General features: G+C 28.9%; 2 protein-coding genes across 6 annotated transcripts; both read left to right on the top strand.

Moving 5' to 3' along the window:
• The first annotated feature begins 10,861 nt into the window (after nt 1–10,861).
• LOC123298562 (probable WRKY transcription factor protein 1) lies at nt 10,862–65,783 on the top strand. Of its 3 annotated transcripts, none has more exons than XM_044880602.1 (7): nt 10,864–12,185; nt 61,214–62,381; nt 62,771–63,088; nt 63,726–63,851; nt 63,991–64,137; nt 64,699–64,905; nt 65,640–65,783. In XM_044880602.1, exons 1-7 carry the CDS (start codon nt 11,230–11,232, stop codon nt 65,679–65,681), a joined length of 2,964 nt encoding a protein of 987 aa, XP_044736537.1. In that variant the 5' UTR covers nt 10,864–11,229; the 3' UTR covers nt 65,682–65,783. The 3 variants fall into 3 exon arrangements, with proteins under 3 accessions (XP_044736538.1, XP_044736537.1, XP_044736539.1); XM_044880604.1 differs by lacking the exon at nt 10,864–12,185 and adding an exon at nt 41,036–41,582; XM_044880603.1 differs by lacking the exon at nt 63,991–64,137 and having other exon boundaries at nt 10,862–12,185.
• A 2,039-nt stretch (nt 65,784–67,822) lies between these two features.
• Nucleotides 67,823–72,734, top strand: LOC123297455 (complement component 1 Q subcomponent-binding protein, mitochondrial). Of its 3 annotated transcripts, none has more exons than XM_044879120.1 (6): nt 67,823–68,150; nt 68,239–68,389; nt 69,560–69,744; nt 70,250–70,338; nt 71,798–71,939; nt 72,571–72,734. In XM_044879120.1, the coding sequence occupies exons 1-6, from the start codon at nt 67,925–67,927 to the stop codon at nt 72,645–72,647; spliced, it is 870 nt and encodes a 289-aa protein (XP_044735055.1). In that variant the 5' UTR covers nt 67,823–67,924; the 3' UTR covers nt 72,648–72,734. The 3 variants fall into 3 exon arrangements, with proteins under 3 accessions (XP_044735055.1, XP_044735054.1, XP_044735056.1); XM_044879119.1 differs by having other exon boundaries at nt 69,560–69,762; XM_044879121.1 differs by lacking the exon at nt 72,571–72,734 and having other exon boundaries at nt 71,798–72,067.
• The last annotated feature ends 42,414 nt before the right edge of the window (nt 72,735–115,148 follow it).

Here is a 115,148-nt window from a genome sequence, read left to right as displayed (position 1 = left end):
ATGAATATTTTCTATTCATCTGAGCTCATTTCTAATCGGAAAAGTTAAAAGTGGCGATTATTTTTTAAATCTATGCTAAAATATGTGTACATATAAATAAGTTTTAATAGAGTATTCTAAAAAAAACGTTAAGTACAAGATGGTGTCACTATAAACACATACAGTGTCTAAATATTTTTCGATAATTGTTCGATAACGTTCGTTTCGATAATATATAAATAATTAGTGGCCATACAAATATTAATTATTTTGAAGTACTAAAAATTAAAAAAAAAGACTATTAGTAAAATTACGTGAAATTTAGCAATTAAGTTGTACAAAAAAAAAACATAATATCGAGAGATATTTCTTGATATAATATATAAATAGATGATTAATCTGTTTCTAGAATTTATTATTCCATATTGGAATTATTATTTTTGTGTTTTGTTTATAAACATCATTTATTTAATAACTATATATATACTGAGTTTTTTGCCAATGTTTATATTGTAATTATTTTATTTTTATTCGCAAATATCTATGCTAAAAATATATCACTTACTTAGAAAGATAGAAATTCAAAAATACGTGGCTTCAATAACCATTGCCGATTATTATAATTCCCGTAAAAAATGTGTTCGTAAAAAACAAAAAGAGAAAGAAAATAGCTATAATTATTTTAAAGTCCCCATTTTTTGGGTTTTGATGCAAACAATGTCGATTATTTTAAATTGTTACAAATAGTGTAAAAAATAAATAATATTGTCTCGAAGAAGATCGAAAGAAATATCTTTCTCCGCTCAAAATATGTTCACTCTCCTTGCATTTCTCTACTTTGAATAATTTAAAAGGGCTTACTGGCGGCAGCCAGTAAGTTGATTGAATTTCTAAAGCTTTCTGGCAAGCTTTTTCAAGGTAATTTCTTATCCCGAATCTCACTTAACAGTTTATTTATGACAGTTTGGAATTCTATGTTAGAACTATTGTTGGCGATTTCTTTTTAGGATAGATATTTGCATCTTTATCAGTATTTTTATGTAAAAATCTGGACAAAATGTAGATAAAAAAATAACCATCTTAAATAATCGATCACTGAGCAAGAATTCATGTAACATTATAATCACAGTGCTAATTTAAATGGTCTTAATTTAAAACTAAACTATATGAAAAAGCCTTTGAAAAAAAAGCAATAATCAATCACTGTCGTCAAAAATTTCGTAAATTTCATACTGAAATGACACAATCATAATGAAAATTTTTGTAAATAAAATTAATATCATTTTGTATAAATTGTAAAACGTTTGAGTCACTTAATTTAAGAACATTTAAATCAGTTAAGATGTTAAGTAAGATATATTGACAATCTTATTAACGTGGGTTATATTGGAATCACTTGGAAAGTATTTCGTTAAATTTTTACATTTTATATTTAAAGTATACTTAGATCGTGTTTACAGTTAAGTCATTGTTGAATTCTTATGTATTAATTAGAAAACTTTTTATACTGTCATGATCAGTCATCACATATCAGCAATATTGACCATAATTTAACTACAATAATTACCAATTGCTTACGACTTGACTGTTAACTAAAAGTTCAGTCAAAATTAAATAAATATACCTACTTCGAAATGATTACGATAGATTTAGTTGATTTTGCAAGACTTTAGTGATCAATATTAACAGAATGAAAATTACACTTGTACCTTTGCAAGAGTTAACATCACACTGCTGGCGTTTTTTCACGCACACTCGGGTCAGATACTAATAAAAGAATACAAAGGACCAATTCTATCGTAATTATATCGAGGAAATTTATTGTCCATTTTGACTGATAACAGGTTGTAAAGATCTCGAACTCTGTATACGTACTAAAAAATATTGTTACAAATTTACAAATAAAAATTGAGCATTGAAAAAAAATCGATATTAACATTAATTGTGCAATAAATTTTGTTTCACCATTTTAAAATATTTATTACAAAGTTTTGTTACCATTTTTAAATGATTTTATATTGATTCCATTTTATTACCAAGTAAGGTGATTTTTTAATTATTTTTATTAATTATGATTTTTTTTCTTGTTGAGATAATTATTTATTATTATGCTCAATTTTTATAATAAAAATGCAAAAAACCCTACAAAACAAGGATTGTGTATTTTGTAAATATACAAAAATTTATGGTAATTGTTTTATTTAAGCCTTTAATTAAATTAAGTCTGTTATTATGCAGTTGTTCTTTTAAAAGCTTTTTCGTTTTAATTCCATTTTCAATTAAAATTAATAATTTTAAAATTTATATATTTTATAGCCATTGCTAAAATAAATAAAAAATATTTTTCTGTACATGAGAATAATGCGAATTGCTATTTGAGTAAAAAGATAGTGTAAATTAAGTGTTGTAAATTTTTTTTGAATTTTATACGGACCGTAAAAGTATATGACGTTGGTACAAATAGATAAAAAAAAGTGTGTTTTTATTGATGTACATATATATTACCAAATTATACTTAATACATACTTGTCGAAATTAATCCATTACAGAACTCATCTACTTTTCTACTCAATCACACCAACGTCATATAAATATTACGCATAGTATAAAATATCCGCGATTTTAAATACATTTTACTGAATATTATTCAAGTTTCTACTCATGACGAAAGAGGTAATTCTCTAGTTCATTTAAAAGAACAAAATTCCGTACGAAAATTTCGTAACCTATTGTTTTATTTTTAAAAGGCAAAGAGAGAGAAACTTACCTAGGATCTCGAAAACAAATAATTTCTGTATATAGAATTTTTTTGGAAGACATTTTTGTTTCACAAATGAACCAAAGAATTACTATTTTGAAGCTAGAAATAGAAAAGAAACATTCAAAATAAATGACTATTTTTGTTAAAATTTCTTATTTATTAAGTTATGTAAAATTATCATACCGAATTATAAACGGTAGGATTGCAAATTATCCATGTTAATAATTTATACTTGTAAATATTTATGATTTTTATAGCCGTAAAAAACCTATCAAATTTACATATAAGTTCAATGTGAAAATTAGGCATGAAACGGTCCATGTAAATGTTGACTTAAAATAATTAATAGGCAACTTGTATTACGTAAATGTTAAGTATATGTAAGATTGTTTTTTTCATGGCTGATACGTAATACAAGTTGCCTATTTGTTAATTTTTAGAGCCATTTTCACATGAACCGTTTCATTTAATTAAACTAAATCCTAGTTTAAAAATGATATTTGATATCTAAGAAACACACTCGACTGGGTTTTAGCAAAAAGTTAGTATATATTTCATTTTCCTAAATCTGTTAAATCGTTGATTGTACTATTTTCAAACATATAATTATTTTCTTGTTTCTGATCGACAATATTGTTTTCCATGATCAGTTTATAATATTTTGAATGCAATTAGAATAAAAAAGAAAAGGTGATTAGCTTTTTAAAACTACCAACGCCTTCTTCCATTGAACTTAACAACTACAAATTCTTATTACAATAAAATTTACCTAACTAAAAGAAAATTATGAAAAAGTATATATCTTATTATATAATACCTTTCATTTTAACTAAGTGCAGGTATATATTTAAGTGCAATGTCTCATAATATGAATATAAAAAAATAATGCATAATTAAAAAAAAAAAATAATAAAAATAATAATAAAATACTATATTTTTTGTTAAACTATTAGTGATTGATTGAATTGAATTGAATATGGTTATGTGAAAGAACAATAAAAAAAATGATGTTTTAAAAAAAAAAGTGTGATTATATGTTAGTGTTTGCTGTTAATAAAATTTAAAAAAATAACTACTAAATAAAAAAAATGATATTAGATTTTAGGTTGTATGTTTATTATTTATAAATAATTATAATAATATTAAATACTTACTATAAATATATATATTATTATTAATTAATTCAATAAAAATACAAAACAAAATGCATTTCATTTTTAGTCAGACGTTATAATTCAACATACAAAAATAAAAATCATTATTTATATGAAAAATATATTACATCTTTCTCTTATTATTCTTTAATTTTATCATGCTTTCATTAGCTTGACAATTACGCTGCGCCGTTTTTTTAGTCATCTTGTCACTCCCTTGTGTGGGATCATTCTTGTACAAATTTGTCACTTCTTCCTTTTTTAGTCTTCGTAAATTAACTTGGCGCTTACACCCGGTTAATCTTTTCACCTATACCCGGCACCCCTAGTCAGTTCCTAATCCACTTAGTGGCTCATCCTACCCTGTGACCTATAATTTCCAAACTCTAAGGGTCATTTACCATTCATGGCGCATGGCAGAAAAAAATCAGTTTTATAGTCTGCCAAAGATAGAGGATATATACAGGGCTGGATTAATGCATGGGTACAAGCCCAGGGCTCTCAAGTGTCTAAGGGCCCCCAACAATCAAATGAAAAAAAATGTAAACAAAATCAATCAGCAAATGGCTGATGGAATAAGCGAGCATACGATCTTCAATCGTAGATTTCCAAAACTACATAGCTCAGAGTGCTTATAAGAAATACAAAGACACGTGATGGTTATATTCTTTTCTTTAGAATAAGAAGGGGTCCCTTACGCTAGGACATCTCGAATTAATGTATTGTTCAAAATTAACATTTGTTTGTAAAAAAAGAATAACTTTTTACAGTCTGCTTTTCATTTGATTAAAAGAAAAACTGTTCATACTAAAAATTTATAGGCAGACGATTTTCTCGTGTATAAACTTTAACATACAACATATTATGTTAAAGTTTGACAAAAGAATTTTATATAATTAGTCAGCGAGAAAAGTAAACAAAAAAAATACCATCCATGTAAATCATACCAAGATATCGAGCTCGATCTATGTGGTCGACTTTTATTTTTCGCATAAACGCTGTTCAGAAATATTATAATAAATCATGCAAGATAGTATGAAGTACTTTTCAAATAAATAAATTTTAAGCAAATTAAGCAAAGGAATGAATTGAATATAATGGTGGAAGCGACGGGAAATTAATTAAGATATTAAGAACTATAAAAAATTTTCCAAAATAATAAGAGATTTTCTAAAATAAAATATGTAAGTCACTTATCAAACCTCTCCAGCTCTTTCCGTACATATCATACTACTATGTTTCGTCGCTTTGGCGTGAAAGAATGCAAACAAACAAACAATAAATGAACATAAAAAGAAACTGACATTGATAAAAATAAAGATCAAGAATTCTAGCTCATAGATTAAAAAAAATGTTGCTGCTGTAGGTGTGTAATTCTTCAACGGTAAGTTCGCTGTTTGAGTCAGTGGTTTAAAATTATTAGAGCTGTAAGACAAAATTGTAGCTAATGTAGTTTTTTCTGTAGCTCAGTAGTACCTAAGTACGACTGCTTCTTATTCATCTGGGTAGTAAGTGGTCGTAATTTTTACAAATTGCGTTTTTATCTCACCACTGAATGGCAAAATGGAAGAATATAAGCTAAAGCTGATATTAACTCAATATTTTTTTAGCTTTTATTTTTTATGTAATTACTTTATCCAACTTCATTATTTATTTGATGAAAAACTGAATGCTCGTTTTTGAACGTGAAAAATATCTACAAACGAGAGCCTTAGTAAAGCTCCCATTATTTTAAACGTGAAAAAACGTTTTAAAAGCAGGCAATATTTCCAAGCATTTAAATTAAATCCTCGGGCCTGGACAGATGTCGAAATGTTGTTAACTGAGTCGAGTTGATCAAAGCTGAAATAACTAGCCGAAATCAAAATTCTCTATGAATCTTTCAAGCTTATTTCCAGGAAATTTATGAAAAATATTACAATTATAACGGTTAAGAATTTCTTATTTGAAATTTACAGACGTATTTGTTTCCTTCCGGTTCGTAGCTATTTGAAGCGATTTAATATAAATCTGGATTTGCAAGGTGAAAATAATATAGTCGTTACAAAAAAATAATAATAAATATGGTGAAAGTGTAGTGAAACTAAATTGAATTTGACCTCTCTTCGCTTCAAATCGAAATAGTTGATTTAAAATAATTCAAAAAATTTTGGTATATCCTTTGTATCGACTCCTAAAAGTTGGTACTTTGAAGGTAGCCAATCTGTTCTTATTTTGTATTACTTGGATGCAGTACAAGTTGCATAACATTTTATAATCTCTTGATTTTTTTTAAATAATGCAGTGAGTTGTTCTTGACTCTTGGACAGTTCGAATTTGATGCAATTTATATTTGAAATATAAATTCCATGGTGTGATGGTCTAAAATCTGGCAGAGTGCCATATTACGTCACTTATGTCTATTTGTTACCTATTGTTTATTTTAGCTATTTGTCTAATAGCTTCTATAAAAATTTAAAGGCGACAAAATATACATAATTGAAAACATTTCGCATTTAACCTATGAGTCACATAGAATATGGACATACAACGACATCACCCAATTAAAGTATTAGCAGTATCTTTACGGAAACTAATTCGAACTACTAATGATTAAATTCCGGTTGAAATACTCATTTTATGATGTAAAAATTGATCCGGGCATTGGACACAGATTTTAAAAATAAGTGAAAATAAACAATTGACTGAGCTAATTGTTGAAATACCATGTATAGACAATGTAGAATGTAGTTTTCAAAACTTATTTGTTAAAAAATGTTTTATGAGGCACATAAGCTACCTACAAATTTTCATTTCTCTATCTTTAATAGTTTTGGAAAAAAAGGACACCAAAGTTTTGCCTTAGTTGTACAAAATGCCAATGAATGAACGCGCGTACATGCGTACACACAAACATCAATTTAACGGTGGTGTCAATATACCTATTTTCCTGACTATAAAACGTAAAAATACCTAAAATTTATATTTTATAATAATAACTTTATCAATATCTAAATGTGAAGCTTTTCGAATTATTGACGGAAAAAACAATTTTAAAAGCAAAAGTTTGCAAGGTGCTTTCACTTTCAAAAAAATTTCAAAAGAAACAAGTGAAAACAAACAATTGACTGAGTTAATTGTTGAAATACCATGCATAATCAGTGTTGATTTCTTTATCACATAACACATACAAACATGTGACACATACATAACTGATAATCAAGTATAGTACATATTATAAAATTTCCGCCTAATTGGCGCCCTCACGTGTAAACAGTGATGTTTACGAAAAATGTTTCAAACAAAAGTTGTTTAATTTTTGATAAGGAACATTTTTTCATTTAAACTTTTGTTCTATCTCTAACGGTTTACAAGATGGGTCCTACGGACCCAAGACCCAATTGACCTATGATGCTCATTTACGAACTTGACCTCACTTTTTACGTTCTGAGTACGCTGTAAAAATTTCAGCTCGATATCTTTTTTCGTTTTTGAGTTATCGTGTCCACAGACGGACGGACGGGCGGACAACCGGAAATGGACTAATTAGGTGATTTTATGAACACCTATGACAAATTTTTTTCTAGCATCATTATTTTTAAGCGTTACAAACTAAACTTAATATACTATGTATATTTCATATATACATGGTATAAAAATAGCATTTATATAGGATAGTTTTGAAGTAACTTTGAATAAATCAAATTCGTGTTGAACTATCCAAACCAGAAATACGTGTTCATCTGCCCAAAAAAACATAAACGTACACAACAATAATTACAAGTGAAAACAAAAAATTAACTGAGTTAATTGTCGAAATAACACGCTTGATACAAATTTCAACTTGATATCTCTTTTCGTTTTTGAGTTATGGTGATCACGGACGGACGGACAAACGGATAGGTGGACTACTGGAAATGAAGTAATTAGGTGATTTTATGAACACCTATACCGAAATTTTATTCGTATCATCAATATATCTAATCGTTACAAACTTGAGATTAAAATGAGTATACTTTGATATATATTTCATATATACAGAGTATAAAAAACTACATCAAAACTTTATTCAGATTTTCCCCTAATACTTGCAATTATAGATATTATTGTGTTTTAAGTTTTAACACGCATGTCAGTAGTAAAATAATAATCGATAACAATTAGCAGTTTCGAAGGTAAAGGGAGCTGTTAAATAATTTCACGCGTGTTTAAACTTAAGGCAAGTTTAAACTTATGGATGAAATTATTTGTACTTTATTTTCAACTTTGATGATGAATTTTGTTATATATGAATGGAAACAAAAATAAGGCTAAAATTTTTCGATATCTGCTACACCCAGCGGTTTCAGCTGTGCGTTGATCAATAAATCAGTTTCTATTTACATATATATCTATCTAGATTTAAATACCATTAGATATTCGGGTTGATCGGGTTGACCACATCCTGAAATTGACTTTAGGGTCTGATGAGCATCAATGGATTTAGGCATAAGCTCGTGAAAACTTGACCTAGGATAAAAAAATTATAGGGATACCGAAATATAAGAAATTTAAGTTATTTTTACGAAAAAAAAAAAAAACGGCTCCTAATATGGATAAGACGGCCCTACATTTCGTTACAAAAAGAGTCACTCACGATGCCTTGAGTCTAGAGCACTATCAAAGTCAAACCCGCTACTGCTGAAGATATACTATAATGCTACTGCTTAATGATAAAATGAAAAAACAAATTCACCAACTCTCCACTAAAACCCCTTGCATTTTGACCCTGGGCGGACTGAGAGACACGTATGTGTACTTTTACAAGTAGAACATTTCCAAATTAGACTACGCCTCAATCTCTTATCGGTAAAGAGCAAGAGTTTACTTTTAAAAAACCTCTCAGCCACATGGTACTGACATAATGACCTTGGTGTTGACTCTGTTGACTACAAATTTTTTAGCCCTATAATTTTTGTTTAAAACTTGTTTTTGTAAAATAATTTTTTTCGCGCTACAGCTCAATCTTATTAAAATTTACACCCTATACATTTAAAAAAGCATGCAATAGAAAAGTGAAACGATAAACGAAAAATGTACACACGAATTTCTAATAAGTTTAAGGCTTTAATTTATGAACAAAATTCGGAATAAGAATAATTTTATCATATATTTGTAAAATAAAACAATTTTTTAAACATTTGACTTATGTTATATTATCCATTGTTATCTTGTTTTGTGAATGTATACTTTTTAATCTAAAGCTATACTTATGTGCATTTTTAAAACTAAATTTGAATAATAAATTCAGTTACATTTGAGTAAAAACATTAAATTACAGGTATAACCTTGAATTAAGAAGATGAAAGTAAAATATAACTATCGTGATTTCACATACAAAGAAAATACTTTTATACTTTTATATCTGCTGCCTGAAATCCTTTAAAAACTACGCAAAATATAGTTCATATATGAAAACGTACTATTCCAATTGATGGACACTAAAGCAAAATTTAAAATTATTGTAGGCTAAAATTGTTTGATAAAACAGATGAGACAGCTTCTGATAAACGCATAAGCTGTTTAGACACGGACCATTGACCCTCTATCAAAAAACCCCACCAAAGTGTGCCAGATAATTACCGACATTGCCATAGTTTGGGATAGTTCGCAAATTACCCCGGTAATAACGGAGAAGATGGGATTGTATTGTAGTCAGTGGTCCATTGTGTACTACCAGAGACTATATCAGTAAAATATTCTCTGGTAGAGTTCGTACAAAACGAAGTGGCACCGTGCAAGAGAGAGTGTAGATACGAGTGCACATACATATACATCATACACTCTCTCTTGCTCGGTGCCACTTCGTTTTGTACGAACTCTACTACTTTAAAAAAGGTCTACTGTTAACGTCTTTTTATAGTTGAGATTTTATGGTTACCTCTTAGTCTCAGCAATTTATAAATAAGTTATAATGTGTATTATGTATAAGTTTCTATAGACATTTAAAAAAAAAATTATTCACTAACAAAGGCCCCACTAAATGTGTTTTCGGCCCCTCAGCGAATTAATCCGGGGCTGAAAGAAGACTATAACTATTTTTCTAATATATGTATTTTTAAATATGAAGTGAAGGGATATATGCATAGAAATATACCTCAAGTGAATATTGAACTTCAAAAAAAAAGTTTATCAATGAAAAATCAAACTTCCAAATAAAAAAAATATGTTGAAAAATTATTTTTGTAAATAAGAATCGAAACGAATTTTCATAAAAATTTTTGCCCATTTTTGAAAATAGAAAAATTCGAAATTCGAAAATTGTAAACGATTAAGATCAATATTTCAAAGATACGATTTGATATGACCCAATTATTTATTAATAACTTTGTAATAATAAAAATATTGAATGATATAGATATGTAATTCAATCGACACCAAAACTTGTGTTAAAAAGGAACGTTTATCCTATTTCATTAAAAAAATAACATTTCAAAAACAGGAACTCTTTTTTTTACCTAAACAAATAACAGCACATTTATTATCCTTGCGAGTATCGTCCACTAGTTAGTATATTCACCCTGTATACGTAAAATATATTAATCAAAAATAGGCGCGAATGTAGAAAATCACAAACGTCAAGAACAACGTGGTTAGATAAATAGCTTTATTTTACTTGTTATTTTTATCATAAAATTTTGTAATATTGAAAACTAAACTAAGTAACTAAATGATTTAATAAATTTATTCTTTTAAGTTTGTTTTAGTGGTTGTAATATAATGTTATTTGTAAAACAATTAAAATAATAGGTTAATAATAAACACCGAGGCCATTACAAAGTTATGAAATAATTTGTAAGTTAGTTATTTTTACCATCTACAGATGGCATCATTGTTATTTTAAATATGTGTGGTATTTTTGAATGTGTATGAATAAAACTGTTGGTATTTTTTTGTATTTATTGAGCATAAATAAAAAAAATATGGTTGAATAAAGTTCAATTTTATCTTGTCTTCAGCAAAGAGTGCCAGAACGGCTCTTCATGAATAATGTGAAAAATTAATCTATACTGGATCACAACGGTAAATTATTGATGTTAAAACTGTACATAAGGGAGGATTTTAACTACGTCACGAAGTTACACAATGGATAAAACCTTGAGTGAGGGTTAGATTAGAGAAGGGTGTATTATAATCGCACACCTATAGTACTGTAGTATATTTTTACATACAATTTATTTTTAATATTCATTTTGTTGAATGCAAACAAATGAATTTGGGGGTTTCATCTCTGTGATGCATTTTGCTAACAACAAACTGCATTACGTGATCTCATTACGTAAACATAGTTGAAAGTAACTAATTTTAGTAAACAAAATGCCTCAATGTTATGTCCAAACTTGTGGTAATTACTACAGCAAAACAAGAAATTTAAAAAGTACAGATTCAAGTGTTATGTATCATGTGTTTCCATCATCTCGGCAACAAGCACTCCTTTGGGCATCGTTAGCACGTGGTGAAGATGTTACAGAATTACCAACAAATGGTCGTATTTGTAGTTGGCACTTTTCCGATAAAAATTATCAAAGGGATTTACAACATGAGTTGTTAGGTTTACCGAAACGTAAAAAATTAATACAGAATGCGGTTCCTGATAGATTGTTACCACCACGAAATGGAGGAAACAAATCAAATTTTTATAAGAAAAATAGTGAAAATTGTGTTAAACGTGCAAATAATAGGAAAACACGTAAAAAACAACCAAATCCTCCGCAGCGATCATTTGATGAGATCAAAATTAAAGAAGAGTTATTGAAGGGACCTGAAGATTTTGGTGCTATAAGTGATTTTTTATCCAATAGTTTAGATATTATTAATTATATAAAAACAGAACCAAATCAAAGTGATAGTGATTTTCAAACAAGTACTCCTAAAATAAAAACTGAAGATATTAAAATAAAACAAGAATTAATCGATAATAGTGATAATAGTCAAAATAAAATTAAAAAGAAATTAATCGAGAATAGTGTTCCTGATCAAAATAAAATGAAAAAAGAATCGAACGATATTAGTAGTGATCCTGAACAAAATTTACAGGATGATAAAAAACGGAAAAATGGGATCAAAGTGAAATCTGAGTTGAATAAAAAAAGTATATCATATCCAATTAGATCCAGTATACGTATTGCCAAAAAGAAATCATTATTGGCTGAAAATCAAACAAAAGACATAGCGTTTACACCAAAAGAAAAATCTGGACGGGACAGTTTTGCATTTAAAATTAAATATATGGCTAAACTCCATTTGGAATATAATACAGGGGAGAAAAAAATGTAAGTCGATTTCGATTTTAAAAATTTTTAAGTTAAAATAAGAATATTTAAAGATAAAAATTTTTATAGCATTTATTGTCAATGTTATGTTCCTTAAGTACATATTTTCTCAGATAACATGATCCGTAATGTGTTCAGAAATAACAATCTGTGTTTTTTGACATATCAATTCATTTTATTTCATACAATTTGCACAAGTAACTTTATTAACGCAAATTTGCACAAATAATCTGAGTCAACAGTTTACATTTTAACGTTCAATGTACTTTGCACTTCTTTTATGTGTGGCCAAGGTCACACGAGTCGATTTTTACGCGCGTTTTTGTTTAATGCGTGTTTATTGGAATTCAATAGTTCTGTTGTTAAAATGGCACTTTGAGTTCGTTGAAATTGGCGTTCGTGAAACTTGCTCTATTAACAAACTGTATTGCTAAAAAAAATGCGAGTGTGAGCTTAGCGATAGGACTAACTGACGTTTCTGATTATTGACAAGTTTTATGGGTATCATGGATCTAACTATTGAGCATGCTATTCCAAAGATGGGATGTTATACAGGGTGTCTCGTGACTTTAAATCAAAAGTGCTTATATATACAAATTTTCGAAAACTAGTACAAATGGCGATGTACTAGTGTAACGATGACTGCGCTTTTGGTATGTTATTTGGGCCCCTTAGGGACGTGTGAAATTACGTTTTGTAAGCAAAAATAAATCGTGCTACCTGCGTAATAGATGAAAAACTGAAAAAGGTCCGAAAATTTTGATCCCAACTTTTTTGCTTGCAAAACGTAATTTCACCGTGTAATAATATCATGCCAAAAAAGCAGCTTCTCATCGGGTTTTCCGATTTTAATGTAGAATTTCACTGGCGTATAGCAAAATACAAGCTTTTACGAAATATAGTTGTGAATGATATTAAATGGATTATATGTTCTATGATTTTTTTTTGGTTCAAACCATGGAGATAGATTACACCCTCTGTAATCGCCATTACAGTGATATTTATTGTGCCTTGGAGTTGTGAATACAGTAGACCCGCGGTAATCCGACCCCTGTCTAATCCGGCACCCCTTGTAATCCGACATAACTATAATGGTAATTGCAATGCAGATTTATTATTAAAATCATGAATTCTTCGTGGCTGACATTAGAAAATGATTGAAATCTTATCACTTTGATATGTAATTTGTCGGATTACAAGGTATTCTTTTTCAAAAAGTTACGGACTACAGAGGGTTTGTGGCAGTACTCTATAGTCCGACAAATTCGATCATTCGACACCACCTTGCAAAACGTTTGTCGGATTACCAAGGGTCCACTGTACTAACAAATATTTCAAAGTAAAATTTCTCGTTTTTTCTGATTCTGACACCCTCTCGGTGAAATTAAAAGTTTGAAGATCGTATCCACGGTCACCATTGAAATCCTTGTTGTAAATTACTTCAGGTTTAATACTTTGGTACTTTGAACCCAGAAACTTGGTCCCGAAGGAGGCCCAGGACAGAAAACGGTATGTTGTTGATTGACAACTCTTCAAGGCACGATTAAAATCTATATGAAACTTTTAGAATTTTCTAAATGAGAGAGAGTAGGTGTCTTCCATTCTTTTGGATGGCTACATCCTTGTCGAATATACATTTTGCGGGTACTGTTGGGTGCCAGGCGGGTAAAAATTGGTAAAGCATTAGAAGGTTCAGAGAAAATTAGAAAAAAGCGGAAAATTATGTTTTCTGGTACGGTTGTTTCGTATTGATGTGTTGTTAACACATTTCTATTTGCTCTTCGATTTGAAAGTAAAAAATTGGCCCATGATAAAAAGTCTTTTCGAATTAAATAAAGACTTTTGTTTGTAATTCTATGAAATATTTTAGTTAGTTGATGCCTGCTTGAAGTCTATAACAGTAATATCCTTGAACTAATTCTAATAGCATTATTAATAATCTAAATTTATCTAAAACAATAATACTTCATAAAATAAACAATTTGCAACTGTTCTTACTGAAATCCAATTAATATCATATCAGATTTACTGATTTAAATAACTGCAATTCTTTAGTTGATAGTCAGCCCATTATCTCATTGAGTTTTACTAAAATATGTTTTTTGAAAAAATATTTAATGTTTGTGTCATGTGCGTAAACAAATGAAAAAATATGTTACATACCATTACATCACGCAAAGTAACGATTCGAACTGGTTTTGTGTTTTAATTTCGCGTGTTATGTTAATACCTGAGTTCATTAAAAAGTAAGTTTTCATACTTTAATTTAATTATTAGATGAAACCCGTTAAAAAATTTACGGTAACTTTAAGTAATAATCATTCATATCGTGTCCTATAATTTTAACCAAGACACACGTATAAATTTTAATCTTTCTAAATGCAAAAAACAGAATTTTCCAGAAAGGTAGTTTAAATAAAAAAAGGTTGTTGCTAATTTTAATATTTAATAAAACACGCTTTTGTAACTAGGTACCTGAAAAAAGTAGAAAATAATTTCTATAAGTTAAAAAAATTAGAGAAATTAAGAAAAAGAAAATCATTTTAGCGTAAAAAAGCGTGGGATGCTAGATTTCAATATTTTTAAATACTTTATTGGCAGATATTGGTAAAAGTAATAATAATAGTATATTTTATTTGACATAAAATCAATCTATAATAATATTTACATTGTGTGTTGTTTTATCTATTTTACTCTAATAAAATTGTTGAAAGTAAAGAGAAGAAGGCATCGTGGTACCGAGTTATATTTTATTTTTCCTAGCTTCTTCAACGAAACAGGTTAGTTCATTAAGAATGTTAAGATCTTTACAGTTAAAAATTTGGTACACTTTTTGCTTCGAGACAAGTAAGTATTTTGAGATTTATTTTCATAATCAATCAACGAAGAGAAATGTCCAGCATCTTCAGGTCCATCGTATAAAACACACTTATTTACCGCTGATAGATGGTTTGGGATCTCCTAAATCCATGTTCCCAATCTTAAATATGATAGATGGTAAAAGTAAAGTCATTATAATATATCTTCAAATGCACCCCACGCTTTTTTACGATAAAATGATTTTTTTTTCTTGATAGATCTATTTTTTTTAACTTTTTAGTTCAGCTAGCTACAAAAACTTTTTTTTAGTTTTTTAAACTATTTATTAATATTATGGAATATTATCTGCGCTTCCACCATCAAAGATTACATCAGAAATTACAAATCTTTTCACAAATATTTCCATAAATTTAATATTTGTACAAAATATGGCCATAATAATTATCTGAGTTCTCTTAAATAAGATGTTCTCTCTTGTTTTGCGTTTGTTGATTGTTTTGAAAAATTCTCAAAATTGTGGATTTTATGTACGACAGTTCACATTTGTGAAACTATATGTTTAGTTCTGGTTGCGTTGTTTATCAAAACAAAATTTATGAACAAGGTTATCTATATGAATAATTTATTTACTTTAGAAACTAATTCATGCAACAAAAGTATCAAATTTTTTGGTTTATGCTCATACTTAAAGTTTATTTAGTCATTTTAGAATTTCTGGAGTACATAATTTATTTGTATTTGAATAAAATATTTGTAAATTTTATTTTAAGTTTCAAGTCTAAGATCTCTAACGGCCTCTATTTATTATCGGATTAAAGTTTACTAAATCCTAAAATTGTGGAAAATTGATAGGGCCTGAATTATGCTATATGCTGCTTATATATGCACGATTGGGAGACATTTCAGACCAGGGGACTCGATCGTCAAAAAGGTGGACATTTATTTAATAATTTGTTAATGGTGGTTCATGCATGGAAATTATGTTAATAGCAGAAATATCTTGTTAAAACTAGATCGGTACCAATGTGGGCAAAAAATTTTTGAACTATTATTTACGCCAGAGGTAAAATAACCAAATACATATATTGTTCTGAAGTAACTTTTCCAAAAAAAAAAAGAAAGAACAGCTTTTCCAAAATATCCTGAGGTCCTTGAATTATTCTCTTTACAGTAAGTCTCAATCACTAAATTTCAGAGACTGTGCATTAAAAAAATTAAGGAGCGTGTTTGGTATAGAATGAGTTCTATCGATCTTGGGTCCCAAACTATATTTTCAAAATGGAGCCACCGACTCATCCTTTCTGATATTTTTCCAGTTAGAGAATCTTTCAGTTTTGTGTAATGTACATATTTTTAATAATTTAAGCTCCAAGTGGCTTGAAAATTACTTTATGGAACCGTGAATATTTTTGGCGCTAAGTGCTCACCATAGCAAAAACTACGGGATCGATTTCGATAGTATTTCATTTAACAGCTTATGACTGAAAAACGGTATGCATTACTCACAACTTTTCTCAATTCGCACTTGTAATAAACCATACTATACTTATTATATTGATGAAATACCTACATTAAATTTTGAGCAAAGCGAACTCTAAGGCTAATTGTTGTATTATTATGGAAGGGCTGAAGGTAAAGCCGGTGTTAAAGGAGGAAGGGACAAACGAGATGAAGGATATTATGGGTTGTATTTTAAGTTGGTTTACGCTATACTGAAAATGAAATAAATACGACGTTCAAAGCTGAGTTGGTATACGCTATACTGCGAATGGAACTAAATATGAGGTTGAGTTCGGAAACTAAGTCGAAAGTTGCCTAATTGTCCAAGTGGTGGGAATAAGAATGGTGTTAGGAAGAGAGCGGGCTAAGTGTGAAAAAGGGGAGAGTATAATGTGATTATGTTTGGTTTGAAGGTGATAGTATCCAGCGAAGCGGAAAGGTTAGGCTAGTATATTACAAACTAGTTTTTAAAGTCAAACTTTTACTTTAGATCAATCGATTCGAATCACCCGCGAGTATTAAAGTCCGAATGAATAAAAAAAGATAGTTAACACTACCTAAACTTATTTGATTCTAATTTTCCATAGGATATTCCTAATTCTTGTTCTCTTTTACTTTATTTAAATACACCAAAATTAATAGTTTTAATTTAATTTAATTTAAAAATAAAAATAAAACTCGTTGGTCTTTTTATGCACATAAATAAAGAGTTAATTAACTTTTGTTTTCAACGAGATCGCGATGCGGATATGGTTTGTGTATGTTGTGTATATACGACAAATTATATACGCCGTAAGTAGGTAGGAGTCGTCGTCCGTGTGGTGTAAAAGGAATTGTTGAAAAAAGATTCAAAACATAATACACACTGGAGGACATCGTGCTTGAGTTGGTCGACATTATCGATACAAAACAAAACTCTCTCTTTATTTCAATATATACCTACAGCTGCTAATACACACACGACGCGAGCGAATATGAACGACTTCTCCGTGTTCTTCTCTTACATTCATGATGGTGTATACTTTTGTGTGTGTGTGTGACTCACTACTACTCATTACAACACAACGGTGAATTTTGCCGCAGTTACATTTTAGACGCCTCTAGCATTGGACGACGTATTGTCGTGTGCGCTCAAATTATTATTATTATTAACAATCAAATATAAATAAACAAACAAAAAAAAGGAAAGTGTCTGTTTTTCCAGTGAGTGTTTTCGTCTGTGCGTATTGTGAAATTTTTGAATTTTCCTCGATATTTTTATTATGTGGGAAATATTTATAAATTGAAAAAAGGCGAGTTATTTATTCTCTAATAATAATAAAAAGGGCATATTCTCCTCAATTCTTATTTTCATTCATTCATTTTCTTTGTTATAAAAGTTTTTCTTTTTCATTTTTTTTTCTTTTTGTATTTTAAATACAGCATTGAGATCTGTGATGTCACATTGGTGTGTGATGAAATAAGGTTAGGACATTTGTTTAAATGTAAATAACGTTCTTTTTTTGCATTGAGTATATAGACCAGTCATTAGAAGATTTTAATGGATTGCATTTTTTGCATCTTCTGCTTTTATAAAGTCTTTTCCTAGTCATGTCTAGTTTCTTTACATCGTACGTATTTACTTTGCTTTATTTTAAATTGCACTTTTTGTATCCTCGAGTTTTAAATGTAACTGCACAATACTTAGAAGCTAAATTATAATTTACTCCTTTTCAACTAATTCGTTTATGGAATAATTAATATTTTTTATTTCTTGCATATACCCCCCTGTGGAGTGTATCCGAGATTTATAAAAAAAAAGAAGAATGAATCCAATAATCTTTCCAGATATAAGCTATTAAAATGATTTCTTCCAGATATAAGCTCTGGATCTTGAAAAGTGTATTCTTTCTGCCAGATTGCTACAGTATGGATGAGAAAAATTAAGACCATTAAGGTGGTAGTTAGCTATCTGTATCTTGCACACACAGTTTTCCGTATTAGACTAATTTTTCTTCCCTACCTTACACACTAATCTTGCACACTTGAAAAACTAAAACTTAAATGTAAGAGCAAGACCAAGGAAAGCAATACTTATTGCGCAAGACAATAATCAAATAGGTAGTGCCTTGTTAATTGTGGCCGTTGAGATTTATGAGATCTTACGTAAGTAATAACGATTTGCTAGGGCTATACCTGACTGAAAATTTGTGCAAAGTATTCAAAGAACAATTTTTTATCAAATCTGAATCTTTGAATGCATTTAGCAAGATCCAAAATCTGAAGATAATAAAAAAAAACCCGACTTCGTTAAATATAAATTGAAAAGAAAAAAACAAGTTCGGCAATTTACATATCGACTTTGACAGTCGGGGCCCATTATTGGGTATATTTGAGCCGGTGTAGATTATGATGGGTCCCGACTATTTAAAGTCGCTATATAAACTGCTGGACTTATTTTTTCTTTTCAGTTTATATTTAACTCAGTCGGGTTTTTTGATTATTTAAATTATTTTTTTTTATTTTACCTTTTATAGTTAGAATTTTTAAATACCTATTCAACGATACCCTACTTACAATAGTTCGGCACTTTCATTTTCAGCCCATGTATGTACGTTTGGTTCTTTGAGGTGCTCTAGAGACCAAATGCGTTAGCGGATTTTAAAGATTATTACGTTAATCGATTTGCCTATTTTATAGCTATTCAGTGATATCTCACTTGACATAGTGCGCCGATTTTCATTTTTTTTCTTTGGTCGCCATATTGAATTTCCATTACTGCCATATCTTCAAAAGCACTCATAAGGCTAAGAAAAATTGATTGTCGTAAGAATCATCAAAATTGGCCCACGCGTTTTATCTCTACATACATATATAGACTGACAAACACATTACCACTCCTTTGCGTCCCGCACTCGGGTAAAAAATGATTCAAACAATAGTCCTAAGTTATTTATTTTCAAATTTGATTTATGATTGCAAGGACAGGTATAGAAATAATAATTGTCATTAAATTTTTTATAAACTTTAAATATGTATAAATTTTTGACATAATTACCCCTTACTCAAATCGTGTGATCTAATGACTGGTCTAATAACATTTGACTAAGTAGGAGATGTGATGATGAACTAAGACACTTTTGTTTCGTTGTGGTCTTATTTAAATGTTACACAGTTTTTGCTTTCATATGCATTTTTTTTTTTGTGTTTTAATATTTTGTTTATAAAAATGTTAGTACTATATTCCACTTATAACACAAAGGCATGTGAAGGCTATATTTGTTCAATGAAATTACAAACTGATAACCTTCATATGACCTATAACCGCAGTACAAGAACTTGTTCAACATTTAATTAAGTATTTTTTTACAACGCTCGCTCGGGAAGTAGACTTTTCGAGCGCTGTATGTCACCTTCAAAATACACAATAATCGCATACTTAACTATATGTGTTTCATAAACGCACATGTTCGGTTATAGGTGTTTCATAAACGCACATGTTCGGTTATAGACTACATAATTGTATGTACTACTGACACGCCATCTGTACTAAAAAAAAATAAGTAATCAATCTTAACCCTCATTTATTAAAGTTACCACACTGATTGTGTCAAACGCGAGTGTTACATACAAAAAAACAAAATTAAAAATTGAAATTAAAATGAACGAGCAATAAAAATTTGTATGCAATAAAATTTAAATTTAAAATAAGTAAATAAATCATTTCTCAAATTGATAAATTTCTCTCAAAGTCAACTTCCCGAGCGATTGTTGTAAAAAGTATTGAATGCTACTTGCGGAATAACTAGCAAATATGACAGTCGTGATTACGGCATTCGCTCTAAGGTTATGAGACATTCTTATGAAGACTCGTGTGGTTGTCGCAACTCGCCTACGGCTCGTAGCGACATCTACCACACTCGTCTTCATAAGAATGTCTCATAACCTTACGCTCATGCCGCAACACCACGACTGTCAGATTATTTGCTAGTTATCCCACTTGTAGCATTAATAACTATATTAATCGCGCACACTATACTTATCACACACGAATGTGTGTGTATATGAGTTGTGTTGCAAAAATTTCGTGAGGTTTGTGATTTTTTTTTATTGTTGTTGTTGATAAAATGCAATTTTATTTTAATATTAATTTTTACAAACTTTACGTAATTTTTGTGTTTTTGTGATTGGATTTATGTTTAAAATGAAACACGATATTCATGTGTGGGGTCTGTGTGTGATCTATAAATTGTAGGGGAATACGTTTTTAATTTGGAATATGTGTTTATTGTTTTCAATGCGAAACTAGTTAGCGCCTGAAATGTAATGTAATTTTGAAATATCCATTTTATCAAAACTTGCTGCTTTTTTATTTAAGAAAAAAATGAATTATTAATTTTTATACCTTATTGATTTCTTCGGATATCAAAGGACAATGAACTTGCCTTGTAGGAAATAGCATTAATAATAAGACATATCAAACTTGCTGTAATTACCTACTTATTAAAGTAATCCTTGGAAAGGATAGATAATAAAAGTCTCTAAAATTCGAATTTATAAGATATGGAGGTTCATAGTTCAAAGCTACCAAACAGTTTTGTCTTTTGGAAGATTAAATCGCGAGTAAAATTTGCCTGAGAAGAAAAGTAGGTGGAAGGCAAATATTTTGAAACCTGTTGAATTGAGTGGGTGAAAATAAAATTCTGCTAATTTCATGAATCACTTGAACTGTATAGTTCAATCAAAATTTTATTATTGTTGAACTTATAACTACGTAGTTCAACTATAAACAAAATGATGTTTAAAATTTTTTATCTTGGCCCACTGTTTGTATTTTACACAGGCCTGCAAAAATAGATCAAAAGCTGTGAGCGACTTGACTTCTCAGACTAATATTTCGTCATATTCACATTCCCAACAAAGTGCATTATTACTGCTTAGCTTTGATTTTTCAAGAGGTATCAGTAGTATTTTTATAATTCTTCTAAATTTGTACTTAATCACACGCGAATTGTTGTGAATCTATTTAAGCTTCGAAAAAATTTAAAAGGCATTTTTTTTGTTACCGACAATGAGCCCATGAATGTCTCAATATAAAAACTTTTTGGTACATGCTATTTTTGGTATTTTTGGTACATGCTATTTTTGGATGCTTTATGTTGAGATTGAATTTTTGTTCTTCTGGCATTCTTTTTATGTAACAATTTTGACCTATTTCTTTTTAACCGACTTCACACAAAAAAGGTGGAGGTTATCAATTCGACTGTATTTTTTTTATGTGTGTTACCTCAGAACTTTTGACTGGGTGAACTTATTTTGATGATTCTTTATCTATTTGAAAGCTGGTGCTTCCCGTGTAGTCCCATATCATTTTGGCCCAGTTCTGACAACGGCATCCATGAGAAAACTATAAAAGACTTAAATTTGCATTAAGTATGCACGACAAGAGGACGAATAACTCAATATGACGCCAACCGATTTCGATGATTCTTTTTTTAGTGACAAATTAGTTAGTGTACTTCAGATTCACTATAAATCACAAAACAAAAAGAAAACCGAATTCAAAATAAAAACTTTTCCAAAACAAATTAATATGCACTAAAAAGTAAAAAAATAACGATAATAGAATGCAGTTAATATTATTGTTATTATTGGAGTCGGTGTCAGCCAAGTAAACAACTCTGACAGAAAAGTTTGCTACATTAGCTTGCCTGACTCCAAAAATAAAAATAACATTAACTACATTATATTATGGTGATTTTTTTACTTTTTAGTACATATTAATTTGTTTTGGAAAAGTTTTTCTTTTGAATTCGGATTTCTTTTTTTTTAAAGTTTTTTTTACTCAATGTATTGTTTAAAACGGCCTTTTTTCTGTTTTATCATCTCACCCACAGTTTAGCCTCTTTAATAAAAGTCTATCATAAAATTTATTGACTTCAGAGCTGATTTTTGTATATATGATTGATTTTTTAATAAAACACACGAGATATAAGTGGGAACTGAGACCTGTGTGTGATTTAATTATGGTGGAGATTGTTGGTTGTTTCAATTTATAATGCATTTTCATCATCAACTTGAAATTACCGTTTGTGTATGTATAATACATATGACGTAATTTTGAATATCATTTTGTGAGGTGTGTTGTTATGCATTTATTAACTACCCTATGATAAAAGACATGTGCATATGGCTTTTGTTAGATATTAACAACTGCATGCCAGGTGTTTGACTCTAAAAGTTGCATTGGAAACGAAAAATGTTTCTGTTACCAGACTAAACGTGCAAAAATATAATTTTCCGTTTCAAGTGGTGTTTGCAGGGTTCGAAAAATTCGATATTTATAATAGATAAATTAATATAATAATGGTATAATTTTCTAAACGAGATTCTTTAATAATAAATTTTTTTTAACTGCACTTTCAACAGCCAGAGTCTTATCAATAATCTTGAGAGATTAATAGGAAAATCCGTGAATTCTTTCAAAAGTTCATTGCCAAAGTTGTTATTCATCAGATGAATAAGTGAACGGAAACTAGCAGTAAATAGACCTTTCCTTGATGTCGATTTCAATGTATCTTTCGTTCTGACAAATTCTGAAATCAAAATTAATAAACATATAAGATATAAGCAGTTAAATAATGTTTTCTATCTTATTCTTGCAAAACATCTTTTGATATTTAGTCTCTATGGCAATTGTAGGTTATGACGTCACCAAGTGTTATTTCCCTTTCTTTCTATTTGTACATTTAAATCCCTCACTTTTGATGTTCCAAATCTAAAAATTGATTTCAAAGGATGTTTTGGTTCGATAATAAACGTCATTTGGCTCGATAAAAAACATCTTTTGAAATAAAAAATTTTAGGCCCACTCTAATAAATACAAATATGTTGTATATTCTCATGGCCATTAAGGGATTTTGACCCATGATCACAATACAATAGTCATTACATTAACATGATTATTACTGATAATAATTTCATAATTCCTGATATAAAGAATTTGATCGATTTGTTTTAGTTTTTAATCTTTGAAGTATTGATTGATAATTATCACTTGATATTTATCGAAGTACATATAAATATCATGATAATTATCAACGAACTCTGGTTGTTTTTAAAGATTGGGACAGTTTAAAAAGCGATTTTGAAAAAGACTGTAAAGGAAATGCTGTCAATTTTTTCAAATTAAGTTGATTCAGTAAATTTTATTTTTACCAACTTGAATTTATACGATATGTATTGCTGCTCCATACGTTTTCTTCTTTCTTTTTAATCTTAAGAAATAAACTTTCGAAATTGCTAAGCTCATGTAACTCGAAAACGGCAAGTTTCACAAAAAAATGACAGAAGATTAGTACCATTTTAGAGCACTTAAGTTTTATTTACTTTAGTTTCTTTTGACCTCATTAGGTGTCTAATATATATTGAACATACTCTTTACAATTATACTCTCAAGTCAAAATAACAACCATTCTAAGTGTTAAAACTATAACATTACATGTGATTCACATATAATGTTACAGTTATGACACTTATAATGGTAAAACACGTGCAGATTTTATGACACAGAGTCTAAATTGGAATATACTAAATTTAATTGGAGTTTACTGAACATTGTATTGTAGATCGGGTCTAATAATTTAAATGTCTTGATAAGCACGACTTTTTATAAAGAAATATTTGTTGTCGTAAAATTTATTAATGGAATATTTTTCGTTAGAGAAATTTCCAATAAAAAATAACCAACCTATCCATTGGGAATTGTTGAATTAAAAGGAAATTATTTGTTGATGACATTGATTTTAACCTTGCCCTTGGGGTCATTTAAAAATCAACTCAAATTCATAACCGATAAGAAATATACACAAAATACAAATTTCCTATAAATTTACTAAAAACTGTCGTTAAAAATGTTTTTTCGAAACTTGTCTGTTATTGAGTAGGAATGAAAATATTTTTTAAGAAAGCTCATTCATCATAATAATTCTCTTTATATTCGTTGCGTGTGTAGTCATGGTAGGGACAGTAAAATCGATGCCAGCGCTTCCAGTGAAAAATTTTGGCGTTAATGGAGGCTGTTATGACTAATTTGCAATTCTTTACATGTTTATATTATAGAAAATGTCAAATTAAAATTATTGAAAACACTAATTAATTAAACTTAATGCATTAAAAATTGTGGAAATAAGAATTCAAATTGCACAAATATTATTTTTCATATGTAAATTATCATAATTATTTATTTAAATTTGTTAAACAATAATGTTAAATATTCAATTTAAATCATAAATGCAATCCATACAATTATATATGCATCCATACAATTCTATAATTAAAGTAGTGTATCGTTACCATGGAAACGCCTCCGATAAAACTCACGTACGTTGCGAATATGTTTTTTTTGAGAATATATAAATAATATATTCAATAATACTTGAAAGTTATATTTATGTATTTGAAGAATATAGCTACAATTAGTTTTATTGAATTAGACACCAATTTTAAAAGGAACAATATTTTTTCACTTCCTTGTTATTACTTTCACCTTTAACCTTTTTGTGTGTGTTGGCGGGGATATGTTTATTTTGTTTATAAAATTCGCATGACTACTTGCAGTCAGTTGAATACCTTGATAGAGTAAATATACGTGATCGTGATATACCATATCAAATAATTCCAAAGACAAGCTGTATATGTTATGTTCTTTTGCTTGTATCATAGAAAATGATAACCGAACACGTCTGTCCTTTTCGGATGATGTTATTTGATTAAATATTTAATTGGAAGATAGATAAAAGTAAAGTATGTGGGTGCACTCAGCTTGTACAGATTTTTATATTTAGTCCTTTTATTGTAATTTGGAAGTTTTGATATTAAGAATACCTCTTTCATTTTTTCTCTGTTTCACTCTTACACTATGGGATTTTTGCAAGCCAATTATATGTATCTTATATATTTAAACGAGCAATTCTTATATATAGGAAACGGCTCCAACGATTTTCATGAAAATTAGTATGCAGGGGATTTTGGGGGCGAAAAATTGACCTTGCTAGGTTTCTTTTTAGAAAATGTCGTTTTATCCGTGTTTTTAAGAAAAAATGAAACATTGACTGCAAACTATGACTCTTCTTGACATCTATTGGCGACGAAATAAAGTACATTGCCGGGACATTCAAATTGGTATTTGTGTGCAGACATTTTAAATGGTTCTTATATTAGTGATAAAATTTGTGCCTTTTTAACTCAAAGTATATCGAGGAAAGCTCGGTCATCCAGGTAGGCTTAAATGAATTATTTCAAATTAAAAAAGTTGCCTGTATTTCAAATCAATGTATAATACTCGAAGCCACCGTTTGGAGTTTAGGCGATGTTTTTTAATCAGTGGATTCGATTTGTGATGATTTCATACTTATCGGCTCAACAATTTTCCACATTCCTCATTTTATAAATCTGTTGTATCGTAAAATTCAGATTGCGAATAATTGACTAAGCTGATGAATCTGAAACCATCAAAAATCGTTTTTAAGGATCAAAATACATAAAATTAGTAACAAATTTTGTGTCTTTGTCGCCAAATCTAAAATATTAAACTAAAATTCGCTCATGAAATCAGATTGTTTACAAATTTAAAGATCTCGTCATATAATAACATAAAGATGTATTAACTACATTTACAATTACAACAACCCCAACCCCCGTGTATGATATACTTTGTTATGAATACCATAACACATGATAGTTTCACAAAGATGATACAAACTTTTTAATGAAAGGTGGAAACTATGCAAATCATCGTGAACAGATGATTTATATTTAGATCCCGAAATTACGTAACATTTTTTAAATTATTTATCTTCATGTAAGTTATCTTCACATAATGTCTTAAAGTTTACGTGTAAAGTTTGACTTTTACACTTTTAGAGTTTAATATAACTAAAAATGCATGGGGCTTTAAAATGCACGTCAAAGCGTGAATCGTTTCTACAGACTTATTTGACAAAATTTGAAATTATCTCATACACTAAAAAAGTATTCGCAGTACGCTTTAATTGAAATTTTCCCCTTATTCGTTGTGCTTTTTCCGGATGTTGATCAATAAAAATCTATTAATTGTCTTGGCCAACATAAACTACCAGTTGTAATCCCTTGGTTAATGTGGAATGTGAAAGTGCCTTATTTGATCTATTGGAAAAATCTCATTACATTTTCAAGTGCATAATAAAATCGATCAAAAGTATTAAATAATATTTCAACATTGGGGGTACATTTCTGCTGTAACACACGGTATATTTTAATTGAGTATGAATATTTTAAACATTTGTGCTTGTGAATGCAATTTTAAAGATTTTAAATGGAGATTGTAAATGATGTCATTATTTATAGTCTCAGATGGCAGCCAAGTCATCAAGAACGATAATTAAAGTGAGAGACATCCAGATTAGATAGTTCTACCTGATTCTGCAAATTGCATGATCAACATACAAACATTATAAATTTATTAAAATTTTTAATCAAATTTTTATTATGAATGTTATAAAATTTTTTAATTAATTAATCTAAGTATATTTATTACATTTCAAAGTTACGATGTTTTTAAATGTGATTTTGCTTAAAAGTTTTATACCCGAGTGTATTTAACAAAAAATACTGTCTAATTTTCATTAGTAATGTAAAAATATTGCGGTGATCAATTTCCTGAAGTTCTAACCAATTTAAGTGTTCTAAACTATTCCTTATCAACATTTGTCAATCAAAATTGACTTTGACTTAAGTCTGTGGCTGCAGTCAATATCGATTTAAAATGATTTATGCAATCAATATCAATATTGACTGGTTTTTTCAGGTAGAACCAATTCTGGCTGATTATGGGTTTTGACTGTAACATGTAAACATTATGGATTTTGTATTAAATATAAACAACTTCTCATGCATTATAATTAAAAAACTTAATTAATTGGCACAAAATTCTATAAATTTCCATTTTGAACAATGGTATACATTGTACTTGCGTTTGCACGTGATCAACGTAAAAATTGATTTAAAGTTTTTTAAGCTGAATTAAACGAAATGAAACTTTTTGATATGATTTAATCAAATATGATGTATCGATGATTAAAACAATGCGATCTTACTCTATATTTTGTATACGTTCATGGTCATTTATTAATACTTGTGAAGGTTTTAAAAAGTTTGTTTAGATTGCTTTAAAGGATTTTGTAGTTGTGCAAACAAGTCACCCACATATATTAATTGTAACCTTAATGTGGTTTTATTTAAGGCTATGTTTATATATTCTGATAATAATCGACAAGGTTAAATTATTTACGAACGCCATTTTGAAATTCAAAGAAATTGTAGATATATATATATATACTATAAATTGATATAGTAAGGAGCAATTTGGCATTATTCTAATTCAATTAATGCCGTTACAATATTTATACAATTATATTAAAAACGCTTTCAGAAACCCTTTTTTTAAAATGAAGTATTTACAATGATTTCTCAAACTTTTAATTTGATAAAATTTCTGAAAAAGAAGTACAAAATTAACTTAAACTAAGGCAGGATGAACCAAATCCCAATCATATTTCCATACGATAGATGACCCTAAAATTAAAATGGTAAATAAGTGTGCGGTAACAAATGTATGGCGTTTACTACAATGCTGGTATGGTATATAGACAGATACTGTAGTATCCATGTCGGCATAAGAAGGTAATATTACAGTATTGAATACAGCATTGTCCCTATTTCAAAGACTTTCACGAAAGTCGTTTTTTACGTAACACAGGAACTTTGACATGTTATTTTAAACCTTTTCGACTACCTGTAACCAAATTTTCAACGAGTTCCTAAAATTTTTGAGATGACAGCTAATGACTTTCTCTCTGTTGGAGTTGAATGACTTTCGACAAGATTTTGAAATTCCAAACGTTATTTTATCTTTTCGTCTTTTTGGAAACAGTATAAAATTATATAATTTGAAATTATATCTAAATATCTATGAAAACATTATTGTTTTAAAACGTTTTTATTAATAGAAATTTGAATTAGGTCAGCTTTCAAAATTAAATTGATTTAAACTACGTTAGTGAATATGAGAGATTTTACCCATATTCTTAAAAGCATTAGTTAACAGATTGAATGGATGAGGTAATAGTTTGGCGAGGTGTAAAACTATTTGAATATCAATATTTAATAGTGATTTTAATAATATGCGCAAAATTGTTTTACAAATACTGAAAAACATTTTTTGCTTAAAGGTGATTAAAACTAATTTTTACAGAAACCAATGTACACTCAATTTTACGTACGCCAGAAAATGATGTTCATATCAGATTGATTATGATGTTCATATCAGATTGATTAGTTGAGATATATTAACAATCAAAACGAAACTCGCGCATGGTGCGAATAAAATGTTTTTGATGGCAGCAAATATTTTATTTGTTCAGTGTGCAATGTCAGGACTACTATAGGCAGATTGATGTTATTAACACGGTTTCGCATTTCAATAGTATTTAGTGGGAATTCCCAGTTGTAGTTATGAACAACAAGTCGTTCGTGTGTGAAAGTGTGTTATCATCGAGATAAATAAATACGGAATCAGTAATTTTGAAATGTTCCGCCATAAATCGAGAAAAAGTTTGCGATGCATTTCTTAATCCAAACGGCATTTTCAAAAATTCAAAAAGACCGAATGGGGTTATTATGGCGGTTTTCGCGATATTCTTTTCGTCCATGGTAATTTGATAATAAGGTTTTCGTAAATCTATTTTACTGAATAACTTTTTATCATGTAATTTATTATTGAAATCATATATAAGTGTGGAATTGAGTATCTGTCAGGTATAGTAATCGAATTGAGTCTACCGTAATCACCACATGCTCGAAAAGAATCGTCAGGTTTTTTTTTTTTCATAAGCAAAGGTGGAGACCATTCACTATTCGATCGCCTCCGTACACTCAAGTCTATAAGTTCCTGGAAATGAGCTCGTGCAGCTACTAGTTCTTCAGGACTTAATTTGCGATATTTTGAGGATATCGGGTAAGAATAAGCAACAATACGATGGCGAACATTATGTTTTGCTTGAAATAGATTGTTTATCGAAGAGGAGTGTTCTTATTAAAAACGCTAGATAGAGTATGTCTTAACTGAAAAATCCAATGATTGTACTATCTTTTGTCAAATTCACAAGAAATAAAATTGGTACTGGTGCGCTCCAATTTGATACATAGATATATCCTTGTATAATAATTGTTACCTTCATACATACTAATCATTTTAATAACAAACAAAAATATTGTTGACAAAGTTATTTTCTTTCATTTTTTTTCAATAATAATATTATAATATAACCTTCATTAAATTTAATGTATTTTCTTGAGTAGAGTGTACAGTCTTTCTTTTGCGTATAATATGATCGTTTTTGTGTATTAAACTATAAAAATATTAACATAAAGTCCTTGACAACTAACTATATTATTGTTATTAAAATAAAAGTTTTGTTTGGTTACATAATATATGATTTATAGTATCAAAATGGTTTATGACGATGATCTGTTATTTGATCTTTTGTACTCTTATATTTAATATCATGGTTATTGTTATTTTGTTTATACAGAGAGATCAAAGTCCGTTAAAACCTAGCATTGGTACCACTCAGAGTGGTACCAATGCTAGGTGGTACTGATGATTTCTCAAAAAAGTAGGGAAATATTGTAGACTACAACAAGCCCATGCTAAAATTTTTTGGGTAAAAAGACCCATCAAGAATCATGTTGAAAAAGACGCTCCTATATGTAAAAATAAGTTTAAACACCATTTTGGTACGGCAGTTATGTAATTCGCTTCGAATACTTATGTGTACTCAAGGATGAGACACCAAGCGATTTAACATTCATATTTTCACCTGTACTCACTTGTACCGCGCAAAACTTTGGCAATGGTGCTTAAACTTACTTTTACATATAGGAGCATCTTTTTCAACTTGATTCTTTGTGGGTCATTTCATCTGAAAAACTTTAGCATGGGCTTGTAGTCTATGTATGACGTAAAAGAGATTAGACCAGAATCACATTTTTCTCTAGTTTTTTTAATAATTGTTAGACTTCAAAAACAAACAAACACTTCGAAGTAATTGCTATAATTCTGGAATAAATAATAGGGGTTCGATAAATTTTTTTTTATTTCTTCAGGTGAAGAATTTTCACTGGGGGGTGGAAATCCTTGGTTAAGTAGCTAGTTAGAAAATTTTATAAGAATAACATTCAATTGCAACCCTGATAATGATAAAAATCGTATTTATCAGAGGATCTTTAATTAACGACCCGTTGAAAGCTATCATACTTGACCATCTTTTCGAGTGGCAAGTCAATATGGCAGTCAGGCTTAAATAAAAAAAACAGCATTATAATACATTTGAACTATATTCTTGTAAATTACTATGATTTATAAATATTCATCTATTTACTCAACGCCTGCTGAAATCAAGTTCAAGCTTGTTATCTTAGTTACAATTTAAATCATTTTACAGAAAAACATTAAGCAGATTGTCGCATGACAAAATGATTTTCCTAATAATATTACGTATATAGAGTTTATATTTTTGTAAACAGATCAGAGTATGAAAAGTATACACACATAATTATATAAAAATGGAAAACAAAAATAAACTTTAAACATATTAAAATGACTGATCACTTCAGATTAAAAACTCCCACGTGTATTATACGAAGGATTTTCAGAATATCAAATATTGATTAGTTTCTCAATAGCCATCCGATTATTTATTTATTTTCTTAATGTAAATATATTAAAGATTGCTGTAACCGGAATTTTCATTTATATGTTTTTAAAACTATTTATTTAAATATGAAAGATCGATAGGTGTCGTGAGATACCCGGTAGGAACTATATTCCTTTCGTACCTTGGTACATTATAAATGTAGCGCTTTTTATTGACAAAATATTTTTCTGAAAATTTAAAGTATTAATTTTAGAAGTCAAACTTGTTTGTTTTTAAAGAACTTAATTTCATAGCTAATTTTAGTTTTTACTGTATGTTATTGTAGTATTAGTTTAAAGAAAACATACTTCTGATAGTCAACCCAATATGTGAGTACATTACGTTTAATTTGATTAGGATGTTTATTATAATATAACATAAAAATTGCTTTGTACTTCAATTATCTCTGTTTTCTTTAACTGCTGATAACTTTCACAACTAAATTTTTTTAAATGATAAATCATAAAATTTTGACAAGAAATACACATTGACAGATTTTTGCATTTTCTGAAAATTCATGTCAACCTGAATCGATTGAAAAGGTTTGAGTTTCTTATGTAACTTAGTTTCGGTTTTTGGTGTGTGTTTTTTTGGTTATAACTCCCAGCAAGCAAACAAATATCGTGCGATAAAGGATATAGTTCCAACAAGAGATAGTTCTACATCAAATGACAGATAACGTTTAAAAATTGATAATTTCACAATACATTTGTAGTCGATAATACATACTATTCTAAATATAGACCAGCTGAATTTGGCCAGATAACAACGACTGCTTAAAAATACAAAAATTTGACATACCATGCAAACCTCCCAGCAAACTGCAAGTTTTCCCTTAGTCGTTGTATACTCCATGCGTCGAAATGCAGCTTCAACTAATTATTTCATTTACTAGGGAATGTGGCATGATGGTTTATAAAGGGTAAATAATTGTCACATTTAGTATCTACGTTTATTGATCACCAATACAGATCGTTGTTTTATTCCAAAGTGCATGTCATCTTTTCAAACTTTACCTCCTATCATTATTCGTTAAATAAATAAAGTACCCACCAGTTAATTTTACCAATGTATATCTTAACCAATAAGTGATTTAGGTAGATGAAAAGTCTTGAACAAAAAAGCCAATACTGAACATGTAAATATAGAGACATAATTTACTTTTGGAAAAATTTTGTTTTTACATGAAAACAAAAGCACATAGACAAGCAATCTCTAGCTTACTTGCCCTTTGGTAAGTAAATTTATATAGTTTCTATCTCATAGACAGTGCTGTTTCATAGCTTTTATGTTGTTGTAGTTTCAATATTTTTCAAGCAATTGAAGTATAATCTAAGGTACAACTCTTTACCCAACTTTATTTTACTATGTCTTTTTCAGTAATTAATTAATTCCTCGTGTATTTTAATATGACTCAAAATGTGTTTATAAATTCAACGAGAATAGTTTAATACGTATAGTGCAGTATTTCTTCTCATAGACACAACGATCGTTTCTTGGCCTCATTGTTGAATAGACATTATTCAGTAAAACGGCGAACACATGTGCTCTACATTAGATGTATAAAATCGTTGGCATTTTTATTTGAATAAAATTCTATTTTAATATTTTAATTGACAATTAATAATTAATAAATTTTATGCATTTTTCTTGCAATCATGAAAATGAATTTAGACGGAACAAGAGGGACAAACTTTTAGTCAATTTTATAATAAAAAGTTATTATACCATGCATATATGTAATATGCAAGGTATACTAAGTTTAGTCCCAAGTTTGTAACGCTTAAAAATATTGATGCTACCAACAAAATTTTGGTATAGGTGTTCATAAAATCACCTAATTAGTCCATTTCCGGTTGTCCGTCCGTCTGTGGGCACGATAACTCAAAAACGAAAAAAGATATCAAGCTGAAATTTTTAAATTCAATGTGCTCCAAAAATCGAAAATGATTTCAAAGAAAAAGGTTTATTATTATTATTATTATTATTATTATTATTATTATTATTTCACTGTAAAAATTTTTATTTTAATGGGAAAATGTGGCGAGTGAAAACTTCTATGGATCCACCATCCAATATCACTGGGGTTTGGAGGTGAGAACCAAAGTTCAAAAAAATAGATTACCTTTCGAGAATAAACATATCTGGAGTAACATTTGGATGATGAAAACAGCCAAGAGAAGACTTATTCTATTTTTAAAGGCCTACCCAACGATCCTCTACACAGTGGGTTACACTCGTCTGCTTTGTGTTTATGGCTTAATAGTCTCCTTTCGTGACTATTAAGCCATAAAGACGTTCCCAAAAAATCTGCATTATAGCATATTTTTTTGAAGATATAATATGCCGGAAAGTGAGAACATTGATCTTAAATCGATTCGCGTATCAATCACATCTTACTTTTTATTTTTACATTGTGTTCATTAAAAATTGCCACAAAGCATGATTTCTGAAGCAAGTTGATTCAGAAATTACTTTTGTCACTTTTGTAAACCACGAATTAAAATTGAGGTCGTGCGAATACAGATAATAATTAATTAATACTATTTAATTAGAATAATGATAAAATGAACTAATTAGTCATATTATCCAAGAAAAATGTAGACTTATGCACTGTATCGAAGGTATAATGGAAGAAAGACGGGAATGTGTATTAAATTCGTTTCATGTCTCCTAAATTACGAATTATAGAGTTATAGAACACTCCCACCCATCTCTTTTGATCCTTGATACAGTGATTAAGTCTATATTTTCCAGAAAAATATGACTAATTTGTGCATTTTAGAGTGCATTTTAGATGGATTTTTAGTTTTGGTGCGGAATCCTAAATTTTTTTTAAATAAAAAATAGCTCGTGTTACTTGCTGAAAACGCAGTATTCTATAGATGAAAGAATTTTCAAAGTCGATTTAGTAGTGAACTGCAGTATTAAATGAATGAATATCCTCGCGAAATTTCAAACTTCTATCTTAAGCGATTTTGCCTGGGCGTCGATATATCGTCGGGACATTGCCCTTTCTCTCTTCAGATTATGTCCCCCCTAAGTTTCTGATTTTAAATGACATAAAGAATCATTTTGAAAAAAAAATCCGTCAGAGCTGCTATTTAATGTATTAACACATTAACACATACCATGTTTGTCGCGATTTTTATCAATACAAATAAAGCATCTATCAAAAAGAAATATTCAATGAAGGAGAAATATTACTTTAGTGATGGAGTTCTTCTGCTCGCGTGTTTTTTTTTTATTCAATCATACCCAAAATATTGTAAAAAAAAGCTTCTTATCGCCAAAGGTTTTTTGTTTTGGTTTTTGATAAAAAATTTATTAGAACCTAATTTAAAGTTTGTTTCAACAGTACTGGTTTTTTTTTTTCTGTACGGAAATATTGTAAGTAGTGGTGTATTATTTACTATCAGAAAATAAACTTTTATTGTAGTATTTCAAGGATACGCGTGAGATTATCTTTTATTGAATTTTTTTTTTGTATAATACGTAAATGCATTTAATATGTAATCACGCAAGCGTAATGAAATCATTAGTTGTAGATAATACATTTCGTTATAATAAAATCTGGAAAATATATTTTTTGTTTTTATTTGTTTTGGGAGTTGTAAGATATTTAATTTTGATAACTGTAGGTCTTTATTTGCTCTTCTTACTCCCTTGTACAAAGACACTAAGTAAAGAATATGTTATAATCGCGAAAAAATTCCCCTGTCCATATTGACTAGTTTGGACGTAACAACGTTCGTATAACTCAAAACATGCTCAAAACGTTATAATTCACAAAAATCAAAAACCATTAAACGTCGAATGATAAATTTTTGACTTAATATCCGCATTGAAAATTTTCTATATCTCGCATCAATCACAATCTATTAGATACGTAGAATCTTGAAATTTTGGATTAAGGCCTATTGTAACGCCTAGTTATGCTCTTTACTCTACTTCAGTAACTAAGTAGAAAATTTTCGGTGTCTGTCATCACTCAAAAACTGTACGTTCTAGAATTTTGGATTTAGGACTTTAGTCATTTAATTATGATGCACGTCCCTTTATGCATTTCTTTGTACACTCTGTGTCACAAAAAATACACGTGTTTTACCATTCAAGTGTTATAGCTATAACATTATTTGAGAATTACAAGTACTGTTTTAGTAATATCACTTAGAACGGAAACGGGAACTTCTTGCGTTTATTTTGACTTAGAATATACGTAGCAATGTCGAAGATTTTCGATACCTCTCACAACTCAAAAAACTTAAGTCGTAGATTCATGAAATTTTGAATTTTTTATTATGAAACCAAAGTAATTTTGTTGCATCTTTTTATAGACTTTATAGATCGAGGACTGCATTAGATAATTATGAGCATTAGATAATTTTAATAACTTTTTCTATATTAAACATATTACACCCTTTTATACAAGGTGTCCCAGGAGTAACAGTCACCCTTTTTGCATCAAATAGAGAATAAAATCCTAAGACGAAAAGCCTTCTTCTATTGATGCACAAGCGCGCTATTCAAGATAGGGGGGAGGGTAGTAAGAAATTGCGAAAGTGAGAAGTGAGTGCTTTATCGTTCGCTGACGTGTACGTATGCATATGTGTGCAAGTGTGTGAATGTGTTGGAGAGGGCAAGTGCATCGGATCAAAAAATGAATGAGGACTTTTAATCGAATTTTATTTTCTGCCTGATTTAACAATGAGCGCCTCTAGTCCTGGGACACTCTGTTAACTAAGACTGCACGTTTTGATTCCCTTTCACTTTGAATTTTTTTCACATCTTTCTATTTATTAAAATTAACGTATTTGCGTTAATCCATTAGAATGTGTAGTTTTGGTTACATGTATGAACAGGTTAAATGTGTTTGATATAGCAAAAGCTTTTAAAAATCATCTTTAGCTAATCAACTTAAACGACAATTGCAACGATTATAACGTTATGTATTATATATAGAAAAAGTGGTGACATAACAAAAACAAAAGAACTAATCTATCTCAGCAGTGGTAGCCGAGAAAAATAAAGCGTACCTAGAAAATCTAAAAGGACAAGGGACAGTTCGGTTTTCGGCCACTATAAAATTTTTTCATTTCTTTCTCTTTTTTTAAAATGAAACTTTCGATTTAGTATTGTTTCAACATTTTGTTGTACATTTTCCTTTCTAAAATTTTTCAGATCCCCATAGACAAGTAATATCCATGAAACTATTGAATATGCATAAAACTATTTTATAAAAGAATCTACTACCAATGATATGTGGTGCCTAATTCAAATTTTTTCACGGATGTATTTTTACATTTGTTTTAAATTACCTGCGGTTTTTGTTTTTTTTTTCTTCCGTGTGTGGAAAGAAACAGATAGGTCATATAAGTATAGAGGTGTTGTGTGGTGCTCACACGATATTTTAAAAAAAATGTCTTAATAATGCAAAGGTAATGCAACACTTTTTTTATATTTTATGTATATAATAAAAACTAATATGGTTGCTTTCAAGGTTTTCTATACCAAGTATGTTTAAAAGTTTAATTATATGAATATAGTTATTGGTAATTTAATATATCAATGCTGATAACAATTCTGATAACAACATCAACTATTAGAGTTTGTATATGGTCTTTCATATTAAATATTATGTAAACATAGGATATGAAATTTTACAATATTTATTTCATAATAATATTTTAAGTTATATATTATTGGACATTCTAAACAATATTTACAATAAGCTTTTATAAATATAAATCCACTAGATTGATACCCGTCCGGTTCACTGGGCTTAAAATTAAAAACCTTTATAGCCTCCATCCTCTCTTGATATACACAGTTTTCAATTTTGTTAAATGTAAAATAATCATAATTTATTGAGTATATTATAATAGTTGGCCATGATTTGTTTGACATTTACTATTTTCAATTTTTACAGAATTCTTTAATTTATGGTTCAAAATAATGATCATAGATTTGCTCCATCTATAATCATCATTTTGAACCATAAATTAAAGATTTCTGTAAAAATTTAAAATAGTATATGCCAAATTTAATTTAATTTTTTTTTAAATATATCTTTATAAATTATAGTTCATGTGTTATTCTGATATATCAGCTATATTCCTGTTCAGTTTCATTAAAAACCATTTGCTAATTTTAGCATGAAAGCGTAACAAACAAACAAATAAACAAACATGCTTACTTTCACATTCATAATATATAGGGATTTCGTTGTAGGGACCGTTTGAGCTAATTTAGTGATTTTTTTTTTTTTAATTTTTACTTTTATCAACAAATACAAAAAGTGGCATTGAACATTTTTTTTTTTGTATTTTAATTACATTCGCTGCGTTCTATGAAAAAGTGATTCATGAGCGTTGACCAAACACTCGCAAACTATTCAATTCCTTATTAATTAAGTAAATTAAGGATATTTATAGTGCAAAATAAATCTGGTCAATATAATAATATTTAAAAAAAAGAATTTCTTATGAAGCTAGAAATAATTAATCCGAATAATTCTTATCAAGGTTTACATTATTCTTCAAGGTGGAATAAAAATAATTGCATGTAAAGAACCTTGAGATTTCAATAAAAATAAATTGAATAATTTAAAAGATGCATTATGAAAACCAATTTTCTATATCGTATTTTCAAACAATAGAAAAAAGAAGCTCTTTTTCTTTGAACTAAATCTTATTCTTATCTTGAATTTTTTTTTTTTGGTATTCCATGTATAAATATAATTGAAAATATTATACACTGGATTTATTAAATATGTTATGACCTTTGATCTGTTATTGTATTGGCTGCATTTTAAAATGTTCATATTTTTTTTTTGTTACCTTGGCCTACTTCAGTATAAACCATTGTATGAGTGTGTATAGTAGGCGATATTGGCAATAATTGATTATATTTTATATTATTTATGTATTGTATGGTATCCCGCAATCTATTTCAATAAGCAAGTACTCTTTATGTAATTGCTTATCTTATTTAAAATAGAAAAAAAGTATGTTACATGTTATTATAGGTCTACGGCTAGGGGACACATTGGAAACTCGTTTGAGAAAGTACAGAAATGATCGCGCACAAGATTTATGGGAACAGAATACATTCATTCAGAAGTTGTTTTTTTTTTCAATTCTTGACAAAATATGAAAAAATCTTAAAAGAGATAAAAAGTGAAGTTAAAATTAAAATCGACCAAGAAATAAGTAATACGAATAATATAAGCATTTTAAGCTAATAATTAGACAGATATTAGAGAAATTCGACATAAACTGTGACATCAGAGTCTACTACGGCCATATGCTACCATAACTAATACATGTTAGATTTCGTTTTGATACAAAAATTTGTTTATGGCTTTTATCTTGATTGTTTTTATAGTTATTCGCAAAAGAATTTTTGTCTTTTGTTTGTTAGGGGTCATTCATTAATTAGGTCAGCATAATTTTGAAGATTTTCGATTCCTACCCCCCTCCCCCACTCCTCCTATATTACGTAAGATTCAATATCTTTTTTTATTCTTTAGCACAGAGAGTTTAGTTCGCTTCTTAGACCAAAAATCTTGATTTTGACCCACCTTAGACCAAAAACTGGGTAAGTTCATGTGCTTAACAAATTCTTCCTCTTCGAAAATTTTTCGGGGACATCTCTTTGGTAAATATTCTTCATTCATGAGGACAATATTCAAATGAGAATATAATTTAAAAAAAAGCCCAAATTGATTTTGCCCGACTCCCATCAAAGCAAGGTGTCATTTATCCCATACCTTGTAAATTGCAATTTTTGTGTCGGAAAACGAGTCATGTTATATCGAAAGCCGGACAAACTGATTTTTTAAGTAGAAATTTTTATTCGTTGTGTATAATTCTGTTTCTAGCTAGTGAGCTAACAAAATATTCTCTGGCCTTAAACCTATTAAATTAAATCAAAATTTTTATCTGTATAAACAGACTACAACGCAGTTTTAATACTAGGCTTACTTGGAGCTTATCACCAGTCTGCTATATGACTTAAAACACACTAACTTTTTTTAATTCAAAATTAACGAGTCTTAATTGTAAGTGCCCAACCAATGGCATCATCAATTAGTCTATTGAATTACGCCTTCGATATCTGTTGTTTACAACAACATCAGAATATGTTAAATTGAAAAGCCTAATCGCTAAAAAATGTAGAATATAAAAATTATGAAAGTAAGAAAGTCAAATGAGCAGAAATACAGGCGAAGAAACGAATACCAACAGACTTACAAAATTTGATCTTTCGAGCCTCCCTTGCTCCCTTGGTGCTTGCAAATTAGTTTGTATGTATGATATTTAACTTGCGTTTTATTTTAATTGATGACTGGAAAGTAAAGAAACTTCGTGTGAAAAATCGTTAGTATACCGTAATTTATCCAAAAAGGTAATCGTCCTGCGATTACGTCAGAATCTCAAGTCTATATTGATTCGTAAGTAGTTCGAGCAAGATTAAATAGTTAAAAACTTCGACATAGTTGCAGGAGAGATTTTTTTGAACAAAATGTTATTTGAATATAATTTCTCGAAATCAAAACTGCATATAATAACAAACATCCTTTAAATCCAATTAAATTATCCTTGAAGTGTTATTTCCGATCTGCTCTAATAATAATACATTGTCGCCTATGAATCAATATAAGTTTTTTATGTAATTATACTGTTAACAGTTCAATCAACGTATTAAGTATTTGTATCATTAAGATAAATAATTACCACTTTCTACTATACTTTGACTGTTACAGAATGTACCAGGTTGTTTTTTTTTATATTAATGTTTTTTATAAAAATCGTTAAATATATTTATTAGTTCATTTATATTGGCTAGTAAATAATAGTAATAAATTTAAAAAGATTCGACCGGTGCTGGAGAGCGTCTTTCAAAAAGTCCTTTGGTAATTATTGGATTTATAGGGAATCGGTTATGATAAAGATTATTTATGATTAAATTAATTTTTTTTCGGCTTTAATGATCCAATGAACCTACCAATTAAAATGTACGTCAGAATAAAGTTCTAATTAAAAAAATTGATGAAAAAAATTCGAATAAAAGTTCTATATAAAATATTCTATAAAGTTTAGTTGTAAAATAGATTATTAAAAAGAAAGACTTGGAATGTTACCAAAATTAACAATAACAAGTGAAAACAAACAATTAGTGAAATATCAGAGAGTTAATTGTTGAAATACCATGTATAAACAGTGTTGGTTACAGAATTGTTTGTTTTTTTTTACGTCATGTAAGTAAAGATATATAGTCACTCTTACATAATCACACAGAACTGATATTTCCATATAATACATACTATATAATTTGCGCTCTCAAGTAAAACAGTTTTTACGGTACATTTTTTACATTTAAACTTTTGTTCTATCTGTAACGGTTTACAATTAAGATTGGTCCCACGAACCCAAGACCATTTGATCTATGTTGATCATTTACGAATTCAATCTCTTTTTTGAGTTATCGGGCTTACGAACAGAGAGACGGACAGACATCCAGAAATTGACTAATTAGGTATCAACCTATACCAAGATTTTGTTTGTAATATTTCATATATACATGGTATAAAATAGCACTTTTTGAAACAATATAGTGAAATAAAGTTCAAAATTTGAAAATGATGAAAATGGAGTTATGAATGAATGAAAATTAAGAAAACTACAACTTTAATGAATGTCTAATTAATTATATATTTTTTTTATCATAACACAGAATTTTGCGAATATAAAAAAGACGTTTCTTTATATAAATGAAGATAAATAATAATGCCTCAGTGCGCGATATCTTCGTGCACAAATTCACAACGTAAAACACAAATTAGTGTGAATCCATCAAAAATAATACGATATCATCGTTTTCCAAGTGATGCAATAACTCGTTCTGAATGGGTACGAATTTGTGGTAAAAATAACGTAAATGTTGACACAGCTCGTGTATGCTCATTACATTTTTCACCAGTGAGTTATAAGACATTAGATAATGATACATCGTTACCAAATAATACCAAAAAATGTATATATAAAAGTCGACTAAAAAAGGGTGTTGTACCACATTTATTTTTAAAAAATCACCATATTACCACAAATTCAAATACCAATCATCATAATCATCATCATCATAAAAGACGTAATAATAAAGTGTTGAATGGTGTGCCAAAAAAAGTGATTCTTGATGATTTTAAAGACAATTGTGTTTGTAGTTGGAGCGATAAAGAATATCCATTGTTGTATGCTCTGAATTTAATGCCTGTTAAAAATAATAAACTGGATAATAATAAGTAAGTTCTCTTTTTCAAAATTTTTCTAATATATTTTTCAAAAATTCCTTTTTTTTTCTTGCATGTTACACATAAATTATGATAATTATTTTTTCAAAATTTGTTATTTTCAAATCTATTTTTTGACTAACAAGGAGGTGGCAAAACATTGGGGATACTAAAATTACGGAGAAGTTTTAATGTTAAATTATTACCTATTCAATATAGTAATTTCTATAGGCATTACCTTTTAGAAAGTTTTATGCGCTTAAATTGCCGCCAAGTTAGACTTACAGTCCCAGATTTTAATAAATAAACTTGAAAATAATTTAAAACAATGCCTTAAGAAAGATTCGTATAAAGTAGCATTACATATTGGCCGTTATACGATAGTATTTTGCCAAACAGAATTCATAATCAATATGGAATGACAGTTAACAGTTAATCTAACGACATACGAACAGGACGACGAAAGATAGTATTTCCGTCAGATTGTAATCTATCTATCTAGACCAAATATAAGAAGTTGGAAAGATTTTGGTAACCCCTTTACGTTCTAACAGAAATTACAATATTATGACTATACACTATTTGCACTAAGTGTAAGTTGAAAAAAAGAGTTTTTTTACAATGGCATAGAACCGTCCTTTTATACTTTCTTTTAGTGTACTTTAGGACCAAGCGAAAAAGGACAAACTTGAAGTATTTGTGCAATAGATACATGGGTGCATTCAAAAGAAAATGATCGGTAAAACGATGAACAGTGAACATATTATGTAAGGCATTTTAATGATCTTGTTTTGAAAATAGATGTGTCAAATGAATTCATAAATGAGTATTCAGCCAATTAATCAGCAATTCTTGATCGCAAGATATCGTAATTGATTAAATTCAGTACCAACGGTTTTTTAGTTCTCTTATCATAAAAATGGTGGTTGACAAAATACATACAATTCACAGGGCGAAGCCATACCTTGTTAGGCTACTTTTTAAGATACGTCTGTGGTATGTGGTGCTTTCCGTGTTTGTGGTAGGAATGAAATGAATGATAAATAATAAATGACGTGCATTAATATCCACGTGCAACTATAAGTTTTGTAGAAAAATTTTCATAAATTTCGAATACCTTTGTAAGTTCCGTACGTGTTCCATACTTTTCTACAAAACTAAAAAAAATTGCAAGTAATATCTAATAGATTCGAGAACTTAAATTAAGTGTAAAAGACAAATAAGATTATTTATGTGCCTACCATTTTGTCATCAGCGTTCAATAATGTTTTACGCAGGTCAAACTCGTATTTAGTACTAGTCATAAAAAGTCCACCCCAATAGAAACAATTCAGCTTTTGCCATCTCTTTCTTTCTGATTAATTATAGTACTTTACATAAAAATTTGTGGTTTTGAATTGTTTCTTTTGAAAATTTTTAAAAGAGAAATCTTAGTTATTATAAGAGTATTGTAAATTTAGATTATGACTGAAATTAAATTTCGTAGTTAGTTAGTATATTAGAAAATATTTGCTAGGGCTGAAAAAAATCGATAGTTAGAATCCACTTAGAAAGTATATTTAATAAATGCTATCCCTTTTCTTGATTTAAAAAAAAATTTCTATACTAACCCATCAAGTGCGAATATTACGTGCAAATGAAAAGTTATTTTTTTTACTCTGAATTTCGAATAAATTAATGTTTTTTTTAGAAAAATATGATATAAATTTTTTTCTGCATAGCTACGAAACAGGTTTTAGCGCTAGGTATATTCATATGACTTCTCAATAAGCGCCAGGCGCTCAAAGTCTAAAAGTCCGTTTTCAATTTTTCAATACCAACCTTGATAATTAAAAGATGACGTCACATTTGCAATAGTAAACAAATTAAAAAACTCGTGTGGTGGAAACAACACGTTCATATTCTGTGCTATAAAGATACAATATAACGAATGACAGCACATTACCACATGTTTACTTATTTAAATAAAGAATATTTGATATCAAAAAGGTTTTTCGCTTAAAACCGTTATAAAATTAAACTTCATTAACATTTCGATAATACAGTGATACAAAACCTAATTTTAAGTAGAACAATTTTCAGAAGTTAATTTAATTTTGTGAATTTCATTATTAACAAAATACAAGTGAAAACAAACAGTTGACTCAATGTGAAGTTAATTGTCGAAATACCATGTATAGACAGTATTGATTACTCTGTCACATAACACACACATGCATGTCACACATATACTTATAACTGATATAGCCATAACATACATATTATTACTTGGGACTAAACTTAATATACTATGTATATTTCATATATACATGGTATAAAATTTAAAATTTTTCTTAATAATTTTTTACTGCAAGTTTAATATCGACTGAAATAATTTCATACTTTCAAAATACATACATTTGTAAATAGTAAGCTTACGAGAATCTCAAAATTAAATTTTATAATTAACGAACACTCATCTTGTTAAAGTAGTACCTACAAACACCAAGGGTTTAGATCTAGGATTGAAATGATTTGTACCATTTCTGTCCCCACTACTATGCTGCATGAGATCTTTAATTAGTCGGACACAATGGTTTTTTTTTTTTTTTTCAATATAATTAATTAAGATTTTAACTTTAATTTAAATAGTTTTTTCATAATTTCCACGTACTAGTTTTGGAAAAATCTATGAAAACATATCATCCATCTACCGTTTTACCATAAAACCAATGTCAAATATGCCTACTTTTTGATAAAACAAAATCCAACTTTTTTTTAAAATTGTCTTGGTGCCCGTGCATCCTTACTAAGGTGCATTTAGAATGAAAGAAACTTTTTCACTCAAAATATTAAAAATTTAAGTCTGTTTACCCACACAGATGAGTGAGACACTCTATAGTACGAAATAGTCCTTTTTTGTACAAAATTCTCAATTCAAAGTGTGGTCATTATTATTCAATGTTATTTTGAAATATTTTTATTGCTAGTTCATTACTTTAATTACCAATATAATTTGATGCCTATAATTATATACTCTTTTATTTGTGTTTAGAAAAGTTTGCGAGAGTTTGTACCTTAAAACAGGCATGGGCAAACATAACTTAGAAAAGTCCCTCATACTTCTGTATCTAAAATACGAGTAAGACAGTGATGACCGAAAATACGAGTGAGACAGAGAGACAACATTTTTTTCTACCTATCTCATTACAATTAGAGAAACTGAGATAGGAAGAATAGTCGTATATCCGTGTTGCTTCCACATCTATGAGCAATGCGGACTTGGATAAAGAGACAACAATAAACTTTATGGCGCACAATAAAGTTATAACAATGGTGACTTTGACTTAAAATGACTCGCCCATGCCTGCCTTAAAACTTCATTCTTATTGCACTCGCATCAACAAGCCTGCCAAATTTTTATTTAATGTTGGACTTCTCTCATTTTTCTAATTCGTGGCTTTGACAGTTTCAATTTTCGACCAAGTTAGAAATCAGTTTTAAGAAATTTTTGAATTTTCCATCTTAAGCAAACTGACCATGTCATGTTACCTTGAATTATTTCAATGTTCCAAATATTATTTTTGTGGACCACTCAGTTAGTATAGTAAATACTTTTAATCAAATTAAACGTGTATACAAATAGTTTATATGCTTGATAATTATTACATTGAAGCAAATTGGGTCAGGGCTATTAAAAATATTATAATTTTGTGTTTTGTTGCTTTAAATTAAAACTAGCTAACGTTTTACGAGAAAGCATCAAAGCATTTAGAACGATAGTGTTTGAAATTATGATTTTTTTTTTTGTTATAGATAAGATTTTTTTGTGTGCAAGTGAATTTTACTGTGTCATTTAACTCCATTTCATATTTTTATTTGCAAGGTTTTATTCAATTACTTTTGTTTTGAAACATAAATTATTCTTTTTTTTTTTAAATATCTACCTTGAACTATTTTTGGATTGCAAAGCATTCAAATTATAGTCAATATTTGTTTTAAATTGTATCTAATTTATTAAATGAACATAATTTGCATTCCCAGATTTACACGTGTCAAGATTACCGAATTCCTTAAAAAAAATTCCTGTCAAAAACTATTGTAAATAATGTCTCCAGTTAATATCTTTTGGAATATAATTTTACAAAAAAAATTGTTTGTATTTACGTCATTTTTATAAGATTACTTTCAAGATAATTTTAAACGGATATATTTTTCTTCAAGCTCTATAAACATCACTTCTCCAAAAATGATCCAATCTCAACAATCATCTCGATATCATTTTTTTGAATTATTTTTTTAGAGTTAAAATTTATCTTGACGAAATTATTAGGTAACCTAAAAACACTGAGCAAAGACGATACTGAGAGAACTGCACTACTTAATTTATGGGCCCTACAATCCATTGCCCCGTCACCTTAAACGTTTTAGACCTTGGCTCGACACTCTAGTTCGATAAGAAAAAATGGAAATATTCATCAATTTTAAGCTGTCGGGGGGCTATCTAATAACTGAACCTGGCCAAATTTTTCAGCTATGAAAAATTAATTCCAGAAAATGTATGCTGACTATCTGTTTGATCAAAAATTTTGAAGTAAAGTAGAACGCCGATTAACCGAATCGCCAATTATCCGAATCAGCGTAATAAAAAAAATTAAAACCAACTATGTATGTAATTTTTGTTTTGTTTTGTTGTAACAAGATGGAACTCGTTGGAAATCAGATTTATTTCAGTTGTTATGATTGAAAGCTAGGCAAGACACTACATATTTTGCGATGTTGGAACGTTTTTTTTTTTTTTCAACTCAATAGCATTGAATTACACATACATTGTTTTTAATGTTGAGTTTATTCAGTTCGTTTTTCTTTATTGTCAGTCTATGTCCGATTATCCGAATCGACCACGGTGCCAATTTATTCGGATAATCGGTGTTCTACTGTAGGTATATAAATTTTTTCGAAAGAAAAACATAATAAAAATTTTTGTAGAATCATTTGCATAAATTTTGTGTTTTGTTTTTTATCTTCCTAATAGAATAAAAAAAAAGGTAGATATTCGAGAATTTTCTAAATAAAAAATTGTTTAGGTTCTATATAAGCGGCCGAATATTGGTCACTCTGCATGAGGGCCATGCAAGGATTGTTATGAAGAACAATTTTAAATGAATCTTTGAAAAAATTAATTAATTTAAATTTGCTATTTTTTTTTTACTTAAGTGTAATTAAAATTCTAAACATGTATTTCATAACAATTATGATTTATATTGTAAACATTCGTTTATCTATGAAAGTCCTATCATTTGGTGGTTAATTAAATGTTGTAGTATATAGAGGTGATTTTTTAAAAAGTTTCTAACTGATTTTTTCAAAAACGGATTTGAATGTAAAAAGAGTGAAAACAAACAATTGACTGAGTTAATTGTTGAAATACTATGTATAGACAGTATTGATTACACTGTGATACTACACATACTGACATATGTCACACATACATGGCTGATATTCCCATATAATACATACTAATTTGCGCTCTCACGGATAAACAGTGATGTTAACGAAAAAATGTTTCAAACAAAAGTTGTTTATTTTTTTATAAGAAACATTTTTTATATTTAAACTTTTGTTCTATCTCATGTTGCTCATTTAAGAACTCGACCTCATTTTTTACGTCCTAAGCACGCTATAAAATGAACTTTCAATTTGAAAATAAAATTTCAACTTGATATGTTTTTTCGTTTTTGAGTTATCGTGACGACTGGCGGACACGACGCGAAATGCTAAAGTATAGGGGAGCGCATAAAGGGTGGGGGTAGAATAGAATTCGTTTACTTTTTATAACACAATTACTGTATTTGATTAACACTTAAGACCCAAAGTATGGCCGTTTTTTTGAACACACTGTATATATTCACATATGAGATAGTGATACAAATTATGCTGTAATGCTTAAAAATAAGTTCAATACACTTTGAAAAAAATACTCCTGCGGTTTTTCTGTGTTGGTGTGTTATATTTATGCTATTTATATCATAATAAATAAAAAACTAGGAATTTAAATATAATGACACACAATCGATATACATGCAATAAAATATTACAATCTGAGTAATACAATAAAATTTATTCAATTGAACTGGGTAAAAAAGCGAAAAGTGTTCTTATATTTTTATTGCTTGTCCATTATTTTTATTACCAAATATAATTTTATGCCTATAATTAAAATCTTTTATTTGTGTTTAGTAGAGTTTAGAGAATTTGTACCTTAAAGTCAAAGAGTTCATTAATTGTCAGTATGCCTGCTAAATTTTGATCATACTAACGTTGAACTTCTTACGTTTAGTACGTTGGGCAAGAAAAGTGACACAAATTCAAAGATCTTTATTTTTCAGAATACCGATTTTAAAATATTATTGATAAAAGGTTTTTATAGGCCTTTTTGTACTATTCATCTGAAAAACTAATTTTTGTTGTTGTCATTTTGCTTTCGCACCGACGATGTTGGCAAAGGGTGGCTTAGCGAATTTCAGTTTTCGAATAAGTTTTTAGCTACTATTTTTGGTTTTTTAAATCGTAGGTATCATGAAGGCTGTTTAAAATATTGTGAACTATGATGCTTGAAATACTTAACAAATTATTGAAATCAATTTTGGTTATGTGAAGGAGGAGTTAATTCGCTAAGCCACCTTTTACGGGATTTGACAGATTTGGCTCTTGTTATATTAGAATTCGAATGAACATTACTTCCTGGTACTAAGCAAACGTGCTTTATATGAAATGAAGGGAGTTTTAAATCGCAAAAAATACACCCTTGAATCTATTTTGACTAAATTGACTTTAAAATTTTGGATTTAAGAATGCTTTTATCATAGAGATAATACCATAGAGCTGCAAAGTAGCCGCTAAACGATTGATCGCAGTAGAGATAGACCAATAAAACAGGGGCGTATAGCTCTCACTTCGATCAGAATTCACTTATCCGTTTCCGATGTCTGTACAGCTCTATGATATTATTTCTATGATTGTTATTCTTGTAATATCTAACTGTGTATACCTTCCCATTTGTACCAACTGGTACGAACCGATACAAAAAAATTTTGATATCTCGCATCAATTACAAAAACAAATAGTAGAATATAAAAATTACACGTGGTAAAATTTGATAGACTCATTTTGACTAGCCCTGTCCGTTTGAAGCGTAGAAGAAAGTCATCTGATGCCCACATTAATTTTTTTACATAATCACAATCATGTAGTCAGTCACAACATTATTATTATTATCTTGTATAAAAAATTTTGCATACTTTAGAAGTTATTCACTTGGGACCATAATCGAATTAAATTAAAAGTAATTTTGATGAATATAATTATTTCCTTAGCCATTTTAAGAATAGTAATCGTATCCATTCATACATATATATCTCCTATTTAATTTTTAACCGACTTTAAAAAAGTTGGATATTTTTTATAGAGAGTAGAAACTCTAGAGACAGTTTATAGTTTTACACCAATATCGTCAACCCTAAAAGCTCAGTTGCTTATAGCGTAACTAATTCCATTCGTGGATGTACCTTGTCAATATAATTAATAGTTGTGATGGAATAGTTGTCTCAAAATAAATGAGGAGCTGATAAAAGGTGGTAAAACACATATATGGTATTACATGGGTTCTATAGCCTAAGTGTGTACTTCGTGGACAGCCAATATAACCTACCCAAACTTACAATACATCAATGTCCCATGACACATTCATGGTTTTTTTTTTTTTGCTATTGCTATTTAATTTTTCTGATACTACATAATTTTTTTAATGATTCTTTTTCACAAGGAATTGTGTGATAAAGTGCGTAGTAGCCACTTGTAACAATAATTTTGTTAGTCATATTAAAAATATTTATTGTCAATTGTTTAAATCCATTTCCTTTTTAATTTATTAGGCACAAATTAAATGGAAGATATGTATTTTTATAATTGTGCTGCCTTTTGTATTCAGATCATATAGAGTGGGATGGTTAAATTACAAATTCTTACATTTAAAGGAGTTTCTATCTTTTGTGAGCATAATCGAATAGCCTCTCCTCTTATGTTTATATTAAACTAACAATTTGATCTTATCTACTAGGGGACCTTACATAAAATGCATTACGCAAATAGAGAGAAGTGAGGGGTAGGCATTTTCTGAGCGTGACGAAATATGACAAGGGGGGTATGGTTTAAGGAAACGCTCGCTGTTTAACAATTTTACTTTTCTCTCATTTTGTTGGGTTTTTTAAAATTATTAATTATTTATAGGAGAGGGATAAAGCAATTGTGACGTTATACTTGCAAGAAGTTACGGAAAATATGAATTAGCTTGACGTGGGTGGAAGAAGGAAAGTAATGAAATATTGCGTGACTACTAATAGTGGCGTTTTTATGAATTTAAATTGAATTAGGAATAAGAATAGAAGCATTTTCTCTTGTGTGACAAGAATCTTGATGCGAGAAATTCGTGAAAGCAAATAAAGATTCATAATTAAGTTTTTCCAACAGCGTTTACTTTCGGAATTAACGTCATAGTTAATATAAATAATCCGCAAAATTGATAGACCCAGAGTATTATTGTAATTACGATTTGGTTGGGTTGAGTTTGTCGACTTAAGAGGCGTTGGTTTGATTCTGAAGTTGTTAGACCTTACATTCAAAATTGAGCCACTAATACAGATTTATTAGATTATTCTTTCCGGTCTAATTTTAGTTAAAAATTAACTGAAATAGAAAAATGATAATCGTCGAATAGTATTTTGTGTATTTAGTATAAAAAGCAATACATTCCCTGACGACTGTGGAATTTGCTGGCCGAGGCGCCAGTAAAGCCCAGAAAACATAAGAGTCCGGGAATTTGCGTTTCCCACGAAATACACGTACTATTTTTTCTGCTATTGTTAAAAATAGCGACTTTCAAGTAGTGTTTTGATGCCCGATAACCTGTCTGGTATTATAAACGGTTACCGGCAATGAAACAAATTCACTGTGCGGTAATCATTTAAAATACCAGAAAAGCAGATAATCTGAAATTCGCTATTGTTTAACAATTTCAGAAAAAAATTATTTACCTTAATAAAGAATATCCATTTTACAAGGTACCGTTTAGCCATTTTGTTGTAACGAACTTAGCTTCATATACCTATGCCAACTTTGGGAATCAACACTATATACAGTCAGATATTCTTGGCAACCTAAATATTCGATTGTTACATAAATCATGTCTTTTAAATCGTAATGAAAAATAGTATCAACACGCTTCCTTCATTTTATCAGCTTTTATTTTATTTGAACTTTTCAAGCGTTAATACTCTTATAATAGTCTAAATTCTACACATCCCGTATAGTACTACTGCCACTCATTTCACTTTGGTCGTTTCTTTTTTTAAATATATCCCCGGTTATTTTTGGGTGCCTGATGTTCTGGATTTTTACTTGATCATTTTGACACCTTTTTTTCATCTAAAATGTTGTTTTACCTAAAAAAAACTATTTATTTATTTTACAAATAATTTTTTTATATAATTTTTGGATAATAGGTTCCCGGTTATTTTTAAGTGCATCATGATTTTACTCCGATCATTTTGGTACCTAGTTCTGATCACGATACAATCAAAACTGGAGACCTATTAAAAAAAGTTGTAGAAATTATATGTAAAATAAATTTTTTTCATTTACAAAATTTTCGCCTACTTTTGGATGAAAGAAAAAAGATACCAAAATGAGTGAAATGAAAAAATTCTGAACCCGATGTACGCAAAAATAACTGGCGGCTTATTAAAAAAAAAAACCGTCCAAAGTTAAAGTGATGGCGGTCGGAGTATATCTATAAAACACTTTTTATATAAAAAAACAGCATCATATTGGCACAAACATAGTACCTGTGTGATATCAGAAAGGTCACCTTTTCATAATATTTATTATTTATCTTTCGTTGTGCCAATCCAAGTAATAAACAATGTTTTATAAATAATTCGATGTGTTTATAGTTACTTTTACTTACTTTATGCTTTATCCATTTCCTATCCTTCCAAAATTTACATACAGGATGTGCAAGTTTTCGATAATAACGCGGAAAAAATACAACAACAAACTTTATAAAATAATATACATTAATTCATAATTTGTTGATGGCTTTCATAGTAATTTTAAGTTATGTTACCATCAAAATTATTTATACCTATAATATTTACATACACGGCTGTTGTTTTTACCAATGTTACGTCACCAAAATAGCTGACTTTTTTTGCGAGAGTAAAAAAGGCTTAAAATTTAATTTTATGGCAAGAAAGCTTTATTTTGCCGAAATATATTTTTTTGTGGCATCTACTCACCGTTCCAATTTCACAAGGAACTAAGTTGAAAATTAACAAAATAACACGATGAAGCAAAAAGTGTTTCAGATTACCCTCCACGCGAAACCACACCTGAAGAGAAGGTTTATACTTGTTGTGCTAGTTTTGAATTTCTTAATTTTCTAATAAAAAAAATCCCAAAATAAAGCCTAGAAAAAAATCTAACAAAACTTTCATATTGTTTACCAAGAGAAATAAATCTTTGAAAAATATGGTTGGCCTTCATTTGACCAAGAAACTTCCTAGTTATAAGAAAAATCTGATATCACGAATGTACTTTCTCCCCCAAATGACAAAACATTTGTTTTAACAATACATTACTTAGAAGAAAAATTTCTGGCACGATTAAAATGCATCTCCAAAACTTAGTTCTTAATTTTTGCATATGCGTACAAATAAATTTATTTATAAGTTATTTCAAACAGATATAATTGATTTTTTCCTTAGATTTCAGACCACCCTATAAAATATTAAACCAAATAATTTATTATTATTAATTGTTAACTGATAACAATAAAATTAATTAATTTTTGCTAAAAAATTTAAAACATAATTAAAAAATTGTAAACAAGAAAACGGAAATATAGGTTAAAAAATTTAATATAAATTATAATTGGCGAATTGATTGCTCTTCCGTATGCACAATCCACACTAATATGCACATACAGTGTACAATTTGCGCACGTGTCGTTTGTAGATAAAAATATATACATTAAATAGGTACACTGTTTGCGGACGTGGGATATTGATGTAAGCCGTAAGGGATCAACGACGCAGGTAATACTCTCAGTTTATGTGATGCGAGGAGTGGCAAATGCGGACAACCTGGTACCAAGGTCACTATTAAATAAGTGGTAGTGATTATTTATTCAATATATCGACTGTTACCAACAAATAGTGATAAAATATTATGTGATCATATTCTTTTTTTTTTGAAAATGGAAACTGCAATGGTTATTGTTACTAGTAAAAACAAACCTTTAGTGGCGTATAATGGCTATGAATATCGATTACATCGTAGAAGTAAAAATAGTCTCGCATACTGGGCATGTTTAAAAGAAAAATCTCAAAAGTGTAATGGACGTTTAACCACGTTAAATTTTGATCAAGATCTACCAACAAAAGTGACTATAATACGTACAACTTCGCATATGTGTGCTCCAAACATGACAACTATGCATGTTCGAAAACAATGTGTACGGGCCAAGCAACGAGCCCGTCATGAGAATAATGTGTCGATTCAAAGAATTGTTCAAGACGATATCATTCAGCCATTGTCCTCCCATGATATTTTAACAAAATTCCCATTGCAAGATTCGATTAAATCAACTCTGTATCGAATTCGTAGAACAACGGTTAGTAATAATGAAATGTCAAAGCACAATGAACTTGTAGATCATAGTAGTGGTTCTTCTATTAGCATCGTTGATTCATGCAATAAGAGGTTAGGTAAATTTTTTTTTACATATTCATCCTAAAATTGAAATTCTCAATTAGTGAATTGTGAGTTAGCGTGTAAGAAATTCATAAATCTAAATATTAAAAAAAAATAAGTTTAATTGCTTGATTGAACAGTACCCTGCACTTCCATTGGAAAGGTTGTCACTGTGAAATTTTCTAAAATTTAGGAAATGTCTGTCCGTAAGCGTGTTCTAGGACGTAAAAAGTGAGATCCAGTTCGTAAATGAGTAACATAGGTCAATTGGATCTTGGGTCCGTAGGACTCATCTTGTAAAGATAGAACAAAAGTTTAAATATAAAAAAAATGTTCCTTATAAAAAAATTAAACAACTTTTGTTTGAACAATTTTTCGTAAACAGCACTGTTTACCCGTGAGATCGCAAATTGTATAGTATGTATTATATGGGAATATCAGTTATATATGTGTGACATGTATATATGTGTAATGTGACAGAGTAATCAACATTGTCTATACATGGTATTCCAACAATTAACTCAGTCAATTGTTTGTTTTCACTTGTTTATTAAAATTTTTAATTTCTAACGATTTTAATATTTATGTTCTGTTTAAAGTTTTTAATACCATTATCTACTTTCGTAAACATTAACTGATAAATAAATAACAAATAAACCTTTCTATAAGCGGTACAATGGCATTCAATGACCGCCACAATTATATTTTTGGATAAAAGGATGTGTACTAATAGATTATTACATATATCTACATACATATGAAATAAACATAAGGCCACAAGAGAGGATATATAATTATAATTGTTGAATTATTTAATTATAAAATTTATTTATTTAATAAATGTCTGAAAGGAACTTGAAAATTAATAAATAACGTTACGTTTTAATTATTATTTGAGTCTAATTCAAGGGTAAACATATAATGGATGTCATTTATAACATATAAAAATAACAACTAGCTGAGTTAATTGTTTAAATACTCTACATATACTAGGATACGAACGTTTGAAATATTAACATTGTAAAATTACAGAAAATATGAGAAAGCATGACAGGCTTTAGTAAGATTTGATTTTGTACTGAAATTACGGCGAAATTCAAACGAAAGTTGTTATTGTTTAATAAATGAATGTATTTTGTCTTTGAAAGTTTTGCTATGTTTTAAGCTGTTGGCAGCTACTCCTATATAGCAAACATCAGCGAACTTCGAATAACAAACATAAGCAAGTTACAAATAGGTATGATATGCCTATATTGATACTCATGGTTGCTTACCAAAATTAATGGGATGATCATATAATTATTGGGTACTTAAATTTCGAACTTTGCCCCAATTTCCTAGAACAATTTTTTTTATTTTATAAATACGAATTTCGACTAACAAGTAGTCATTAGCAGTATGAGTTAGCTAATCGTAATTACTCTCACTGTGTATGTTTGCTGTTGCTAATTTGGTGGCGAACTGCACTTTATTTCAAAATATCCTAGACCTCTCATTTATTATGTTTGATAATATTTATATTGGATACTTGTCTATATATTTGTTTTATAACGCCTGTCTATATTCTTTCTATAACATTTGTTATATTTGTAAGGTGAGCTTTACGATTTAAAAGATAGATTTTCGTGAGTATCGATATCCATCATATATCATCCCATTTATTCCTCATTCGACATCAAATTTACCTGGTACAGGCACTTATAACACACATATAGAGTATATAACCCACTGCAAAAATTTTACACTTGTCTTTTCGTTTTTGAGTTTGACAAAAGGCTAACTCTTTCCAAATTTTTATGAATTGTGTGTGAACCTTGAAAAAACGGGGTATCTTGAACACTTTAAAAGCATTATTCCAATATATATATTTTTTCCGTTTCATCAATACATTAAATATATCTTGATAATAGAGACATTATTACGTTTTTTGCGTTCCCTTACCAAATGTCAAAAAACAAACTATTTTAATATCCGCCCATTTTCATAAACTGCAATCTTGATAAATTTTGATTGAAAATCGAAACGTAGTATTGTTGAAAACATTTTGAAGAAATAATCCTTCTCAGATAAAAATTTTTCTATGCAGCAGTGCCAAGCTGCATAGCTGCATCCATTACACATGGCTGTAACTTAAAAACTATACAAGATATTTTAGCTGCTTCTTATAGATTTTGACTTACTAAAACATGTTAAACCATTAAAAAACGTCTATGCTGTCAGGTTTTCTTGCAAAACTCTTTTGATCATATCACACCAAATTAACGATACTTGATTAGTTTGTGATAACTCATGCGACAGACAAAAGATGAAAAGTTAAAGCGTGTTCGGAGAAGTATCAAGAAGATGTTTTAAAGAATATAAAGGTTAACTAATATTTCAGGGGCTGGTAGCATCCCTAGTATCATCCAATTCAATTTCAGGGACTACTATCATCTGTACTAACACCTTCAGTTAATCGATTTTTTTTTTGATTTTTTAAAATGTGCAAGACGAAATCTGACGGAAATTGATATTATTTTTGGATTCAACTCCCTAATTAATAATAATAAACATAATTAACCAAAAATTTGTAGATGAAACAAAAAGATTTTGCTGGTCTGTATTTTTTCGATCATCGATATTTTTAATTACGATCATAGATAATTAATTTTGTGATAATATAATTATTTTTTAATAAAAGCTATTTATTATATGAGTATCGGACAAGTATGGGATAGTACTAGAAAAATCAAAGTTCAATCAACTCATTTAATTATTTTGTTTCTATAGTCCTTCACCGATATATTATTAAATAAAGCATACGTGAACTTAGATATTCTTAAAGTTGGCTTAAACTGAGTTTCAACAGACATTGAATAAAAAGACATTTAGAAACCATAAATAAAAATAGCCTACTCTTTTAACGATCTAGTAATTTCATAGACCCTGTCTTTTTTTCAAAGGTATATTAAAGTTATCAAGTTTAGAGTATGGTAAGTATAGTATTCTAGAATATCGCACGTAAAAAATTCATGAACCCTAACTTTCTGCCGCGTGACAAGTGAGTGGCCATTTTCGAGAAGGGGAAGGAGGGAAATAAAATTAGTGTAAATTGAGAAAAATTTATGCCCCTTACTAAAGTAGCTCCCTAATAATCGCACAAACGTTACATACTGCTGTTATCTCCTCATACCAAACTACCGAAAAAGGATAACGTGGTATGATTGATATTAGTCAGGAATTGAGGGGGGATACGTCTGTTAGCATTACGCAACATTTGTGCGGTCGTTAGGAATCTTATTTCGCAAGAAGCCTCAACTATTTTCATTTTTTAATGATTTTATTTCCCCATTCCCCTCTATCTCGAAAATTGGCCGCTCTGCTAGATACATGTCCTACGAGAGAAAATACTCCACATTGACTCATGGGTTTTTTCACGTGCCGTATCCTAAAATATAGTAAGTTCGATTCCAACGGCAAATGTTTTGAATTTTTTATTTTATAAAGCTCCTTTTTATCCCTGAAAACTATCTAACCAACACCATCTGTCATAAAAGTCTGTATTTAATTAATTAAAATGGTATGTGATTGAATCATATAATTTTGAAATAGAAGTTATGTTTGGTACCAGATTCTTTGTTGGACTAAACAACGTACAATAATCTTGATTCTTAACCCAAAACAAAATGATTTTGAACGGTCAATTTTATAAAGCTCCTTTTAGTATCCCAGAAAATTTCTAGCTAACCAACATTAGCCATTAAAGTCTAAATTTAGTTTTGGTTTTTATATTACGCTCGCTGTTGAATGATGATATTACCTAGTGAGACTTTATCTATAACACTGTACACATATAATACACTTTATAGAAAGAGTAAATATAATAATAATATATGAAATGGAATAGAGTTCATTGACCTATGTGCGCCCTGTAGTCCGTCCATTCACTTCTATTCACTACACTGTACTGTACTGTACACTGTATGTGATGTGGGAGACTTATAATCTCTCAATATAATAAATAAAAAAAAATGTCTGTTTTCACTTAATCGCAGCTCATTATTACCAAGCTTATTATTTTTACTAATAATGTTTAATAGAATTTATATTTTTCTAAAATAAATCTGTTCAAAAAAAATTATATATTTTATAAATTATAATTGTTCGTTTCATTCGATGCGAAAATTCAAGTTTTAAATCATTGTTGAATTTGTATTCAATATTTTTGTGGTAAGTTTGATTATTTATCAATGTTTTTTGGCGGGAATGTGTATGTATTGTTGTTTAAATCGTACGTCAAAAATAGTATTTGCATTTTTTCTTTTTTAATAAGTTTTATTTAACTTCACTTTGTGTTTCGTTAGTTTGTTTATTTTTATCTGTTCGGGTCAAATTATTTATTTGAAAATTAAGGTACACTCTGTGTCACAAAAAACGCACATTTTATTATATCTCTATGTAAATCCGTGCGTTTTTTTTATGATACAGTGAATACCTCCCGATAAGATAAACGAGCTAAAAATTGCAGAGCAGGTGTAAATCATATGACAATAATATGTCAGAAAACGAATATGAATATGATGGGCACGTTATAAAACTAAATTTCCTTTTAGTCTTAAATTAGAAAAAAAAAATTGTAAAAGCTTGAGTCGTTGAGGCTAAAAGGACCAAATATGGTATAATACTATACCACAGATATTGTGATTTAGGGGAAAAAATTTATTTTTACTTTTAAGTACAAAATTAAGTAGTAATTTTTGTTTAATTTCTCAAAATATTTAAATGATAATACTAAAAACAGTGTTTTTTCGCTTACTATTTATAAAATTCTCTAATAGACTTCAAACTTTCAAATATTTAAGGTCTTCCTGAAACGCCACTTTCGTAAATTTTAACATTTACTGTTACTATACATCATTTACTATACAGGTTGACTTTTTTAAGTTGACATATGCTTGAAACTTGAAAAATAATTGGTATCGATAACAATGCTTCAAACGAAAAATGTTGGGTGTGTAGGTGCACATATTAAACTTGATCTAGGTTTTCAAGCTCAATGAAAAGCTGTCTTTACTCCATATTCGGTAGCAAATACATGAACATTTTAATTTAGAAAATTGTTATTGATTAAAAAAGTAACATTTTTGTTCGAAAAATGTTTTGCCGCAAGCCGTACAGTTTAGACTGGAAAGTTTTATCCAAACTTTTTTTTCTTATCAAAATGGCTATTTCGTATAATTGTTTCTGCGAAATCTAGGCAATCTTCAAAAAAAAAAAAAAGGTTTCCAATAAAAGTGGTTTGTTTTTTCTATAAAGACCAACAAACGCACAAAAAGCTAGATTTTCATCATTTCATTTCAATCAATTACTGTCTAAATTATTCGCTTTACAAAAAAATGTTTGCGTTTTTATAAAGAACAATTTTATGATGCAGAATGAGGTTCTAAATGAACCTGAAAACTAAAATCGAATTCGATGCCGGTATAAGATGTGTGCCTTTGAAACTAACATTTTTCGTTTGAAGCATTTTCCTCGATTAAATTTATTTGAGTTTCAAGCATATGGCATCTTAAAAAAGCACCCTGTGTAATATCACTTTTACTCGAATATGATGATGTAAACAAAGAACTATCGAAAATTGAAATAATTAGTAAGTTATGAAACAATAAAATTTATCGTAGAGCGTTATTATTAAAAACCTTAATTTTCAATTTTTTTTTTGGTTTCGAATGAACATGCAGAAAATACTCTAATTTTTGGTTGAGCACATGTTACAACATCGCTCAAGCGTCAATTTTAATGTATGTATTTTTCCCAACATGTTAGATTTGCTTGATGTTAAATGAGCGTCTAACGTGTTTTGAAGCTCTGAACATTTGTGTTCTTAGCTCTAATTAACACAGTGTATTGCTAAAACGAACGATAAACGCGCTTTTGTCGCATTATGCTACACTTAGACCCTGAACGCTTTCATTATCTTTGATTTGAAATACACTCACAAAATAAATGTGAAATAGTGTACGGAAGAGTAATCAATTGAGGTACTGAATCCTTTAAAACTGTTAATAGAAAATATGACTAAAACATTATGGTAAAGTTGATGAATTCTGAAAGTCATCTCAAAAATTATTTAGATCGAACATTCGCTCTTAGTTCTTACGTTTCCCTTTTGTGGCCACCATTTTTTAATGGCCACCAATTTATTTATTTTGATTAAAAATAATTCGATTTTTGTTAGAGTTGAACAAAATAAAAATAAAACCTCTTCATTTCTTTTAAAATTAAATTCACCTTGTCCTCGATTCTTGATGATCCAAACATTTATTCATAAATCATAATTACTAAAGAATATTAATTAAATTTAATTCATTAATTTGTATTACTTCAATTTAATTTTAATCAATAGTATTATTTATTTTTAAAAATTTTTTTTGTTTCGAAATCTTTAATTTATTTATTTTAATTTGGGTCATTAATACTACTGCTTATAATGTGAAAAGCGATCTATCTTAATGAAAATTCACGGTTCTTCATGGCTTTTTGGATTTGACCATGATAATAATTTCATAATTGTACTTCTTTAACACATGGTTTAAATTGCTTTGCCAGTTTATCTACCTTAATTTTCCTTCTATGAAGCATTTATTAAATTTAGTCTAAAGTTTATAACGCTTGAACACATTAATGTAAGTATTCAAAAAACTAACTAACTAATAAATAATCTTAATAATTATAATCAGTTCAAATATTGATAAGCTACTCAAAGTATTTAAACAATTAACTCTGTTAATTGTTATTTTCACTTGTTAATATCCAATATAAATTGGATAATATTTTAAATTTACGTTATTACATCTCATTAACGTCATTAGTGCAACCAGTGTGGGAAGTGGTGATTTCGAAAAGTAATAAAATACGAAGGATATGAGAATAACGAATGTTCGTTATCGTCCGTTTACCCTTGTCTACATATGCATATATTTGTTTCACTCATTATGTAAACAATGCTTGTTGAAGTTTCTATCCTTGTCGTTGTGACCTGATTATATATACTCGTATTTTCATAAATGTGATCATCGTTTAACCCTCTGAAAAATGGTTTTTCTCATTTGACTTACTTCAATCCTAAAAAGATTATTATTTAAAAATAAATATTTTATAATAGGACACGCATAGAGTAATCGTTTACAACATTTTTTTCCAAAACGAATTCGTACAGTTATGAAATTTGCAACAAAAACGTGATGCAATTCAAATGTTAAAATGTGGTTATAGCGTCAAACATGTTATGGCTAAATTTAATGTTAAGGCTACGTACGATTAGAAACGTGATACTTTCAGAATATGCACTCAATCATCTAAGGCAAAAATGCCGGATAAAGAGAATTTGTGCCTTATTTTTTATATTTTTATTTTTAGTGTTATTTTTACAGCCAGTAAATCAATTTTTTTCAAACATATACATTTTAATTAATAATATTGCAACACCGCGAACTATATTAGAAGTAAAAAATAGTTGATTGTTTGCTGAATGCTCTAATTACGTCACAGATTTTCTAACGATGAATATTATTGGAAAAACGTCAATATTTGAAATATTAATGCTGGTGATTGATTATATTGATATAACCATCTCATTTAAGTGAAAAAATTGAATCTATTAACTTTTTTTATTGGATCAAATAATTGCAATAAAAATTTTTTATAACTGTGTAAGTCTATTTTCATGATCGTTATAACTAAATAAAAGCAACAATAATAAATAATTATTTTTAAAATACTGTGCAAATTAGCGTATAATTAGAGGGTTTTTATTTTAGCTAGAAAAGTTTCTTATAATTCAATTAAATAATTTTTTCCTTTTTTATTTACAGGCCAAACAGAATGTTGGTAATGGAGGACACTGATGATGTAATAAGTAATAATCGATCTAATAGCAATACTTCACTACCTGAAAATAAAGAGAATAATACAGAAGAAAAAAAAGTTGATGTTGAAGAATCAAAGGAAAATATCATTAAAAATGAAAATGATCAATCAGAATCAATAGCAAATAATGAAGAAGAGGCTGAAAATCTTACAGTTTCCAAACCCGAGGAGGCTGTGACTCCAAAACATGAACTAATTGAAATTGATGAAGAAATTGAAGATATCGAAAAAGATAACGATTCAAAAAGATCACTTGAAGAACAAGATGAATCGTTATCAAAAAAACCTAGACTGAATGAAAATTCCGACAAAAATGAGGAAACAGATTTTTCAAAATGTGACACATTAGATGAAATTGATTCGTTCGAGTCGAAGTTAATGTCAGATATAGAGTATTTAGATCAATTAGCGAGGGTTAAAGAACGTGAGTGGAACAGTATAATACATGCCAAGAAAATTAAAGAGGAGCAAATGTTACGTCTACAAAGGAAGAAACAAGTAGCGTTATTAACTAGGGCGAATCCAAATAGTGATGTTGATTGGGAACTGGCTTTAGATATACATATAAAAAGCTTAAATCAAATTCAAAATAATATTACTAGAAATAATTATACCGAAAATAATAGAATTCCAATTGCAATTACTAATAATGGTGGTGTGACAATACAACCAATTCCTTCGACTGCAAATTCTAAAACAGTAAAATTATCTGATGGGCGTTTTCAAAACAGAAATAGCAAACAATTAACAAATGAAAGAAGTCTTTTAAGTCCATTAAATAAACAAAGAAGTATTTTACCTAAACCACAAAATATGTTCGCCGAGTACTCATCGAATGGATCATTGAAAACTGGACCTAAAGGACAACCGATTAAGGATGTTAATTTAATTGTTGAAAAGTTTAGACAATCAAATCCAGAAGTTCCACGACGCGGTAAAAGAATACGAACAGTACAGAAAAATGAAGCAGAAGCAGTTTCGAGCACTAGTAAAATGTTACCGTTGTTATCATTAAATAATAAAAATATTTCCTCGGGAAGTGTTCCATTAATGCCAAATAAAGTCGATGTGAATAGTGAATTGGGAATGTTATTATCATCAGGATCCGAAAGTGTAAGTAATTTTTTAAAATCAGATCAGAGATTTCTAAAATGTTTAATTTAGTTATGCGTTCTAAAACTGTCTTGAGCTCGATATGTTTAGAAATATTATTCTGAACAAATTGAATAAATTATGAAAAATATTCGATTGTGTTTACCAGATTTGTGTGCCACACTACTTTGATTACGCCGTTCTATATCTTGGCAAGACAATACATCCAGAGATCCTCCAATGTGTTTACGCATACATTGCTCAAGGTGTATTTGGCACGTTATAGCAAAAAATTAAACGGAGATATTTAAGTTTTTGTTTATATAAGTTTTTGTGCAAGTACCCTTTTTTCTATCTATCAACTGAAATATAGTATTTCTAAATTAAAATATAAAATTTGATTTAAACAGGCACGTGGTCGCGACTTACATAATGATTCGTCACGAAGCTCAGACTCTTTACCGGAAGGTACTTCTGGGAATGTATCATTCAAAGATGTACTCGTGGAATTTGCTCGAATGTCACAGACTGAAAGGCGTGCTACTACTTCGGAACAATCAAATAATATCAGACAAATGGATTCGTATAATATTGGTGGGAAAAATATGTCATGTCCTGAAGTTACATTACATCCTGTAGTAATAAATGATCGTGGTTCAACTTCTACTGTTTCAAATAGCCAATCCACGCTGACATCCAATTCTTTACTGCATGGAATATTAACCAAGGTAAGCTCTAGTTTTTTCTTTAAATTCAACTTTCTACGTCCTCTTCATCTTTGGTCAAAGTTTTTATTTTTTATTGTTTTTTATTTTCTCTTTCAACTTATCTTTACTTTTGGAGCACCCCATTCCCCTAGTTCAAACATTGATTTTTTCCTTCTTTCAATGTCCTTTCAATTTTCTCGTATTTACTTTGCCTTCATCTATCTATCAACTTGCCCCTAATTGATTTTTTTCAAATTTGACTTTCATGGACTAACATTGATGTTACTTAACTGTAGTTTTTTGTCTTCAAAATATTTTCGGATTGTGAAAAAGCATCACCGGCTTTGCTAAATGTCTGGATTGTATACTTTTCGTTTGATCTGCCCAATAACCTTATTCCAAGTTTATCTGATCTTTTACATTTTATAAACACACATTTTCTTAATTATCTTCACAATGATTTTTTTTCCTTTCCTCAATCTTTCAAAATCCAGTGTTTCAGATTTTTCTTTCATGCCATAGGAAAAAATACAAAATTCACTAATATTATAAATGGTAATTAGTTTTCGTACAATCTTGAAATGGCAGCCTCTTTATTAACTCACCTCACGGTATCAAACTTTTGGTTAATAATTTATAAATTTTGTATTATTTTCAGAATAAACCAAAATCAAGTGCTAAACCTTTCACCACATTGTCGCCAACTTTAGCTAGACTTTTAACAGATACGTCATCTCAACCGAGTGATGTTTCCAATATCAATGACCTTCTTGCCAATAGTCAAGTAAGTAATATTTTCAATAAAATATTTCAGAAGTAAAAATCCATAGTATAGTTGTACTTTAAATGTAAAAACTATTAGTTATTTTGCCGTCAAATATTTCTATGAAGCATTTTTCAAGTTATTTATTAACTGTTTGCAGAATCGTGGAATAGCAACTTCCCCCGCTCGATTTAATGAAACAACAACAATTCACTCTATTGATCCTGCTTCAAATATAAATCGTGCTTCTACAAGTATACCGTCAAATATTCAGTATTCAGAATCGTCAAGCGGAATTGTAAATTTAGTAAGTCGAATGTAAATTTTATGCTTGTAGATATAATTTTAAAACGACGGTGGTTGGCCCTATACAGATCACTCTACGGGGTGCTAGGATCTAAAACATATTTTATACGGCGTGTGGCTTGACAAAGCTCGAGTCAAGTGTGATATTCGTCAAGTTATAGATCTCTGTTATCAGAAAATATTATTGGTTATATTGAATATTCCCGAACTATCTTTAGCCATAACGTTCGAATCTGTATAAAACCATCAACAACTATTAAGAAATAATTGCAATTTTTATTTAACGATTTCATAACAAATTCATATTCCGTCATATTTACTACGTAGCGAAAATCTCGACAAGTAAATTTTACGAGACTTGTTACCTATTTTTATGCGTTTTTTTACTCAGAATAGTATTAATGATGATTACGTGAATTAAAATAATATTAGAAAATCTAACTGGTGATCACTTATAAAAATAAACTGCTAACTATTTAAAGCCAATTGTTATTAGTCATAAAGCCTTTTAGCTTAGCAATCATGCCATTAAATTAATAATTTTTCTTTTTTGCTTTTCTAGGATGATGGCGAAAATGAAGATAGCCTCGATCGTTTAGTAATTGATGAAACAAATGATGGTTCTAGTTCAAAAGCTAAAACTGCTAATGATAGTAGCGGTGACAATGGGCCAACACAGATACCTCCGTGTCAAGGGTGTAAGAAAAATTCGGCGCAGTTTGTTTGTGCTGGATGTACAAGTCAGTGGTATTGCAGTCGAGAATGTCAGGTAAGAAATTAACTTTCAATATTTTCGTTTAACGTTATGGCTTAGTTCACATTGAGAAATTTTAGAATTGTAAATTGGACAATAAGTTCGTAAGTTGTTGCACAGTTGCACTTTACTTTCTTGTAACATTCAGTAAATAATCAGCTATTTGTTGTTGCACAGAAAATTATCCACAAACAACGAATTTATCTCACGTTCGTCTAAAAATTACATGAGCAAATCGTAAAAATATCACGTCTTAACTTCACTCTCTACAAGATCATCAGAGCCTAGTGAAGAGATAATAAATTGTGTTTCGTACGCAATTTTTAATAAAAAAATAAGCTTGAAATTAAAGGGGACACAAAATAAGATAATTATTGTTCTCTCTCTCTCTCTCTCTCCTCCCCCCACCCTCTCTAATAAATTTCCTCGAAAATTATATTGTTTTCGTTATTTCCATTTACTTAAGTAAGGAAAAAAGTATATTTGAGGTCTAGCTCTATGATTTTTCAGTACTATTTCGAAAAATTTAGTTGATCACGAATTTATTCTGTCATTTTACTTCATAGAACTCATATTAATATACCATGACCAGTTATTCTATACGGATATATTAGTCACAAACTAGCGGACATTTTGCAAAATAAAAATTAATAACAATAATAATGCCTTGCACTTCAATGACCCATTGAAAAAAAAAATTTAATATATTTTATACTTCGTTATAATTAACAGATTTTTGTTTATTTTAGGTATCAGATTGGGATCAACATTGCGAAATTTGTACCGGATAAATAAAATTATTTAATTTATATGAATGCCATGTATTTTAAGAAATTTCGCCATATAAAATGTAATATGTATATTAAAGAAACAGAAGAATTTTTTGTTTACACTGCCGTTTTCAAATTATAATTGCGAGTGAGATAAATTAATTATTTGTAAAAAAAAAAACTTCTTATGTATTGTATTTTTAAAATATTTTTAATTTTTCTTATTTTTCTACAATAAAGGATAAAAATCATTCGATTCTTCAAAAAAAATATTATCTATATTATGATCGACAATACACTGATTCAAAAACAATTGTTTAGTATTATTATGTAAAATTTATTTTGAAAGAATTCCTATTTTTACCTCGTCAAATTGTTACTTTTCCGTAATTTGACTAGTCATTTGTAAAAAAGAAAAACAATTATGTGTGCTTTGTATTAATTTGATAATTATGGACAAGAATATCCATGTAACGCCAAAAATAATAATTATTGTTCATTATACTATTTGAAAACCTACAAATAACAACTATAAATATATTTATTTCATTAATAAATGTTTTTTACAAAATTATTATTTGTTTATTTTCATATTCCAAATTATTCCACTGTTACTTATCTTAACTCCCATCAAGTAGCTCCTTTAATTACTAAGATAATAGAAGGTCATGCTTACAAGAGCGATGTGCCAATATTTTGTATGTGTAAAATTTGTATATTACGATTTTATTCTGTACATATCTAAGCGATGATATTTCCAGCTTAGTTTTACTATTTCCCTTGACGCCGATGACGCTTTTACAGAATGGCGATCGAACTGTAGGATACACATTAATTTTAACCTTAAAATCTTTTGTTTTTGGATTCAATTTACCTTAGTAAATGTTTTTATCAGAATGTGATGCAATAAGATATTTTAGTATTTTTTTTTTATTAAATATGATTGTCAGAAAATTTTATAGAAACAATTTGATCTCTCCGTTTTAATTAAGCGACAGAAGTAATATTTTGAAAACCAATACGCGTTTCTTCAGTTAGTGACCATCTTTCGTTACGGTATCACTTTGGTTTGCCTGAGCTCTAAGTTCACCAACCGTGCATGAATGTGCTACTTAAACTCGATCAAAATTGATGCATATGACTATTGTGTAGCTTGTGGTTTGGTGAAAAAGTATACGACATTTCTTATAAAAGCCGGTAAATGTATTGAGAGCACTTCTAAGCGAATTTTCGATTTATTATTATTAGTTGCTCGCACTGGGGTTTTGATTATACTAACAGCCACAGTAAATTGTGTGTGCCAATGTATTTACTTTTTAGGGCTACCGTAAAGATATTTCTCATACCTGTTCGCGAGTATTTAGCGTTTAGAAATATTAGTGTTTTAGTTTCTATTGAAAAACATCCCGTTTTGTCGGCGCTTTCAAATCAAAATTAGGTCGAAAATGTATTATTAATACAAACTATGTACGAAACTAAAGCCCTTCCAAAAAAGTGATACTCTATTGAAGAATTTGGGATAGGTAGAACCAGAACATAGGTAGGTAGACACCACAAATGAGCTTCACTCCACGTTAATTGCCTTTTTTCGATTTTGACCTCTTAACCACTGTTGTTCAAAATTTAAGGAACGTTCACTCCCAATTTTTTTCCCGAGGGAGAACACTAATGTGTGCATTGACTTCGTTATGGCAAAAATATAAATTTTTGGCAAAAAAACATTTTTTTCTGATTTTATCAAGATTTAAAATATCTTCAAGAAGTAATAACATAAACATATTTTTTTTTACCGCGCACATATTTTTTTATTATTTTGTAAAAAAATTTATCAAAGTTTTGTTTATTAATATTTAATTCTATAAGTTCTGCTTTCATTGTTGCAGTTGTTGTTTTTTACTAAACATTTTCTTTCATGATTCAATTGTGCACACAAAAAATATGGTTACTATGATATATTATGACGAATAAATTCAAATTGTCACTTAATTATATACACATGAAAAAAAGTAATAATAAGAAAAAAACTCAGGTAAAATAAAACTCACAACAAAATCAAATTAAAATAATTTTAATTTGTCAAGTTTTTCACTCTTAATTGCCACACTTTTTTAAATTCATTGATAAAATAATGAACTACACGTTGTAAAGTAGCGTCCTCTACACATGTCATATATAACTATCATGCAAAAGTAAGATCTTCATCAATCAAAGGAGTATTGGAAGCATTTTTAAAAAAACTCAATTTTTGTATAACATAAAACAAAATGAACGGAATAATAAAAGGCGCATTTAAATTAAATGGATTGAGAGCATTAGCAAATCCCTTAAAAAATGCCGTACTATCTACATCAAGTAAGAGACAAATTACACGAAATTTATGGCACATGTGTAATTCTAGACAGGATGAAAGTGTATTAAAAACGTTACAAATTAAGAACCCTACTCAATTATGTGGATGTGGATGTGGTATTCAAGGATTACATACCAAAGGTATTGATATCCATCGATAACTTTGCTTTTTTAAGAAACCGGTATTTTTAGGTTATGACAAAATTGATTTGCAATTTTTGTTTAACAGGGGAACGAGAGTTAGTTGAATTTTTAGCAGAAGAAATCCTTGCTGAGCGTAAAGCACAAAAAGTTAAAAATTTGGCTACAGAATTAGATGGTTTCAAAGTGAAGGTTGATGATGCAGAAGTAACATTAACAAAAACCTCCGATAAAGAAACGTGAGTAATATATTCGATTATACTTTTATTCTGAATTCTGTCTGTGTTACATAACTAGACATCTAAATGAGATTTGAAATTTAATGGGAAGTAAAGGAGCCGAATTTCAATTCGATCAATAGAAAAAATGATGTTAATTCACAAATTTTGAGATTTAAATAGTATCCCTAATAAAGCAAAGTGTGATTATTACCATGATTAAGTAAAATGTAAGATGTACTGGCTTTTGTAGTACTCTGATTGCATTGCCCGATACGTAGATTATTTATTCAATATGAGGAATTGTGGGAGCACCGAGTCTCATATCTTCTACTGGAATCGAGCACATCTTACCTTTAACACTTTCTATACACATTCTTCACTCGATTTTGCTTGTATGTTAAGAAAATTTAATATAGTTAATAATTATTGTCTTGTGGCTAGCACTGTGTGTGAAAATATTTGTAGATTCTGTATCTTTTCATTATATTTTTAATTAACAATATTATCATAAGGCAATATTATTACATAAATGATGAAATTATTGTATGAAAACTCATATTGATACCGAAAAGATATAAATAGAATTTATCAATATTTCCACGCGTGGCGGTAAATTTGGTTTTGCGCGCAACAGAATGGTATTAATACACTATCGAAATAGAGTTCTTTTTGTAAATTAATGCGTTTACTTTGCAACAGAGCATACGTTTGGCGCTGCTTATCATTTAAAAAATGTATTTCTTGATTTTTTTATACGTTTCATATTTGGATCCGATTAAATTTTTTTTATCACTTCATATGAAGAATTCTCACTTCGCGAATAGAAAAGTGAAATTGGTTTTTACAAATATTTTCTTGTATGGAAGATATAAACGTTTAAAATTTCTAATCAAACAAAGAATAATATACCCACTAGTGACGTCATACATGGGTATCTATCGCCATAGAGATTACATATAAAACTTTGTTTTGCTAAAAGGAGATGGACAACCTTTGAATGCAATTTTTGATTGTTTTTAATCAATTTTAATTCCACTTTGAAATTCTGTCATGGTATCAAGTCTAGTTCTACATTTTTATGTTCTATATTGTTCCCCTATTGTGGAATATTCTGCATTCAAAATCATTTTGTACAATGAATGATTTTAGAATTTTATTAATTTGATTATAACTATCCTTATTTTTTAGTATTAATGTATATTTCAACGTGAATCATACCGTGGATGCTGAACCTGAAGCAGATATTGATCCAAATATGGATAAACCTGAATTTGCAGAAATGAAATCAAAACCACAATTCGAAGTTGAAATAGTACGCGGAAAAAGTAATCTTAGCTTTACTTGTTCGTTCATTGCTGATGCAGGACAACAAGGTACAGGCGAATCATATGGTAAGGGCGTTTACAAACTGTCCGAAATGGCATCTATACTTTTTATTTCTAACCATGTTGTATAACCCTGGGTATATTTCGTATGTGTTTTCTATTTACAAGGATAAAGCTTTCTCAAGACAATTGTAAATTATCTTGTAGTTTTTCTTATTCTTAACAAAACATGATATTTGTATACCATGAAAATATTTTCTATAAGTGCTATTATTAAATTCACCAAGGCATTGTTATTCCTGATTGTTACTCAGGAGACTACATCAAAAACAAAGCTCTTGTGAAAGCTATTATTAGCATCAAAAATATTAGAGGCCCTAAGTGAATTATTTGAACAAAAATCAATGGTATGAGCAAAATATATTGGTACAATACAATAATTTGTTAATAATATTGGCATTTTAAAGATGCCATGTCGATAACTTTTAAAACGTCCTAGTTGTCAGTTCGATTGGTTAATGGCAATTTGTTTATATGAGAATTTTATTTTCAGACGATATCTTTGGAATTGATGAAGTCACATTTTTCAGTGGAGAATGGGAAGATAAAAAATACGCAGTTGCTGGAGATGTCTTAGATGGGGTAAGAGTTTGTTTTTTACCAAATCTTAAATTTTTGATTTTTTTAATAGTACAAGATCCGAATTAAGGTCGACCTTCACCCATCTGTTTACCGAATGAAAGTTATTTTTTATGAAATGTAAAATATTTACAAATATCCCTGTTGTGGGTTGCCCTAAAAAATATGGTCCAGACAACTTTTAATAAAAATATCAAAACTTGAAAAGCTTGTAAATTTTATTTTTTGACTGATATTTTGTGGACATTCATATAGCACCGTATTTGCAATAAAATTATCTTTATTTATATATGTGAGGCAATGAATTAACAGGTGAACGTAATTACTATTCACAACTTGTATAAATGCGAAAATAGTGAACGAAAAGAGGCAGACAGCATAGCTGCTGCATATTCTTTATGGCTTTTACTTTCGAGTAGATCAAAATTCGTTAGATATGAAAGTCAGTGAAAAATTTCTAAAAATTTTACTCTTGATATTTTCACTAAAAGTAGCCTGGACCACATTTTTTTAGGCAACCCATTGCAGGGATATTTGTTAACATTTTATATTTCATAAAAAATAACTTTCATCCGGTAAACAGATGGGTGAAGGTCGATCCAAATTGGGATCTTAGACTATAATACCTTTGAAAACAATGTAATAGAATAACTATCTAAAATACAGAGTTTAAGGCTATTTAATATTAAGATCCATGATTTTGTACGTCACCCTCCTCACCGAACATATTACATTATCTAAAAGTACCCAAAATCATATCGTGACAAATGTTAGTCTTCAAAGCAGTACCAAATTGATCAAGCTATATTCAATTGGTGGAAGCCCATGGTTAATACAAGCCTATTATTTTAAAATTTTGTTATTTTAAATACGAAACAGATAGAGAAACATTTTATATTATAAATTTGTTTGTTTTAACAAGTGAAATTTACAAAATAACGGTTAAATTAAACTTATAACACCCCTCTTTTTGCGTCGGGCAGTTAAAAATAACTAAAAACTTTTATTGGACATCTTCTTCCTAAAACGAATACGCAGTATTCATTCTCATAAATTGATTACGAAATATATTGTGAGAGACTATTTTTACATTCATTTTTATCGAATGTATAAGTTTTTCGACAAAATATATTCAACAAAAGATTTTAATTATTTTATATGGAACAACTTTCTAACGTATAATGTTCCTCTTCTATCTCTCATCAGTTATGAGAACGAGCCTAAAGTAACATATGCCCAATCGATCCAACATGATCGATTTGCTAATATAGGTTTCATATTCAACAAAATATGGATTTTAAGAGGGGCTATATGGTGAAAAATTAATTTTTTTTATCACTATTTATTTATTTAGCAAAAAATTTCATGCTAATTTACTAAAAACGAATTTTTTATTTTTTATAATTTTGTTATTTATTATTGTGGCAAAGTTTGTTATATAAATTTTTTTTTTCTTTTACAGTATTTATATGATTTATTAATGAATTTGTTGGAGGAGAAAGGAATCAGCAATGAATTTGTGGAAAAATTGTCAGAATTAAGTACTCAATATGAACATTCGTTATATATTGGTCTGCTTGAAAATTTATCTAAATTCGCAACTGGAAAGTAACATTCATAATATTTATACACACTATGTTATTAAGCAATTGTTGAAAGTTTTGTGTTTTTTTTTATTATTAATTCAAGTCCGTGTTTAAGTTCTTAAAATAGATATCTTTTTTATAGTTTATATTTTATTTCAAATAATTTACTCCTTTTACGACATAATTCCAATACTCCTTTATATCTTAAATAAAGGTGACCCCTTACTTTATGGTTAAAGTCACCTTGAACGTTATGTGTTAGCATAGCTCGAGCTATAAAGAAGGATTAAATTTTTACTGCAACGTTTTCTAGTGAGGCGTAAAAATCAAAACAAACCTTCAAATCAGTAATTAAACAATAACAATATATAGAGTGCCCTGCAAAAATATTTAATTTTACTTGAAACAAGATATAAACTTTCTGCAAAGAAATAAAGGATTAATATTAAGCCTGAAATCAATTCTTGAAAATAGGAACTCTGTAAAATAAAAAAGTAATTTTATTAGTAAGTAAAGAGAACGTCAGAAGTATCCCAATGCTGTGGTATTAGGCTACTACTGACTTATAATTAAACTCCTACGGAGTATGAATTGTTAAGTTAGTTTACATTAGGTATTTAAAAAATTTATAAGTCTTTTAACTTTACAGAAATTATTGGAAAGAATGAAGTGAAAGAAATTTCAAGCCCTGAATTACAAAAAAACACCATTGCTTCCCGTGTATAATCCTATCCATAAGAAATCCTTCCCTCATTACAGACAACTGCCAGAGAAAGTATATAGTGTTCGATCAATAAAACGTTTTTTTCTTTATAATTGTGTTGATATTTGAAATTTAATATGCAAAAATTTTTATATTATATGTAAAGTAATTAAATTTGAAATTATCAAATACAATAGAATGTCGTGTTTTGTTCTAATCGAAATGTTTGTTTTTTATACCGGAATACTATATACGAGAAAATCTGCTGTTTTATGTAAAGATTATTAAAATAAAATTTACTTAATAATAATCATATTCATTTAAGGAAATTGCTTCAACATCAAAGGTAAGTTCTTATTCGCTAATCATCATTTTATTAATCCTAATCTGGAAATGTGGATCTTTTCATTTTATCTCCTATTTGAAAAACAAATCTAAAAAAGAAGGCTTTAAGTAACCATCGTAGTGTATTTATTTCAATAACTATGTCTTAAGTCGAAGTCAACAAATAAATATCTTCGCTGGATTTCCCAGTTAAGTGTAGAGGAAACAAAAGTCTTGTTTTATCACCAATTATTAACCTAACAATCATCAGGCGATTAGGATTTTTACATCAGGGTGCATAAATATTATGAGTTTGGCATAATTCATAAAATCTTAAAAAGGTTAGTGACAGATTATTCTCAATTTGGTTAGTCTAGGAGTATACGTGTTACCAATACGTTATTGTATATGAAAATTGTTCGCATAGTGTATCACATGTTATGGTTTAAGGACTAAAATAAATTCTGTGACCAGTAACTGTGACAGATAACTGAGATAACTGTTACAATAAATTTTTAAAAAGTGTAATAAAATGACGGAAAAATATAAAAAAAAAAAAATAATAATAAAAAAAAAATAATAATAAAAAAATGTAAAGCTGTAACAATTATTAGTGGAATATGAGAGAAAAAAGATAACATATGTAACAAGTAAATGCTAAAATCAAAATATGGAAATACGTAGCCATAAAATATGAAGTAATATATGAAAACAAAGTAAAAATATGTAACAAGAAAATTCAACAATAAAATATGAAAAAATGTAACAGTAAAATATGAAAACAAAGTAAAAACTATGTAACAAGAAAATTTAACAATAAAATAAGGATAAATGTAATAGTAAAATATGAAAACAAAGTAAAAACTATGTAACAAGAAAATTTAATAATAATAATAAGATCTTTATTGATATGCCGAAGCTAATCAAATATTGTATACATATTCTTAAACAAAGTATTATAAAATTCTAATAAAACAAAATTAAAAAACAAAAACTAACAATGAGTTAAACAAAATAAAAATCAAAATTTAGATGAAAAATTTCATAATAAAATTAACAATCAAGTGTAACAAGTTACAATCAGGTGTAACAATAAAATTTGTGAAAATTATTCGTTGTGGATGAAGCTTCTAAGTCTTAAAGCACCCGTAATAAAGTAATATATGTCATTAAGCTGTGTGATGTTTCTTATATTAAGAAGAATCGTATGGAAATTGTGACGGGTTATTTTGCAGAACAGATATTTATTTAAAAACGTCGTTCTTGAAAGGACTGTATATTGGACACTCCATCAAAATATGAAATAAATCTTCCATTGACTGTAAATTGCAAATGGTGAAATTATTATTTGGGTTCAATTTTATATGCAACCCATTGCTGCGCAATATTAGATAATGGTTGCTTACTAAACGTAAACGGCTTACTACTCGTGTTTTTTCAATCTTTATATTATATTATACGTTAAGTATTCTTCTACACCAGTTAGAGTTTGTAAGTCATTGTTAATGACAGGATATGAAGAATCATGTGGCCTTGACCTTGAAGAAGTTGATTAGTAATCACTTTCAAAATCTCCTGAAAATTTTCATCCAACAACGTTACAAATTGATTTTCCCAGGTTTCTTCAAAGCCAGATTCATATAATATTTTTTTAAACTGGGAGCACCAATTATATAAACAGTTATCCGAAGTATTCTAAGAGCTTTAAGTCTTTCGTAAACTATTTTTGGAAGTCGATCATTCGACATAATTAGTAATTTTCTCCACCATCATTTTCTTCACGCCCAATTTTTGCTTTAATTGGCCAGTTTCAAGCCTTACAATATAGCTAGGGGTAGTACTTGGCGATGCATAGATATATTTGAAGTATGACGTCTGTGTTTTTTTCTATAAGATCAGTGTATCCGAAACCCCATATTTCCGCTGCATATAAAAGTGCAGAAACAATAATATTGTCGTACAAGTTTATTCTAGTGGCATAATTAGCAGTTTTTGATTTAGATAGTATTTTTCTTTTTCTTTTCTTTTTTGTATTTACTGTTAGGTCTTTGTTACAGGTCTAGTATTTGGTTCCAGTATTCTGCTTCTGGGTTTGTGAGTCCTCGGATGACATATGCATAGGTAGGTAGAATGGTCAGCGAAAAATATCCTATTTTTGTCCCACTCGAACACAGTCTAACCTTACCTAATTTAACAATCGCAGAAGTATAAATCTGTTATTATTTTTACGTTACTATCTTTGAACTGGAGCATATGATAATAATGTGTCATCGAAAATTTTAATTATTTCAAAGCATAGAAGAAGTCAAAAGCATAAAGACGAAATATTTTGAATTTGTTTATATCATTATGCTTTATTCTGTTAAACCAATATTTGAACAAGCCTAAGTATTGTTAAGATAACCAATGAGTGGGCCAAAGTTTTTCGTCAATTTCATTGCTATAGAAAGATAAATTTTTAAGCTTTCGCCAGATAACAATCTTGAATTATATTTTCACATTTTTTTGGAAGTCCTACTTTTAAGAAATTGCCGTAATCCTGGTATATATCTCTAGATATAGAGATTTCGAGGTCGATAAGATTAAATATATTTAATCAGATTATAGAAAGCAAGATTATGAAAATGAGGTAGCAGGGAACGTAGGGCCTGGGAGGATCTAGACAAGATCCGATAGGTTAAATTATTCTGTGATCAACGTGCGTTTGTAAAAGAGAGGGATTGGTTAAGTCGACCGATTTTAAATCTTGCCATTATTATTATTTTAAATAAGTTGATTGGTTGCTCCGATTGACTCCGGTCAACATCATTCAAGGAGCTCAAGCAAAATTACGGTTGACTCATAAGTACTTTATTTAAAAATAAATAACATTCTGACAACTGCGGTTGGCCCAAATCATCAACATCAGTACTTTATTTAAAGTTACTGTTTTCTGTTGTAAGTGACATATCCATAACATAGAGAAAGTCAGCATATGCGAGTAACTATAACGTTTAACAGGCATCTAAACAAATGGAAAAGTGTCACAGCTAAAGGTCATAATAAGCACCCAGGAAAAGTTTGAATTTTGTGCCTCCCTTCTCACCCTAACCCAGGATTCTGTCCATGAGCGCTTCCCACCATTTAGGGTTGCCACCTCTCCAGATTTGGGATTCGTGAAACTCCAGAAATCATGGTGTATCCCTGACTCCCGATATCAACATGAAACTTCTAAGAGTTCAAAAAAAGAGTTCTGAGCAGCTTTTATTTTAAATTATATGAGAAATATCTATTTTAATTTTAAATTATGGGAAAACTGAGTATACAAAACATTAAAAAAATCGTACAGTATTATAAAATTAGAATAATTTTACTATCATCCGATTTTCTGGTTTATGTCCCGACTTCCCAAAACTTGAAGGTCGCAAATCTAGGTTTTGTTAATCTTTGTATCCTGATAAGAATTGTTGTTCAAATATGAAATGGACGATGTGCGGCGACTATACGGAAGCTTATAAAATATAATCATTTTGAAATTAATATGTCATCATTATAAATTATCTCCATGTTAAGCATGTTTTTAGAGTGTCTCATTCCGATGACAATATTCGTTTTGTATAAAAATTAAGTTGATTTAATGTTATCCATTAGAATTTTATTTATATATTTCTGTTGTATGAAATGAATGAATGAATTGAATGATTTGATGATTTAACTTACAAGAGTAATAGTATGTATAGTAACAAGAGTAACAATACAGATCATTTTTGTATAAAATAAAAGGGTCGCTTGGAGTCAATATGATTTCGTGTCCCCTAATTCAATGTTTTGTATTTAGGGTGAGAGTAGTTTTATAATATTATATAAAATAGTAAACTACATACCATACTGAGAAAGAGACCAAATTACCATTGCATGCATTCGCCTTTGAAATCAATAAATTTGACTGTATATATAAATATAATACTCACTACTGGCTTGACTATATCCTATTCAACCGTGAGCTCATAATGAAGCGAAACTTCTAAGATAATTTACCATTTGGGGAGTGCCAGATTTATTGAAGTAGAGCTTTTTATGTAAAAAATTTGTAAAAGTTTTATGTAAAAAATTTGTTAAGGAAAGATTTGCGCCGGACAAACAAAGTTAAGACCCTAAAAATTAATATTCCAACAAAATACGTTGTTTAAGAGTAGTAGCGTTGACATTTGACCGTCAATTGTTATAAATAGAACAAAAAAAGGGTCAAATTAACAATTTCTTTCTGATTTTTTTTTCTGCTCAATAAAGTCGTATAGATATTTTACTTCAGTCGAAATGTTGGTTGTATTTTGTCATTAGAATACAGAATTTTTGTTAGTTTGTTATTATGTAAGGGATCTGTGATTTTCTGTGTCATTTTTTGAACTTTCCACTACGAATGAACATAAATATTAAAAAGAACTAACAACTGCATAAGGTCTTGCCCAAAAATTTTTATTTTTCACTCCTTCCCTTGGCTCGGAAAATAAACGACTAATAAACAAATTGAATATCTTGACTATCTTGAAAAAATGTATCAAGCTGAGACATACGGCAAATGAAAGATAAAAAAAATAAGGAAATTTTTCAGCGATTGACCTTAATCCGATTAACAGAACCGGGGATGTCGCACACTTTGCGTTTGCTCGCCTCAATTGTTAATTAATTAATTTAAAAAAAATATCTTTCAAGAACATAAAGTTGATATATTAATTTAACTTGTTTTAATTCTTCGGTAAAATTAATGAAGTTTTTCATAGTTTTTTCTAATTTATAAACTTATAAACGCATATAACAGTATTCTTGTTTATAACAATTGAACGGTCAAAGATAAAAGGTCGAAACTAATCTTAAACTTCGTACTTTGTTAAAAAACAATGAAAATTGCTACTAAAAATCATACTTTAACAAGTCCAGGATTTACAAATTTTTTTTGTCACCAGTGCATTGTTTACATAAAAATGATCAATAAATCTCCTGACGGAAATCAATAATTTTGACTTCAATCCGACTCAGCTATTGACAACTAAGTATGGAAGTAAGTTTGTTTTTACAACTATACTCTATTTTTCAATCCTTACTATAGTTGCAAACTTCTTGGTATTTTTTCCGCGCATTGTGTTCTTCGAACATCGAAAATCTCAATTTTCATAAATTCAACACTCGAGCCACGATTAAAACCTTATTTTTCCTTGTTTCAAATTTACCGTTTAATATCTAATTGGCCGACAAAACGAATCATACAAATTTCGTTTCATTATGGGCTCACGGTCTAATAGGTTTCATGTATTTATTTTATGTTAAAAGTATATACATTTTTGTTGTGTCTTTTAGATTACATTTCGTCTTTGGGATATAAAAACTATATTTTTTTTCGATACTAACATTTCAGGTAACTTATTGATGTTCACCGATAGTGGTGTAATTTATTGTGAGGGTGGTGAGATTGGGCAAGACTATGGACATAAAATAAAAGTAAGAAAACATAGGCTAAAGGTGTAAATCGCTTAGACATTTTAAGAGAAAATATAATTTGTAGACTGTGTCATTACTTAAATATCAAAAAATAGCCAATCGGACAACTTCTGATTTGCCATTATTTAAAGTTGCCCTGTGTTGTTGTTACCCAATAACTCGAAAAATATACGATGTAATTGTAGCGAAATTTAACAGAACCATAAAGTATTAGAAAATAAATCGCATTTCATTGTGATTTTCTATAAGCCATTCCAATCAACTTTCTTTTTTTAGAATCCAGAAACTAGAAGAAAGCTTTTGTAAAGTATCGAAAACCTCGCGAGTTCGTGTGAATACTGCTTAGCCCATACTAACTACTTTGTAATGCACTAGCTAATTAAAAATATTAAAGCAGAGAAATAATCTAAATAATTAAATTCATTTTTTAATTTCACCATTACAAGTTTATTAATTTACTGAGTACGACTTCTATAAAACTAGCGAAAGAACACGAACAGACTCGAAAATTTCCGAAGTTAATGTTTTTTTGCTTACATCTTTACTCTCGTCATAAGGAAAATTATATTAGTAGATAGCTTGAAAAAAACTGAAAAATTAGTAATTCGAAAATAGAAAAAATTAATAGTTTCAGCCATACTATTCAAAAGTTTCAACCGTACTATTCGAAAAATAAAAGTTATTTATGTTTTAAATCGACCGTGAGCAAAATGTTCATAGTCCGAGTGCTTTTTACATCTTTTTACATGTGTTAAACTGAGACTCATGAATGATTAGTTTAGAAAGAGGAGAAGCATTAACAGTAAACAGGAATAATATTTGTATGGAAAAGTTTAATTCAACTACTATTATTAAAGCTTTGTCACTTTTCTCGCCTTTCAATGTCCTGAGATATCTATAAGCCTATTCAAATAATAGGTTATACATAAACGAGGTTTAAAAGTTCCATCATCTTGTTTAATAAACATAATAATTTTTTTTTGGTTCTACTGATTCAATATATGAAAATTAAAATATTGAAGGTATGTTACGCAGTTTTATTGTTAAATGAATATAGCATCGATGGATTTTTGATGCCCCTTCTAGGACCGGTTTAATACTACTGACTGCTTTTGATATTCTTATTGCCTCGCACTAACTATTTTCACAAACGTAAAATAGTTCAAAAGCTTTCGGAAACCTGTGAACAATTCTAATAAGAGAGATTGAAACCTGAACACAAGAATGATATGGAATATAAAATGCACATAGTTTCATTACAAACAGATATCTTGGTTTGATTCTAGATTTGTTTTCACCATTGACAAGTCTACAGCATTTATATAACGATATGTTGCTAGAAGTACTACATCCAGGTAGTATATATCGATGAACGAAGCACATCCGAGTTAAATAAGTCTATATCTGTATAATAATTTATTTTTGGTGTATTCCATTTTAAAGCTATGCCTCAAAAGTGCAATTCAAGTAAATTAGCAAGGTGTTAGAATATGCAGTATGTCTGTAAATCATCAAACCAAACACAAATGATGAATTCCTTACTAAAATCGAAAAGGAAAAGTGCGTTTTTCGATCAGATCGCTAATATCAGCAAACAAAATTTCGATTTTCTCTCTAACTTCCTAGATCACTTATGTATCATATAAATACGTATTTCGACTACCATCTAATCATCATCAGTATGAATTAGCTAATCGTAATTAATCTTATAGATAATGTATGTTACTCGTTGATAATTTGGTGACGGTTTATTATCATGATTCTATTTTAATGGTACGTTAAATTCTTTGAATTATTGGCGCCGTAGCAATTTAAAAATTAAATTTCGTTCGAACTAATAGTTGTTAGAAATAATTAAAAAAGGAAAAAAAGTTCAATGCTTATCAAAATGTTATCCTTAGTCCGCCACTATAAAAATTTCTGTTTCCAATGGGTCAGGCTAAGAACTATGCCGCTTTGTTTTTTGTTTTTCATCTATTCCTTTGTTCTTGTCATGCGGATCGCTCCGTATGGGATAGTGCATTATTTTATTTAAGAATCACAACAAATACTAATAAATTTTAAGCTGGCGATGCAGTTTAAAATTTTCTGAGCTCATATTTACGTGAACGTAGTCCTAAGGCTTACCGAAAGACTACGCACAAATATTTGGTTGCTGTAAATCTAAGGAATGTACGTTAGCCCTGTGCTTATTATGGGATTATTCGAAAAGGATGAGTTGAAGTAAATGTTGAAGAAATTGTTGTTAATTAATAATACAGTAATTATATTACTTTCTTCAAAACGTTCTTTGTTCTTCACTCTTGAGGTTTTGACAAAATTGTATTCGATTTTTTCGATTTAAAATTGTTCCAAACATACTCTTTTAAACTCTGTGCACTCAATCTAAAAATAGCCCTGTATATATTAGTTTATAAAGACTAGCTAGTATTTTCTTAAGTAACAAATATCCGCTTTAAAGCTAAGATCTATTTAGTCAACAGAAAAGGAGTTGATGAATTTTTACTACGAAATAAGTAATCGACAAACCTAGGAACGAAAAAAACGTTTAAATAGAATAAAAATTATATTTTTGTCTATTCTCAAATAGATGGACATGTAGTTAAAATGAAGAATGTAGTAATTATGGTGGAAACGCAGGGAATATTCTGTTTTGTGATAAAAATATACTTCCAATACACTAACTTGCGCTTCCACCAGTTTTAGTAATTCACACCAACACTAGGTAAAATGTAATTATGTTGCAAATAAAAGAATTGGTTGAACGAATTTTCATCAAACACAATGTAGTAGATTGAAGATCCTGACTAAATCAGTCTAAGGCAAATCAAGTTTTCGGGCTTACAAAAAATTCTTTGACGGAAGCCACGAGGTGATTTTTTTTTTACCCCCTAAAATTTTCAGAATTGATTTAAACTTAGTCCAATTTCATATAACAAAATCAAGCCTTTTATCCAAAATTGCCCTGGCGCTCGTACATCCTTAAGCAGGAAGTTTTGATAAAATTGTTGTAATAAGTTTTTTGAATTTTTCAATCCAAATTCGTTTGAATTTGTGGACTTTAAGCCAGCTACTTGTTCGTGTATTATAATTGTGCGTGTGATTCAATAAGATTCTAGTGCTTAGCGCCTATATTTAGTTTTATATCGATTTTTATACACATGTTTTGTAAGAATCGAAATAAATATTATATGTTATCTGTAAAATCGGATGGAAAACAGTAAAACCTTTAAAAGCAAGGTATTTAGGTATAAATCTCTTGTGTTATCCAAACAAAAACATGAACTATTGTATTTTTATTTTATGGATATGTTGTTAACAAAATAATTCTCTCATATACAATTCCATACATTTTAAAAATTATTTTGTAGATTGTAAAGCGGATTAGCGTAAATAAAAGATCTAATGTGATCATCACACATCCTCTATGTACAGACTAGAAAGTTACACATAAGTGGGGAAGTTATTTTTAAATTCTAAATCATTTTATAATAATTTAATTAACAGTAAACTTTAAAATAGAAATTAGACATTTTCAAAACTTAAATACTAAATTAGAAGACAAGTAGAATTAAAGAAGAAAGAAAAACACTCTTTGCTAACATGTGCAGTCTAAAATGTATAGAATAGAACTAAATTAAACATTAAACTAAACATTTAAAAAAAAATTCACCCCTAGCCACCCCAACTTTGTAATTTCAAAGGCACTGCCTACTTTGTTATACATCATTTGAAAGGGCATAAAATTCTCTATTTAACCATGATAAGAAAAAGGAAATCGATTGATTGATTCTTAAGATAGACTACACAGAATATGGAAGATATCCACTCTTTATATTCTAATATTCTATTATCAGCTCCTAAAGGAACTATAATTGGTTCTGATTAATAGATAACATGAACGGCAACTACCCAGTGATAGTCCTAATCGAATTTATAGTATGTAAACTATAATTAAAACTATTTACGTAAATCTAAATCTTAAATCTAGAACACTTTGTCTATTTAGTCTATTTACACTTTCACTATTTTCTAAGAGATTGATTACTTCAACATTTGGGTGCCTTTCAAGGCGAGTCAAGTAACTTTCACAGAACCGCGTAATTCCTTCGCGCACTGTGGGCACTTTAAGACTACGGTGAATGTCGTCATTACGCACGTACCAGGGAAATTCACTAATTGTTCGTAATACTTTTGATTGAAACTGTTGAATAATTTCGATGTTACTAATGCTAGCAGTTCCCCATACTTGAATCCCATAAGTCCACACAGGTTTTAAAATTGTTTTATACACTAGCACTTTATTGTCTAATGATAACTTAGATTTATGGCCTAACAGCCAGTAAAGTTTCGAAAATTTTAAATTTAATTGTTTCTTCTTGGACCAGATGTGTTTGCGCCAAGTTAGCTTTCTGTCTAAGTGAATTCCCAGGTATTTCACTTCGTTTGCCTGTGGAAAACTGACATTTTTACAGCTGGACAAGTTTCCCTTCTTAAAGAGGAATGTTACTTGTACTGATTTTTGTTCATTTACTTGAATACGCCACTTTTGTTATCAGTTTTGTATTTTATTTATAAGAGATATTAAGGGTGGATACTTTTGAAATGAACGCACTGTGAAACTCCCACGTACGTAACACTGTAGTTTGTACACGGAGGTGATCACACATAGAATATTATTTTATTATCAATAAAATCGATCTGTTTGTATGGTAGTGTTTTTCGTAGAGAGTAGTGAAACCTGTTCATGTTTAGTATATTAGAATTATGTATAAATAGTTAAAATATTCAAACATTATATACAGAAGAACAGGAGTACAAAAACCCATCTCACATATAATACGAGTACAGTACAGAACAGTCAGTATATATACACATTACATTATAATGTTGGTTGGGTTTGCAGTATAAAATAAGAAAATAGAAAGATATGTGTACAGCGATGGAAAACGAGGAAAATAAATGATATTACGACCCCTTTTATGTGGCAGAAGCTTTTGTGTGTATGTGTGTGTGTGTGTGATGTTTTGGGGCATGCGCTAATATTATTTAATGGGTGGACTATACCTAACTACATTCATTTTATCTACATTGAAGTTATCAATTCAATGTTAGGCAAGGCAGTTTGTTTAGTTGTTCGCGATATTAAACAAATGTGTATATGATTGTTTGATGAATAATATTATTATTTAAAACTAAAAATAAAACATTGTTGATATTTATATAATTTTGTTTTGTTGAAATATTGTTCCACCATTGTTGTTGGTTGGGGTTTGATAATAAACGTGGGATTGTGTTTTATGTGAATTGTAAGTTATATTATTTTGTTTTGTTCTCTACCACACGAGTAAAAAAATGTAATTGTGTTTTTTATTTTTGCTATAGATTTTTGCATTGTATATATATTTTTGGTGTTTCTCAAATAATTCCAGTGTGATTGATTTGTATTTATTTTCCCAATTAATTATTTGTGATTATTAATAATTTATATTTGATTTTTTGTTGTAATAAATTGAATTCATTGTTAAGTATTCGTTTTTTTTTTAATTGTTATTTTGTGTATGTGATGTTTTTTATTTTGATACTTTTATTGTTGTCTTCTCTTTTGTTTTTGTTTTTTCGAACGGTATGTATTCGATTAGATTTGATTTTTCTAGCTGGATAGATTTTAATTTTATCAAGGTATTCGATATGTAATGAAATAATTGCATTTATTAGCCATAACAATAGATGCATGCATAGAAATTTAAGGTATATGCGCAATAATTTTTTTGTTAGAAAAGTCTATAATCAAAAATATGGGACTTCAACGGAAAATCAACACCCCTACCTCTACCATTCTTCAATAATTTATGAAAAGCAACATATTTTTATCACTTATTCTCAACAGGTCGAGGTTATTCGATAAAAATTATAAAAATTGATATTTTTAAGACGCTTTTACTATGTTGAATGTATTGGAATTTTGCAATTTAGTTTTCTCCCACTGTTGAATATCCGAATGATATGAAATTATGCACGCGTATTAAGGAATCGATGACAATACAACTGTAGAGTATCATTTACCTTATTTTATAACGAAATTCGAAAACATAATATGAAATAGCACTTTGCATGGTGGAGGTGACGGGAAGGCATATGTTTGGTTGGTGTGACCGCTGGTTTTATGTATTAATAAAATGTGGATATGAAAGACTTCTTTATGTGTTATGAATCTTTATTAATTCTGTGAAGAAATAATTTTAATTGAAGATAAGGATATATTAAGGTGACCTTAATCTGCTGAATCGACTGATAACAAGAATGAATAATAACAAGAACACCCCGCGCTTTAAAATATTTAATTGATAATATTTCAATTGAAATTATTTTGTACTCTTTAGTCTACATTTTAATAAAGTGTGTGTTTTTTAATTTTTCTAAACTGTAATTAAGTTGGTACGAGTTTAATTACACGCCAGTAAAATTTCACAAAAAAAAAAAAACATTAAAATCGTAAAATGCGACGTAAAGCTGCTTTTTTGTAATGTTATTTTTGGACTCCTTTCGGGAGTGTGAAACTACGTTTTGAAAGCAAAAAAAAGCCTAATACGTGAAAAACTGCAAAATTTTCGGTTTTTTTCAGTTTTCGTAGTTAAATAAAAAATTATAAGCTAAAACATTGATTAATGCTATTATTTTGAAAGAATGTAAATTTGAAAAAATTAATAAGGTAACCCACAGCTCCGTATGTCTAATAGTTTTTGAGATATGACGCTTGTAAAATTTACATGGTTTCCAGAAATATTGAAATTTTGAGTTTTGCTTCTGTTAAACCTTTAAAGATAGAAGAAAAGTTTAAAGGTGAAAAATGTTCCTTATAAAAAATAAACAATTTTTGTTTGAAACAATTTTTCGTAAACATCTTGCTGCTTGTGAGAGAGCAAATTAGGGCAAAACTTTGGTGCACATTTTCTCCAAAAATATAAGAGATAGAGAAATAAAAAGCTGCAAGTCGCTTCTACTAGTGAGCCTTTTGAAAAAAAGTTTGAATTTAACTGCAAAAAATCCGAAAATTTTACAATTTTTCACTTGCAAACTTTTTTGCTTGCTAACGTAGTTTCACACTTCCCTAAGAGATACAAATAACATACTAAAAAAGTAGCTTTACATCGCGTTTTGCTGTAGAATATGATATCCATTAATATCCATATTTTTATATATTATTGGATTGCGTTAACAGACAAAGGGGTAGGCTTTATTGAAGTAGATTTCGAAATACCTTTATTTGATAAGATTACACTAATTTACATTGACTCAATATGTTTCTTAACCCTGTATAATATTTTACCTAATGTTATGTATTTTCGACTTAGATTTATTCGTAGGTAACTAAGCAATGGATTTTATACGCTTGAAATATTTTCAAATTATGCAGAAACGTGTTTTATGTCTCAAAATACTCACTTGAATTATAAGTTTTAATTACTTTTATAGTTTATTTTAATGATGTTCGTTTTGAAGGTTAGTCATCTTTGTAAATCATACGTTGGAATTTACTTTAACATCGCTGATTTCATATTAGCGCAACTAATTATAACTATATTTTAGTGCTATGTAGAGAATCTATAAACTATACCTGAGGGTTTTATTTTGTTACTATGGTGGATGCAGCTTTATGTCTATTATACCGGGATCTACATAAGTGGATCCACAGTTACAAAATTTTTTAATTAGTTGCTGATTACATGGTTCTATATCGATTTGTAACATAGTTGAATTTGGCACATAGTTGAATATTTATTTCAACATAACAATTTCTTTTCTATGTATAAATGTTCTTAAAACTTATAATAAAAACAAAAACAAAGATTAAACAAAGTTTTTTAAACTTTTTTGGTGTTGGTGCAGGGAAATTGTAAACATTGCTTTCTAAACTTTTACAATTTTGGTTTCAAAATGGTATACCTTTTATTGTTTTGTATTATACATTGAATTATTTTTTATCTAATACCTAATACACTTGCTTTAAAAGAAGTCGCTCACTTTCAAATAGCTGTATCTCCGAGAAAAATAATTGAACAGGCATCATCTTCAGCTCATACCGGCAAAAAATCCAATATTATTCGAAAGCTTAATAGTTTCTCTGCAGAGTATGTTTTTATGCAAGCAAATTTGTTACTTTCCAATTTATACTTTTTTTTTAAAGCTTTAATAAAATTATTTTTTTTAAATACCAACATTAACAAGTTTTTACCAATAGAGCTTATAAAATTTTACTGCAAGGTGCTTTTAGGTATTCTGCTAAGTACTATTATAGAAAATTGAATACAAGAAAGTAAAATGAGTACTTTAATTTAATGATTTTAAACCGCAGTATCATCTTGAAAAACAACAATCGCATTGAAATCTGTCTGAAATTATTTGAAAGTTGACTCTACTACACTGGGCCCCACCAAAAGCAAGCTTTTATTAATGTTTTAAAGAAGTTTTAATTCGATAGTATCAAATTTTACTTTGACTTAGCCAAAAAAGCTCGTCAAGAATGCACCAAAGCAGATTCTACATAGAATGTATAAGCTTTCGTAGGTATATTTCGTAGGAATGTATAAGCTATCATATTTCTTGCTTATATCAGATTTTTTGCTCGTTGTGTATAATTTCAAAGTTCATAAGAGATAAGGTAAGATATCTTTGTTCCTCCTTTCAACCTTCACCACAAAGTATTAGGGTCTAAAAATAGGAACTCCTTGACTGCCCACCTACTGAATTTTCATCTGTGAACTGATTCTGTTGAAACTTGGCACATCGTTTGTAATGGCACACATATTTAGTAATAATTGAAAGATTATTCTCTCCAGGTGGACCCAAAATTGTTTCATTAAAATCGGTTAAGTAGTTTTTAATATATGGGCTAATAATGTAAGAGACTTCGTGTATTACGTATGAAGGTAGACCTTAACTCACTAAAAAGAAAAAAAAAAGTGCAAAAAGTCCGAATCTCCAATCAATAATTTCCTTGTGAACAATTACGCTTTGAGTCAGCGCTAACCATATCCTCAGATAAAAATCGATTCATTGGTATCGACGCATTTTTTTAGATAATAATAGTTAGTCAATCAACTGACCTTTTCAATTTTCTGATTTAAAAAAAGGTTATTCTACTTGCCTATAAGAAGATAGTTTCATAAATATATAAAATCATTTTGTCCAACAAAAATATCGGTTCACTGCACGCTGCCCACTACTTCAAAAATTTCGTACTTAAAACGTAGGTTTATTATTAGAATATATCAATAAACCATACAGTGGCAAAATGACATTATTAACAACCTTGAACGATTTAATCATTTCAATACACACTTGCGCCTATCTAATTAAAATATTTAATTTCCGAAAATTACTCGATGTATCTTTTCTCTATTGTTTTAGCATTTTGAATTTACTTCTCATAACCTTCATACTTGGTAAGAAAGAGAGTGTAAGTGTACAAACTACAAAGTGTTTCAATATTGAATTTCTTTTTTTAAAACTGAAGTTAAAACCAATGAGAATAATAATGACAAAATAGCTAAAGATTTCTTCTAGCAAAAAGTTGAAGATAAAAGGGCTGTTTTCTCTGCGCTGGACTTTTTTCAACCATGAACCACTTATTTATCTTATTGGTTCACTTTTACTCTTGTTAATCTTAGTTATATGTTTCTTATATTTTTTCTAAAAATGTTGCAATTTTATAAAAAATTTTCTGATATTCTGAAAAAAAGAAATTCAATATTGAGAAGAAAAATTTATTATAAGTTTTTTTTTTTAATGTAAATTTTTTTTTAAAGGATGACGCATTCGATTACAAAGTTTAAAATTCCGAGTTTGTTAGTTTTGTAAAATGAAAACTAAAAAAAAATATAGAAAGCCCTGAAAAACTGCTTTTCCATAATCCCTCGGCCAAGAGGAAAGTTTTTATAAAAGGGTTTTTTTTTTCGAAAAATTTTCAAAATTATTGACTAAAAAAAAAATTAAGGATTTGTGAACCTATTTCTCTTAACTCCACCAAATATCAACTTCGAAAAAGAAAAAAAGTGTAACAAATGTAAAAACGATTATTTTCGCTTATTTTTCAAGTTTTCTCGGCACCTTCCCATCCAAGCGAATTTACCAGACGTCAATCGATAGGTTATTTTAAGAATAGGTTTTCTAATAACTTTTTTTATTAAATTCTCTTTGAATTTTTTCAGTTAACTCAGTCATTCGTAGTCGTAAACAAAAAACTCTATGTTTCTTGGCTTGTTTTCTTCTACAATAACCCATTTTTTGTTTTCTGATAACAATTTTGTCATTCGTTTCGCAGATTAATTGGATTAATAATCAAGTTTGTGATTTTAAAGTTCTTGAAAATCTTTTCTGTAAATATGACTTTCAATATTTTGAAACCCTCTGTAAAAATGTAATTAATTCCTAAGAAGAATGTAAAATAACAGATATAAAAATAATCAAAACGTAATATTATTGCACAGAAAATGTTAGAAATAAAAGAGGCAAGCTTATAGAATAAGAACTGTGAAAATAAGTTAATAAATACTATTTATAACAATACCAAAAAGGAAAATCGTCCTGATGATTATTTGGCACGCAATTCTTTCTTACAATCAAATAGTATTTTAAACAATAGATGAGTATACTTAGTTATTCTAAACCAAATGCAAACTCTGAGTAATAATAAATTTCGCGAATTCGATGAAAATTTTCTTAGGTAGTTGATAAAATAAAAAAAAAAAAAAAAATTATAAAAGTTCTATATAGTAAAAATCTGCAACAATTTGGAAACAAGTTTTTCGCATATACCAAAAAAGTGTATTTTAATTAAGAAAAATTTGCATACAATAGTTTCGTACAAAATGCGTTATTCTGCACATTTTCGTTTTGTATCGACTTTCTACGACAACTTTCGTTATTTTTTTACAAAGTATTTTTTCATTACAATCACTACATAAACTGTTATGTGTGAGTGTCCAAATTTTATAAATTTTTCGCAGATAACTCAAAAACCATACGTTCAATAAAAAAAATAAAAAAAAGTCGGTACAAAGCTCATAAAATAACAAAGAAATTAGAGTGATTTTTGACTCTCTATAGATAAGAGTTTTTGAGATATGGATCATTGCATGTCACATTTGATTCGCCAAAAACTGGAGTCGAATCATTTCAACTTTTTTTTAATGTAACTGGTTTGGTAGGTAGAGCCATTTAGAATAGAGTCCTTATTTTCTTTACGGTTTGTATATAAGAAATTAATTGATGAAAATGCAGGATTTATTAAAAATTTTGGCTTCAAGATTAATCTTCGTGATTAAAAAATATTGTGAAAGAGTTAAAATAAACGTTTCAAGCCATGAAAAACGATAATCATTTACCATAAAAATGTAATAGCTGATGGATTTCTTGTTCAAAAGATAAAATATTGTAAATTGAAAACCGCACTCAGCAGAAAAACAACGGTTTCTTTGGGGAAAGGAAATTATTTGCCTATAAAACATTTTTTATTTTTTATGAAGATATTTTGAAATTTCAAGTTTTTCAAAATGAAAAAAAAAAAAGATCGATTTGGTTCACGAGAAGCAAATTCTGAGTTATTATATAAAACCAAAAAAGGCTTTCAATGAACGAGTGTTAATTCACAGTCTACGGTCGTTATTAGCATCATCATAAATATATCAATTCATCAAAATTTTTCACTCATCCATTCATAACATTGTTCAGTGGCGTAGCTGGCCACGTAGGGGCTCGTATGAGAGCTTTTCCTCAGGTGTCCTTTTCGTCATAGTGTTGTGGCTTTTAATTGTTAAGAAGATCGACATGGCGGTGTCTGTCTGCCTGTGTGTCTTTTTGTGCCATCGTAGCGCCTAAACGGATGAACTGATTTTGATTTTTTTGTTTCGTTTGAAAGAATATTTAATGGGAAGTGTTCTTAGCTATGTTTCAAGTGCGAGTTTAGGGTTCTGTACCCAAAAAAACTAAAAAATAGGCGATGACCGTCAAAATCGGTACAGTTGACTCTAACGAAAAAGGTAATTTTATGGAGAGTGTTCTTAGATACGTTTCAAGTGCGAGTTTTGTAAATTTCATTTCAAATTAAATTGATTATCATATTAAAAACATTTATGTGGAGAACCGGGGCCTCTTTTTACCTTATAGATGTGTAGGTCCTTGTAATTACACTTTTATGACGCTCCTGGCATTATTGTTAATAATATTTATATTGAAAATATGCTTTGAAAATCTATACAAAAGCTGTCCGTATCAATTTATTAATAATGCAGAAAATGAACAAATCAATACTTCTATAATATCATACTTTTGTGTGTTGTAAGAAAATTATATGAACTAGCATACCTACTTGTTTTTAATTAAAGATTATTATAAATTACTGAATTACAATGGAATCATAATTGAACTGTAGGCAAAGGCGGATTCAGAAATTTTCCGCGCGTAGGTAGTTTTAAAAATTAGCGTATCACGGAATAAAAGTCAATCAACTAAGACCTTTTTTTAGTTCTTTTGTTTCAAGCTCTTAATTCTTACAACCTGTAAAATGGCGTTGGTTGTTCAGGGCAGTTCCCCGACTCGACTTATCTTGTTAAAAAAGAACGTAGAAGGATTCTAAATCACCAGAATACATCGTTACTAACATACTTGCTCTATTTGAAACTTCTTCAGTGTTCAAATTGACCAAATTGGTTAGATACGAAAATTTATTATAAAAATTTCGGTAGAATTCTCGCCTCTTTTGAAATTCGACCACAAGTCTGTCTATAATTACTAGATATGCTGTGTCTCTGAATGTTTCCCGGCCAGATAATGAGGAAGTAATAGTCTTCAGCAGTTTCATTTGCTGTGAACTTTCTCTTCCGTATCGTCTTTGTGTCTTTATCATATTCTTTGACTATTGAGAGTTTCAAGGCTTGTTAATTTTTATTAAAATTTTTTCTTTCTATAGAAATTATATAAATTAGACTGTCATGCATTTAAATAAGTTTACAAACGTCAATATCAAGGGACTGTAATTTTTTAACTACAAACAAAATTAATTTTATGTTTTTTTTTTAAAGACTTCCACGGAGGCGTCGCTTTGTAACCTCGCGCCTGCCGGCCTTTGTCTTATAGATAATTCAGCCCTGGTTGTAGGTATTGTATTATATAATGCAACTCATTAAGTTATGTAATGCAATTTTGTTTTTAATAATATGGTTTAATATGTTACGAAATATGTAAATTAAGTGCAACGATAATAAAAAACCTTTATTTTGTTAAATCTATTTCGTTTGATCTTCCTGACTCGGTGTATTAACTACCTATACTGAATGTAAAATACAAAAGGTTATTTCTATTTTATTTCAATCAGTTTAAATAATGTATAAATTAGGTTATAAATAAAGGTATAAATTACAAAAAGAACATAAATATGTTGAGTTGATCTGGAACTCGAAGATATTATGTAAAAAAAAATGTAATAAAGGAAATTCGAACGAGATTCATTTCAGACTAAGAAAGTTCGGTAATTGTGCAAAATAGGGGCACCACCGATTTTGGCCTATGAGATAGTCAAAAGTTAGTGTTTGACTATCCTATATCTTTTAAATAAATAAAAAATGGTTCTAAGGACCGGGTGGTTGAAACACCATATTTGACCTGGAAAAGGAAACATTTTCCGATTTTTTCCTATTAGAATTTTAAAAAGGGATTTTGACTAAAATTTCTCAAAAAACGATTAATTTTCATATATTGCGAACGACGGAAATCAAATTTCCGTAAGGAAAATGACGCATTTTTTCGACTTTTATAATTTTTACATATTTTAATTTTTGGCCACATGTGCAGATTTTTGAAAAAATAAGTTTAGATTCGGAAAAGTTATCAATTTTCCCTATTTTCTTTTAAAGATGGTGGGTTATTATTTTTTTTCGTTATAAAATGTATTTCAATAGGAAATAATGTTGAATTGGCCATATAACCCATAAAAATGTACTGGACTTGATACCATGATCAAATTTGAAAGTGAATTTAAAATTGATTAGACAACGAAGATTGCATCACTTGCCAATCCCTTCTTTGTTTAATTAAGAATTTCAAACGTTCATGTTTTGCATACAAAGATTTTTTAAAACCAACTTAACTTTTCTATTCGTGAAGTGAGAATTTTTCATCTGAAGTGAAGAATTGATAAAAAATAATAAAAAAATTAAGTCCGATCCCCATATTTGCTGTGTTTTCTATGCCTCTAGTGAGATCGAGTTAGCACGCATTTGCCGGTTTTTTGGCCCTTGCGTTAATCATGTGATTCCGTTCCTGATCCACGTGTTTGCATTGCTTCTTCTTGACTCTTCTGTTACCTCTATGATTCTGTTCGGCCTCTGAACCACGGATCGGTCGTAAAAGTATCCAGTTAGCCCGAGGATTTTAGGCCTTTGTGTTGGCATGGCATGGCAACCCCGTGGATCAGAGAGCAGGCGGAATCACAGGGTTAACGCAAGAGCCAAATATTTTGTGGCTGTGTATTGTTGTTAGATTTTTTGTGTTTACTCTAGCACTTAAATCTTAACCTATTTTACCTATTCAGATGCCATTAATATTATACCATAAAAGCTAATAAATTTTAATGTGAAATAAATGAATTTCATTCATAGAAGCAATCAAAACTAATTAAATTTCCATTTATGTTTAATGTATAAATTACAAATATGAATACCTAAAATAAATAAATAAATAAATCTATTTTGATAGCGATTGCAATGAAGGAAATATAATTTTTCATTCGTATTGAAGTGGTTTGAGTGGAATATTGGAAATATATCAAAATGAATCAAATGTAGAATTATGTCAGTTGGGGGTCTTCATCCCTCTGTTTTTCAACTATATAACAGATATATATCAATACTAGAGTGATACCCACCCGCTTCGCTGGGTTTAAAAGTAAAGATTCATAAAGATTGCTCCCGCTTATCCCTTTTCTATAACACTCGAAATAATGGTGGGGATTGTTTCACACAGGTAAAATATACTATTTTTTTAAATGTATAAAAGTAATTATTCATTGAGTATATCAGAAAAGATGGCCTTGAAATATTTTATATTGACTATTTTTATAGAAATCTGTAATTTATGGTAATTGAAATGACAAATTAAATTAAATTTTTTATTTTTTTTAAATATATCTTTATAAATTATAGTTCATGTGTTATTCTGATATATCAGCTATATTGCTGTACAGTTTCATTAAAAACTATTCGCTAGTTTAAGCGTGAAAGACTAACAAACAAACAAACAAACATACTTACTTTCGAATTTATAATATATAGATATTATAATATCATACAAAATTCTAATAGTATAGGAGACGGTGTAAGGTCGACATTCACCCATCTAACTACCTGATCTGACTTATTTTTTATGAAATTTTATTGATTGATATACACACCTATGATTTGTCTATCGAAAAGTGTTCATAGTTATTTTGAATTTTTTTTCATAATGAATTTTTGTAGGCAAGTCTATACTCTTATTTTTGTAATTAAATAATGTTACTTCTGATATCAATTTCGATAGGTTTATAAATCGATGAAGTTACACAGATCTGTGAACCAATCGAAATTGGTATCAGAATAGAGATAAATTAATAACGAAAATAATGATATAGGCTTACCTGAAAAAATTGATTAAAATTAATTTAATTACAAATAGCCACGGACAAAATTTTCGATAGACAAGCTGTTATCATAAGTGTGTTTATCAAAAATAAAATTTCATAAAAATATGTCTCGCCTGGTTATCAGTTGGGTGAAGTTCGACCTTATACTGTCTCCTAGACTATAATGACTACCGTGAATGGAAAATTGTATCTGTATAATAGTGTCTATAGTTTGAGCAAAGTGATAAATATCGAACTTGTTTTGTTTTCAAATTCATGATTTTATCGTAGCTTGTATGTAAAATTTTAAGTTTTAATTAAACTAATATATGTTTAATATATATATATGTTCGATATTATCTCTTTTTTAGCAGAAGTATTGGTTTATTCAACTTTTAATTGCATAAAAAATAACCCATTCAGGTGAGTGCGCCCACCACCTTAAATAAATAAAAATAAAAACTAAATTTGTTTATGTTTTCATTAATTTCGATGAAGATTGTAGAACATCGGTTTTCTTGTGCTGGATATCGTCAGAGCAAACCTAATGTTTCTTCTACTTAACTGCATTCTTTATATTGCTTGTAATTTGAAATTCTCTACTTTAACTGGCTTTTTCCTATCATTCACTGTCTTCATCCCTTTGGTATAATACTGCAGCCAAAAGTTTCGAGAAATGGCGCAAAATTTCTTGAAAAAAGAAATGCGCTGGTTCAATCAGGTAATGTTTTTTTATAAATTTTGAAATTGAATTTCAACAATCTTTTGATGTACCTTAAGTTGTACCTAAGTGCAAAATCTGCAAAGAAATTGTTGAAGTACCACAAAATTTTTAAATTTGAATAATATTTTTGCGTAAGGGTAGGTTGGAGACTTATTGATGAACAACTTTTCTTAAATCTGCCGGTTTTGATCACATAACTAAACAATAAAATGAAAATTACAAAATTCCCTTTATTTAAATTAAAGAATATACAAAAAAATTTTGGGTCTCACCAGCTTGGGCCATAAAAATCCTCTATAATAAAATTGACTTTATTTAAAGTACGACAGAATTATCGCCGAATCTGCAGTTTTTATAAGTGAAGGATTATTTTCAAAACATGAATCCTTCTCTTCTGTTTCATAAGGCTTATTAAATTTTTAGACTTGTGCATAAATCCTTATCTGGTGTATTTTAAAATACATGTTTTATTATAAATATTATTTTATTATCTCATATTATAGTCAACTAGGATTTAATTATATAACGAACATTTTCCTGTGAAGAAAATTATAGCTAATGGAACTCGTTTTTCTATTAAACGTGTTTAAAGAGCTCATATTTATTTTTTATTACTTATCTCTTTATCAAATGATAAAAAAAAATCGAATTTCTTTGATCTTTCGTTTTGGTTTAATGAAGTTTTATTTTTGCCATCGAACAGTGTATTAATTCTTTTTAATTTTATTTGCCATTTCTCTGAAATCTCGATTACTCGATACATCCAACTCAAGTGTTTTAGTCCAAAATTGGTGTAGGCGTAGTGTTCAAGTAGCTCGACTAAAGAAAATTGTTGTCCAATACCCTACAAAGTTAGGAATTATTGTAATATTAACAAGTGAAATTTACAAAAGTTAAAAATCCCCGACAACTACAAATTAATTTCTTGTAAACCAATTTTTGGAAACTCAGCTATAAAATATTCTCAATCAAGTCGGTTCGATCGGGAGGCTACGATGCTACTGAGAAACACACAGATGGTCAGATAAACACTTTAAACTTATAACACTCCTTCTTAAATCAATATCAAAGTGATGGCCAAGGACATCAGATAAGATGAAAAAGATACTTAGAGAGATATCGTTATTTTTGCAAATTTTTGGAAATATTTTAAATGAAATTGAAATATTTGAGATGACCTTGTTCTTTTGAATTATTGTTTTGAATTACCTAATTATTTTACCATTTCACTTTTCGAAATGAATTGAGATAGGTTTATTTGACCATTCATTTTCATAGTAATTATTTATTATAATCGCCAAATTTTTAGTTTTTTCGGATACGGATTCTTAAGATCGCACTTGAGAACACTCTCCATCAAATTACCTTTCAAATGAAACCAAAAAAATTAAAATTGGTTCATCCGCTTGGGCGTTACGATGCTACAGACAGGCAAACACACAGACACACACACACATAGCGGTCAAACTTATAACACCCCCGTTTTTTTATTCGGGGGTTAAAAAAAACGACTTAATTTGCTGGTTCAAGTATTTAAAATACGCGGCTTTCTAAATAAGATCAAATGCTTTTTGAAATTAATAATAGGAAATCGCGTAATTTTAAATTATATTCTCAAACACTTTTTTTGGGAAGTAGGTACCTTAATGCCGAATATATTATTCAATTTAATAAAAAAAGATGCTCATATATGGATATCGTTTTTGTTAATTTTAAATAGTACGTGATAAAAATTTTAAATATTATTAAATATATTTATCATAACTATGTGACTAGATTCATCTATTATACTTCCATGTAATGCACACTATACAGTATAGTTACAATACAATTAGGACATGAATGAACAAAGAGTACTTTACTGTGATTTCAATATCCCATATGATTCAATAAAATGTAATTTGCATAAATTAATTTAATCTATATGGTATGTATGTTAACTTTGTACAAAGATTAATTTGTTGTTAGGACTTGAATTAATTTCCTATCAAATACAGATTGAATAATTTTATGCATTTTAATTTGATCATTAATGATGAATTCATTTATTCAAATACTCTTTGGGAACTTCGTCTATAGAAAATTTCCGTTGTTTGTGATTCACTGAATTAGAGGCCTTGCATTTAGAAACGTGGCTAATAAGAGAATGCGGAGGCTCTAAGCGTAGCACATAGAAATATCCCTATTCCCTATCTATATTATAAATGTGAAAATAAGGATGTTTGTTTGTGTGTTTGTTATGCTTTCACGAAAAAACTACCGAATGGATTTGAATGAAACTGTACAATAATGTAGCTCATACAAAAAAACAACACATGAGCTATAATTTATAAAGATAAATTATAAAAAAATTAAAAAATTAAATATTTCTGTAAAATTGTGAACGAGATACAATCCACTTGTTCTGATACACTTATTGAATCAAGATTTTGTTAAAAATAAATTGAAATCTGTACATATATTTTACCTGTGTAAAACAATCCCTATCATTATTGTGTTATGAAGGGGAATAACCGAGAGCTAGATAGGGGGAGATTATAACGTGTTGGCTTTTTACTTTAAAATCCAGTGAAGCTAAAGGGGAGGAAATAAATTATCGATTCATGAAAATTTCTAAGGAGTGTTTTAATCGCTTGTATGTGTGAAACGTAGCCATTGTACCACGATGTTGCATTGTCATCAAAATGCCATATTTTAAGTTTATAAAAATTAATCTCAATAATTGAAAAAATATCACAAATGAAACGTTAAATAAAGGCGTTAAAAAAATCTATGAATTAGGTATTCAAATTTAAAGGAATTTTTAACTTTTGATATTTCCGCAGACGTTTGTTTTTTTGTACTGTTTAAATGAATGACATTTAGAAAAAAATTTATAAAATATAAAATTTAATAAAAACCATAGAATACATTTGTTGCTAATTTAGCATTCTCTAACTCTTTTTTTTTTATTCTCTTAAAATAATTAATGACTTTGGTTTTCATGGAATATTTAAAATACTAGAAAACCCTGTGTGTGAAAATGGTAATACATTTTTTGTAAGACCACATATCTACTCTTTTTATTTTCAACGAAACAGTAAATGAGATGAAATTGCTTTTTGTTAAAAAAAAGGTTTTCAACAAAACGTATCACCTGTCAGTACTGTTAAGTATTTTCATGACTTAAATAACTGAACCATGTCCGGTATTTTTATGCGGTACCTGCATATATAAAACTTGTTAATACCGGTGATTCATTTTGGGCTCAATTTTTTTTAGTAAATTTAATGGAAAAATCGAAACTTTTTATACCATGTATATATGAAATACTAAAATTAGTCCCAAATTTTACAAATGCAAAATTTTTTCAAAGAAACTTATCGTTTCTGCTTGAAACCGTAAATATCAAAATAAAATAAAATAAAATTACAAAACAGCCTATGATATAATTTATTTGGTGGAAGCGGTGGGTAAAATTTATGTAAAGTGAAAGTGCTAATAATTAAAATAATAAATGTTTACTCATAGGCTGTCGTAGGGCATGAGGCCTCTTTTTTGGCATATTTTGCCTAAGTGTCATAAATAGGTAATTGCCTAATGTGTGCACTTAATTTACTTGAAATGTCTAATTTATTCTGATTCCTCTTAAAAATTACCACAAAAGTTTTTTATCGAAATATAAACTAACAGTGTGCTTCCTTCGTCAACTATTCTGATCAACGATTATCGAGCATTCAACTCCTTTTCATATTTTCTAAATGGTGGTAAAAGAAATGAGCAGAAGATCTTTTATGCACCATCAGATTTTGATTTTCTCGCACATATTATTTAAAAAAAAATTTTATAAAACGATTTATAGAAATTTTTATATGATTATGACTATTATATCAACAGTTTGAATGTAGGTATGTTTTTTAAAATTGCTGATACAGTAATAAAAGTTTCTTTTCATGAATTTTCAATAATTCCAATATACGAACGATGTAGTTATGTTAAAAATTTTATTATTAATACAGGTTTTAAAATAGACATCACATTCTGCTGACCGTATATTTATATATTAAATATTAGAAGTCTTACAATTTTTTAAATTTGTTTTATTTGTGATTGAAGTGAAATAATTATTGGAAATTCTTCTTAATAATTTATTACTAAAATTTTATTATAGAAACACCTCAATCAGACTATCGAATAAAGAAGTAAAAGACCCGCCGGGGCTAACTCAATGGGTACCTATTCGAGGTAATTCATTAGCGTTCCGAAGTTTTCTTTAAATACTTTGTTAATGAAAATTGTTTACTTCTTTGCGTTTTTTGAACCTTCTTCTCTGTTTTGTTGCTTTAAATTAAGAATGCCATGTTCTAGAGAATTCCATTGTTTTTAAAGTAAGAATGGCATATATTTCTCAAGGAAGCAAAGTAGCGAGCGTGAGTGAGAGACAGCTTAACTGGTAAGAGCAGTAGACTGGAAAACCAGATTTTTATGCTCGATCTCCGCCTAAGTATTTGCGATAATCCTGTGCTTTTTTTTTAAGGAATTATATTTTAGTCCTTTCCTTGCCTAGACGTTAGTCCTAGAAAAATTTTCTATGAAAATTATTGAAAATGGGTCATGTTCTTGAAAACAATTCCGGATGATACAGGAACCAACAATTTGTGGAAAAGCAAACGACTTCAATAAAAGACCTGATTTTTTTTATATGAAGCTGAACAATGTCTTAATCAATCCTGCAAAGGCGAGGGGTTGCTCGATTATTTCAATAAATGAATGACTTCAAAAGTAGGCATATTTAACATTGGTCTAATGGAAAAACGGTGGATGGATGATATGTTTTCATAGATTTCTTCAAAGCTAGTCAGTGGAAATTAAAAAAAAAACTATTTAAACTAAAGTTAAAACCTTAATAAATTATTGAAAACAAAAAAATCCGTTGTGTCCGACTAAGTAGGGATATACAAGCACGGTAGCGGGGACACAAATTAAAATATATATTTTTTCAATTTATGTTATGTTACTTGACAATATAAGACGACCAGTCAGAATATATTTGTTCAATATCTTTAATAATTTTCAAAATATCCAAAATAAAAAAATTTTGTTTAATTATTAAGCTTTCGATATTTCGAAAACTAAGACAGATATCGAAACATTGTATTACTATTATTCTTCTACATCCATGAAGTTATAACAAAATTCATCATCAAAGTTGAAAATAAGATACAAATAATTTCAACCACAAGCCTAAACTTGCCATGGCGCTCGTAATACCTTAAGCGGTACAATAATTTCTGCAGGTGTATTTATCAATAAAATCTTTCGCTGATGGGCGCTGGGATTATTTGTAAGAAAGTCTTGTTATCAATCTCACCTACAGAATAGCACTGGTAATTCTAGCAAGCGTTTTTGAAAAAATATCAGCTAAATACCCAAAAATTTGATAAAAAAAGTTCAACCCATAATCTTACTCGTTTTAATTTTTTCGAGCATGAATTATAATTTTTTTTAGAAGCATTACTGGATCTAACCCACAAAAGTTAGCACATAAATAACATTTGTTTGTAAAAAGCTCTGCATAAAATATAATTTTGTTGTATATAAGGAATTGATTTTTTAAAATACACCACAACCGCAAAGAATAATAATTTTCTCAAGGAAAACAAACATTTTTCTCATTCAAGGATGAAAAAGTTTGTTGTGCATTGAAGCATGTATATGAAGTATCATATCTGTAGTATGACACAACATTATTGAAATAAAATACGAGAGATCCAGGGGACAACTTTAATATGAAATCAAGTAAGCATATACCTTAACATTGTGTGTCATAATTTATTAAAAAAGTAAAAGAAAACAAAGTGTCGATTTACACGCTAGCAAAATATAAACAATTTCAAAATCTATTTTCACATAAAAATGTCTGATCAAAAAAGTCAAAAGTCTAATTCAAATTGAATTTGAAACGTCACATGCTTACACGGTTTCTACGTTGTAGAACCAATATTACTACGGAAAAAATTGAGCAATCCATAACTTTTGAGAAAAAATTTTTGAGCATGCCAGAGACAAAAAAAAAAGTAGTAAATAAAAGGCTCTGAGCGTAGGTAATGTTCTAATCGTCTTTTTTGCTAGCCCTTAAATGGTTTGTTCAATATTACAATATCTCTTAAGTTCTTTCTTCTTTTCTGGTTTACATAAGTTTGATTGTAAATGTCAAATGAGAAAAAAATCAAGAAAAAGAGCGATAAGGATCGTGGGACACCCCGTAAGAACTAGGATCCTTTCGTTACTTCGCACATTATAAATGTAGCGCTTACTTTTTTATTGACAAGATATTTTTCTGAAAATTTAAGGTATCAATTTTAGAAGTTTAATATTTTTTACTGTATGAATTATGACTTAAAATTAGTTTAAAAATTACATATTTTTAGTTAGTAGTCAACCCAATTTGTGCGTACATTACATGTAGTTTGATCAGGATATTTTTTATGACATAACATAAAATTTCCTTGTACTTACTTATTAACTCTATTATCTTTAATTTCTGATCACTCTTTCACAACCTATTATTTTGAATAAAAAAACAAGTTTCCTAGATGACCAAGGTGAAAATGGTTTGTAGTGTCGTTCGATGAAGTTTATTAGAGAATAATTTTCTAAATTTCAGGAATTTTTCTCATTTTTTCGGACAATCGTGAAAAAAAGATGACATTTATTCAAATGAATTTAATTTTAAGTATAAAGATGTAATTCTTGGATTGAGATTGGCGTTTTAAAATTGAATGTAGGTATGCAAATATACATTAGCAAAAATAAAAACTAGTCAGTCTGTTCAATGGTGAATAATAATCACCTTAGGTAAAATATAATATAAAACCTTTTTTTTTTATCAAATTAGAATTGACATTATTTTTGCTGTACATGGTAAAACGGAACTGGAAACCTTTATATTACTACAATTTTTTCATATTCTATTAGGAATATAAATTTTATATATCAGACAATTTTTTCCTACCTTTAAATGTACAGGATAAAATTTAATTTAATTTGTGTTTCTTTCTTTTCTCATTTTCCTGCGATATACATAATATATTGTTTCAACTTTAGTGATCCGTACCTTAGGATGATATAAAATGATTGTTTCCTTAGAACTCATTATTAATAGGGACATATGTAGTGCCTGCCCGGGATTATAGAATTTTACAATACTATACTATTCCTTCACACTATTTTCTTGTTGCTAAATATACATAGGCTATCGATAAAAACTGGTAATTTATATATGGTATAATATCATAATGTACAATGGATCATAGACGAATGTCTATAATCCACTCTCTTTGATTATATCTGAAGATGCTCTTTTCAACATGTAATTGTTACAGTTCACTCGAGAGAACAGCAAAATAGAATGTAGGGTTTGTTTTATTAAGCCTATAATAATGTTGAAAAAAAAATGCTTACTTAAAAAATTGGGTGTGTACTTATTATCGTTGATCGGTGGTACATCACATTGTTTGAATCAAGGTACATGGCAGTGTATCATTTTAAACTTAATCTCTTCGATATATTACAAATACACACAAAATAGAAATATGGCATAGCTAGATACCCAAAAATAACCAGTTCATTTAGAACACATCAAACAACTTGTAAATAAAACTGTAAAAGCAAACTTTTTGCTTTCAACTATACTAAACTGTACCCTACATAAACTAAACTTTACACTACAATTATAATTTCTTGATCGAAGTTGCGATAACACTTAAATTAATGCGTCATAACTGGCATATGGATCGTAATTCTCTACTATGAAATTTTTAATATCTTATCTATTTGTGATCAATCTGACTCACTTCGTACAGGTATTTATTGTGAGAAGTTTACAAATTTGTTTTTTATTTTAAATTATTAATTTATAAGAACTTTTAGTAAGATATTAAAGAAAATATTTTCCCCATCGATCTAACTATCAGTCGCTTTGCCTGATATAAACTGAAGTAGATACACTTATAATATACAATATAAAAACAATAATAATAAAGAATGTCCTCCATTGAGTATGTCGGATTTAATTTTAAAACAGTTTATTGTTTAATTGAGGATATGTTGTCTGTGAAAAAATGTTTCTATTCAGTCGTCTTAATAACCAGTAATAAGGCATTGCATTTCCAAAAGTAGTTTAGTAGTGTTCCAAAGTAGTTTAATTGCATTGTTATTTATTTCTCTGGGCATGATATTTTGGCGGCTTGAAATTTATTATGACGTTGTATTATTAAACTTATTACTTTTTATCACAACTAAAAACTATGACGTAAAAATTGCCTGTCTTTCTCCCATTCTTTTAGCACTTTCTTTCTTCTGCTTAACTACTACGCAAACTACGTTCTTCTTATGATTCTATGAGGCGCACCATAACAACTGTAAAACTTGTTTTTTTATTTTTTCTAGCCATTACACAACTATTTAGATTTTTCCGCAAGTCATAGTAAGTATGATAGTCACAATGCTAAAGCCCTTCAGTCTTTGTTTTTATTCGATCTTGATATCACTTTCTCTGTTGTACCGCAAACCTCCTTAAAAAACTTCCTGATTATTTTCTCGTTTATATGGTTTATTTAACGTCATATACCTTCAAAAGCAGATTGAGAAAATTAATTGAAGAAAAATAGACATCAGTATCCCATAACCACTGCTGGCATAACCTAAATTTTCAAAGGACTTCTATCCCAAAAACGTAATAAGAAAGGCATAAAATTCGTGCCAATTATGAGAGAACATCCGGCGGTTAAAAACAAATGTCTTTTTATTGAAAATTGCAATTTCCTGAGTCCTGGTAAACTGACAGCCCGTTTTTTCGAAGGTCGGATAAAATAATGAAAATCAAATGTTCCAAAATTGATAAAAAAAATGTTGCGACTGTGTTTTACTATAAATAGAATATAATACAGGACACCCATTACATGCGTGGTGTGGCGTGGTAGTACTAGTATGGTTGTGTTGTGAAAGCTTTTAGAAATAAAACATCAAACCACTTATTTTGAATTTAGATGATTACCAAACAATATGTATTTATTATACATAAAGCTTTCATCACGTCATCAGCATATACAACTTCAATATTGTAAGTATTATTATGGTTCTTCATCGTAATCATAATATTTTTATACATATTTTTTTTTTTTATAAATAAAAATATGTTTTAGGGTTCAGTTATTAAAAAAATTCAACCCTTATGTTGTTAATCGTATAGTTTTTAAAATAATTGAAGCAGTACTGACAACTTTATTAAGTGTTTCAATAAATGCCGCTAACTTATCTGCGGATCTTTTTATACCGTGTGTTCATTAAATCATCACATTAGTCCATTTCCCGTATATCCATCTGTCCGTTAGTGAGCACGATAACTCAAAAACGAAAAGATATCAAGTTGAAATTTTTATAGCGTACTCAGGACGTAAAAAGTGAGTTTGAGTTCGTAAACGTGCAACAAATGTCATTTAGATCTTGGGACCGTAGTATCCATCTTGTTACAGGAAGAACAAAAAGTAAAAAAGTGTTCCTTATAAAACATCCTTGCATATCTGTGAGGGCGCAAATTACGACAAAACTTTGGTGGTGTTCATTTTCTCAAAAACTATTATTGAAAAACGAACAAAAATTCTAGAAAATAATTTTCAAAATATATTATATGGAAAAACGAATGCCACTTGTTATAATTTTCTTTATAGGGAAATGTTTGTCGTGCTTTTAAGTAATGAATAGGTATTACTTTTCTAAATTAAGTTTTAGTAATTTAGCTTTATTACATAATAAAGCATACTTTTAAAAACACTTCAGTATAGCATTTATCCATTATTGAAAAATATACACGATTCAAGGTGATCCTAAGAAAACGTGATTATTGGAACGCCTTTAACGTGTGTGGTATTGCAAATTTGTGCATATTTCATAATTATTATTAAATTTTATTTGATATATTTGGATTTTTCACTATATTTGAATGTAATATATTTATGATATATTTCAATCTATTACTTATGTTATAAGATATAATAAATGAGGATATCCATTCCGAAAGAATATCTAAGGATTACGTGATTTTTTGGACCAACTTGTAAAAAGAAATTTATTTTTTTTATCATTGTCTTTTTCTCTTCGAATCATTTATTTTCATGAAGAAAAAATTATAATATAATATGCTTTAAGCAAATTTTACGCATCATTGTCTTGTATTCGTTTTTTTTTTTTTTTTTTTTTTTTTTTTTCTAAAACCTTAATAAACATTATTATTTCCAGAAATGATGAAAATGAATATTTCTATATATCTTAATGTTTATTTGAGCGGACAATTTTAATTGAGAAGTGCAAAGTCTTACAGGGTCGCCTAAATACCTACAAAGAAAAAATTTATGTAAAAAAAAATGAAACAAAAAACGTTTAGAGCAAAGCGGAAATCTTTTTGATACTCTGACGGGTTAGTTACCGCTAAAAGATAGAAGAACACTTTATATAAGAATGTAGTTCCATATAAAAAACCAAACATCATTTGAACGAAACATTTTTCTAAGCCAAAATTGGTTGTTAAGATTTGACTTCTCGTGAAAGACTAATTTTTTTTCAATTTCTGGTGCTAGTAAGAGGAGGAGGGAGGCTTACTTAGACTTACTTAGACGGTTTATTAACACAGTTTATTGGAAAAATTGTATCGCCTCGTGGCTATAAATCGAAGCTTCTCTATTTTCGCACTGAATTTCTAAAGCTATTATGACTCTCGTAAAAATGTTTTGCTACGCATTCATGCAAAAACTACTCAATGGATTTTAATGAAACCTTACAATATTATAGCTCATATATCAGAATAACACATGGTTAAGTCAAACTAAATTTATTTGTTTGACATTTCACTGAGCCATCTATGAACATCATTGCAAAGCATAAATTTTTGTAAAAAGGGTGAACGAGATAAAATTTATGGCTCTCTGTTCGACCAGGTTTTTTTTTTATTTACTCAATGCATTATGATTCTTTTGCATTTAAAAAAAATTGAATGCTGTATATATACTTTTACCTGTGTAAAACAATCCTTATCTTTATTTCGAGTGTTATGGGTGGAGGATAAGTGAGAGTAAGCGAAGTGAAGGCTTTAAAACGGTGATATTTACTTTTAAACAAAAGTAAATGAGCTTCTAAATATTGGTTTAAAACGTACTAACAATGTTCTAAGAGTAAACTATGTTATTAAAAAAGTTTCATAAAATATACCCATTTATGGTAGAACAAAAGCAACGGAACCACACTCTTTGGCACTAGAACCATATGGTATAAAAATGTCCTTTTCAACATCTGTAGAATTGTAATTTTCATTGTATTATAAATTTGCTAAGTTCACATTTTCATCGCTTTTCCTAACATTACTGCTTCTAATTAATGAAATTTTGCTATTTTATTTTGTAATATGCCACATAATTGCAAGATATTATTCATTTAAATTTATTACTTGGGATTTCTAAGCATTCTTAACGAAACAAACAGCATTTAATATTGTATATTCAATTCTAACTTATATTTTTTAATGTTTTCTAAAAGAATTATAAAAGATATATCCTACTCTTCGAAAAATTTAGAAAATTTTTCGAAATATTGGCGTATAAAGAATAATGATCATATTTTTTCAAACTCATCTCCTAAAATATTCCTTTTCACCTATAAGAGATGTGGCTAACAAAACTGAATGGGAAAATTTTTCCGACGAAAATGAGATTCTTTCAAAATTGCTTTTAATTTTGGATTGAAAATTTTCCATTTTTTAAAATATGTAACTACTGTAATTTTTACTGCAAATATTTTTAACACCCGAACCAAAAAGGAGGGTGTTATAAGTTTAACCACTATATGTGTCTGTCTGTCTGTGACATCTTATCTTCTAAAAGTTATTAACCCATTTTAAATTTGGAAAGGTTTTTTTTACTTTTTAAAATTTCATTTGTTAGATTAATTTATAAATCGTGAGTTCTTACTCAAACGATATTTCTTTGATTCTTTTGTTTGTTTTTTGATTGAAAAGTGTAAATTTGGATATAAAGAAACTGGAAGATTCCAAAAAATGTCAGAAAGTTTAAGACTACCGAAGGGTTGAAAAATGGTTATGTGTTTTACAATTGCACTTAATTTCTAAACCAAATTGACAGTTGTAAAATTTTTTCCCATGTATTCTATCCTATTATCAATAACTTTTTTTTAACAAATATCGAGTTAAAAAATACATAAATCGAAAAACTTCCTGTCAATACATCCGACACTCGAGCCATTATTATAGCTTGAGGTTAGGTTAGGTTATATTGGCTGTCCACGAAGGACAAACTTAGGCTATAGAGCCCATTGTGATACCATGTATGTGTTTTACCACCTTTTCCGCTGATTTTTCATTTATCAGCTCCTCTATTTCAGAGGCTGAGTGCACGTCCTTCATGCATATACCATGCACTAGACCAGCCCATCACAACGATTCATTAAATTAATTTTTGTTGCGGCGGCAGGAATCGAAGCCGCTACCCTGGGCTTACCGCGGAAGGAATTGGTAACGCCTTAACGAACTGAGCTACCAGGGTGGCAATATAGTTTGAAGTTATATGTAAATAATTTTCAGAAATATTGATTCAATTTTACAGGCGAACCTTTCTAAATATTCAATGTACCCCTTTAAAGATTTCAAATTCAAAATAAACGTTCTCTGCATGCCATTAATACTGTTGTATTAATTTATGATGTTACACACTATTCGTAATTCTAGGGTAGATATAATGTTAATTAGTGTCGTTGAAATATTTACTTTTTGTGTGGAGTAATTAAGAATATCAATATATAACTCGACACTCCTTATGTACCTATTACAAATAATCCATTATCGTTTCACTATACTTCAGAATGTGTTAGTTAGTTCGTTCGATCAAGTTATTAATAATTATTATGGAAAAAAACATCTTGCGTCATTAAATATGCTTTTATTAAAAACGTTAAAGGTAAACTGAAGTTTTTTTTTAAACAATTAAAAACTGTTTGCTTTAGTAATTTATTGCATTTTCCTCTTAAAATTATGGCGAGTGTTCATTGAATATTCAAAATATGGAAACAATTACTTTAAGTTCATCTTCAAGATTAAGTAGCTGCTTGAAACTGAATTTCCCACATTACATATAAAATTGTTATGCTAGACTTAACACCATCATAGAACTTGAAAATAAAATTAAAAGTTATTAAAAAACGAAGTTATAAGCTGTCAAAAATTGTTGTTCGTACCTTTTTTGCAAAACGAAGTTTTATACGAAGTCTCTATGGCGATTCATTCAAACGATGTCACTTTTATTAGATACCCCTCTCTTTATAATTTGGGATTTTAAACGTTCATATATAGTGTATTTTTAATTAGATTTTCAAAAAACCTTGTACCTGAAGCAATTACTTATACTCATAATAAGTTGGGCAAATATTTAGTTATTATTCGCATACGAAACTGTAGAACAGAGGTCGTCATTAAATTTACTGGAAATTGTCTATTACTTAATTGTTGAAATTACTTGGAAATCTGATTGTTTCTTCTTTCTTATAACGCATTTTACTTGGAAAAATCCACGAAACATACATTTTATTACTATATATAGTACTCAGAAACAAATGAAAATTCTAGAAAAATTTATTTTCTGCAAGCTTGTTTACGATAGCAACTTGATAATTTTCTAATATAATTTCAAAAATTGTAAATTTTGTGCCATCCTCTCCTTTAAATTTACCTTGATACGCCCCACTACTAGTCAAAATTTTCAATAGATCATATCGTATTGTATAATCTGATTCTGAGTTGTCGCTCGGATTATCGCTTCGATTTTTGTAAATGCTACTTTTGCTATATCAAAAATGTATCTAGGCGTACTTCATAGGCAGTAAATCAACACTGGGTAAGGGAAATATTGAGAGAGCTGCCATTTATGTGCCCAGTAAGTTTTGAATTGTCCCACCAGCTGAAAATTGATAAATATCTGTTTTTTATTTTTAACAAGTACTATTCGATCCGTGCGAAATTCCACAGATTGCATTTTTAGACCTTGAAATTATTTTTCGGCATTAGCCGACACGAGAAGCTTTAAAATGAACGGTTAATCATGGAATTTGATAAGAAAAATCTCGCAAAGCGACGGAGAAGTAGGCTAGAGAAATAATGTATAAGATTATCTAGTAAGACAAAAATTGCCTCGCTTTTTTGAGAGTCGGATTAAAGCACGTAAATGTATGTACGCTCGCTTTCTATCAATTAGTGTAAACAAATATTTTTGAATTACAACTCCACTTACAGGACTTACCCTTACAAAGTATTGTCACTTTCAATGGTAAAAAAGTACAGGGCTCACTTTTTTAATATATATTCAACCTTCATATAAAGAAATGTATGTGCTTTGCGTAAAGAAATGTATCTGTAGGAAATTTAATTTTATTTAAGATGAAGAGAATGGGAAAAGAATATCTTTTCTAGCTATTCTATAAACAAATAAATGTCTTTATCGTTTAGACACATGGCCTTATGCTGTTCTCAGTTCGAACTTTTATTACTGTGCCTTTTTCTTAATCGATTTTTATCCATTAGTAGAATGATTAGTCATTTAATTAAGTAACAATTGTTTTGTTTGAAACAAAACTTTTTTAATAAACCTTTTAGTATTTGTTTTAAGTCAAAGCTTTCAAGCATAAAAAACAAATATTTCAAATAAACAAAATTGGTTTTTAGGTATTTTTAGGCTTATAAAATAAAACTTTATAAAATGTAACTTTTATATTTAAAGCATTCCAAAGTTTCATTTTAAATGTTTATATATTTTAAATATTGAAATCTACTGTTACCTACTCTTGTTAACCTATATCTAACTTTTTTTTTCCATATGTAATTTATAAGCAAGGATTCAGCAAAGCATTTCTTACAAATATTTTTTTTTTGTATGGAGACATTCGTGAATGTTCTTGGTTTTAACAATCCATTTCGCAGAATTTCCGATCTTTGACGTCCAGAAAATATACTAGTAACGAGTATAAAAACATAAGAATTTCGTTTAACATTTCCGATAATATTTTATTTTATCTAAAATTATTTTGCTTAAGGCATACATTTTTTTGTTAAAACCTATATATTTAACTTACTTGTTGTGAAAAAAAATATGTTAGATAATGATATTTAAAAAAAATTCAACATGCATTGAAATTGTTTTCACATTTTCAATTATATACGTATAGTTAAGACATAACGTGTGTTTTTTTTATATACGGGAAAGTTCTCTAGGAAGGCTCATTGTGTAAGTCGCCACACTACCAGTATCCCAGTATCGGAAATTGTAATTGATCCGAAAAACCAAATCGAAATTTCCACATACCTTTATGTATTAACACTACTTTTAGTTGATGAGTGAGTGTGCTTCGACATGGGTTAGTAAGCGAACTCGGCAATCGCTAAGTAATGACATCAAGATGTGCTGACAAGAAAAGCGTTCCGTAGAAATTTGAGAGTTGGGGAGAGTGGAGTAGAAAAATTAAACTTGTAATTTTTCTGTAAATATTAAAAAACTGGAAATTTTGATAATAAATTAAGAGATATAGAAAATTACTTAAATTAAACAATGATTGTTTCTGTAAAACTAATATTTACAGAAATATTTTCGATAATTGATTTTCATGAATTTGTATAATATCAACAATCTCTAAAATGGTTCCAATGATTTTCATGAAATTGATTATATAAGGTTTTTTTGGGCGTAAAGTCGATCGAGCTAGATTTCATTTTAAAAAAAACGCCGTTTTATCTGTGTTTTCAGGAAACTGAAACATAAACTGCAAAATATTGGCGTCAAGGTTGGAATATTTGTGTAGCCCAGAAATAATTCAAAATTTTGTACTTTGCGCACCCCTTACTCCTTGTTTATCTGTCGATTTTTCTCAAGAATATTGCAGATAAATTTAATATTGGATTTTTTTTCTTTCAATTCTTTATACAAATCATTTCAGTATATATTCGGTTGACTTTCAGACATGGAGCGGGGTAATCTAATTAGAAAAGGTAACCGTGACTTAATTTTATTTATTTTTTCTTAAGAGTTATTAATTTTTCATCCACTGTTCGATAATTTTTTATCAAACGTTTGTAACAAAAAGTATGGACCAAATTCTTAATTATGGTCGACCTTGACGCCCTGCCCATACGTACATTTTATTATTAACATAGAAAAAGCGAAAGAATAGAGAAATATATACTGCATATGAGAAAAAAAATTCGTAAAGAAGATTTAAAAAAGAAGATGGTGCTTCCTTGTGCTGGTAGCTTCTGGGTACAGAACTTGACAGCAACTACAATATAAATGACTTGTAAGATACACACATACTACATAACTTTTATGTTGTTGAAAGATGTATTCATATTACAAACTCATATATTTAAGCCTCACTTTCTCTGTACAGAATGGCTTAAAATATCGTTCCAATTCGATGAAAATGATTTAATCAACAAAAATAAAAATTTAAATAGTGAACGAAGTATCACATTATACTTTAAGCCATGTGTTTTGAAGCATGCCACAGTTTTTTGGGCGTCTGAGATATTTACCTGGAAAAAGGAATAGACGATAGATCTATCTTAAATAAGAACAACGGTTCATATCACTATATGCATATAAAAACTGTACCCCACCACATTTCGCTGTCGAACATTATGGTTGCATGGAAATAGATGAGAAGTATCAAGTAAATTTTATGAAATTTGATAAATTCCCGATAAAAGAGTTCACTACTTTTAAACGATTGAACTGATTTTCATGTAACTTACAGTTATTTACTGGACATATCTTTCCCTTTTATTTGGTATCAGACTTAGGTTTATTTGAAAATATTCGAGCATTCATACCTCCCACTCTTCCAACCTTTGGAGGTTAAATATACTTAAAACAAGTGAAAACAAACAATTGACTGAGTTAATTGTTGAAATACCATGCATAGTCAGTGTTGATTTCTTTATCACATTACACATACAAACATGTGACACATACATAACTGATAATCAAATATAGTACATATTCTAAAATTTCCGCCTAATTGGCGCCCTCACGGGTAAACAGTGATGTTTACGAAAAAATGTTTCAAACAAAAGTTGTTTAATTTTTGATAAGGAACATTTTTTACATTTAAACTTTTGTTCTATCTCTAACGGTTTACAAGATGAGTCCTACGGACCCAAGATCCCATTGATCTATGATGCTCATTTACGAACTTGACCTCACTTTTTACGTCCTGAGTACGCTGTAAAAATTTCAGCTCGATATCTTTTTTCGTTTTTGAGTTATCGTGTCCACAGACGGCCGGACGGACAACCAGAAATGGACTAATTAGGTGATTTTATGAACACCTATGACAAAATTTTTTTCCTAGCATCATTATTTTTAAGCGTTACAAACTTGGGACTAAACTTAATATACTATGTATATTTCATATATACATGGTATAAAAACATCTTCGAATCGAAAAAATTTGAGCTGAATCAATTTCAGTCGATAAGCAATTCACAAACGAACATAACATTTTATATATATATATATAGATTATGTAGGTTGTTGAATATTCACCTCTGCTTTTTTCTCAGTTTCATTTTATTTTTAGATTGAGTATTTAAAATAAATTTTTTCGCTCTTTTGCATTTTCTGCCCATTTTGCTTTATTTCTAAGAAAAATATTTTCCTGGTAAAATACTTTGATTTTATAAATAAAATGAAATAAAAAATTAACAGTGAACAATTTTATTACACAAGATTAAAATAAGATAGGAAATAAAAGAGAAAAAAAATTATATTTTCTATTACTGAATCTTGAAACTTAGACAAATGTGATACATTAAAGTTGTTTTATTAACTTTAACCGCTTCCATTTGTTTAATGAAAAATCAATATATGGTTGTTTTGATACCAGTATGGACTTTTTGAAGAAAAAAAACTTTGCAAAACAATTCCTAAATAAATTTCGATTTTTGACCCAATTTCCTAGATCAGGTTTTTTGTGTTTTATAAATACGTATTTCGACTACCAAGTAGTCATCATCAGTAAGAATTAGCTAGTCGTGATTACTCTTATTATGAATGTTACTCTTTGCTAATTTGGTGGCGGACTGCACAATGATACTTTCGTGTACCTACAATTTATACTGTTCACAGTATCTTTCAAATTGTAGTATCATTGGCGTTAGTATCATTGTAGTATCATTGTAGTATATAAAACAATTCCTGTTTGTAATTCATTGTTATATTGATTTTTTGGCGATTTAAGCAGTTCCAGTTTCCCGTTTTCTAAGAAGCAGTGGTATTTACCTAGAGAGAGGTTTCTCATTATGCAACAGGGTGATGACATCATTTTAAAAGTTCCAAAAAAATGCAAAAATCCTCATGTCCTTTTGATCTGTTTATAAACCGTGAGAGTTAAGTTTTAGCTGAGTGTCGACTTTATGGAAATAGTGTTTCCAATTTTTTGACTCTCGATTATTGTTTTTGGCTGCCAAATACGTTAACAGAAAGCTTCGGCAATCAGTAGCAATGTCAGGCTTAGGTCTGTGTGGGCTTAAGGCGGCAACCGTTAAGGGACGTCAAAATTATTGATTTGGAAAAAATCGTTTCGAAATCCATCTATGTATAAATATATTAGTATTAAGTATAAAATAGGCGAATGGAATGCTTAGAGCCTAGAGCGCCATTACCAATAAATCCGTCACTGTGGACACAAAAAAGTGGTAAATAAATGACAGGAATGATGGAGTCCAATTATAGAAAAACAATCCCAAACTATTTGCCTTTTTTTGTCATACCTTGTGTTGTCAATAACTGTCTTTTAACGTATACGGCAGTCAAAAAATAAACCATCGTAGTAAAACACGGAAATCGAAAAACTCTATTTCCATTGTTTTGACATTAGAGTCACAGTTAAAACGTCATTTTCTTAATCACTAAACTTACCTTTATCAGTCACCAAAAATCAAATAACAAGAATTATAGAAATTGATTTCTATGCTACATTTATTGCCCTTTTCAACAAGTTATCTATTCATTTTATTATTATAAAAATAATTTCAACAATTTTATATGCTTGAATTATTTATTGCACAATTCTTTTATACCAATGCTTTGTTAAATGTTTAACAGTAGATTTATAAAATGATTGTTATTAATTGAATCAATTAAAACCGTCCATTAATTTTTGGTGTGACTTGACATCTTTGTTTTGCTCTCTTTTTTCTGTCAGACAACAAATTCTATAGTCTAGAATTTTTCATATTCATATCAACAATATGGAAAATATTAAACACAAAAAAGAGCCATTTTTAATGAAAATGAAAACAATAGATGTGTTGTATTGTATAAATAGAAGGTACACAGAAATACTTTTATAATTAAAACTGTGAAGGTTTTTTTAATTTGGTTAAGGTAATTCGATTATCACATAATCGATGGGAACGTAATGCTAATGAAAGATTTTAATGTTCAATCGCTTGCTCAACAGGGAAAGTGACAATTGCTTTATTTATATCAAACCTTTCAAGAAATCAGGGTTCCTTAAGTTAAGTCATCGTGTCTTTTGTTTTTAATTTTTTAATTATAAAGTCAATGAGTTTATACTACTTATGGTATCTTCCTTGAGGAACCCATTCTGCTGCTTTTTTTAATTTTTTTTTTTAAAAGAGTCCAGTTTTCTTAGATTTGTTGTTCGTAGTATATAAGAGTGTAATAAAATAATGTATAAATTATTATATTAGAGGGTAAATGATTCTAGAAATATGATCCGATGATGAATCTCAATACATTCTAAAATTTTCTTGGAAAAATATAATATCCGGAATTATCATTTCATTATATCATTAATACGAGTTTAAGTCTTTTTAATGCTATTTTCAGGTAAGAATGAGACTTAAACAACAGTAACAGGTTCTATTATCAAGTTTTTTATAATCAAGATAGCGTCGAAATGAATAATTATTGTTGTTAAAGTCTTATTTTATCTAAAAATTATATGAAACAATTCTAAATAATTTTTCGAAACTCAATTTTTTTATAAATCTTGCTGGTACCAAAAATTAAAATTCCAAATTTTGAGTAAACCATGAGAATAGTCGATGTTTATGAAGAGTACCTTTTTTGTAGTAAACAGTTAACTCCATCTAAATTCTATACTGAAAACCTTTTACCTCCATAGGCGTCAAAATATGGAGAGTTTTAGTTACCAAAATCCCAACATTTTAGCCCATGAATTGATACTTAACTTTTAACCAAATTTTATCAAAATTGCGCTATTGGTTCT

The sequence above is a fragment of the Chrysoperla carnea genome, chromosome 4 (genome assembly GCF_905475395.1).
Source record: "Chrysoperla carnea chromosome 4, inChrCarn1.1, whole genome shotgun sequence".
NCBI classification, from domain to species: Eukaryota; Metazoa; Arthropoda; class Insecta; order Neuroptera; family Chrysopidae; genus Chrysoperla; species Chrysoperla carnea.
This window is presented reverse-complemented; position numbering and strand designations above follow the sequence as displayed.

Excerpts from the sequence above, each read along its gene's own strand:
- LOC123298562 (XM_044880602.1), top strand. The coding sequence starts at position 11,230 with ATGCCTCAATGTTATGTCCAAACTTGTGGTAATTACTACAGCAAAACA. Across the intron at positions 62,382-62,770 it reads TATCATCAGGATCCGAAAGT|GCACGTGGTCGCGACTTACA; the intron begins GTAAGTAATTTT and ends TGATTTAAACAG. Across the intron at positions 63,089-63,725 it reads TGCATGGAATATTAACCAAG|AATAAACCAAAATCAAGTGC; the intron begins GTAAGCTCTAGT and ends TATTATTTTCAG.
- LOC123297455 (XM_044879119.1), top strand. The coding sequence starts at position 67,925 with ATGAACGGAATAATAAAAGGCGCATTTAAATTAAATGGATTGAGAGCA. Across the intron at positions 69,763-70,249 it reads AGGTACAGGCGAATCATATG|ACGATATCTTTGGAATTGAT; the intron begins GTAAGGGCGTTT and ends TTTTATTTTCAG. Across the intron at positions 71,940-72,570 it reads TTTATCTAAATTCGCAACTG|AAATTATTGGAAAGAATGAA; the intron begins GAAAGTAACATT and ends TTAACTTTACAG.